The following is a 130,950-nucleotide window of genomic DNA, read 5'->3' on the forward strand; positions in this document are numbered from 1 at the left end:
GAGGGACAAGGTGGGCAAAGAAGATAGATCGTGAAGCAATAAAAAACATCCTTAGTATTCTCAACACGAACTTGAGCTAGTGACTTCCCTTCTGTGATCAGTTATCTTTCCTATGAACCAATGTCTTCTTGAGGTTATGTTGAGATGATATGTGCAAATGCAAAATTTCTCATTCATATTATCTCTCATCTGACAGTCTAGGTCAAATAGTGCTTTAATATCTTTCTTAGTAATTCCTCAATCTTAAGCTGTAGCCACAGTCACTCACGACTTTTCTTGAGACACAAGACCTATGAAAATAAATCGTATGGGTGTGGAGGGTGGAGGGTGGAGGAATGGGAATGCCAAAGATACAGATGAGAAAACTAGTGGCTTCTAGTTCTGATTTTTTATTCTGAAACTGTAAGAAGTAAAATAAATGAAAAGGACGGCCCTTATTCAATAATAAAGTCTATGTTCTTCCCACAGCATTGATTTCTAAAAGCAAACCAAACGAGTTGGCACTTCCATGAGAAACAATGGTCCTTTTCCCTACTCCCTTTAGGAGTTTGCCTAGAATTTTAAAATTTGTTCTTCCTTTGTATCCCAAAGCCTACAGACATCTAGACAGATTAAACTAGTCCTGGATTTATCTCTGCTGGGTCAGAGTCATCTTGGATTCTTGTAATGTCTTAGGCATTTCCAGAAAATCAACGCATTTGAAAGAAGATTTCTAAATCTGGATCTGGTCAATTAAACAGAACTCTGTAAGTAAAAGCTGTGATGTCACACAACTAGAAATAGCTTTGACATTTGCAATTACAAGTCTGTCTTTCTTTTTTTTTTTTTTTTTTTAAGATCCTGCCATTATTTGCAGAGCTAACAAAGACGTTGGAAATAATTTCATTGAATTTCTTCATTTTCAGATGAAGAAACCTGGGACACAATAAAAATGACAAAACAAGGACTCACCATGATCCTCAGATTCCTCAACCAGAGCCTCCTACAATAACACACAGCCAGCCTCTTCAGATGAAAGTTCTGTAACTGAGCATATTTTCTGAGATAATAAAATCCTTATAGTAGATATTCACTTAAGTGATCCCAGCAATTAACTGGTTTGCGAGAGAAAGAAGTTTAGAAGAAAACCTAGGCATGCCCCACAATACTCAACACAACATGATAAATGTCCCATAACTTCATCTAAGTGGAAGACATTCTTTCTTGTTGACAGAAAGAAATCCATTGTGGGTCTTGATTTTCTCATTTTCTTAACTCTATATAACATTTAGTCACTTTTTAAATTGCTATAATAATTCTATGGGCCTTTCTTTGTCTAAAAATAGTAGCTTTCCTTCATCTACTAATTTCAATGGCTTTTAAATACTGCTGTCTGCTCCATGATCAAGAGATGATTTCTAGCTGCATTAGGAACACAGACCCTGCCAGCACTACCCTGTTTGACTTACATACTCAGATGTCTCCAGATCTGAGCAACTGGAGAGTTGAGCATTTTCAGAATCTGCATGCACATTAACTCTGTGGTATAATGACTGATGTCAGCCCCAACTTTGCCAAACATCTCTCATCACTACTAGTTGCAGCCCATTCCAAAGTATTGGGCTTGCTTTCCCTTTCTGGAGCACGCCCCCTTCCACATATTTGCTGTATGGATTCAACAATATGACACTCATTTTCTTTCCTTTAAGTGCCACTGCCACAATGGATAAAAATAACTTGTTACTGTTGTCACAGGCTGGAGGCGAAGGGGGGGGGGGGTAGAGAAGAGTGAGAAATTGCAGTGAAATTCTGCATATGTTTAACCTTCTATCTTTATCCCAAACTATTCTATTGTCTTAGCCACAGTCTCTTATTAAACTATTGGTTTAAACAAATATCCTGTGACTAATGATTTGTTGGGAAAAAAATTGAGAAATAAATGTTGACCTTTATGGCTTTTAACTTGCTTAAAGTTTCAACTGCAATGTCTATGTCCAGCAACAGGCTTTAGTGAGCATTGTTTTCCTAATTGAAGCAACAATAGGTGTTAGGTCTAAAAATAGTAAATTTTTTAGCATGACATAGGACATGGTATGTCTATCATAACCTTTGTTAGTAGTTGAGGGAATGTAAGACTTAGCAGGCAAATTAGCACACATTTAGTAATACTGTAACCTGAAAGAGATAAAAAGTTATTCTAATGCATAGCATCAAGAAAGAAAGAATATTCTCCTCATTTATTTAATGTTTTCCTTATGTTTCCTCTGAAGAGCACTAACTCCTTGACAAGCTTTTCCTGCATACTGCAGGAAAACACTTCTTTTCTGGGATGGCTCAAGAACTGTAGCTTCTCCCTGGGTTTGTTTATTTACTTACACTGCCATTCCTGTTCTCATCCAAACTAACATATGTCTGCACAACACACAGTGAAAAGTAAGTGTCTTTCTTCATGTTTATTTCCCTTAAGTTGTTCGCCAAATTGCTTTTTTACATCCTTTTTTGCAATCTCATCCCGTCCAGCTCAAGTATTGTGGATTAGAGAGACTGTCTCTGGAGCCATTTTCAAAGGGAGCCTTCCATACCCTTTAAACCCCCCATATTTTATGGTGCAGCTATTCAGGATCTGAGCTATTAGGAAAATATAAAAGTGGGGGGAGGAATGTTGATGGGGAGGGACAACAACTGAGTGTCTTCTTTTCTCAATAATCATTATTTGAGTTGGCTGGTTGGCTGTAACTTTTTAGTCCAGAGTGATAAACTCGATCATTCACAATTAAAAATTATGCAACCAGTTGGGGTAAGGCCTGGAGAAAGAGGGGCAGAATGTTCAGAAGCTTCTACCACTGAGGGAGGAATGTGGTAAATAAAAATTCTTTTCAAAAAAAAGTCTGATAGGGTTATTGCCTTCCTTTTGTACCATGCTTAATGGAAATTATTCCTGTTTTCAGATTTCCAACACATGTATGCAGACAATAAATAGTACTGAATTAAAGAATTAACACCAAGATGCCAGCTCCAAAGATTCAAATTTTTAGCACCTTGAAAACTTGAAAAGTATAATATATATATATATATATATGGATGAGATATATATATATATGGATGATATATATATATATAGATATAGATATAGATATATATTTCCCATCCTTTTGCATCTAGGCCATTTCAACAGATCAGTTGCACTACTGGGGTGCTCCCAATAAAGGACTCCAGGGATGTGTAACTATCAGGTGCAGTGGAAGCTTGCAAAATGGGACAGATAGAGGCCATAACCTTTGTCTCGCCTCTAATTCACTGGCACATAAATTGAAGACAAATCTGCTTTCAATCCTGCAAAACTTTATAGTTTTCCAGGATGACTTGAGAGATTTTGCTAAACTTATTTGAGCGTAAGGATTAGCAAGGTGACCAGGAATCAGAGACTTCATAATGGCTCTCCAAAGTTCAGTGCTGTGACTGTGTAAATCTATCTTACTGTAACTGGGACTATATATATTCCTATAGTTGCATAGTTATAATAGATGTAGTACATATACTATATATGTGATATATATGATTGATATATGTGATACATATCACAGGTACAGGCCTTGTTCTTGGTTCTTCCTGCCAGCCCTCTTTGGTCCAGGGAACCTGTTTGTCTTCTCCTATGGTTCCCCATATGCACTTGAAACAGAAGGACGTAATGGAATTTCTCCTTCCTCAAGACTGCGAAATCTTTCTTCATATTTTTTCAACTCCCCAGCTCCAGGATCCAGCATGTACACCAAATCCTCCAAGCACATTGGGAGCCAAGAGCGAGGGGCGAGCTGACTACTGAGGGGATTGCCTGAGAGAGGAGGAATCTTCCAGAGCTGCAGCTAAGGCTGGCTTTGGAAGAAAGCCGCAGCACGAAAGCACATTTCCAAACCAGACGGTCCGGAGGGTCCCCAGCTCTGGGGCCTCCCTTTTTCAGAGCAGGTAAACCGCGGCCAAGCTGAAGGTCAGCCGCCCATGGAGCTCCGTGACCACCCATCCAGCATCCAACTGCAAGCCACTTTTCCTAAGAGGGTGGGGAGGAGCGGAGAAGAGGCTCAGGAGAGCTGGGGAAGAGTCCGGCACCAGCAGCCCTCCGGCGGCGGCGATCTGCCACAGGGGCGAGGGGCACACTGCCTTGGACCGGTCGCTGAGGGAGGTGGAGCACTGGGGCGCCCAGGGGCCAGGCCACCTAGAGCTGGGTGCGGCCAGCCCCAAGGGTCGGGGGAACTCGTGCCCGCCGCGCTGGACGGTCGGCCTGAAACCCTTCCAGTCCCATCGCGCCCACCTCACCCCGCCACAGCTACCCTTCTCGGGACGCAGCACCCCCACCCCCACCCTCACCCCGCCACCCTGCCTCGGGCTCGGGTCCCCTCTCTGGTCTTTGCCGTCGTGTCCAAAGATGCTCCGCCGCAGACCCGGGACCCCTCAGGCGCCTCTTCCCCGGCCTCTGCCAAATCGCAACGCCTGTACTTTTCCAGCTCCCTCTTTCCCTCTTGAAATTGAAAGTTATTGAGGTCGCTCAGGGTTGTTGCTCTAGCAGTTTCCTTCCCCGCCCCCTCCCTCCCCCCGCCCCCCCGCAGTCATCCCCCCCACTCCTCCCTCCCTCCTTCCCTCCCTCCCTCCCCCTCCTCCCCTATGGGGAGCTCCCGGGAGCCCTGCCCAACCAACACTGGAGCGACTCGGGCTCGACCACGCCAGAAGCAGCTCAGGGTCTCTCCGCGATCCCTTGGCCATGGCCGCGGTGCCCACGGCGCCCGCTCCCCGGCGCTCCCGGGGTCCCCGCCACTGCCGCGGCCGCCGCAGCCTCTGAGCTCGAAGTGGGGGCGGTGGGGGGTGGGGGCTCCGCTGCGGCCACCGCGGCCGCTCGCCTGGAACCTGCCGCCCAAGGATGCTACCTGCAGCCGCCGCCGCCACCGCTCTCCCCAGCTGCGTGCGCCGCGATGACAGCCACTCCCGCGGAACCGTCCAGGGTCGGCCAACTTGAAAGTTGCCATCGTCGGTTCCCCGGTCCACCCGCCCCGCTTCGCTGGCCGTCCCAGCACGCCGCGGGGCTCTGAGTGGAGAAGCCCCACGCGGCCCGCCGCCTCTCCACGCAGAGACACCGCCGGGCACCTCCGCACCCTCGACAAACATTGCAACCGCATCCACCCAGCACCCAGACAACAAGGAGAAGGAAGAAGGGAAACGTTACTGGGTTACTATGCACTTGCGACTGATTTCTTGGTTTTTTATCATCTTGAACTTTCTGGAATACATTGGCAGCCAAAACGCCCCACGAGGAAGGCGCCAGCGAAGAAGTAAGTGCTGGAGGGGAGGGTGTGGGGGGGGGACTTTGCTTGTGGGCGCCTGGTTGTTGATTGTTGGTGTGTGTGTGTGTGTGTGTGTGTGTGTGTGTGTGTGTGTGCGCGCGTGTGTCTCGGGTGCTATGGCTCTCCCCCAACGCGTTCACCTGTCGGGGCGCTTTGGTCTCCTGAATCTGCGCCCTGCTGTTCACAGTCCGCCCACCCTGCGCCCCACGCCTCCCACCGGCGAGAACACTTGGGGCGCAGTGGCCGTGGATGGCTCTCCACGCTTCTTCTCCAGCACCTCGAGGCGTGCTGGCGTCGCGGGGGCCCGGACGGCGCTGGGACGGCTCCCTGCCCCGCGGTCGTTTGCGGTTGGGTCCTCGGTGAAGCTCACTCTGCGTTCCCTCCTTCCCTGGGGGGTGGGGGTCCGATGCGGGGGTGGAGAGTGTGAGCCCCCTGCAGAGGTGCAGAAGGGTGGGTATGGCCCCCCGAGGCCTGCGCTTGGGGAGCAAACTGTCCCCCCCCCCACACACACACCCGGGGCCGTGCGGGGACACCGCGGGCGAGCGGCTGCGCGCTGCCCTCCCGCGACACGCACCGGCGGATCCGAATGGCGCAGGACGCGCGGGGGGCTTCGCGTGGCTGAGGATGGGCAGAGTGTGGCCCGACGTTTCCCACCGCGGGGAGATTCAGGGGCAGGGTTGGGGTCCGAACCCAGATAAACTCTCTGGGGACGCGGAGTCTCCGGGGCCCCTCTAGCGCTTTGTGCCTGCGGGGCCCTTTAAAGTGGCTCCCTGGGATGGTCACGCCGGGACGGTGGGGTGCCCCGTCCACACTCGGAGCTCGCCTGCTCTCGCTCGTCCTTGGGCGATGAACTCGGCACCGCTTCGTATAACGGTGTCCAGGTTGGGACTGAACAGGTACCCGCTATGGGGAGTGGGGGGGCGGGAGCTGGGAGGGGCGGGGGCAGGCTCAACCCGAGTTGGGCTGTCTCCACCACGGAGGTGACATCTTCGCCGATCGGAGGGTGGCATCGCCACTTGCTCGCGGGCAGCCCGGCGCACACGGTGCTCAGGTGTCTGTGCCCGCGTGGGGAGTCCGTCTGCCCGTCCGTGCGTCCCGTCGGCGGGCGCACTGGCCACTCGGGCTGCCTAGCTGGGGGCACTGCTGGGGAGCGGGAGGAAGTAGAGCTTAACGGGGTGGCGAGAACTAGGCAAGCTCGGACCTCCAGGGCTGATCCTCCCAAGCACTAGGGGGCCTCGCCTCGTCCCCGTCTCCCCTCCCGCTTCCAGCCCACCCCCAGCCCACCCACCCCCCGGGCGGATCCCACCCCAAGTGTCCAGCCGCAAAACCCCTCCGAGCCAGCCGTGGCTCGGGCAGCTCGGAGGACACAACACAGCTTGTGTGAGCTGGAAATCTTAGTGGTGGCTCCTCGGGCCGGCCGCTGTGGGTCTCGGCCCTGTACCCCTGGGCGCGGGGGTCCCCTCAAAGCTCCCTTTGTACCGAGAGCCTCGGCCACACAAGGTTCGATTCACCTGGAAATGCCTTGGGGGGGGGGGGCGGTGAAAGCAATCCCCCCCCCAAACAAAAACGTGGCCGAGTCGTTTCTCTATGGGCTCCGGCCGGTCTCGCCGCGTCGCGGGGTGCAGAAGGGCCGAAACCAAACATGTCAGAGCACCCGATTTATTATTCTTGGCTCTGACTGCTTTGCCTTCTTCCCAACTCCCCCACCCACTCTCTGGGCTCCGGCTGTTCAGCAGGAGCTGCCCCGGGGCTCCGTGGTGTCCTCGAGCCTGGAGATCTCCATCTCCTCTTCTGCTTAGGTCTAGGTGCCTGTGGGGAAACTGAGGCCGAAAGGAAGAAGAGTCTCTTCTTCTTGCTTGCCATGCTCCCTCGGCCAGCTCTTGTGCACAGGGTGCCCATCCCCACTCTTTCCGTTACCCCGTGGAGGAGGGGCCCCCCCACCCGAGTGTCACATTTGCCAAGGCTAAGCAGAAATAAAGTGTCAGTGGTGCTTGGTTTTGCGGTTCGGGGAATCCCTGTGTGTGAAGGGAAACGACAGGAAGAAAGCTTGCTGTCCACTTGTCCCCATCTCTCTCTCCCTCTCTGTCTGAGATGGCCACGGTGCCGCCGGACCATCACTCGACTGGCTCCCACGAAGGAGGAATTGCTTTTTGACCCGCCTTACCCATCTGAAGGCCAGGTCAAAGGCGCCCTCTGCTTGTGTTTGGACGATGAAAGTGGAAATAAACGGAATGGGGTTGGAATTCCAGTGATTGGTAGGCTGTGGGTCTGAGGGAGAGAGCTCCACCAAGCCAAGCTTGCCCCTTTGTAGTGGAGTCTGCGCTTGGGGATTGGATTACCCGTGCAACGCTGGGAGAGGGGCGACCCCTGGCGTCCTCCGAGGAGACAGAACGAGACTCTTGGCAGGTGCAGCTTCGTGTTGGAACTGGGGACAGAACAGAAGGTAGAAAGAGCCCTTGTTAAATGTCCACAAACTCCAAGTCAAACTGCGTTATTCCCAAACTCATATGGGACACTTCTTTGGCAATCTCCGAAAAAAGTGCTCACCTCTAATAAGAACTAGAAAAATGGTTAAGATGAAACAAAATATGATATTGTTTCAACATTGAATAAAGGGCCGACGTTCCTAATTATTTTTCCCCAATAGGTAACTGAAGTGAGTGTTTGAGAGCATCCTTTTTCTCACGTAGATAAATAATCCCAGTTCCTAGAGTTTAAAAAAAATCACTAAAGACTTTTTTTAAAAAAAGACGAAGATTTGGTTTCCAGAACCTTTTAAATGGTCACTTGAATATTTTATTGTCAAAGTTTGTTTTTCAAGTAAAGATATGTACCTCCAGTGTTAAATATGTTCAGATCTAAATAACCCTGGTTCCGTCTTTGATATAGCAGGGAAAGCCACATTAGTATTTTCCTGGTTCCCTAAAACGACCCTTACTCCTTTCATTTCTAATTCGCTATAATCTGGTCATCCCGATTACTGCAAAGTAGTGTTTCATAAAGGAAACATGATTTTAAAACAGAAATCTTACTTTAAAATATCTATTTAACTATGCTGATCAAACATAATAAAATTTTATCTAACTGGATTTATACACCGACCCTAGAGGTAACAACATTGAATTTATTCAGGATTAAAAATTAAATGTAGCCATATTTTTAAAAGAAAATCCTCACTGCCCATGTTTTTAGATTAGGTGTGGATACAAGATGCTAAATTTAAAAGCTGGACCTCAGTTTTTATTTCACTTCTAGCTGAACCTTTGCACCTTCGTAGGGTTAGCCTTTGAATTTCAGAATCTCAAAACTTACCAGTACACCACAATTTGTTAGAATTATTCACTTTGGCCACAGAATAACAACTGAAAGTGTAGAGGCACAGAAATGGTCCATATTTTATGGAGCAAGTGTCTGAGAAATGGGTGTAAGGAACCTGCACAAAGCCATATGGCCAGAGTATGTAGAACTAGCTTTCTGCCAGGATCTTCACTGCTATCCGTATATTTTTTATTATATGCTGGTCCATGTCACAGAAAGATATAAGACTTATTAAATAATAGATTTGATAGTCTTCAACTATTCGTTGTCCAATATATTTGAAGAATACCTGCTCTGTTTGACTGAAAATGTTTCAATTCATGCTTTTTATATGTATTATGTAATGGTGACCAATGTCAAAGAATTAAATATCAAATTAGAAATCATGAAGGTTGCTAAGTAGACATTGTAGGATGATACTGTTCTAGACAGCTATTCTTAGAAACATGAGATGTCAGTGAGTCCTTTTTATTTGCTGATATCTATTAATTGTGCTTAAACTGTTCTGATTCTAGACAGAAGCAAGGTTTTAAAAAAGTTATACACACTATGTTTATAGTGCATCCCATTACATAATTTATAAGGCCTTTAAAGATTTTTTATAAAGAAATCTGAAAAAAAGAGAAGCGTGAATGCAAAGAAAATTGGTTTAATGGTAATAAAATAAAAGCACATATACCAGAATATACTGGACCCGGCTCACAACAGTAAGACAAGTAAGAAATCAGCACTGTAGTCAATATCCAAACCAAGCTTACAGCCCAGATGAATATTTAAAACACTGGAATGATTGACGATGTTCCTATTTTTATCACTTGCATTGTTACTTTTCCAGGTTTAGTAACATAATAATCAAGAGTGTTTCAGGTGTAGAGCAATTCTTTGAGATTCTGATAAATTTGGTTTGGATATTGACTACAGTGCCAATTTCTTACTTGTCTACCTCTGTACTTGTCTACATTGGTTCTGAGGAAAAAAATATTGTTTCAGAGAGATACAATTTCTTTTGTAAAGAAGTAAATTCTGAGATGTATCATTTGATATCCACATCAATCAAAGACAGAATCAAACTCATGGTGTCATGACCACAACTAAGTACAAAGAGAAAGTGTTTACCTTTGTGATCGCTGACTTACCCATCTTATATTATCAGGGTTGTTTTTCTTTTTTTCTAAAATATCCTGTTACTGTTTTGTCGATCACTTTAGAAAAGCACGTCAAAACTTGTAACTCTGAAACACTGTCATTTTGGCCCCAAGTTACTACTCTAAGTATTCACAAATATAAAAAGGAGCATAAAATGATTAAAGTAATTATTTCAATATTCCTTTAAATGTGACATATGAGCGGTATTTCAACTTGTAAGTAGATAAGCTGTGCCAAATCATTCTCCATTAAACATTTCCTTGGCATTTAATATTTTACAAATTAAGTCCCTAGAAAGCAATAAATGAAAATTATGACATACAGTAAAATTTGATTTTCAAGTTTAATATGGGAAAACCCTCAGTCTACTACCACAAGTTTATTTGACATTTGATCATTTTAGAAGATTTGAATCTGGGCAGAGTTCTTCAGTCCGCTACTAAATGTCTAAAATATTTTCTAGTTACATGGCTAATCATTTTTAATATGCAATGGTTCTTTGCATAATACAGAGTTGTGAGAACCTCATGTAGAGTCAAAACCAAAAGATCCCTCTGCAATTATACTAATGGGCTATTAAGAATAAACTATTATCAATACAACAATTTACTAATCATCTTTCTACACACTTGAGGGAGGTTGGAAGGAAAACTGGGAGAAAATAAGGGAAGTAGTGACACTGCTCAAAAAGAAATGTACTCATTACTTGACTTACAGAACTATAACCCCTCTGGACATCACCTTTACAATAACAAAAATACTTTTAAAAAAGTTTTCAGCTAGAAACTGCCCTGATCTGTCTCCCTCTCCCTTCCCCCTCTCTTTTCCCCTCCGACTTCACAATTTATTCACATGTCCCATCCCTACCCCCACCTCTGAAAAGATCATTTTCCAAGTAATGAGTTCTTGAAATGCCACTGCAGTGAAGATTATGTTTCACGAAATGTAAGAATCAACTTCGGTTATCATTAGGAAAACATCGTTCTGTTTTTGACTTTGAGGGAGAGTGTAGGTTGCTTTATTTGAGGTCGATTTTTCTCAGTTATTAAGGTAATTGGCTTCCCTTAAAATTTACCATCTCTTGAATGACCTGGTAAATTTTAAATGCTTTATAATTAAGCATTTAAATTATGTAAGATATAAATATATAGTTGTGGCAGGTGTTTCTGGGTTTTTGTGTTTACTTAATTCATCACATCAGATCTTCAAATTCTGATGTAGAAGTAGAATTGTGATGAATATAGCCATCTAGCAATACTAAAAGTAACAAGGCTGGGTGCCAGTGGCTCATGCTCATAATCCTAGCTACTCAGGAGGCTGATATATGAGGACTGCAGTTCAAATCCAGCCTGGGCAGGAAAAACCATGAGACTCTTGGTCCTGTTAACCACCAGTAAACCAGAAGTGGAGCTGTGGCTCAAAGTGCTGTTCTTCCTTGAGCAGGAAAGTTCAGAGATAGTGCCCAAACCCTGAGTTCTAGTCCTATGACTGACCAAAAATAAAATAAAATAAAAGGGAGGGGAGGGGGAAGGGAGGATGTTCCATTTTGGAAGATTGTAGGGATGTTGGGAATACTAAATGATTAAGCATGTTTGTATGTTATGAACACCCATTTTTGGCTCTCAATATTTCAATTACATGAAATTCTTAGGAGAAAAACTTGAAATCACTTGGCCTGTGAATAATTAAAAATTCATTTAAAACTATAGTTGCAGGTAACTTTTATCTGATGAGAGCATTTATGTCTTATTTACAATCTTGGCAAGGGACCTAGTTACCATCTGTTGTCACTACAATTCTTTTCAAAATGAAAAAAAATATTCAGTAGTACTAAATCACACAATTGCCCAATTAAATAAATTTAATAGCTTGTAACTGTCTCTTTTTCAAAGCCCTACCATATTAGGGTTCCATCCAACCTTGAAGAATTTGATAAGTAACAAGTATCAGAAGTTTGTGGCAGAGACTGAGACCCGAGAAGAGAGAAACCCCAGTAAATATTGGGAATCATAGATTGAGAAACTAAAGACCTAGGTTCCAGATCCACCATGGTTGCTAGTATCTGATAACCCAGGCAACTCTTTGTACCAGACTAAGCGATAGGTCTATGCCCTCCATTTGAAAAGAAGGTTGATTTAAGAATTTAGAGCCATATCATTGCAATTGCCTCTCCAACTCTTCCGTCTTTTGTATGAGAACATAAATAATTACCAGAGAGCTAAAAAGTCCTTCTAAACTTACACTTCTTAGTCAACCAAGTAGAGTAGGTAAAGACTAAGAATGAACACAAAGAGAATTATTCACTTATTATAAATAAATGCATCCCATTTAGCATATAAAGATGAACTGGTGAGTAACTTAATCAAACTGAAAACGAGTCACTTATGTTATGACCCACCCTTGACAGTTTCTAGAATCTGAAGACCAAGGTCATAGCTTCCATAGGCATACTCTGTCTCAAGCAGATTTATCTGGCCTTGAGTGTTCAGACTAAGAGGACTGGTTTGGAACACTAAGTGAAGGAATGCTTCAGAGCATCCTCGCCATGGCAGGATTCAGATATGACCTGTTTAGAAAAGGGATTAATTCTCATGGTCCAAGTTCAATGCTGAACGTGTTATGACAGTGTATAGTTGAACAGGAGTTTTTAGCAGATGATTTATTCTGTTGAAATCAATAGTTTTTGGCAATTCTTGGGCACTGTCCCTGAGCTTCTTTGTGCTCAAGACTAGTGCTCTACCACTAGAGCCACAGTGCCATTTCCAGTGTTTTCAGAGTAGTTTATTGGAGATAAGAGTCCCACAGACTTTTCTACCCAGGCTTGTTTTAAATTACTATCCTCAGACCTCAGCCTTCTGAGTAGCTAGGTTTACAGGAGTGAGCCACCGGCACCTGGCTTGTTAACTTATTTCTGTTTTGAACTACCTTTACTTTAATGAAAAAGACATTTAGTAAGCCAGTTTCAGGAAGTATCAAGGGCTGAAGTCAAGAACATTAGAGTTGGGCTTGGGGCATGGCACAAATGGTAGAATGCATGCTTAGCAACTGTGAGGCTCTGGGTTCAGATCCCCTCGCTGCACCATAAACACACACACACACACACACACACACACACACAAAGATTTTAGAATTATTCACACAAAGGGAGCCATGAGCTCTCTTTTGATTTTTTGTTTATTATCAAAAATATTTTTATTTCTGTCACTGAGACCTACTCTTCATGGTAATATCAAATCAGATTAATAATAGTAAAGAACTTTCTTCATTTTAATTATCTTAACGTATCATTTACAATTGTGGTTTCTCATTTTCACAGTATTTTGTATATTCTATGAGTGAATTGCCTCTGGTATCAGGAGCTACAGTTCTAAGCTACCAGTTCTTACAGTTGAAAGTCATAGTTAAAGTACCTATGAAGGTACTCAGTGGTAGAGCACTTGCCTTGCATGCATGAGGTCCTGAGTTCGATTCCTCAGCACCACATAAGCAGAAAAAAAAAGCCGGAAGTGGCGCTGTGGCTCAAGTGGTAGAGTGTTAGCCTTGAGCTGAAGAGCTGAGAGACAGCATCCAGGCCCAGAGTTCAGGTGCTATGACCGGACCCCCCCAAAAATAATAATAATAAAGTACCTATGAAGTATGTTGCCACAGCTCTTAAGAAAACTTGGCAAACTTTATGTAACTAAAACAAAAATTTCTATACACTGTAAAAAATGATTATTGGACCATGACATTTAGACCTAGTATTTATTTAAACTGGAAGCCAGCAATCTACTTTTAAGAAGTTTTCTCAAAAATATATGCTCGGGACTTGAATGAATTTAGTCCATCCCATACCATACAACGTCACAGTTGGAAGCATGCCTCAAGTGTTAGAATGCTTGACTAGCTAGTACAAAGTCCTGAGTTCAGGACAATACTGACAAAACATAAAATAACAACAACAATATCCTCACTGAAGATTTTCCCAGCCTCATGTAAATCCAGGCACAAAATATCTTTCTGTTTTTTTTTTTTATTCCTTCTATTCATTTCATGTTTTCTATATCAAAAAGTAATGAATTCTAGTCTTCTGAGTATTTGGTAGAGGCATGGACTAGATTTCCATTCCTTCAAACACCTTTCTAAGTAAATGCACAAATATCACAGTCTTCTATAGTCACTTTGAAAATTGTCCCCAAAAAACTAGCTGGTAAGCACATTTATAATTATATCCCAATTCAAAGCACATTCCTGAGACAAAGTGGTACAGCAGACCCCATTTTATAACCACATAACACAAACCACCACCACAGAGTATAAAATAAGAGAATTTTGAACTGCTTATTTTAGAACACTGTTTTCTTAACATATGCTCATTTGGTTAATTAAAAAACATATAATTGGCTTTAAAAAGCATTGCTTCTCACTGTTACATTATCTACATTCTCATTGTATGTTTTGTGCAAAGAGATCTCATACAAAGCGTATGACCATGGTCATCTTGGCAAAGGCTGTAGTCCAAGTAAAGGAAGTATTTCATTCTATTTCATCAATAAAGGGTAAAATAATATGTCAAAATGTGGTAAGTGCCTCCTACCAAACTACTGCTTCATAGCTCTCAAGGCCACCATTATATTCCTTCATATTTTATTTTGCACATCATTTTGTCTTTTTAAAGGAAGTTGTAGGATAGGTGTTGCTTTAATCACTTTCATGTTTTACTCACCTGTGAGTAGAAGACTCTTGGATCCTCTGCAAAAGTGATGTCATTCATTTGTCATACCCACCCCGGAAGGAATTACCAATAGACTCACTTCAGCCAATCCATTCGGTGGATTGATGCCTTGGACTTAGTCTCCAAAGCCCCGACCTTTCCTTGTTTCCATCATTCTACCCCAAGTAATGGAATTCGAACTTGAGGCGATCCTTGGAGCATTTTCTCAAACTCCACTTTACTTTTTCCTTTCTCTTAGGTTCTCTTCTTTGTTCATTCTTTCTTGTTCTTCATCTGACAAACAACTTTTTAAAATATTTACTGTGTAGGTTGCTTCTAGTTTCAAGTATTCCACCCTACACATATCTTATTATTTCCTCTGTTATTTATCCCCTCTTTACTTGAACCTACTTAGGATGTTTTCCACATACAAAAAAGGTTGCTGACAGTCATTAGAAGCAATAGGATTGCATGGTTTATTTGAAATATTCTAAAAGTATTCATCCCAACTATGGTGTACAAATCTAAGAGAAGATTTATTTAGGCATAAGGATGTGGGGAAAGTCTATAATTTTGTAGTTAAATATCAAAACCCTTCCATGTTATTTACAACCATAATAGATATTTCACTGGCTAGTTTTTGTTATCCAAAAAGTTATCTTTATGATGCCTCATAAAAATCTGTTATTTATCTTACTTTTGCCATGAGCATTAATAGTCACCTCCCTTGTGAATTTTTGGTTTATGGACCTTAGTATGATGGTTCTCAATGCTGTGTTCATACTATAATCATCTAGAGATGTTTAGCAAAATATACAAATCCCTGGAATTCACCCTAAACCAAATGAAATGATCTCTGGGGATGAAGACTGAATATCCTCATTTTAATAGTTTAGTTCTGGTGATTGTAATATGGAGCAGAGTCTAAGAAAGACTGTTAGAACTTTAATTCAAGTGTAACCCTTGCAACTGAGGAGCTGTTGAAAACGATGCCTGTTTTATGAGGATTAGACAGAACAAAATTGTGTGAAATATGGGAATAAAAGAGATATGTATCACTTGACTAAATACTAGCTTAAAATATAAACCAATCTGATGGCCCCATACTATTTACCAATAGAGTATTGATAAACTTGAAGTTCTGATGTAGGCAGACAGAACTTCTGACCCAGTAATGTCTCAGACAAAGAGTCTATAAAAAAGGTAAAGAGCACAATGTAAGAGTTGACTGTGAATTTAGCAGATACTGCTTTCCCAATATCTCTAGGAGAGATACAAATCATGAGTGAGTATGTTTCTGTGGGAGTGAGGCAGTAAATGGCTCATTTGTGGAAGGAAGATGGAGTTCTAGCCATATGCACTATTTTTTCCAAAGCTACTTAATAATAAACAACTGTTTTTGTTTTTGTTTTTGTCTTACCAGATGATGGGTATTGCACCCTAGCATCCTCCTTGGTGTTTGGAAAATCTTAATGGTGTGGAAACTGCCCAAAAAGAAATACACATTCTTTTCTACAATTCTTAATTCTCTTTAGATTGACTACCAGGGATCAGTAAAACTTCTATAAATAGCATGGTTTTTCAACTCTATTGTAATGGGTTAAGTTTTGTGGTAGGTCATTTATTCATGGATGTTTTTACTACATTGCTAATGTGCTCTTCTTTGAGAAGTTATCTTCATTAAATCCTGTTTATTATTCTTTCCTAGTCCATGAAGAATTTTCAAACCTTGACATAAATCAGGGAAAGCTCCATGTAAAAGTGAGGTGGAAGTCTGGGCTTCCTGTCAGATTTAATTCTGCTTGTTAAGGGGGCTCTTTGGGAAAATTTGGGTTCCAATGAGTCACTAGGCCAAATCCCAATAACCACAATTGCCAAAAGTAATTAGACTGAAGAAAGCCAGGCTCCTTTGGAGGAGGGTCATCCTAGCACGCTTGAGCCATTGCTTCGTGGTCAGACCTCTTTACTTGTCTCTCGGGACTGGGAGCAATCATGAGTTACAGAGAGCAGGAAATCCACCAGAAAACAATGGTTTTCCACTAATTTTTTTTGCAATAGGTCATTCGTCCTATACATGAAGAGATGGAAACATGCCAGCAGTACATGCATAATCTACATCACTGGCCTCATAAACCACCTGTCTGCCTGCATGAATGCAAAGCCCACATAGAGAACTCCAGCTATCATCATAGAACATTCTCCTCCTTCCTGAGCAGATAAAAAGAGCCCTAGGATTTTAGTGAAAAGTCTCATAGAAGCACCATCTGACCAAGAAGGAAAATGATGGGACAGTTTCAGGTCAATGTAAATTATATGACATTATTGAATGAACATTTGGCAATGTGAAGATGTAGTAGCTAGTGGAATGAATATTAAGACAAGAGTTCTAAAATCTCCAGAGCTACAAAAAGGCAATGAGTAAACTGATGATTTCTTTTGCTTAAAATGCTTTTTGGAAATACAGTGCTAGTAAATGACTAAGTAAAAATTGTCCACAAATACGTGTGGCTAGCATTTTAAAATTTCATTGCATGAGAAGATAAAAGATTGTTGAATCTTTCTATAAAAACAGAATCAAGAAGCACAAATATTACTGTGCTTCATTATCCAGATGAAACTTTGCCTTTGAAACCATTGCGTTTGTCTGAAATATCCAGAAAACATATTCTATCACTTCACTTGATGGTCCTTTAATTGAACAAAAATTTAAAGATCCAACTGGTCACTGCCTTACAATTTTCAAATTTCCTGATGATTCAGAATACTTAAGTATTTCAGGTATATTTCAGTACTACTTGAAGCTTAGACTACCAGATTGCTGATTAAACATGTAGATGGATGACATTGCTTATATTAAAAATAAAAAGAGGAACTCACCTTCATTTTCTGACAACTGGAAATCTCTAGCACTGTGTATACCTCCTAGCTGACTTGCTTATCATTAAGGCAATACAGAACAATATATTTAGTATTTAATTTTGAATTTGACCATAAAGTTTTCTAGGAATAAAAGTATGCTCTTTCTTTTGTTCTAATTCAGCTGCAAAACTTTGAACTGTGTCTGCTGGCACCATACCCACTGATGACATATGGTTTCTGCCATAATATACAAAAGGGATACAATAAAGGAGCCTGGCTACAAAGCAATTGAGTACATGCTGAGGAGCTGTATGCTTGTTTCTTATGGAATGTAATTTCATTTCTCAAGTTCTGATGAAAGTTTTGATCCCAAGTCCAAATGCCCCTCATTACATGTTTGGAAGGAATAAATAAGGCACAAAAATGGTATCCTCAGTCTCTTAGACCTAAAATCATGTACTCATTTAATACCACTCACAAAATAATAACTGTTTACCCCTCATAGAAAGAACAAACTCTCCAAACTTTTCATGGAGATCAGGGGGATAACTTTGAGGCCAATTAAGCTTGTGGGATCACACTAATGCATAGTTCTAGTATAATCATCATGTAGTGCTCACTCACAAGGACTGAACTCTTGGTTTACTTGTGGCCCCATGTACCAATACTTCTAAGTCTAATTTCTAGTCTGGTAAGAGGGAGTTCCCATAAACGGAACTCCATACTGTTTCAAACAACTCTTAATCATCTTCAGTATCCATAGGTAATCACATTGACATTCTAGGAATTTAGTTAAAACGCTTTGCCTCTGAATTTAATATATTGCTCTTGCTTTAGAAGGCAAGTGTACGATTCAAGAGCTCTCTATGCAATGCTTTTAGACAAACTACTGAATTCATGGGCTGTTGGGCAGAAACACTGTGTAGGCTCATGAGATAAGGAGACATTTCAAATGAAAATTGCCAAGATTTTCCAGAACAGGATATTTTCTTCACCCTTCATAGCTGAGCTCACTTCCTAATTCTCTCTTCAAATGCTAAACTACCGCTGAGTTGTGTACTCGATTTTAAGAATACTCCAAAGGAAAAAATAGATGAACAAACAAATTAATTTACAAGATGCAGCTGTATTTACAGTGATGGAATTTAGTTGTCTTCCTAACATTTACCTTTTGTATAATGACTAACTCAAGAAAACAACGCCACTACTATGTGTTAAGCACTTTGAGAAGCACTACTGAGAAAACCACTAAGTTTGGAGTTCTTCACACTTCTAATACAAGTTTCTTTCCTGATAGACAATTTATTTACTCAGTCTCTGAAATCTGTCTAATGCATTTTCTTTAAACCTGAAGCAAATGGAGACTCATTTTTACAAGAGCAATAAACTAAAGTGGCTGTTCAAATGCTTTACTTGAATTGCTCTGCACTCTGAAGTCCTTTTTTTTTTGTTAATACAAACTCTTCTTATTCTAACAGGCAGCTCCCTTAAATTCTAGGGCTGCTTAAAATTATATGATCAAGAATCTCCTTTCCTCCACTCTCCACCAGCTCTCTCTTTCTGGGAGCAAGCCAGCAATTTGCGGGATTCATTGTGACAACTGTTCTAGTGTAAATATTTAGAAAAATCTTTTCCATTAGAGATTAAACAAAGTAACTACTCTTAAATGATAGATCTTATTAATGTTTGCAATAGCAAACCTAATGCTGTCTGATGCACAAATTCTGATACTTTGTACTGGAGAAAAGACTAAAAAAAAAAAAAGGAAGGGAAAGAACAAGAATAATTTGCATTCTAGTTTAAACTGAAAATATACTTTCAAGTCACTTTACAAATGATATTGTTAAATATTCACAGAATGAAGAGAAAAGGAGGCCATTTAAATTCAAATGAGTAAATGTTAGCTGCTAATGTAGATTATAAATCTTATCACCACGCCCATTCAACTATGGTTCTCAGCTCCTTCACTCTGTGTTCATGGAAGTGAAGGAACATGTCTGAGATATGACCTAACACCATCTCTGGTTTCTATATCATTATTCAGTACTGATTGAGAGAGACAATGGCTGGCCAATAATGCTTATACCAAATATCTCTTGTTAAAATAGGCTAGCTTAAGCCTCAGGGAGTGAATGCTCACCAGATCAACCTTTGCTGTGATTTTCATGGTGACAGCAACTTCAGGGGATTGTTATATACAGTTTTCATTCCTTCCATGTCCACAGGGGTTTGGCTCCAAGACCTACCTCAGATACCACAATCATTGCATATAACCTATGCACCTCCTCAGCATACTTAAATCATCACTTAATTACTTGTAATACCCCATACGGAGTAAATGCTGAGAAAGTAGTTGTTACACTGTTTTTTTAGGGAACAATGAAACCAGAAAAGATCTGTACAAGATGAGCACAGTATTCAAAAAATATTCTTGGAGGAGTGAGAGATGGGAGAGAAAAATGAAAGGGGTGACATTGGTCAATATGCAGGCTAGTCAAAATTTTACATATTAATTGAAACCTCTTTGTACAACTACTAAAGGATAAAATTAAAAAAAAGATTTTACAGCTATGGAACCCATGGATATAGAAGACAGACAAGATCAGGAATAACACAGCTAAGCAATTTAAACCATCAGACATTTCAATGACTGAACTTTACATTCACTCCACAGTATTGATGCTTCTAGGGTTAACATCCTTCAACCCATCTATTACCTCCTTCCATAGATGGTTGTAGGAAAATACAAAAATGTTGACAAGTAACCATCTGTTTTCTCATTGTCCTCTATGTGTTTCTTCTCTATGAAGTGTTCTTTAACTTTACAGTAAGACTTTTTTCATATATATAAGACAGATATTATCCAGGCTGGTGGCATGGCATGGTAGAACACTAGCTATGACAGGAAAGCTGGATAAGGGGGTAAGGTCCTGAGTTCAAGCCCCAGGGCTTGAGTGCACGTGTGTGTGCATGCACACACACACACACACACACACACACACACACACACACACACACACACACATACACACACAGAGCTATATAAATAACAGTAAAATATCTACAATGTGATTTTAATTGTTCCTCATTTGCTTCAAATATATGGTTACCACCATTCACTATGAGTTTTCAATTGGTTCCCACCCTGAATCTTGTACATATAATTTATGAAGAAAGAACAATGGTATATGTATGGAAACTTTATAAATTTCATGTTCTTTTTTTAAAACCTATACCATCTTGAGTTTAGGATACAGAAAAATCCCATACTTAGAAGGCAGGTAGATTAATTTCAAACTTGTATGTTTCAATGTAGCTAGACAAATCATTTAGTTTGTGAGTGAGCTGCATGCACTCTAATGGCACTCTGGCTCTCATTTGTCTGAGGGCAGAAACTGATCTTGAAGTCTCTCCAGCAGAAAGATCAACAAACTTGTCCTTCTTGCAGCATGTTCTAACCTTAGATACTTGTCTGTCAAAGCATCAAGAATGTGGAATTAGGGCTTGAATTCAAAAGTAAGTTTCTCTTTGTTCTTTCTTGGAATTTTTAGTCCATCTTTAGAGAGAGAACAAGAAAACAAATATTGTCAGGAGGAAAAAATGAAAAGAAATTTAACCTTAAAACATCATAAATTCATTTGTTGAACAGCTAATTGTAGAATATTTAATGTATGATGGTTATAAAAAGTAACTAAAGCACGCCTGAAATCTGCCCTTGTATCATCTCTAGGGATTAAAATATGAAACTATGAAGCCTGAATTAAAAATTAATCTTTGCCTCACAAATTGGTATCTAAGTTCAAACACGATACCATCTGAGCTATACTTTTGTCCTAGATTCTTGTAAGAAAAATTGGTAAGTGTCATAGAGTGCTTACATATAACCCAATCCACAACTGTATTTCCCTCTGGAAAACAAGAATCCTAAGCAGCATTGGGGGAGCACAAGGGGAAGGTGGAAGGAAGAGCAGCTAAAAACACTGGAATTTACTAGGCCTCCCAGTATTTTCTTGTCTCGAGATTGACGACCGATGAATAGGAGTCATCACTTAGCATGAGGTTTGTGACAATCATAGGAAGTGTACTATGCACACTATAAACGTAGTTGGCATTGTTAGGTAAAGCTTGTAATGGAGTGGCATAGTTTGGCTGGAAGAATTTCCATTTTTGGCACATTGATTGATTTCGATAGCTGAACTTTCACACTTGTTCATTAGCTGGAATTACTTTTACCAAACAAACACTAAAATATTGTATGTTTAAAAATAGTGCATTTTTGTTCATCTGTCCAAGGCATTTCTCAAACCTTTTATGGTAACCCCTTGATTACTAGATGGAACATACAATCCTATCTACTTAAAGCACCAGTTTGGCAAACACACATCACAATTTATTTGGATTTCTTCTGTCATCTTCTGTTGAAGACCTTTCCTAACATTAGTTGATCGCCCCAAAGATGTCAATTGCTGAAAATCAGTCTTTAAAATAACTTGTCTTCTGAAAAGAAAAATTTGCTATTTCCCATGTGTTCTCTGATGTAACCATCCCCATGACTGTATGATATGGAGTTGACTATTTTATAAGTGAATAAATTAAAGCTCAAAACAGAGAAAAAAGCAGATGAAACTAACCTGAAAATGGTAGATCCAAGATGCATACTTAGTTCTGCCGACTTAATGAACAGTTTCTCTATGACCCTCTGCTTTTCATCAAGCCTGTTACAGAGGAGGCCAAAGGAGGTTTACAGGAGAGACAGTTCTCTCTTTGCATGTCATAGCACCAAGTGAAACAGAAGCAGAGGCCCAGGGAGAATGAAGCAGGCTAATTGACAGATTGGGTAGTGCAATGCGCTTTCAAGCTCTTCTTCAAGTAGGAGCCCAATACGATTTCAGCTATTATTTCTGGATCTCTCCAGATGCTAAATGGTAATAGTTGAGGTAGTAGTTGAATCCATAGCAAAGAGTGACTGGAAGCCACAATGAAGAACATTCCTAAATTTCTGCTTCTAGCAACTGAATGGTGACATTTTCTAAGACAGAAAGTACGAGAGTAGAGTTACTACCACATATTTAAGATAAACTGTATGTTTCCATAGCTAGGAAGAATTTGGGAAACCATGTGTACAACATAACCCTGCATGCTCCTGAAGCAGAAAAAGAGAGTCCAGAGAAGAATTTAACTTGATTGAAGTCACATTGCAGTGACGACATTAGGAGAAATGTTTCTTGTGGCCATTCTGTGGCCCCAAGGACAGATGGTTCTAGAAACTGACATTCCAGAGAAGTACTCTGTGGATCTTGTGGCAATTGAATTCGTATTTCCTTAATTAATGGTCCCTTCAAAGAAAATTATCTGTTCAGTGGCTGAGGATTGATTTCATAATCTATTTCCTTACTGCAAGAAGAGTACAGGTCAAACCTTAAAAAGTTATAAAAGCTTTTTTCTCTAATCTAAGATGACTTGTAATAGGGCATCATTAAAAAATGAATCAGTTGCAAAAACTCTCTTCATATGATCAGTTTTCTTATTAAGTTGCCAGTTTTCTCATCAAAGACAAATCTATTCTGTTCTTGGGGATAAGGAAGCTTCAGATCTGGCCCTAAGCAAGTAAAATATCATTATACTCACAATAATTTATATCAATATACTATGGTACAATCATAATAATCTGTATTTCATAATGATGATTTCTATTAGTAATATGACTAATCATTTATATTATCAATAGTTCACATTGATATAAATTTATGCAGAATGATACTTTCTTACCATTCACTTATTTGATTTTTTTTCCTGTATACTTTTCAAGTAGATAGAACAGATTTGTCCAATTTTTGACAGATAGATATTTGGAGATGCTAATCCATTCATGCAGTATTTAAGGCTAGGAAACAGGTATAGCTCAACAGGAGTGGAAGAGAGATATTTATTTTACCTTTCTATAAAACTCCATGGCTTTTCCTTCATTTCACAATCTCCTTATATCCCATCCCCAACTGAAGTGTCCAATATTGTGTAGTTTGGAAGGACAGGTTATAAAGGCATGGAGGTTAAAGGAAATCTTTGTTATGCATAAGAATCTAACTGAATTAGCATATCATTATGGTCCTGTTCCATGTGTGAGTTCATCATTGGAAAGAAGTAGATACCAATGTTTTTTTAATTTTTGGGTGTTGTTGTTGTTGTTGTGGTTGTTGAGAAGAAGAAAATTTACTGAATATTCTGAATGGGAGCAGAATTTTCTGACAGGCAGATTGAGGCTATACATAAGAGAATATTTTAACAAGTATCACAACAAAATATGTATAAGTGTCCCCCAAACATCAGGAGATTTATTTTGACAGACATTACGAAGCACATGGTTCTAGAAGACAGTTCTCACTAGATCCCACAACAGTTCCAATGGTTTACCATTCTAGTAGTGGGGAACTAATTATGTGAGTCTCAGATTTCTCAGCTGGAAAAACATAGATGTACGAAAGTGCTTTGAGTTCCTTTCAAGTTCTACCATTATATTCACCACTCTCAACTCTTTTCTTGGTATTTTATTAAAAATTTTCCCTCTTTCCCATCTTTGTACTTGTATTCCATTAACGATTCTAATTTCTCTCTGTATTAACTCTTCCATCAGTAATTGTTCCTGTCTAAGTTTCTGTTGCATTAAGCTTCTAATCTATATATTTGCAAATTTTAGAATGTAAAAAGGTTGATTTGCTAACTCTACTGCAGGATTCTTGAGTGATGTTTCATCTCTCAGTGTGATCAGGCCCTCAAAGACTGATTCCAGCAATAGCTAAATAGATACATATTTTTGATGGTAATGATGCAATACTGAAAACACCAGCATCACCAGCATCAGATTCACCAGGAGTACTTCTTGTAAGTTCACCATCTCCAATTCCAAATGAAAATTGTTGAGAGGGGAACCTGGGCACTTGGATTTTAAACAAGTACTCTGGGTCCCCTTGGCACACAGTAGAGTGAGCTTCGGAGCCACGGAATAGACCTTTGGATCTCTGCTCCATTCTAGTACATTTTAGTCTGGTGAAATAGGTGCTTTTCTTCAGCAAGTTGCCAAAAACCTAAGGCCTTCTTGCCCATAGTATTTATGTATGAAACTCATTAAAGTCTGTTTGTGATCCTTATAACCTTGCTAACTATTGAGCTTCTGGCTCCCTAACTTGCCTAATCTCCTACATTACAAACAAGCATTAGCATCTGCTCCGTTTCTAGAGAGTTATTGTTATTGCTTAGAGGTTTTTGAAAGTTGCTATTATTGACTAAATGTGCCTCAAACACCGATGAAGATGGAACACGAACTGCTTGTGAGTAAAACCAAGTGTTGTATATATTTTGGATTTCTAATGAGTTACCTATAGGAATTCTAGGTGCTTCATGTAGCATTTTACTGCATATTCTTTGTAATATCTTCGGTAATATATCAAGCAGATGTATCTACATGACAGATAGGGAAGGCCTGGACACAAGAACATAAGCAACTTTTGTCTAAATTGATAGATTACAAATTCCTTGACATAGATCATCAGTGTTATTCATCTTTGTATGTTCACTAACTAGCAGAGTATGGGTGTTAATTTTTTCAATGAATAGCTGGATTAAGAAGTAACTGTTGGTAGTTGGCTAGTAAATTTCTAAACTTGTATTCAAAACCATGAATTTAGAAAGAGTGCTTTCCAACCTGCCCCTGTGCTCTGAGAAGTGTGCAGAGATCATTTCCGAACGAGGTGGACGTGTGTGAGCTATGTCAACACATACAAGCATACATCACACTCACAAAAGTGCACATATATTTTTCTCTTCCATCACAAGTGTTGTGACTGTAGGAGAAAAATGCGCTAATTCTCTCTGCTCAGAACTTTAGATGTGACTCATAAACTGGCTTTTTAATAGTATGCCCAGTATTTGTACATCTTTTTGTGCCTGTTAAAATACCACAAGGCTTTGCCTGCTGTTTGCTTATGCTAAGTCTTTTAGCCATCAGATATGCTACTTTCGCATGCTATGTGGCAGGAAGATACAAGTTTATTCATACTATAACAAAGTAGAGTTTGTTTTTTAGCACAAACATAAGTTTGTTTCATCCAAGAATGTGAAGTTAGTAGCTATGGACTCACACCCATGCAGATTCATGACTATTAAACTATCACATTTTCTGTTTATGTTGATTTCTAATTATTTCTCCCCTTAGAAGAAAAAAAAAGACTGGCTTTCTTAGCCAGACCAGAGCACACAATGTTTCCCACTGTTGGATGAACACTGTTGGATCTGTCTCACGAAAAACGCTGTTATTACCACCCACTAACTCATCAACAGCTCCTGGCTCCCTACAGAATCTGGGTCTCCATTCCCCCTCCCTGCCCCCTCTTGTCCTCTATTCACCTCCTCTTGGGAACGTGGCCACTTGGAGAAGAAGAAGCTTTCCTCCCTTAGCAACAGCTGGAGATGCTGATTCAGTACCTTACATTTTAACCCGTCATAGAGTGTATTAACTTTATAGATGTTTCTATTTTGGGTTAGGAAAACTACTCCTATTGTTTATCCTGCAAATGTTTTGGTACAATCTTTGCAGCTGTAGTTGACTGGCTAGACACAAAAAAAGCCACTACTTCTTAAGAATCAACATTGAAATGAGCCCATGGATTATAAATTAATAAACAGTGCTGAAATTCTTACTCAAAAATGCGTATTAGATATGAAAACCATAGTCTTGTTGTTCTAAACTCTATACTGTCTCAATACATGTTGGAAATGTCAAGATTTTGAAAATGAACGATTGGAATTTTAAAATGTTTTATTCCTTCTTCTGATGACCTCTTATAAGTTTCACAACTTTCCTATTTTTCTTCCACACCCACACACACTTCAGTAAAAGACAAATGAAATTTTAAAGTCCCAAATTAAACTAAAATTACTGCTGATGGGAAATGGGAAGAAACAGAGGAGAAAGGCAACAATCCCAAGAGTAAAAAACATGTGGATTGATGCACTGTCTCTTCAAAGGTTGGAATCTGAATATAAATTCCCAAGTTCGTTACTAGCTAGAACATTTTCCTCTAATATAAAAATTAATAAGAGAACATAGTTTGTAGAACATAACACGCTGGTTCAGTTCCCAGACCCATAAAATTAAGAGAAATTAAAGTGAATATACTGTTTCAGGCCACACGTGTTCTTTCCTTTCCTCCTGATACTGGCTCAGGTACAGCCTCCACGCGCTTAAGCTGTGCGTTTCATTCCTGAAGGGTGTGTGGGATCAGGGTCTACTTTCCTTCTCTAACCTTAGCTCGTGTCACCCACAGACCAGTAGCCTCATGGATTCCTCTTGTGTTTATCTTCATGTCAGGTTCATCCTTACAGTCAAGATCTTTCCACTTGCAGGGGCTGTACCCAGAAGACCCTTTCTCAGATATTTGTGGCGGACTCTCATGCTCTATGTCTCAATAACCTCAAAAACCCCTCTGTGACCATTGTATCTACTACAGCGTCTCAAAGTAACTCCTTTGTCTTACATGTTATTTTACTTACACCAATCATTACAATCTATAGGTGTTTGTTTACTTGCTTATCATTAATATAATATAATGATCCCAGAAACCAGATGCCTCATCCTCTTTCCCGTTTTTTCATATCATGAATGAGAGTGGGATCTCCTAACTTTTTGCTAAATAATGCAATCCTTTCTCTAGTATGTTCATATAAAAAACAACCCTCAGGGGAAACAAAGGAGGAGGCTACAATGCTTGATAAGAAATGTACTCATTATCTTGCCCATGTAATTGTAACCCCTCTGTACAGTATTTTCACAATAAAAAATAAATAAAAATAAAAAAACAACCCTCTTGGGCTGGGAAGGTGGCTCAGTGGTAGAGCGCTTGCCTTGCATGCACGAGGCCCTGGGTTTGATTCCTCAGCACCACATAAGCAAAAAGGAAGAAGCCGGAAGTGGTGCTGTGGCTCAAGTGGTAGAGCGCTAGCCTTGAGCTGAAGAGCTGAGGGACAGCGCCCAGGCCCAAAGTTCAGGCCCCACGACCAGACCCACCCCCCACAAAAAAAAAAAAAAAACCTCTTCCATCCCTTTCGTTTCTAGTCCTGGTCTTGTAACATGTGGTTAGGTAAAATATAGTCTTGCAACGAAGTTCACTTCTAGTAACAAAGTATTCACCATATTTTAGATTTCAGGAATTTTACAGCTACTATCATTTGCTAGTCATGTTCTTAATATTTCCAGCTGACTTGATTTTAGTGGTAAGAATAACTAATTGCTATTTAATGTTAGGTTTGGCTTATAGCTGTGGTTTTGTTTTGAAGTATTTATAGAATATAAATATTAGACTCCCTTCAGGAAAGTATTATTTGGTAACAGAAAAAAATAGGTTTACCAAGTTCTCAAAGAAAGCACTTCCATGAAAAACAGTATATTTCCCCATATTATAATAATTGTGGGTCACCAGTTGGGCTATGTTCAGCAGCCAGTGATGATGTTCTTCACTGAGCATTAAGAAGACTGTGAGCACATTCATGGCAGCACAAACTTTCACATAGATTGATTCAGTGGCACAAAAAAATGTAACAGAGTATGCAGTCCTAAAAGTTATAAGTGAATTGATGTCTGTGTTATTGCTTTGGAGAAAATATATAAAATATGTAGTGTGTGTGTGCATGAGGGTGCATGCAAATATATATTATGTAGATGCATATATGTATATACAAATGAACACATGTAAAATTACATTTGTATATTTAAATAATAGGTGAGCTTTAACTTACTTAATGTTATTAGCTAGTGTATTAAAACTATCAAATAATAAAGAAAGTGTCAAAAATAACAAATCTATGTGCTAAGATCTATTTAAGCATGTGGTCTTCTCAACAAATCATTAGCAATAGCAATAGAAGACTATGAATAAATTTCTGTTCATCCAGATGTCATAGTTTTGGAATGTAAAAGAATGTCGTATCCCAATATGTAATCATATTTATTCAAGAAACCTTTTGTATATATTTTAATCATTCTACCTAACTTCCTGAATTGCTTAAATGCTGTGGAGACCTTGTCAGTTCTAACTTGGAAGCTTTAAGCTATGAATAAACAAAAAGCATGATTCTCAACATTTTCTTGACTCAACCAAATTTGAAAGAGAAGTGCCAAGTAATTCGAATTTTTAGTGTTAGTTTCCTTAAAGTGAACATTTTCAAGCATTCCAGAGGAACCATGAAATATCCTTTAATTTTCAGTGAGTGTAACATTACTCTGAACTCAAATATGGCTCTGTAACAATCCAACCCCAAGTTATAGTAGAAATGTGTCTTCTAACTTAGTCTAGAAAAAAATCCCACATTTTCTCTAGTTAAATGGATTACATCTAGCAAATCTTTTATTGCTTAATTTTGAATGATTTGTTTCATAATTAAACATCTTCACCATGTGATTTTGTGCCTGATTGTTTAATAGGATATTCATACATACAACCCACTGAAAATCAAAGATTGTAGGTAATTTATCTTAAATATTTACTTTCCTAACATTTTATTATGTTAAAAGCACAAATATTGGATGTTACTTAAAAATCCATTCAATAATCAAAGTCTCCATTGAGAATCTGTGCAATAAATGGTTATTGTCTGTTAATTCTGGGATTTATCAAGAAAGTTACCAAGAAATTGTCCAACTAACTAGACCCCCTGTCCTCAAGAAACTTAGATTTAATGTGAAGATCCTTCTAAAAGGAGAGGACTGGAAGAAAAATAAAAAGAAATGAAAGTTTGATGATGGAATTCTACACATTTCTTTTCCTTTCTGCAAAGACCTTGGCATAGAGAAGAGTGTCCAGTAAATGTTGTAAAGAATCCTTTAGGGAGATTTGACATAGGTTTTTGTTGGTTGGCTGGCTGGTTCTTTGGTTGGCTTAAAATGACTTTTATCAAATGTATATATATATATATATATATGTATATATATATATAATTTCTAATTACTAATTTAATTTCTAATTAAATCATGACATCAAGAATTTATTTTCATGTACTAAGCATCTTCTTTACATCCCATCAGGCCTGATTTATTAGCCTAAAGTCTCTAATATTTTGTATTTCTAGAAGTTCTCTAACTGCAAATATATGACTACCAGAGGTGATGGACCATATTTAATAATGAATTTCTTTTGACCATATTTAATAATGAATTTCTTTCACATAGCAATGTAATCGATGGCAGCAGAATTACAGTTGAGCCTTAGAAGGGAACTAAGTAAGGCAAATCCCTGAAGCTTTAACTTCAATTGTTACAGAAATAGAATTTAGTACTCACACTGTAATTGATTCGGTACATCATAAACATTGAAAACAAGAAGTTAAAGACTGTGTATGGTACCAGTGCTCTGATACTGTTAATATTAATAAAATATCTCTGGATATTTTATTAATGTTAACTCATAACAGCAGCAAGTTTCTAGGCACTGTTGCATCAGTAGTATATCACCACCACAGCCACCAACAGAGCATCCCATATACATCCCCAATAGCCAATCCAAGATAAGTTCTGTCCTTGAAAACTAGTGATTCTGTGTTCCATACACCTTGTCCTAAACTTTTACCTGTGGACTTCTCTCCCCAGTAGACCTCTCTCCATTTTACTGGCCAGAAAAAATAACATACCTTCTCAAATCCCCTATCTTAATCATTCTCCATTCACTTGGTCTATAGATTTGGTGGATTTCACCTTGTGACTATCCTTAGAATGTGCATCCCTTGCTCTTCACAATGCAATGCTTCATATGCAATACCTCTATTATATGTTATATTGCAATCAGCCAAGTACCAAGTCTACCTTGCTGCAAGGAAGGCCCTTTTGTAACAGAAATCTCATCCTATCACTTGTTAGACTGAAAGACTCAATATCTATAGAATAGCATCCTTGGCATGTCTCACAAAGTATTCCATAATCCAGATCTAGTCTTTGTTTCCTAGCTAGATCTTCTCTCACTACTTAGCACCAGTTGTGTCAAACTCATTCCCTTCTCTTCAGTTTGTGAAGTTGTGGTGTTCCTCCTCTGGCCCTACACGGCTATGTATGTGCCAAGAAAAGGCCAACTTATTTTCTAAGATTAAGTTGAAATCTTAGATATAGGAAACATCCCTTACCTTTCTGATTTCCACTAATATACAATATATTATAGTTTTATTAAATAATAGAAAATGTTATTTGAAAAAGAAGTTCAGAATATAAAATAAAGTTATTTTATTAGAATGTTTCCTTTTTTGAAAATAAAAGAGAAGGAAGAAGCATAATAAAAGTAAAATTCTATTTTCTGTTTTAGAATCAAGAGTTTATGACTGAAAGAGTTATTACGGTCAATCCAGACCAAAGTTTTCTGTGGTTTCCATATAAAAAGTAAAAGCTCTTGCCTTAAGATGATGTTTGGGAAATTTGTATCTAGTTGTGTAATACTGACTATAATTTGAGTGATCCTTATACAGAGCACAACAAAGCAGTTGTTAATTCTCAACCATGAGAATATAAAATCATAGACACTGAACTTGATTATCTCAATTACCACTCACCTTTTTTTTTTTTTTTTGAGGAGCTAGTTTGCCATCATTTGCATTAAAAATTCATTACCTGATTTTTTTAAATTAACTGACTAACACAGATATTCACTGGGAAGCTGGACAACCAGATCTTCTTCGACTTTTCGAAAATTCATGTTTTTAAAACCTTTTCCTATGAAGATGAACTATGCAAAAGGCAAACAGAGTTGTTTTATCCCAGCATTGACTTTCTTTGTTTCACCAGTACAAGTTTTAGAGAAAATTGAGCATGGCATTCCAGCACGTGTTATAATTTCAGAGAAAAATGCTGTCAATCATGACTGCTCCAAAAGAGACATCTCTTTTGGAGAAGTTTGAAAACTTCCAAAAAAAGTGATTTTTTTCAATGGCTTTCAATTCCTTACCTTAAGGAATGTCAGTATTTGAAGCTGTAAGTACATGTCGTGTTTTTATTAACAACTGATAATTAACAAAGGTTTCAGGGTAATAAAATTTCCAATTATGTATTTTCTACTACTGCCTATATTTCAGTGTCAAAGGCACCTCTACATGAGCAAATCCCACCCATTTTCATGGAACTCTAAGTCACATAGTGCCTTGAACTTAGAAGCAATTTTATTTCAAATGAAGCGCATATTTCCATTTAAAAAATTCTCATGGATAAGTGCTACTGGTTTTTACCTACATATCTAACTTCTTCAAATGGATACTGATTGATTCTCAGTCTATAAATTTCTATTGCCTTTGCCTTTTGGAGGGTGTTACCCTGCTTAAAATATGCACACATTTTCTGTAAGTCTCCAATGTGGAGTTCCTGGCATGAAAAATGACCCTGTTACTTGGAAGGCCGTTTTCACTTACAAGTCTCCCAGGTCCCATAATGTCTAAACCTCCTGTGCCACTTTATAGGACGGGCCGTCCCACAAAAGAGCATGTACAGGAAAAGCAGACTTCCCTTCCCCCACGCGCTTCCTCAGTTTATTTACAAAATGTCTTGGAATGAGAATGAGCTGCTTGTGGTTCCTGTGGTTGACTCAGAGATGGTCTCCTCCAGGCAGAGGATGATGGTCAACTGAGTGACCTCTCTGCAGCTAAACCATGCAACCCTCTAGTAAAGCTCTATAGTGTTTGGGGTACTTTCCAACAGAGATGGGAGGGGGAAGATTTTGTGTTTTTCAAAGAACTTAATAACCCAACATACCCATAGAGATAATGGCAGCACACAGATAATGGAAGGTGTATGAGAGATTTCACCTTTCACCACCTAAAAGACAGCAATTACATTTTGGGATGCTTTCAGATTCCTGTGCATCAACCTCTGGTCCTCAAAGGAGCATTATTGTTCTTTATATGCCTCCTGAAAGGTTGGCATTATGTGTCACTAGAGAACACGTTTAGGAGTGGAAATCATCCCCAACACCAGCTACAGGACAGATGCCTCTTCATTAGCAGATTCTGTGCAATCATCCATAGTTAATGGTCCTAGAAGGTTAAGTGGGGGGAAAACCTCAATCTCAAAATACACAAGTCTCTCAAATGTTTGGTTACATTGTCCACACTTACTAGTGAACACATACCTCATGCATTGCTGACCCTTGTAAAGCTAAGAACATATGTAGCAAAGATCCTCAGGTAAGACAAGTACATACTCACCAAATGTGCTTTTCACTTGACTATGTGGGAAATGAGAGCAGAGAAATGATGATATTTATTTCCAAAAAGATAGAATACTGAACATAAACAACCACACACTCACATCTGATTCATTATTGGTCAGATCTATATATCACATTTTCACCTTTATATCAAATTGAATGGATTATTATTAAACGCACATGAGAAGAAATATTTCTAGGATGTATTGAAGTGTAGTAAATAGCTAGTACAGTTTCACAGTCAATAGAATCAAAGAGCAAAATCGTCTTTTTAGTAGGCTAGAGTGGAAAATACATATTCTGGATCTTAGTGGCCTTGCTCAGGTTAAGCCCTAGTTTGTACTTAAGTCCTAGTTTGCTGAATAAACTAGAGGCATCCTTTTTATCTGTTACATGAATGGAAAACCTACTACACATAAGTGAAATGTATCTATTTCAATGTACAAATGAGCACAAACGGCCAACCCTTTATTTCCCAGGGTGCTGGGTTAATAAGAATAATTTACATATATTTTCTATAAATGATTTGAGCCAAACATGTTCTCAGTTTTTAAATACACACATTTTATTAATTTTGAGAGTACAGGCACTATATGTGTAAGAGACAGCCAAGCTCACAAAAAAGGAAGAAAAACAAAGTCACACCTTATCCACTTAGAACCCCAAATTCATAAGTTAATGAAAGAAGTGTATGCATTGTCCTCAAATGCTATTTAACATCTGTCTGCCTGTATGTACATACGGTTAACCTTTGTGCTTTGTGTTTCTGCATTTGTTCTTCAGTGCATCCTAGCGTCAGCCAGGGCTGCCAAGGAGGCTGTGCAACCTGTTCAGATTACAATGGATGTTTGTCATGTAAGCCCAGACTATTTTTTGTTCTGGAAAGAATTGGCATGAAGCAGATAGGAGTGTGTCTCTCTTCATGTCCAAGTGGATATTATGGAACTCGATATCCAGATATAAATAAGTGTACAAGTAAGTGCCTACACAACATTATATTTTTATCTCATCCTTGGGGACTTTACCAGATTGAAATGGCCTCTGATATCTGGGATATTGAATGTTAACTAAATAAAAGTGCTTACTTCATATTTAGGTGAACCTCTGTGTATACATACATAGACTCAACCTTCAGGATAGGAAAAAAATCACCACGAACTTTCAAAACATACTCATGTTTTCTTCGACTTTTATTTTAAGATGTAAAAGCTAAGGCTGGGAAGATGATTATTACTCATTGAGCCTATAGAAAAACACTACATGTATCTATACTATCAGAATTTTAAATACCATCATAAAATCCAAGTATTTAACTTGGAACATCAACGTAGCTAATTTGGGCTCCGAAAGATTCCAGTATAGCTAAAGACGTTTCTTTTATCATTTGAAGACAAATTCTGGCAGCACCTCGATGGAATTCAAAAGGTCTGCTCTCCACACGGAAGACCACCTGACTTTTCAAAATGTAAATTAACAAGTATTACTATATCCAAACATGACATGTATCTCTATCTCTCATAGCCTAAAACTATCTAACCTTGAACTGTATACAACTCTGGCTCCCCCATGTTGCACCAGCCTTACTGCCCTTCTTAGATCTGCCCACATCAAACCCTTCAATAATTGTTCTACCCTGGCCCTCCCGGCATTGCTGAAGTTGTTTGCGCACACCTTTACCCGGCTAGCTCTCTTATTTCATTCTTTTATATTACCTTCTCAAAGATGGCACTCTGACAATCTTACACAAATAACCATTACCTATCCCCTTTATCAGTCAATTTCCCCATTTCTTTTCCTGCCTTTTTCTTTTATTATTAGTGTTGCTGTTGTTGTTTTCCAGAGCACCTATCACTAGAACCAAACTGCCTTATTTAAAACAAACAAACAAACAAACAAAACAATCTTCTCTATGGTTCTTGGCTAGTTACGTAAACTTTTGGAAATCCATGTACCTTATGTGTAAAATGGAAATTGTAACAGAGACCATGTCATTGCATTATGATAAAGTTTAAATGACTCAATATTGTAAAACCCTTGTAATTATTTTTAGTTTACAGTAATCACCTGGTAAGAGTCAACTATTGTTTTCATGTACTACTTATTTTCCTACAATGCAACTTCTGTGGAAGGCAGTTCCTTCTTTGCTTGTATACTCCTTTCCATCAGTGTCTAGAATAATGCTCCACCTAGAGTGGATAATGAAATATGTTTTGAATTTGAAAAGAGTCCTCAAGAATAATGCAAAAGCAATGTCTAAAGTTATATAGAAACATGTTCATTCTCACTTTATACCAATCAATACTTCATTTTATAGTCATTGTCTTTGTATATAAAATGTACACTACACATACACACAAATTATATATATATATATATATATATATAATGTATTATGCAGGTTGACTATTCCTTATCTAAAATGCCAGAGCCTAGAAACATTGCAATATTGACATACAGTTTCCTGGTAGCATCTCCATCCGTAAGCTGAAGATTCAAAATGTGAACCTTCTTGAGCACAATTGCGTGCTCTGAATGTTTCAGATTCTATACCCAAACAGCAAAATTGACTCAGCAACCGGTATAAAGATTTTGAAATCAACAACTGATATAAATCCACTTCGTGGCCGAGAAACCCTTAATGTAGTTTAGCAAAATAACTTTTAGTCTCAAGTGTTTGTTTTATATGGTCAACCATAATTTAGAGAGGATCATGAAAACATGTTTCACTTATATTTTTCAGAATGCAAAGCTGACTGTGATACCTGTTTCAACAAAAATTTCTGCACAAAGTGTAAAAGTGGATTTTACTTACATCTTGGAAAGTGCCTTGACAATTGCCCCGAAGGGTTGGAAGCTAACAACCACACCATGGAGTGCGTCAGTATTGGTGAGCAAGAACTCTTAGATTTAGAATAGATGAGAAACAACTCAGAGGATTTTGTCAGTCTCCACGAAGGTGCTTCTCAAAGTCTAACTTACAAGGATCTGAGAAACCTGCTGTAAGAGGCTCTCTCATCTTCTATAAACATACAACCATAAAAGCATCCCTAGAGCCTTAGCACGAGTCAGAGTGTAACTTACCAATATTTCTTAGTGACAGATGACAATTTTTCAAACTATTCTGATCATTATAGAAATTTATTTTGTATCAACAATAGGAAGCAGCCTTAGGACAAAAACACCTAGGCTTCATCTCAGCCAATAACCAAAGTTATTTTCCAAGGAGGAGACATTTTCTCTTGATATGCTCTGTACTGGTTCTCTTTGCATAGATACTTGGAAACAAGAAAGAGAGGATTTGGGGCTCACTCAAACTGACAGAAGACACAGTGCTAGGGTTTGATTAATTGCAGGCTGGGTTTCCTGGAGGGGAGGTCTCTCAGACAAGTTGTTTGTCTAAATAACAGATCACTGTCAGGCTATGTTTTCCCTCTTTTAAAGGTTGTACAGCTACTAGAGCTATGAGTTTGATGAACACTTGGGGAGCAGATGCTAAACCAAATGGGAAAACAGCATAGGAAAGCTCAAAATCCCTTGGGCAATAACTGCAGGAGCCTTTGAAGCTGTCCTGATGTCGGCATGTGTGCACAAAAACCCTCCTGATTCAGTACAGGATAGTCTCCGGGACCGCCCCAGGGTTCCCTCAGTACAGCTCCACCAGGACCTAAAGAGCTGGTGTAATGACTATGAGGTGGTGGCTTGACTATTTCAAACCTACCTCAACCTTTTATTTCTGAACAATGGTTTTGATAGACAGAAAAAAATTTAGCTGATATTTCAAGGCTAATCTCAGAAGCATTGGGGAAAAAATACTGAATCAGTTCATGGCTCTCTTTGGAAAAAGTCTTTTATCTAGTCAATAAAAACAGAAAAACAACTTGAGAAAGGGTAAAAGGTACATGAGAAAGCACTTCAGGTTCATCGCTTTTATACGTCCTAAGGGCTGATGATCAGCCATAATAAGTTCCAAATAGTGGAAAAAGAGGAAACACTTTGTTAAATATTCCAGGACAGAAATTCAGTTTTTATTACCAAAGGATTATGGCGTTTCTTAATTCAAGAAAAAGTATTTAAACTTTGTTAGTTGTTGCAGGTATAGTACTCACTCTTAAGAGGCTATTTATGTGAAACTTATTAGTGTTCTTTTGGAAGAGAGACCATCATACAGTTGCCATTTTTGGATTAGCCTTTAAAACCATTTATCAGTAAAACTACACAAATTTAATCAGTTTCAATATTTTAAAGTAGACACTAGCTGTGCAAAGGTTATTGGATATCTTTGGTTCATTTTGCAGGTACAAACTAGATGGACACAGTAGTAGTGTAAATCAGAATCTTTCTTTAGGACTGGCTCTTGCTGCTTACTCCAAAATGCTATCTCCCACAAGATGGTATCTATCCTAAAAGCATAACACATATAGGTTTGGCCCAAATTTTCAGGGAAAATTACACAAAGACTTTCAGCTTGTTCCTTTAAGAAGTGGGGAAACTAGCTGGGCGCTGGTGGCTCACGCCTATAATCCTAGCTATTCAGGAGGCTGAGATCTGAGGATCATGGTTCAAAGCCAGCTCGGGCAGAAAAGTCCGTGAGACTCTGCTCTCCAATAAATCATTAGAAAACCGGAAGTGGTGCTGTGGCGCTCACCTCAAGCTGAAGAGCGCAGGGACAGCACCCAGGCCGAGTTCAAGCTCCACGACCGACAAAAAAAAAAAAAAGAAAGAAAGAAAAGAAAAAAGAAGTAGGAAAACTAAGACCTGCAAAAGTAAAATGTTGACTGTTGACCCCACAGATATACTGTACCTTTGTGCTATGATTAGCTCCTGTGCTTGGCTCTTCATTGGTCACCCAACACAATGTGTTGCTATGATCTACACCATTGTATCATTTTAACTTGAATGTACTGATCACTAGCAAGGAAGATATTCTCTGATATAGAGCTGGCATGAAAGATGTATATCACAAACTATCTCTCCATGCTTTTCAGGTCAAATTGAATGTAAGCATCCTCTTGGACCCAACTGGATTCAATGTTTCCATTGTGTGCTTTAGATATTTGCTTCCTCTTGCATGAGGAGGTATCCCAATGCCAATACCCAATAGCAGCTAATACATTCTTGCAGTCTTATCTATGGATCCATGCAGTTAGTAAAAAAGAATTAGAACAAAAGAATAAAGGCATGGGTAGGCCATTATTGGTAGGATTTCCAGTTCAATTTTCGTCCAAATCCACTTTACTCTGTCTCAGACTGATGATCAAATCCAGCATAGCCATCTCTAGGGTCTGGGAGCTCATGCTTACTTCACTGGAGAGTACTTAAAGATTGCCAGTGTGAAAATTGTTCTTCATAAATGAGAGAGGAGAAATCCAGAGAAAACAATTCTGCTTTTTCTTACTTATCTCTTAACTAATTAGTACTCTAGTTACATTGCTCATATAGTGACCTAAGTTTAATTTAAATCACTCCATACTCACCTTTAACATTTTTCAGTCTTCTATTTTCCGGTAACATTATTTGGATACTAATATGGTAAGTTTATTCTACAGTATTTCTGTAGAACTATTTTGTCCTCATGGCTATGAACTATCTACCTGGTACTAACAAAACATTTTGGCATTGGATTAATACCTGGCAAAAGAGAAGTTCATGATTTTTAAGGCTTTCTTTTCCATTTGCTTTCTTGGAGACTTTTTATTTCTATATGTTAAAGATTCCTTAGTATCAATCATTAATTTTGAGATGAGGTGGACATAACCTGGAAATGACTGTATCATCAAGTCACATGGTTGTCATACTCTTTAATCAAAATTGCAATGGCAGAGCTAAGCACAAGACTATTTTGTAAGTGGTTGACTAAATCTCAATTAAGTCATAGAAACAAATTGACTTATCTAATCGGTTTTATCAAACTTTGAGTTTAATCAAGGGTACCTTAAAGAAACTAGGAAAGCCTGTGGAAAATATATCATGAAAGGCCTTAAATTTCTAAAACATTTAGGTTATTTTTCTCAAGTTTATTATCAGACATACTGCTCTAACATAATGATTCATCAAATCAGAAGACAGTAGGAGATGGTATGAGGACTGAGGGTCTTGTGTCATTCTGAAGAGTTTTTGTTGGAAGCTGTTTCCATTGTTGTAAGGAAGCAACTTTTGTGGTCATAAATCAAAGAACAGCACTTTTCATCTGGATGGGGGAGTTAAGCCTCTCCTCACAGCACTGGGAAGCTAGGCAGGAGGATTAAGTGAGAACACACTGGGCTATATAGTAGTAGACAACTTCAAAATCAGAAAGAATAGACTTTATTATATTTCTTCTAATCAGAAGTACAGAACTCTGCTATAAAACTTAAGCTATTGGGCTGGGAAGGTGGCTCAGTGATAGAGCGCTTGCCTTGCATGCATGAGGCCCTGGGTTCAATTCCTCAGCGCCACATAAGGAAAAAGAAAAAAAAAAAGCTGGAAGTGGCACTGTGGCTTAAGTGGTAGAGTGCTAGCCTTGACTGAAGAGCTGAGGGCAGCGCCCAAGCCCAGAGTTCAGGCTCCACGACCGGACCCCTACCCCCCCCCCAAAAAAAAAACTTAAGCTATTATTGAAGGGATGACTGTATACCAAAAAAGCGAAACAACAAACCTGCAAAAACAAATCTTCAAAAAGGTCCTATCAGTTCCCTTTAGGGATCATTCAAGTTAATTCTAGAAACAGCTTCTTATCTGAAATTGACCTGAAATTTACCTTAATTAGTTGGTCCTGTGTAAGTATCAAGTAGAACAAGAAATAGGAAATCGGAAACAATAGCAAGTGTGGGCCAGAAAACCTGCGTTTGCTTTCCACTCAACCATCTTCTAACACAGAGGTTCTCAAAAGATGTTCCCAGTATCTACAAATCACCATTATCTGCATTATTAGGACGGCAAATTGACAGGTACACCACAGACGACTAGATCAGAAACTCTAGGGATATGATTCAATGTTTCACCTAAAAAATATTTTTAGCCCTTTTGATGCATGCTCAAGTTTGAGAAAACCTTTTCTAGGTGACGTTTGAGAAACCATTTTCTAACAAACTATCACAATATTTCTCAAGCTCTAGTAAGGATCACTCAATAATTATAACAGTGCTCTAGAAATTGTAAAGCACTGGTCAATTGTGAGTAACTATATAATATAGTATCTTGGTTAATGAAACCTAGAACAAAAAGTACAGGAAATAGCAAACTCAATGTAAGAATGAAGTTGCCTGATATGAGCACCAAAAAAGCCTGAAATATTTCATCTCTGCCTCTTGCATTCTCTTTGTTTTTCACTTAAGACATCTTCTACAACTTTGATCTACAGGATTTTAACCTCAGGATTTGGGCAAGTGTTGCTGAAAGCTAACCTTTCCTGATTTAGCAATCTGGTAGTGATTGCAAATCAACTAAGGCTGTTTCTGTTCTCCTGTTTTAGTGCACTGTGAGGCCGGTGAATGGAGTCCTTGGAGTCAATGCACAAAAAAAGGAAAAACGTGTGGCTTCAAAAGAGGGACTGAAACACGGGTTCGAGAAATAATCCAGCATCCTTCAGCAAAGGGTAACCTGTGTCCTCCTACAAGTGAGACAAGAAAGTGTACAGTGCAAAGAAAGAAGTGTCAGAAGGGAGAACGAGGTATGATCGGTTAACAAGATGTGCTTGCTGGGCTTCTCATAATTAGATGTCTATTTCACCTTATGGCAATATCACTCATGTCTAAAACCCTAAAACATGTAGCAAAGAGTATATTGTCCCTGAATTACAGTTTTATAGATGTGATAACTTTTTGAAATGGTATTTCCTATCGGTACTAGATGCCGTGATAAGAGTATGGCAATTGAATGATAATGAACAAAGCTGGGCTACAAGCCTTGGGCTGTTATCTGTACTATGATCCATCACCTTTCTAGTGCCAAGGAAACTTTTGGGAGGTCTCATAAACATACGGTCTAATATTGTCTGGTATAAAACCATGACAACAAAACATCACCATCAACTTAGTCCTTCTACGATGCCTATGATTCAACATAGTACAATTAGGTTAAAAGCTTTTGTAGCTAAACATTTACTTTACTATTGGCTTCATATTTGAACTGATTACTAAGGCCTTATTTTATGAATATGACACAATAAATAATGACGCTCTCTTCCCAGGTTTTATTTTAAATTATACTAACTCTTTATACTATATTATTAAACCTATTCGATCTTAACTGTATCAAGACTTATTCTGAAATCCTATGAGAACCAAGAGTAAATATACCATTTAATGTGATGCTTGAGGGATCATATACTTTCATTTAGAAGAACTACAGTTGGTGACCTCTAAAACATCATTTCCTGTCTTTCTCATTTATTGTTTTCAGCACTACTGCCCACGAGTATGTTTGGTAGCTTTAAATCACTTTTGATAGTTATCTGGTAAGCCTCTAAATGATGCTCTCAACTAATTAATTACCTTTTTAAATGAGTCATCTATCAATGGAGTTGAAGTTTAGTTATTTAATTCTCACACTTTATTTTTTTTTATGGTGAGAATACCATACAGAAGAGTTACAATTACATGGGCAAGATAACGAGTACATTTCTTATCAAGCATTGTTGCCTCCTCTTTGCTTCCCCTTCCCATCCCTTCCTATCCTCCCCCCACCTCCCCTCACCCGATCCTCACCCCCACCACCAAAGTTGTAAAGTTCGTTTTTCAACATAATGACTTATACATCTCATTGTTGCAGTGGTCCACCTGTATCCCTAGTTAAACGATTTGTTTTTGTCCTTCCCCTCCACAAATTATACCGACATCAAACACAGTGAAAGCAGGGGTTATACCGAGAGGGAGGGACATACAAAGCAACAAAGAAATCATCTTATAAATATGTTAGAAACAATCGCAAGAAAGAAAAACATTTGAATACTTATCATGGGGTTCATTTCATCGAACTTCAACTTATCTGACCTTTTCTGCTTGTCTCAGACATATACTAGTTATTGCAAATAAGGGAAACCACGGGACCTATGTTTCTTTGGGCCTGGCTTACTTCACTTAATATAATTTTTTCCAAGTCTTTCCATTTCCTAACTAAGGAGCCAGTGTCATTCTTTCTGATGGAGGCATAGAATTCCATTGTGTATATATACTATATTTTCTTGATCCATTCATCTACTGAGGGGCATCTGGGTTGGTTCCATATCTTACCTATGATAAATAATGCTGCAAGAAACATAGTTGTGCTGGTAGCTTTAGTATGGTCTTGTTTGTATTTTGTTTGTTAAATAAAAATTTTAAATTCTTTATGATGCTAGTCTGAATCCATATGAATTCATAACTGAGTAGGATAGTCAGAATATTGGGAAGGTACAATCAAGAGTCCTGCAGAAGCTGGATATTAGTTACTCATGTCTATAATCTTAGCTCCTTGGGAGGCTGAGAATCAGAGCACCGGAGTTCAAGACCCTAAGTAGAAAATCCCATAATTTTACATAGTCCAGAAAGAAACTAGACATAGTTGCATGGACATGTCATCCATGCTATGACCAATACCTAAAATATATGTAGATGATAGTCCAGACTCATATCTGAAAATAACACAATACCTTATCTCAAGAGTAAGTGAAAAAAGGGACTGTAATATAGTGACTGCCTATCAAGTGTAAACTTCAGTACCATCAAAACCAAACAAAACCAAGAACAATCCAGTAGAAGACTAGATGTTTAAACAGATAACCTAGTATCATTTATCATATATGATAGAGGGTTTATAGGCATAGGAACTAAGTTTAATGAGAACACGGAGGAGTATATTTTGAAAACATGAATGTTATTCTAGGGATACGGGTGGACCCATTGCAACAATGAGATGTACAAGATGCTATGTCGAAAACGAACTTTACAGCTTTGGGGGGGGCGGGGGTAGTGTAGTCCTGGAGATGGGAGGGCAGGGATGGTGGGAGGAAAAACAAAGGAGGAGGCAACAATGCTTCATAAGAAATGTACTCATTACCTTGCTCATGTTATTGTAACCCCTCTGTACGGTATTTTCACAATAAAAAAACTTATTAAAAAAAGATAAGAAGAAATTAAGCCGGGTGCCAGTGGCTCATGCCTGTAATTTTAGCTATTCAGGAGGCTGAGATCTGAGGATCGCGGTTTAAAGCCTGCATGAGCAGGAAAGTCCATGAGACTCTTTTCTCCAATAAACCACTCAGAAAACTCGAAGTGGTGCTGTGGCTCAAATGGTAGAGTGCTGGCCTTGAACTGAAGAGCTGAGGGACAGCACACAGGCCCAGAGTTCAAGCTCCACAACCCCAAAAAAAGAAAAAAAAAGAGAGAAAGAAAGCAGGAAGAAATTGGGGTCACCTGTGTTTTGCAAAGGACTTTTCCTTACACCAAATTGGCCATCATCAGATACATAAGCCTTTTGTTACCATTATAATCAAGTAGTTAATGTAAAATTCTTGCGGATATGGGTTATTTTAAAGAGAACTTCAAACTTTTATAAATTTCTAAGTGGTTTTGATTATAATTTAGTTTCAGGAATGGAAGTTGGCTAGTTAAAAAAGGTCTTTTTGGCATTTGTTACCAATTAATATAAAACATGTTACATTTTAAAAGTTGGGCTTGGCAGTCAAATATTTCATCATTCCACTTGTTGGTACACTCCCGCAGCCATACATTCACTCATGTTTACTAAATTTTCTTGAAATGTAACGAGTCACAGGTGATCTCTGTTCATATTCAGTACACAGAGAATCTACAGAATGAATTAGTATTTAGTACAATGTGCTTTTAGGTTTAACTGAAGATACACTTACGCAGTAGCAAAATTAGATTATGCTACTAATTACATTCTAGGTTTTTATTTGAGAATGTATCTTTGTTTTTATTTAAGAATGTATCTTGCTAGTACTGGGCTTACACATTAACATTGAAAATACCATTTTTTAAAAGTAGCAACTAGAAGATAAACAATGGTCTAAGACATTTCAAAGAGGAACCTGTGATACAAGACATGCCTTAAAAGTGGTGCTTACTGAAATTTTCTCCTCTGAAAACACAATAGTTTACACTTGTGAAGAGAGTTTTGTACAGTTACAAAAATATAGGTGTCTTATTAGTCTTAAACTTTTATTAAATAATGCATACACTAACAATATGGATGGCCTGTAATTAAATTCCAGGTCTAGTTTTAATTTAGTCTTTATTTATGTTTCAATGTATGTGATGTGTGTGCTTAAAAGCTTTTCAAGTAGCTTAGAAATTTAGGAGGAAAAATTTTAATCTCATTATTCCTTACTTCTCTAACCCAATAGTTTTCTAAATTTTTAAAATATTTACTAATATTCCATGCAAACAAAGAAACATAATTATCTCCTGTGTCCCTCCCTATCTATGTATTATGTCAACTATTACATCGACACATTATCCAAGTCGTGCTGCAGGTTCTGATCCATATTTATATCTATATACATAGACATAAGTTCTTAAAATTTAATAATGTTCTGAATTTATAATGTAAATACTAGGAATCACAAAGTAGCTAAGATTAGAGGTGTGAGCTACAGCACCAGATTTTTATATAAGTGATATTTCTTATTTGAAAAGAGTAAACATTTGAAAATTTTAGGCAATTTAAAAAATAAGTACAATGAAAATGACAAAGGTATAATTTCTCCTACCACTAACTAGTGGAAATACAAGTTCTCGTACAACTATTAATTTAGATTGCTCCTAAAACATGTAGAATTCATGAAATAGGGAGTTTCACGCCCTGATCCTGTAAAGGCAAATAAACTAAAGGGGTAAAGTTCGGACTATAAAATTTAACCCAAAAATCTTGAATTTAAAATTTTATCAATGATCCCTGACCAAAGAGATTAATGATAGAGATAGATAACTCTTTTGGAACAGGTATGGAGCATGTGTTTGGGATTTTTCTGCTGTATTCTAATTACCAAAAGCAAAGTGTCCAGGGAAGATAGATGAGATACAGAGAAGAATGGAATAGAAGGAAATAGTTCCTGGGAGCAGAATGGATTTTTCCAGTTGTGCGATGTATGTTTAGTATGTGTATTGTAAAGGTTTGTTGCAAAATCTTGTATGCACTCTTTTAAACTATCACTTTTTCTGATGCTTAAAATAGCAATAGAAAATTAATTTGAGGATGTGAATGTAATTTTTGTATTCCCAAATCCAAAATTTTCTCTATTATACTATTCATTTGCACCAGTTGGGGTTATCTTTCTTTATCAGACATGGGGATTTTTAATCTACCTTGACTTATTCATCAATTACTAGCTCTAAAGAGAAGTTACTTCCATCACAGTTTTTCCAGCAAGAATATGTACCAGTTGAATTCTGTATTTGTGACATCAAAATCATACAAAATATTCTGGAAGAGATTATACAGGTCACTTGTAGATTATTACCAATTACCATACATTAAAATAACATATTGAACTAGAAGTAACGAAAGAGAAAGCACATTTCCAATAGTTGTTACTTTATAATTAATGACTCTTTTGATATGCTATGTATAACTATCTCAGGTTAGGAGAAGTAAAACAGGACAGGAACATGTGCGTGCCTGTGTGATGGAAGGCTATGTTTCCCAATCATTTGCACATTACCCTAATTTTTTTTTTTAATAGGCGTGAGCCACCAGCACCCAGCCTTTGACTCCTTTTCTTTATTTTTATTATTATTTTTTTGGGGGGGTCCAGTAGTGGGGCCTGAACTCTGGGCCTGGGCACTGTTCCTCAGCTCTTCAGCTCAAGGCTAGTGCTCTACCACTTGAGCCACAGCGCCACTTCCGGCTTTTTTCTTTTTGCTTATGGGATGCTGAGGAATCGAACCCAGGGCCTCAGGCATGCAAGGCAAGCCACTCTACCACTGAGCCACCTTCCCAGCCCCATATTACCCTAATTTAATGCACAGATTTTTTCAGGGAAATTCACAAAGACAGAGAGAAATATCAATTTTTTGTTAATTCATGAGTACGAGTTTCACTAATAATAAGTAATGGATAATCTAAGAATAGAAGAGAAGAGTCAGAAAAACAAGAGTGAGGTCTACTGTCTTGGTATAAAGATGATCTAGTGTCCATTATATGTGTTCTTTAGTTTACTTCTTAAATCATTTTAACTACTTCAATGTCTTCAAGCTCTCCTACAGGAATGATTTTTATTAAATACTAATTTAGTTTGAACAAAATGATCAGTCAAGTTTTTTAAATTCATCAAAAGCCAATGGATGGGCTGGGAAGGTGGCTCAGTGGTAGAGTGCTTGCCTAGCATGCATGAAGCCCTGGGTTTGATTCCTCAGTACAGAAAAAGCCAGAAAAAGCCAGAAGTAGAGCTGTGGCTCAAGTGGTAGAGTGCTAGCCTTGAGCTGAAGAGTTGAGGGACAGTGCCCAGGCCCTGAGTTCAAGCCCCAGGAATGGCAAAAAAAAAAAAAAAAAAGGCCAATGGATGGATTTATTTGCTTAAAAGAGTTGAGGATGCATGACTTTGAGTATTGATTGTGTTCTGTACCTATTTTCATTTCATGGAAGGCCAACTGGTCTACGAATGTTAATCCTGTTCAAGCAGTAAAGGATCAGAGCTTTTACACTTTACCTATACCTATAAGTAGACTAAATACTTAAGGGAAAAGACAATATAGAGATGAAATAATAATACTACAAAACTGTGAGTCTCATCTGGGACTTTTTTTTACCCCAGAGAATATTATTTTTTACTAATAGTGCAAGGATAAGAAACTCTGGTTTAACTCAACAGTCTCTTTGATGTCTTTCTTGGGTTTAGTCATTCCTACCCAAATGGGAAACTAATTCAGAATCTGAAGAGGTCAATTTGCCACCAAGAAAATGTGAACATATGAGAAAACATTATTAGTAAGGTCAAGTAAGCTGGAGTGGGTGATAATATTGTACAATGTATTTTAATATTTTCTATTCAAGTAATTATCAAATTTAATGAAATTTGTACTATTATAATTAAAAAATTCTAGTGCCAACCCAAAGTATTTAACCATGTTTAAACTCACAAGAAAGACAGACCACTGCAATAAATAACAACTTTTACTTCCCAAGAAATATTCTTGATGAAAATTTACATATCTCCTCTTACAAACTAACTCCATGATGCAAATGCAGTATCTCCTTTTATGGACTCCTCTTATGAAATGTGTTAGAGTCAAGAAGTCTAGTGAACTGTTTCATATTTTCTACATCTCCCCAGCTTCTGGCTTCTTTCTTCTGCCTCATTATGACATGGGGAAGTCAATTGTACTTAGGATCTTAGTTGGCTCTCCAATCACCAAACTTGGGGAGCAGAGAATCCTTAGGAAGGAATCAGGAGAGGTTAGGATATGTCACTGATACCATAAAATACTTTCTTTAGTCTATATGGTTATTACCTGTTATCCTTTGATGCATGTCACAGAACACACACGTCTGGCTATTGAAAATAGCCTACTATCCAAACCATTCTTCAGCTCCTAATCAAACAATGATATTGAGATTGTTTTGACCCCATGCATGAGGGCTATTTCAATATACAGAGGCTTAAAGTAGCAACTATATAGTTGACAATCTGTGGCTGAGCAATGTAAGCTGAGATCCACTGGACAATATTGATCTTAGCTGAGTTTCTTCACATATTTTGATGGCCAAAGCCTGAAAAAATGGCTGTGTGGCTATCATCATCAAGATAGTAAAGGGGTCCATAAGATTCTAAACAGAAGAAAAATGGTTCTTTTAGAACCAGCATGCTTCTGCTTCTACAACCTCAGTTCACTTCTGCTAGTCACAATCTTTATTCAAGAGGTAATGAAATAGGTTGCACCTACAGAAAGAGAAGCTGCAATGTTACATTACAAAATGTTATGCGTGTACCAGGAGCAATAGAAAATGGTAACCATAAAGATCTCTCTTGCCTGCAGTTATATGAATATGGTTACTTTATAGTTCAACATCTTTCTTCATAAAAACACAATAAATATTTGATAAAGGAGATGTGTAGGACTTTGTTTCTATTGCTCTTTCCCATTTGCAAAAAGCAAAATAAGGTAGTGGAAGATCTGCCTAGCAAGGCCTTGAGTAGAAACTCCAGTATACACCAAAAAGGAAGAGCAAGTCCAAAATAGGAAGAAAAAAATAATAAAGGCCAGGCCAAAATACACTCATCCACTGGACAAATATTTATTAAAGCACCAGATGTGTGCTAGGCACTGAAAGGAGCCGAAATGTAGCAGTGAACAAAGACAAAAGTCCCTTTTATTGTGGGTTTCATCTTCTAGATGCTAGTATCTCACTATAGCTCCACCAGATCGATCATCATCAGCCCACTTGTAGCAAATGCACCTGTGTTGAAAATTTCAGTTTCCTGGTTACTACCACCAATAGCTGCAGCTTTCATTGCTGTTTATGCTGGCAAAAGTGAAATATATCTGACGATATGAATTCAGGGCAAATAGATGTATTTTTTTAGGACTATCATGTGGCTGTGTTTCTAAAATGGCTAACTAGGGTTAAAGCTACAAGTTGTAGCTGTGGAACAGATCTGAATTAAAGGGCCTTTGGAAAAATGACCCCAAGACCTTGGCTTTATACAAAACCTCTTCTGGCCAACTGAGAACCCTGCCAATTAAGGAACGTTCCCTAGAGAGAGACTCCAGAGAGCATCAGCATAAATTTAAATTCTGGACCCCCAAGATAGTTTCCAAAAGGGCCTTCTTGTCCTTTGCTAATTACAAAATAAACATTTCTCAGCAAAAGGACACTTCCCCCTTTCATGCTGCAGTCCACCTTCCCATGTCACCAGCACAGTTGCCGCTTCAAACTGCTGGTGTTGCTAAAACCTCTTTGGCACCAGAGACACCTCACATTCAAAGGCACAAAAGAAATATTCTTTCTGTAGGTCATTATGTTTTCACTTTTATCTACTCCAGTAATGTTGCAGGCTTCCTTCGTGGATGCCATAGTCTGGTAGAAAGTCCAGCTACCTTTATCTTAGGCCTCCCAAGGAGTGGGAAGGCTAAGCAAAAGCAGCAAGTCACAATTGAGTCCTGTGCCATCAGTGAAACAGAAAGACTCTCAGATTTGTTCACAAGAAAATCCTATGTCTGGGGTCCTTGGAAATGAGAATGAACCATTCAAATGGTTTACTCTTAGGTTGCTATCAAACCAGACTCCATATAGAGCAAGGTATATTTTTTACTGATGGGCATATCCACATGTGAACTTTCTAGAACAGAATCCTCCACTGGTAGGCTACTATTATTAGTGTGACAAAAAATAAACATAGGCGGATAATTCTTCAAAACCTCTTTTTAAAAGCATGTACTCATTACCTTACCTATGTAATTGTAACTCCTCTGTGCAGCACCTTTACAATAAAATAAAAATAAGCATCTCAGTATATATTATTTGTGCAAGAGGGTTCATTGTAATACTTCCATACAGCCATACATTGTATTCTGCTCAAATTCACCCACCTCAACTTGTTCCCTCATCTCCTTGATCCCATTTCCTATCATTCTATTTTCACACAAGCATGTAAAGAACTTGAACCGAATTCATCCTCGAGGCCTCTCTCTCTTCATTCACTGTCCCATCTACCACTGATATCCTTCCTGAACAGAATGTTTTACATCTCTGCCATTCTTTTCTTTTATTTTATTTTGGTCATGGGGCCTGAACTCTGGGCCTGGGTGCTGTCCCTCAGCTCTTCAGCTCAAGGCTAGCACTCTAGCACTTGAGCCACAAAGCCACTTCCAGGTTTTTCTGCTTTTGTAGTGCTGAGGAATTGAACCCAGGGCCACATGCATGCAAGGCAATCATTCTACCACCTTCCCAGGCCCATGTCACTCATTTATTTAGTGTAGTTAATTGTACAAATGGTTGGCTGGTGATTTTTTACACATGCATATATTTTAGTCAGACTAGTGCCCTCTATTGATCTTTCTTACCCATCCTGCCTACTGCCTTAATTCAATAGCTTTGTTAGTATCCACACTTCATCATTCAGTGTTTCTTACTCCTCCTCATCCTTTCAGTTTCACATTTCCAATCATGTTCTCTCTAAACAGCTATATGCACACACATATACACATATATATGTATTTTCATGTATGCATCCATAATAGAGAGACATAAAATATTAATAAATGAACAAATAAAAGACACATATATATGACTTTCTTTCCATATATATAGATAGATAGATAATTTTAGTCTAGATCCCACATGTGACCTTTGACCTTGCTCTTCTGAACCTGACTTACTTCACTTACAATCTACAGTTGCAGCCATTTATCTACAAATAACATAATTTCATTCCTGTTTATGGCTGAGAAATATTCCACTATGTATATTTAACAGATTTTCATTATCCAGCAATTATAGGGCATCTGGCTGTTTCCAAAGCTAGGTATTCTGAACACTACTTTAGTAAATATGGATATATGGATGTGCAGGTGTCTATTTTGTGTACTGACTTACCCAACAGAGTGGTCTTACTAAACCACATGTACTTCTAGTTTCAGTTTTGGGTGGAACATACATACTGTGTTCCATAGTGGTTGCACTATTTTGTATTTCCATCAATGGTCTACGTGCATCCTATTTTTCTGAATCTTTATCAGCATTTTCTATTAGCGGTGCCCTTAATGACAACCATTATGACTACCCTAAGATGTCATCTTAATATCACTTTGATTTGCACTTCCCTTTTGGCCATCAATACTGAACATTCTTTATTTGTTTATTGGCTGTATATACTTATTTCAAGAAATAAGTTTATTTACCCATAATTGGTTTGCTGGGTTTTGTGGAGTTGGCTTTGTTGGTTTTAGTCTGTTTAGATCTCTGTTTATTGTCATTCCCTTATCAAATATACAGTTAGCAAATATTTTCTCCCATTCTGTGAGCTCCCTTCATTCTAGTGACTTTCTTTCACAGTGCAGAAGTTTTTAAGTTTAATAGAATCTTGCTTGTCAGTCTTTGCTCTTATTTGCTGAGCTACTTGAGTGGGTGCCTATGCATGTATCTTCCATTGTTTTCTCTATTCTTTTTTGTAATAATCTCCAAGTTTAAGGTCCTTGCATTAAAGTCTGATTCATTTTAAGTTAATATTGATGTCAACGTAAAAGACAAAAGCTGAGAATCCACTATGTTCTGTTCCAAAAGTGCTTTTTAATTTTTCAATTCAATGCCCTATATCTTTTGTCTGAAATACCCCATTTCTTTTGTCTTAAATCAAACATTACTTCTCGATAATTTTTTATCTTTGAATTTTTGTGTTTCTAAAAATTATTTACATGATAAATATAATAATTGCCACAATCAAAACAATTACGTATCAGTATTTATCCTTGTAGTCTTTTTCACTATGATAGTTGGAAAAGACTTTAAGTAAAACATTAAACAGTTAGCTTAGGTACAGATTGCTGTAAGTGCCTAATGTCATTGGATTCATCTCCTTTCCCTCTTTCTCATCATTTCATCTTGCCTCCATTTCATTCTTATTTACTGGATTTTTCTCACCTATTTCAGTCTTTCTCCAATTAGGAAAAAACAATCTAGCTCTAAGCATCCCAGAGTCTTTATCCATATTATTCTCAACTTAAAGGACAGTTGTTTTCCTCTATCTGTTTCTTTTAGGGCCCATTCATCATCCTTATGAATTTAATCCATTCATCATCCTTGTAAAATGGTTCTAATTGACCCCACTTGGCTCACATGTTCACTCCTTGAATCAATCACTGCATCAGGCAATTAGAATACTATGATTAGTCTGCGTAAATCACATGTCTAAAATTGAAGCCAAGGACAACTGAACCTGTCTCAAGAGCCCTAGCCACTGCAAGCTGTGATACTTAGAAATAGGGGTAAATAACCCTTTTGCACAGGAAAAAGAAGTTCAAAATTTATCCAATGTAGTATGGCTTTCTAAAGGATACTCTCTGTCCAAACTAATTTAAGTGAGAAAGAGTATCCAAAGATTTTTCAGTCAAGTCTAGACTAGACATGCAAGCTCAACATGGGTAATAATATTTTCTTTTAGCCAATTTCTCCAATTTCTTTGAACTTACTAGAAGCATTTTTATGGAGTAATCTGGCTTTAACCACATATAAAAATAATCTACTACTGGGCTGGAAGGTAGCTCAGTGGTAGAGTGCTTGCCTTGCATGCCTGAGGCCCTGGGTTCGATTCCTCAGCACCACATAAGCAAAAAGAAAAAATCTGGAAGTGGCGCTGTGGCTCAAGTGGTAGAGTGCTAGCCTTGAGCTGAAGAGCTGAGGGACAGCACCCAGGCCCAGAGTTCAGGCCCCACAACCGGACCCAAAAACAAATTAAAAAAAAAAATAATCTACTACTGCTATGAATGGCTTCTGGGACTGATTTATGCAGGCTTGAGTACAGACATGTCCATTGCCATTTCTAGCTGCTCAATGTTCAGTGTGAAATATACCAGTATGGGTAATGACCTTTTGCCTGATTGTGCACTAGGCCACTGGAAATTTAAGATTAACTCAAACCTAATTATCAAACTCTTGTGTTTATGTTTTGCATACACCAGTGGGTCATAACTCTAGCCTCTGTTAGACAAGTTTTCCATAATTAGAAATTGTGCCTTGTAAAGAATAGCTTTGTTTATTTGTTGCTTCTGCTAGAGAGCCTGTTTCTTGTATCTTTGCAGAGACACAGATCTGGGGAACTTTCTCAATGAAGTCCAATTAGGTTTGATATGAAAAAATATATTAAACCATACCTGTGAAGCATGAATAATTTATAATTGTAAAATAAAGCAGTATTTAAAATGTCCATACTCTGGGTTAGCAGTTGTTGTCTAATTATAACTCATAAACAAAAAGTATTGTCCTAATCAACATATATAACTTATTTTTTATAATATATTAGTAGAATTCTTACTAAATAACTACTTTGTGGAATATTCATTTACAATAGTGAAACATACCCAAAAGTAATAAATACACATAGCAGATATCTGATATGATTATCTATATGCAGGAGAAACTGAAAACTGCTTTCGATCTTGTACAAAAAAATTGATTCACCTTAATGTAAGACACAAAACTTTGGTATAGTAGATTATAACAGAACTATCTGCACAGTTATGTTTACAGAAGCATTATGCATTATAGCCATATTGTGAGATCAAACTAGGTGTCCATCAACTGATGACTGAGTCAAGAGAAGGTGGCATGTGCATGCAAATGAGTAGTATGCAGCCAAATGAAAAATAAAATTATGTTATTAGCAGAAAAAAATGGATAAAACTGGAGATTATCCTGTTAAGGGGAACTAGCCAGACTGGGAAAGACAAGATTCTATTGGATGTTTTCTCTCACAGAATGTAAATATAAATAAAGAAAGAATAGCATAAGTGTAAAATGGGGGTGGGAAGACTTTCCATGGGTGAGAACCAGAAGAAGCGGGGAAGAGGGAGGGAAAGGTGAAAAGGGGGAACTATCATTGCAGGACTTCATATGTAGATATGCAAATAGAATTTGAAATCCACTAAAACTGTTAAAAGGGAGGATCAAGATATGAAACACATAATAGACATGAAATTGGCCACTGTACATTATATATGTATAGAAATATTTCTAAAGTGTTTTGTACAATTAACACATAGTAGTACAAAAGAGGGCCCTCCCTGGAAATTTCTGTTTCTAAGGAACTCACCATTCAAAGGACTGAATATGACCAGTCCTTTAAATTCTTGCCATTCTGATGGCTTAACAAATATTACCTTATTATATAGGCATTTTCCAGAATATCGGTAATGCTAATTACATATTTATCAGCAAGTTGGAATTCCATAGATGCTCATTTGTTTTCTCATTTTTCTAACTTTTAATATCAAGTAAAGCAAAGCAGTTGTAGCAATTCTTCGTAGAATAATACTCAATACCAAACTGTCTTTTTAATCAATTATTTATTTAGCTAGGTTTAGAGTCAGGCTATTTTAAATAATCACCTTTCCTCTACACTGCTGATTTTTTTTACCTGTCAAGATACTGGGCATTTTTATCTGTGGGTACGTACACAACAGAAACTAAGTGAGGCACAGTTGTGTGCTAGAGTAGACATAATTGTAAGCATGCTAATGTAAATGTGTTTGTGTGTACATGGGACTATTTGTCAATCTGTAAGGAATATGTCTTGCCTAGTATCTCTCAAAAACCATTTTGCCTCTGCTATTGTAGTTAAGAAGTAATGTTAGAACTGCTCTCATTCCAGTTTTCCTTCTCTTGTATTATAATGGCAACATATGAAAAATCAGAATTAAAATGAAAAGGTACTTTAGAGATTCAGTGATGATCAACTTTAAAAATAATTAAGTAACACAAAAGAGTTTATGTGACTTTTCCCAAATGACCTTCTTACAAGCCTAGCAATGGCAGAAGATGAATCAGAATACTAATGCAGAACAGTTTCCTCTCAACCATACTGATTTCTGGATGCAGTATTTTGTGTTATTTCATTTTTTCTGTGAGCCACATTGATGTTAGTAATATATCATTATATATATCAATTTTACATGCTTTCTCCTTTCCTGGGTCACTTTTCATCAATCCCATTTTGTAAAATTTATTTTGTAAAATTTAGATATACTAATTATCCTGGGTGTGGTATGTATTTCTTGGTTTTCTCCACAAATTCTTTTTCACTTACATTCACTTATAGAAATGGTCCTTCACTATTTACCATCTAATGCAGTAAAACTAGGAAAGAGAGGTAAAACTGGTAACTACACATATTTACAGAGTATGATGGATAATTTGATACAGTTATCATTCACTTTGTTTATTTAAAAAAACTTTTTTAAATTTTAGTGCCAGTCCTGGGGTTTGAACTCAGGGTCTGAGTGCTATCCATGAGCTTTTTTGTCCAAACCTAGCATACTATACCAGTGGAACCACTTCTGTTCTTCTTAGTGGTTAATTGAAGATAAAAATCTCATGGACCTCTTGCCTGGGCTGGTTTGAACTGTGATCCCCAGATCTTAGTCTCCTGAGTATGAAAGATTACAAGCATGAACCACCAGAGCCCAGCACCATCCACCTTGTACTTGCACTACTTTTAGTGATATAGATAGATAGATCTTCTAGAGTTTATTTTCATTGATGGCAATGGTTTAGAGACATATTTTAGAAAAAATATATTTGAGCATTAAATTAACAGAATGGTCTTTTGAAAGGCATTCTGGGAAGGGTGACCAAAATGCAAGGGCAAAAGAGTGAGTAGTTATCTTATAGGAGCAAAAGGAGCCTTTTAATGGTGATTTTACTTGGTGTTACTGTGTGTCTGTTGATAGAGTCTTGGCTATATGCTGATGCTAATGAGATGAGAGAATTGCATTAGAAAAGTAGTTTTTAGAAATGAATTTTAATGACTGAGTTTTAATGAGCTTTTCTATCCTGTAAGGAACTCAATGTATGCAATATATGAATATATAAAAATAAATTTATATAACCAATAAAATATAAAGTAGGATAAAGTACGATATAAAATGTAATATATAAATATATATACAATGTGGATAAAATAGGTAAGAAAATGTAAGGGTGTTGTTACTAGCAATAGTAGAGAGAAAATGGAGTTCTAATACACTTCTAGTGGGAATGCAAGATGGTATAGCTGCAATGGAAAACTACTTAATTCTACAAAACTTTAAAAACCATAGAATCTTGCAATTTCATTTCTGTAAATGTACCAAAGAATTAAAACTATGGCCTCAGGAGATGGCTATATATCCATATTAGTATTATTCACAATAGCCAAAAGTTCAAAGTAACCACTGACAGATGAATCAGTAAAGAAAATGTAACATATACACACAATGGAATATCATCGTCTTAAAAAGAAAGGAAATTCTGACACATAGTAACATAGATAACACCTGAAGATGTTACATTAAGTGAAGTAAGCCACTCAGAAGACAAATATTATATCACTCCAATTACATAAGATACCAAGAGTAACAAAACAGCAACATAAAGTGGACTGCGGAAAGAAATTGAACTTCTTTAATGGGGACATCATTTCTGCAAGATTAATAGTTTCTGAATTAGCTGTTGTGATAATCAATACAACAATATGAATGTCACTAATGCCATTAAACTTAGAAATGTTTAAGATGATAGTGTATATTTTATCCCATAAAAAAAAGAAAAACAAAAGATAACCTGGGCACTTATGTTCATGCCTATAATCTAGCTACCCATGAGGCTGAGATCTCAGGATTGTAGTTCAAAGCCATCCCAGGCAGAAAAGCCAAATTAACCAGAAGTTGGAACTGCCCTCTTGAAATTGTAGCCTTAAGTAGAAAAGCTAAGGGACAGCATGGAGGCTGTGAGTTCAAGCCCCATAACTGGCCAAAATAAATAAAGAGAGAGAATGTAAGTGCTTATATAGAAATGAATTCTAACCAGCCAATAGTCTTGTGCTATGGTACTCTATTTGAAAACTGTTAAACAGTTCTTTACAGTTTTCAGTTATTTCATGGTAAAATCTGAACTTGATGTTATTTTGGACTATTGCTGTAGAAAAACACAATTTTTCCCTTAGGAACATTTCTTGAATTTGAGAAATGAAAACTACTTCAGTATGCTTCCGGTGATGCTCTGCAGAGGTTATTTCATGTATCTTAGCATCATTAGGGTGCAGCTGTGGTGTGTTGTAGGGTGGCAAAAAAAAATCAGGAAATGGTGACAAGATATGCTAATTATCCTAGGCTTGGTATGTATTTCTTGGTGTCCTCCATAAATTCATTTTCACTAATGCTTACTTCACTATTTACTATCTAATGCAATAAAACTAGAAATGAGAGAGGTGAAATTGGTAATAGTTTTAACACACATATTGAACATATGGCCTTATCTTGAAGTGTGTTTAACATATAGCATATTTCTAAAAACATTTCTTCTTATTTAGCTGATGTAATCTTCTGGCATACGCTTTCAGAGTTTCTTTCATTTGTCCCTCATTCTTTGATCATTAAATATGAATTTAAAAAACACTAAGGCAGGGCTCTGGTGCCTCATGCTTGTAATCCTAGCTACTCAGGAGATATGACCATTGAGGTTGAAGCCAGCAGGAAAGTCTGTGAGGCACTTATCTCCAATAAACTACTCAAAATGTCAAAGTGGAGCTGTGGCTCAAGTAATAGAGTGCTAGTCTTGAGCAAAAAAGCTCAGGGACCATGCTCAGGCCCTGAGTTAAAGCCTCAGGACTGGCACCAAAAGAACAAACAACAACAACAAAAAACCACTAAGTAGTAAACTGGCTTTACATTTTATAAGACATTAGGGGAACTGAATATTTTTAATATAAACTCTAAAGATGTTCAAATTTAGAAACATCTCAGTGGTTGAACTTAGATTTAATAAGCCAGTGACAATTTATAATTAATATTAAGTAGCAGGTAGCAGATGTTTATTGCTTACATAAAACTGTGTGTACAATACTAAATCTTTTTAAAACTTAGCTTGGAATTTCAAAAAAATAATAAAACTACCAACATGTGATCCAAAATTCTCTAACTTCAAGCACCTAAAGTTCTGTAGAAAACATGGAACCATTTTTATATCATCATATTAACCAGTGGATTGCCATGAAACTCTAGTCCCATTAGCTAAAAATCCTGCTTCAAAACCTACACTTCTCTGGGAAGTGTAGACACACGGGTACACAGGCACACATGCATACATATGTATACATAGGCAAGTATTGATCTCAAAGTCTGAAACCAAATTGTTTAACATACATAGTTTTAGCAAACAGAAATTTAAAAAATAATACTATTTTAAAGCTGAATTGGTTTAAATTTTAATGTCCCTGAGAGTACCACTAAATAGTGTAACAACTGGCAGATATTTCTTCTCTGAACATTAAAGAGAGTGGAGCAGTTACTGCAAGAGATATAAAATGTATCTTCAGGGGAATTGCATATGGGCTAAAAATTAAATTCTCTCACTCTCACATACATACCCACACATAAACACACACACTCACGTACAGGAAAATAATTTACTTGGATTTTATATTCTTATTCAATCTTATCCATTAACTATAATCAAGACAAAGAATCCCCTAACATATATTCTTTCTCGTTGGGCTATTATTCACCAATGTTACCTATTTAATTGTTGATAGTTTTTTTTTGTTTAAAAAGTGTACATTATAAAAGAAATCGCTTTAGCCACACTTTTATAAAGTGCCATACTATTTAAAACAGACAGTCATGTACCTTAATATTCTATAATAACCATGAAAACAAACTTCCAGGAAAGAGCAGAGCAAAAATGAAAACCACAGTTTTGATAGTTTTGTGTAATTATATAGCATAGCCTTTAAAGTTTTCTAGGTACATATACATTATTATCAACTCTACTATGAGGAAATGTAAGACTTTGTTTTCACTATGTTTTTACTAGCATATATTAATTTCACAAAAGGCCTTCACTGTGGTCTTCTATACATGTTTATAATGAACCTTGGTTCTATATGACCACTTTATCATTATATATATATATATATATATATATGTATATATAGTGTTTTATATATATATATGTATATATATATATATGAAAAAGTATGAAATAAATGACAGATACAGAACTAATAACCAGAACTTATTCCAATCTCAGTAAGATTTCTAGTAACCAGGACTGGAATATACAAGTACCTTGAGTATCATTCCTGTGTGCAGGTGGTTCACACCTAGCTAGAATTCCTAGATACTCATAGAACAGGGTGCAAGAGATGAGAGGGTCACTGTATGAGGTCAGCCCAGGCAAAAATATAAGACCTCCATCTCAATCAATAGCTGGGAATAGCAAAGTGCCCATCATCTTAGATATGTGCAAAGTGTAAACAGGCAGAACTTGATCCAGACCAACCCGAGCATACACCTAAGACACAATTAGAAAAGTAACAAAGACAAAAAAAGGCTGGGATATGGTTCAGCCTACCAGTGCAAACTCCTGAGTTCAACTCCTAATAGAAACTCCCCCCAAAAAGAAAGTATCTTCTAGGCCAATCAAGGTGACTTTCACCAGTAATTTCTGGTATATAGGAAGCAGAGATAACAGAATTACCATCTGAGGCTGGCTATAGTTAAGAGATGACTAGAACATGAATCTTTTGATAAACTTCTTGTCATTTTGCCTTGGTCACCACTATTTGCCACATGTTCAAGGTGATCATTTGCTTTTGTCTGCCCTTTGAAAATTACATCCATCACACATGATTGTCAACATTAACCATTATTTCTTATTGTTACCATTGTTGACATTGCTGATAAAATGGAAAATTCTCTTTCTACTTCCAAAGGTTTTTTTTCTGTTTTATAATTATTCTGTTCAGAGAACAATCTTGAACTTAGTAAACAAATCAGCCAATGATTTCCATTTTGTTTAAGATCATAACTGATGCTTAAAAGCCAAATAGTTTTCATAAATTGCCAACCTCACAGTCAAGCCCAGCAAATGGTTATGTTAGCAGTATCATGTTATCTAAACAAAGCCACTGTCAATCAACAGAGTCAGTGACCTTCAAACTCTAAGTACTTTCTGCAGTTTTCAAAGGCTATGTTTAAATGTGAATCCTAGTAAAGATTATCATTGCCTTTTTAAAAGGTTATGCAAGTTAATACCACAGCCTAAACTACTATAAAATAGCACTGCAAACAAAGAAAAATTTACTTCATGTCAAAAGTTCAGATTTTCTGTTCAATTTATGAAGCACATAAGCATTCCTGTACATTCTGTGAATTGGAGGACATGCCAGACATGGAGCTCAATTCCCACCCCAAGAGGCTTCTCAGCACGAAGCAAGCTGTTAGTAGGGAGGGCTCCAGGGAAGAACACAATGTGCATGTGTGAATAAAGCAGATGCAGCCTGACTTCTGGTTCTTTCTTTGGGGATGCACAACTGTATGGAAAAATCACATGCTGCTCTCAATGGTGGTAGACATCTGCAAAAGGCACATGAGATTAAAGGTTGGAGAAATGGTGCACAATGTCTCTTAAAATATCATAACCTAACAATGGACACAGGGGAATCTGGCAAACATAAATCTGAGTTCATAAAGCAGATTTAATGGCAAATTGGTCAGAAACTCCTGGATTAGTTTCCTTTAAATTGTATGCAGATTTTCAGAATTACAATGTGGTTCCAAAAAACAAAAAACAAAAAAGCCCTGCTTTGTGATCTACTAAGCCATCTAAAACTACTTGAAACATAATCAGAGATTTACAAATTTGAAATTGGACTAATGGAATTTTGTGGCTGCCCTTTGGGTATTGCCTATGTGTTTTTGTAAACACTTCCTTTAGTACAGCTTTGAAATGGCAGCTATGCTTCCATTGGAAAGCTGGGAGCTGTGACAAGAGCAAGAGAATCATGGGATGTTAAGAAATTAGGGTAACTGACACATGTAGAAACTACTTCCTTAGATGGCATTTCATTGTCAATGTCCTACCGGAAGACAGAGATTAGAGCTTTCCAAATTGAATTTGGCCACCATATTCTCCAGAGCCTTAGAATGGAATTATTCTTACTCCATTTCCTTACTCCATTATTCTTACTCCATTAAGTATGTATGTTTTAAACATACACTTAAGTAGTAAGATGATTTAAAGTAATAGGCACAGAATCTTAGCTTACCAAATCACTAGTGCTCACATCATTTTCTTATACTCAGTATTCTTGGGCTCCCTAACATATTCATTTTCCCAAAGTATCGATTTCTGCTTCTCCTTCTGTTTGCCCTGTAGTCGATCTTCCCTGGGTTTGTACTTTATTGTTGTGTTTATTTGTTTAAGTTAACAAAAAGACCTCCCTTATGGAAGATGAAGTTCCAAAGTATATTACTGTGTTTTTGTATGTTTGAAGAAAATAGGCATGCTTCTCAATATCAAAAGCCAAGAAAGAATTTTGAGATTTGCTAGTCTGAGGTATAGAACATTTGAGATATAGAACAGTTTTGCTACTGTCTTCAGTTGCTTTCAGTTGCTTGTGGCCTGTCATTAGCAAGTGGAACTTGGAGAGATATTAGCTTCAGATATAAGATATAAGACTATCAGCAGATACTGATTTTATTTATTAATGAGTACAAAGTGCTAGAAAACTGTATACTTTGTGATCACTTAAGTGTCTTTTAAAACAACTATTTGTTGCAGCATTAATTCATTTAATATATCACTTTTCTCCTTGGCTGTAAGGTATATTAAGTAGGTAGGTTTCAGTAGGTAGCCAATGAAGAGAACACCACATGGTATTCAGGCAAGAAAAGAAGTTTATTTACCGAACGATTGCCCCTGCTGTGCATGGTGGAGAGGCATGGCCGAAAAGGGGAGACCTCCCCACTCCTAGGCCAAGACTTATCTAGGCCAGGGACAGGAAGAGGTGTGGCCAGGTGGGGTAAAGGTGTGGCCACATTGGATCTGGATGTGATCTCAGGACCTGGGACCCTCCTATGGTCAGATGGGAGGTGTGACCAGAGGTGGCCCAGGATGTAATCTAGTTGGAGAGGGAGGTGACTGCTTCCAGGTGTGCCAGTTACCTATGTAACACAGATACTGGGCAGCAACTTAGCCAAGAGGTAAGGGAGGTGTCTGCCCAGGGCCATGTAGGCCCTGACAATATTGCAAAAGTCAACTTCAACCCAACTGTCACAGCATCTTCTAAATCATAAAGTTGGAATGCTGAACTTCAGCTGATGTTGTTACTTCCCAGCCTAATATCTAGATTTACAGACTGATCTCAGTTTGAAAACTATTAAGAATATATCCAATATCAAACCTGGATATTCTTAGACTATGTTCTTTCAGACTACTTCACCAAATTTCTGTTATTTGTATGTGAGGACATATTATATTGAGTAAGACCATCGTTAAATCTCTGCTAAGATTCATTTTATGTTGCTTTTCTATAAACATGGTACATTTATCACCAAAACTCATCACTATTATATGAAAACATTTACAAAGTGCCCATCTGAAAATGATATGCTATTTTGATGCTCTGTAATGTTAAACAGATCCCAGACATAAAGACCGAAGGAAATTCCAGAATAATTTTGCAGCCATGAAACCACTATACAAAGAGGTTGGTGACCCCAATTTTACCTTAACATCATCTTCCACATTTCATATTTAATTACAGTAGGCCACTCACCAATATAATAAATATAGATTTATGAGATGCTTTAATGTTCTGAAATGAACAAAACCACCCAAGAGGACCTCACCAAACCTGAGGTTGTCCAGACTGCACGGGGTAAAATTAAGTGGAAGATCATTCATTTCCAGGGCTGATGAAGTCAGCCTGAGAGTGGGGGAGGAAGCAATGACTCCGTAGAAAAGGAAGTGAGAACAAGCCTCTAACAAAGGGGTGTTGGGAGGGGGCAGGTTAGCAGTGGGTTAGAATGCTAACATCAAGGAACCTATGATTTCCTAGTCTATGAAGAGACCTAAAATACTCCTTGATATTGACTTGTTTGGGTCATAAAAACCCAATTGTGTGTCAGGTATTTTTCATGGCTATTTTTGATACATTCAAACCCATGTAAAAAATAAACTCAGTAGGTTTTAATGTCTAGGAATTTCTCTTTTTTAAATTTATTTTTATTGTAAAGGTGATAGATAGAGGGCTTTCAGTTACATAAGATAGGTAATGAATGCCATTTCTTTTTTAACAGTGTCACCCCTTCCCTCATTTTCTCCCAGTTTTGACCCTCCCGACCCTCCACCACCACAAGTTCTATACCATTTTCAGCATAGCGTTTAGTATCACTGCTGCATTTGTTCATCCATGGTCCAACCATTGCTGTCCTCTCTCTTCCCCTCCTCAAATCAGATAAACTTATATACAAGATAAAATTTACAGAAATGAAAAACAGTGACAAAAGGGGGAAACAAACTCCAAAAAACACAAAAAGTAAAATTAAAAAAAAAAACCCTCTTGTTTCAATTTCTTGGACTTCATTTCGATTAACATCATTAAAAAAAGAAAAAAGACCATTTCTTCTTAGGTAGTAACCAAAGATAACTTAGGAGAAACGAACAGAATTCAGACATGCACATAATGAAAAAGCTCAAGGTACAGTTTATAGAACAAATATTCAACTCTAGGATTTGTATATTCAAAGTTCTGTTTCATTCAGCTCAGGTGAAATCTGTAGCACAATACTGAAGATTGTTTGGACATCATTCCTTGTGATTATTTTCTTTTCAAGATACACTACCTGTTTCTCCCCATGCCTCACTAAGATAGCCAAACCTTACACTCTAAGCCAAAAATTTTCTTAAACTTGACCCAGAATACTGACCCAGTGATGGCTTGCCTTCTGCGTTCTTCACTGATGAAAGCAATGGCTGAGTCTATTGCTCATATCAGTCTCCCCATTGGGTATTTTGCTCATTCCCTGGGAATTTAAAAGAATAACAAATGTTCAACAGATCATCAAAACTATAAAATGTTGCCCAATTCATGGGAACAAGCCAATGAGACAAAAAACAAACAAAAAAAAAAACCTTAGATAATACAAATAAGATTTCCCAGCCTCTTGAGCTGACAAATAATACCAAAAGCTCACTAGGAGCCGTGCTGTATCTCAGCTGTACAGAAGCGGCAGGTTCATCTGGGAACTGTCAGCTGTGTAGTTTTTCCTCTGCTTTGAACCCAGTTGGTGATAAAACTGGGCAGGAGCTGTGGATTTGACCCTGACACAGCAGAGGCTAGGGCCCTGTCAGAAAGATAACATGGATGTAATTATAATATAGAATAAATATTCATGCAAGTAATAAATACTGTTCACAAGAAGTTAACTCTATTAAAATTTGTGATAAAGTATATAGTAATTCATAAAATAAATGCAGGCATGACTAGCAGAAGCATAAGAAAAACTAAAATGATGAAACAAGAATTGAAGTATTTAAAAAGCCAATAGAAAAGATTTGTGTCTACTTGCTCTTTTTTTTTATAGCTTAAATAAAATAATTAAAAGACAAGGAAGGAAAGTACTTGCAAGAAGCCAAACTTTTTTTTTTACACATGTGTTTGCTTTTCCTCAAAAGTCAACTATAAATGCTATCCAGAGAAGGGAATCAGACAGAGCCAAAGCGTGGGCTTAAAGTTTGTTTTTGTTATTGGAGTTTTGTTGAGGGTTTTTTTTTTTTTTTGAGACAAGAATAGTGAAACATTTTTTATCACATTAGTATTAGTTTTCTTGTTTTTGTTTTGTTTCTGTTTTTTGGGTCCAGTCGTGAGGTCTGAACTCTGGGCCTGGGCTCTGTCCCTCAGCTCTTCCTCTCAAGGCTAGCGCTCTACCACCTGAGTCACAGCGCCACTTCCGGCTTTTTTTCTTTTTGCTTATGTGGTGCTGAGGAATCGAACCCAGGGCCTCATGCATGCAAGGCAAGCACTCTACCACTGAGCCACCTTCCCAGCCCATATTAGTATTAGTTTCTTAATCTATGAAACACACAATTTTGCTTTTATTTAATTTTTATTTCAGAAATTAGTATGAAGTAAGTACTCGCTAGCATTTATAGTTACACATGGCTATAAGTCTTGGGCTGTGCATCCTAGGAGTAGAAGACTAATTGTCAGGAATTAAAATATTAAAATATTAACTATATTTCATTATGTGGATTTTAAAATAGAAGATCATATATTCCAGTTGACATGGAACATTTTATTTTATTTGAGCTGGACAACAACTAATAATATCACAGATAATTCCTTGAGATCATCTAAGTACCATGCACAAGCTTTTGAATTGCTAAATTAGTAGAACATATATCTTAAAGCAGCCCCAATAAGAGTGCTATTTTTCATAATCACAAAAATAGAAGTACAAAGATTAAATTTCAAACAGAACAGTTTTAAATACTTCCTCAAAGAAATTTCTCAAATAATTGGGAATTTAACAAATGAAAGGTTTCTCCATGCTCTAAGCATGGAGAATTAAATTGAATTAAATTAAGTGAGAATTGAATTGAATGTCAGTTTTCAAGCTAAGCGTTGACATAATACAAATTTATAACCTTAGAATGTACTTTTTATAAGTGAAATCAAAATACATGGATATTTGAAATACACATATGCCTTTATATCCTAACTACATTTTCCTATATCATACTCCAAAAGTATGAAAATGTTGCTGAAAAAGGAGCATGTGTCTTTTCAATGTAACTCTTCTTGATTCTTTCTAGGAAGGCAGACTAAGCATGCAGGTCTGATCTAATGCAGCATCCCATGTTGACTTTTGATTAGCTCAAAAGCCTTCATCAGCTTTAAATGAATAAATAAATAAATAAATGTATGTATGTTCTGGAAAAGCCAAAACTAACTCAGGAGGTTCTGATAGGAAGAACTGGGATAGACACTGAGAGTGGTAAAAACATGGAAATAGTTTCCAAGTTCCATTACCGTGTTGCGATGGGTGACAGAGGAAGGCATCGTGTAATTCTTAGCAATCTCTGTTTTCACATTCCTTCATTTTCACCCATCTACCATACAGGTCCCTTCTCTTGCTTGACATCAATTTGTGATATATGCTTTGGATTCTTGCTGCATTCCCCACTTCTCCTCTTTATTCTTCTCCATCTTCTCCTTTGACCCCCCCCCCCATCCCTTTCAAGGATATGCTTCCTGGTGTTTTATTTTGCTGAACTCGGTTTTGGCGTTCTAGGGAATTACAATATTTGAGATTACACATGTACTTTTTTCCTGACACTCAGCTGCCTTTTATTTATCATTTTGCCACCAGCCATCAGTAAATTCATTTTTTTTCTCCAAATTTGCTGAGACAGAGTTTGAAGAAAGAACCAAAAAAACTAAAGCTCTTCTGTTTTTGTAGTCTATGTAGAAAACAACATTATTTCATTCGGTTTTCTCTTGAACATTGGAATAGTGGATCCGTGGTCATAAGAACTCCTTTGCATAGGGAAACCGACGTATTAATATTCTGTTGCAGTCATAAATTACCAAAACTTTAGTGCCTTAACACAAGTTTATTATCTTATAGTTCAAAAGGCTAAAATTACGATGTCAGCAAGGCCATACTCCTTCAGGAACCTCTGAGGGAGAACCTATTTTCTTGCCTTTTCCATTCAGAAACTGCTTCCAATCCTGGGCTACTTCCTTCATCTTCAAAGCTAAAAATGGCAGGTTGAATCCTTTTCATTTGGCATCTCACTGGACTACCTCTTCCTTCCACTTTAAAGACTCATGCAATTAAAGAACCAACCTGGGTAGTTCTAGATGGTCTCCCCATTCCAAGGTCAGCCATTAGCAACTTTAATTCCTTTTGTCACATGAAGTAACATATGCAAGGGTTTCAGAAAATAGAACATAAGATTGGCGCAGGGGATGGCTATTATCCTGCCTACTATAAAAACATTTCAGAAAAAGAGTTCATGCATCTTAGAAATTTGAGTTTACAGACGCTGGGGTAAATGTTCACTAAGCCCAGGAAAATCATCAAGTGGCATTGCTCATTTTTGTGAAATGGACTTTCACTGTAGTAACTTCCTCCATGACAACTGTTGATGGATTCAGCTAAGATTTATTTCCGAGCTTTTTTGTGACTCTGTGTTTCCTCATTATCTTTTATAACTTCAAAAGGAAAGTCAATCCTTTTCATAAACATAGCGTAGGAAAAAAATGTGACTAAGTCTTCCATCCCTAACTCATGCATGATTGTGCTCCGCATACTAAATAGAAGTCAAACTGAAGTCTAAAAATTGGAAGCTAAATCTGATGGCAACTGAGAGAAGTCTTGGATCCCCTTTGCTCCCAGCTAGTGTCATGGATACAACGACACCTTGAGTCACATAGAATAGTTTTATTTACTGCATGATATAATTACCAAAATCACAGATTACTTTAATCATGGAGACACTAACAAAGATCAATCTAAATAACAGCAACAACAACAAAGTGAATCCCATAAAATGACTTGTACCATCAGAAAATTTGGTTTTGTGAGTGGAATTGTTATTGGAGTCTTTTTCTATTCATTTTTTCTTTTGATTTGTATGTATTATAGGTAGCTTCTACATACTAGGCCTAGTGCAGCTACTATATTCCAGGAACTGTGCTGAAGACTAGAAGTGGAAATAAAAATAAATCTATGCAAATATGTACGAGACTCATTTGGAAGTTTAAAGTAATTTCATGGGAGAGTTGGCTGTGAGCAAGTAAAATCAGACTATGTGAACATTTCCTTTTCAGACAAAGGAGGGAAAGTGGTCAAGTAGAATTTTGCCAGCTATGGAAAGGGAAAAGAACTTTCCAGGATCTACTAAGGCAAAAGAGAAAAAAAGAACATTTGGGATCAAATAATATTGATATAGAGGGTGACTAAAGCAAAAGCAAGACAGAGTACAAGGTGATGCTCCGCAAAATAGACCTCAGGCAGGGCGCTGGTGGCTCACACCACCAGCTACTCAGGAAGCTGAGATCTGAGGTTTGACATTCAAACTACCCAGGGCAGGAACGTCCATGAGACTCTTATTTCCAATTAAACACCGGAAGCCAGAAGTGGTGCTGTGGCTCAAGTGGTAGAGTGCTCCCCCTCAGCTGAAGAGCTAAGGGACAGTGCCTAGGCGCAGAGTTTAAGCCCTACCACTGACCAAATTAAAAAAAAAAAAAGACCTCAGGTAGACTCTTAAAAGCCCTCTATTTCTGGCTGAGAACTTTGGGAGTAGAACAGCAGGGAGATTTAAAAACTAGAGACAAACAGGGGCTAGATTCCAGCCTTGTGTCCTATCATATTGCAACCTAACAGCAAGGTGGGAGAAAGCTGGAGGCACACAGGGACCCACAAAAACATCACCTAAGTGTGGTTCATCTAGAGATGCCTGAACTAAATGAGGATGAGGAACGATGACATACTTAATAAAGAGGCAAAAAGAAAAATGTTCATAATTGTACTGAGGTATGTGGACCTGAGCAGGTTGATAACTTTCACCAAAAGTCTTAAAGAATTTAGATGCACATGAGATTTAATAAGTCTTCAATTAAGATTGATGTATATTCCAAGGTGATGATTCACGAAGCTTTGTTTCTGTTGTTCCACAGAGACCATTATTATTAAGTACTAATCTAGATAATTTAGTTTTATAATTTAGATCCATTTGCTAGTACTTATGTATGATTTGTTCCCCACACCTAACTCAAATAGTGAGCATGTCAGGGATAAACCACATTAACCAGCTGTACTTTAAAAATCAGGTGACCATTTATAAAGTACTGAAAGTGCTTTATTCAAGGTCACATTGCTGATTAATAATAGCTAAGTTTAAAATGCACATCTCCTGGTACCTAATTTAGATTTTGAAAGCTTAATGTCTCTGGTTTTTTTTCAAGTACATACTTTAAGGAATAAAGGCTGGAGTTAAAGCAATATCCCCCAAGGTTAGACAATGATTGAATGGTTTGGAAAAAAATTCAGACTAAGATCTTTCTGACTCCAAAGTCCAAGATAAAATTTAGCTCTACTTTATCTACTTTATCAGCAAAGGCTTCATGCATAATCAACCTCTGAAATGTACCTTGAAGGATGTATGTAGGGGGTGATTTTCAATACCTAATGAATATGGATAGTAAAATATATAAACATAGCAATAAATAAAATGCCAGATAGTTTAACAGACATAAAGATTGTAAGTACTTAACAATTATAGCAATCAGTTGTGCATATGCTACATGAGATCATTTGGTGATGTCTGAAATACCTGCTGATATTTAGAGTTCAGTTGATATTGTTGTTAGTTTGTTAAAAAACAGATTCACATACCCACAGCCCAGACCTGTTCATGCTCAGCAAAATCTGCTTAGGAAACATATGGTGCTTATGTCCTCACAACCGTGGTAGCTTCTAAAAACTGTGTTGATGAAGGGTGACCAAGGTGTATGGGGAAGAAAAGAGTCTTCCTGCTTTCTTCTAACCCAGCACAGCAAAAGAATAAGCCAGCGAGTCTGACTTCTTGCTTTTCTTCAACGTTTTTACTTCATAATATTTTAATATCCTCTTGAACACCACATTTTACTTCTCTAGCAAAAAAAAGAAGGGTTTAGACATAGCCACTGATTAAGATTCCCTTTTCTACCTTACAAAAATCTTAAAACCCACAGGGAGGCTGTTCACACAACAACAATGATTATTTTTTTTAAAAAAAAAAACCTTTATTGATTTTTCTATTTCTTCTGTCTTTCTCATTTTCAGCATTATTATTTGATCTCAAATATTTCTGTGAAACAATGAATATTCATTTTGGGAAAATGAGTAAAAAGATTTAATCCCTTCAGGAATTGTCATGTTTTTCCTTCATTGTGGGCTCACATACTTAATTCTTTCCCAGGATTTTCTCTCCTTATTAGCTGTGCCATTACACATGCCATCCACTGCCCTTGTTACACCCTTTTAAGAGGAAGTTTCATCATATTACCAATGAATATTGGTGGCATTCCACTAAAAGCAAAATTCAATGGATTACAACAAAAGCCACAGTCATTCAAAACTCAAGGGAGAGTGAGACTTCTGAAACAATGTCAGGCCACTTCAAAAGAGCATACAAAAGCCCCAAGATTGGGCAAGATGAGCAGGATATGTCATGTGTTTAAAAGAAGACTGCATTCCCAACCCCACCAGATAAAGTATCATTTATGCCTGTTATGGAAGACAGTTTAAGAAAGGGAAAGTTCTTTCTGAATCTTTCAACTATTCGCAGTCATCTAAAATTACTTCCTTTCCTCCTGCATTTTGCTGTTTTTCTTCCTGACCAACTTTTTCTCTAAGGCCAAAAACATTTTATTAGACCACTGTTTCCCAGCTTTGGGCTGGGATGTGTGGAGTAGGACCTACACTCCCAGACTCAAGCAATCTTCAGAGCCTTCAAATCCTTAAAAATTCTCTCACATTTAATTTTCTTGTCAGAATATGAAACAATAGAATCCCCTGTCACCTCTGTTGTAATATGGCTGATATAAGTCTTCGTTTTTAAAAAAAATAATAATAATAGTCTTTATTGTAAAGGTGATATACAGACAGGTTTGAGTTTTGTAAGTCAGGTAATGAGTACATTTCTTTTTGAACCGTGTTACTGCTTTCCTCATTTTCCCCGTGTTGTTTTTTCCTCTCCTGACCCCCCTCTTCCTCTTCCCCAAGATGTATAGTTCATTTTCAACATAGTGTCTAGTTTTTTGTAGCTTTTTTCTTCCTTTTCTAGAAATGGTTTTTGTATAGTTGTTATACAGAGGGGTTACAGTTACAGGAATCAGGTGATGAGTAGTGAATTCAATTCTTTTTGAACCATGTCTCTCCTTCCACAGTCTTTCCCTCCCATCCCACCCATAAGACAGTTCAATTTCCACATAGTGTCTAGTGAGGAACACCATTGTTTACCTGTGTTCCACCTTACCTTCCCAAATACATACAAACTAACAAACAAGACAAAAGGAAAACAAAAGTAGCAATGATGGCAACTAAAAATGTCTCTTGTTTCCTCTGCTTGTAGTTCATGTCATAGAAGAGTATTTTAGATGATCATGTGACCATAGATGATCATGTGTCCACCATTTCTATGAATAGCTTCCTTTGGTCTCTGTGTGTTAATGACTAGGGTCTCAATTAGTTCTCCCTTTGTCCTATATCTAGGTGTTTTTTATGACCTTTTCTTAGAGCTACTCTCCGTCATCATTGTTGTTCAGCATTGATTTGTTCTTAAAAATAAGTTATGAGAGCTTGACAGGTCAAAATGATTTCCATTGGAACTATGATGTCAGGGGCAGGGAGCAGGGAAGGAGGAAGCTACTGGAAGCCAGTAAACGAACTGTAATGCTGAGTACTCCATAGCAAAATGAGGCTTATTAAAACGAACTGTGGGTAAGCATAACAGGCTTGCCTATAGGAAGACTAATTCCACAAGCATCTATCTTTGTACCTGCTCTTCCATAGCTCTCTCTCAAACAGAGTTATGGCTGTGAAATCAAGGAATATTATTTATCTTTTTCCTCTAACACAGTCAATAAGTTACCTATTGAGTAGCTATTATGTGAAGGCTCATGACAAAACAAAACAACAAAAAAAGTGAAATTGCCCCATTTCTTTCTTGGAGCAGTATTTACCAAGGAACTAGGAATATGTACTTCATCTGCTTCACTTTGTGCACAAAACTATGTGAATGGATCACAAAGTTCCCAGTACTACCTATTGCACCCTAGTCCCAAATATCTTGACCTGTGAATCATGTTTACCTTTGCAGCATTTGAACAAGTGAATCAAAATTAATGTTATCATGTTTACAGTTGTTACAACACTGATTAATCCTAATATTATAAAAAATAAAAACAAAACAGTATCACCTTAGCCCACCACAAAGCAAAAGAATACATCAAAATCCAGTAGCTATGTTTTATGATACAAGGAGAACACAAATCAAAGCAACAGGAGAAAACATACCAGTCTAACAAAGAAAGGGTAGGATACTGAGTTACTAATGATAATACTGCCCTTGGGAGATAGAGACCACAGATAAAAGGCTGAGGATCTCTGGGCATTGGTGGCTCTTGTCTGTCATCCTAACTACTTAAGGAGCTGAGATCTGAGGATAGTAGTTCAAAGTTAATATGGGAAAGGAAAAATCTGTGAGACTGTAATCTGCAATTAACAATCAAAAATAAAAAACCAGAAGTGGAGGTATGAGTCAAGTGGTAAACTGCTGGCTTTGAGCAAGAAAAGCATAGGGACAGTGCCCAGGCCCTGAGTTCAAGTTCAGGACTGGCATAAACAAAGAAATAAATAAATATAAAAGACTGAGTGTCTGAAGCATGGAAGTGATTCTTGATTTTGTTACATTAGCTAGATGTTTATTTATCCTTGGCAAATACTGCTCAATTTTCACCATATATTGACAGTTTGTTTAGAAAGTGGTAGGGAAAGTACATTCTAATTAAATAAATTGAAAATGTACTTACTAGAAAAAGTTAAAAGAGTCATAAAACCTAGACATATCTCTTAATTTAAAGCTTCAAGGGCTTGAAAAAAATCTTAAAGAGTATATCTCCTTTAAGAATTATTAAAATTTAAATAGAAAAACCAGCTGTCTTGGAATTCTTATTTTAAAATCCACCCAAAAAATTACAACTTCCCCCATCTGTGGTGGAAAGGACCTATAAATAAAAATGTACATAGATATATATTCTAATATGCATGCATATGTACATATGTTTATATATTTCTTGTACGTGTATCCAATCTTCCAATCCTTCCCTACCCTAACACACCTACTACAGTAACAGACAAGCGACAGTGGAAAGCTGTAAATTAGATACAGTAAAATCTAATCTAGCTTAATTATAGGGAATATATGTCTAAGTCAGCAAATGCTCAAATGCTGAAATATTGTCAAGACATTGAATCACTTGTGTTCTACTCAAATAAATACAACTACTCTTGATTACAAGGAGCTTCTTGCTTGTTGTGAAAATGCATATGGAAAGTGCTTCCAATTAAAAACACATGCTTGCCCTAGATCATAAAATAGGAAAAAACTGATAGACACAACCTTCTACCTGTAGTAGGAAAAATATGCTCCTTATTATCTCATTTCCATTAGGGATAAAATTAATTTATCACAACTTCAACACAGTAAAGTCAGAATGAAGTTTTTTTTATGTCTTGGCTTTTGTAATGCTTGAGATTAAACCCAGGGTCTTAAACATGTGCTGTCCCACTGAACTATAAACCCAGTTCATTTGTGTTTTTCTAACTAGTTATATCAACAATTTGAAATGGTATACAGTAATGAGAAAGGAACAAAATGGATGAAATAAAATCACTTAAGAATGTATTTGAAAGTACAATTTAAAAATTAGCTTTATGGAGTCAATAAATAGCTGAAAACATTACAAGTGACAACTATAAAAGTATATAATATCTAGCTGAAATATCACGGAATGGTATATTTGAAAAGAGAATGTATAGCTTCTTTTTCTTCTGTGATACAACTCTGGGTTACAGTAATATATTTTTTTATAGGACAGTAAAACATTTCAATGAGAGACAGGCTGTGATAGAATGAGAAATAGAAGAGTCTACTAGTCCAAAAACTGGTGAAACAGTAGAATAGTATGAAGATTTCTAGTACAATCAATCTGCAAACATGTCAGCAAGTATAAGGCCATCCCCTCCTGTCAATCCAACAGAGCAGAGGAAGCAATTTGGGTAAAGAAGTACAGCAGAGTCAAACATGGCTATCAACACTTTTTGGTTTTGTCTCAGAAGAACAAAACTCTAAGACAAATTCTTGGAGCTAGTGGAAATTTATCCAAATGAAAATCAAGTAATAAATGCCCAGTGAATATTCTTTCATTGGAATTCTTTCAATTCTTCAATTTACCCAGCTGGGATGAATTTTCTAGTAGCATTCTGTTCAGCCTTTTGAAATGAAGACCTTTCCTGCTAATTGGAAAGCTATATTTCATCAAAGATGAGGACAATGGTCTTGGCTTAGTGATTCTCTTCCAAAAAAAAACAACCAAAAAAAAAAAAAGGAAGAAAGAAAGAAAAGAAAAAAGCTTTTGGTGGCTATTTATCACAAAGCCATTCTAGAACATCTATTTCAAGCATGAAAGTATGAACCATGAGACTACATACCTAAGGGAAAGTTGGAAAAATCAAGTGCCATTTTTTGTTCTAAACATGAAAACTCTCAGTATGTTCCTTTATGATAGGAATATGTAAAGACAGGAAACCTCAATACATATTAGGAAGCTTCAAAATCAAATATACATGTAACTGTTGTTTCTGAATTTCTGAGCTAAATGAATTAGAGAAACCAATCAATTTAAACTTTAAAAGTTGTGTTACTTTAATAAGTGTTTCTGGAGCATAACAGTCAACTGAAAGATTTAGAGCAAGAAGATATAACTCCCAAAGAAAAATTCTTTTGAAAATTTTATCTTCAAAGTAATCTTTATTATAGGCATGACTTTCAACTTAACTGTTGACTAGCAACATTCATTTTAGATTGGCACAAAACAGTACATTATTAGGTTGAATGAAACATTTTGAAAAGGAATTGGTAGAGCCAACCACTGGATATGTGCTCTGAAAGATGTGTGTTCTGGCTGTAAATGATTTTGTAGGAGAATACATAAGTGAAGCTATGTGTGGGGTAGTAATCTCCAAAGAGGTTGCTTCACTGTTTTTTCATTAAATTTAAATTTCTGAATTTTCTAAAATGAAAAATATGTTGTCATCTGTCTGATCCATGGTTCTATAACCAGGAATTCAGCTAATGTCAGATTGAAAATATTTGGGGGAAAAATTAAGTCTTCATTGAACATGTACTAATTTTCTTGTCATTATTGCTTAAACAACAGTGGAAAACAACTATATATGTGACATATACTTAAAGAAATATCAGTTATTCTGAAATGATTAAAAGTATAGGGGAGACTGTGCATAGGTTATACAGAAATTCTACATCATTTTATATTAAGGACTGAAACAGTCACAGATTTGGTTCCTATGTCCAATCCCTCCCAAATACTGAGGGCCAACTGTATTTGGCACAGAGATATAAGGAATAAGCAGCAGGGGGCACCAGTAGGTGGGAAGTAAGACGGGAAACTTTGTAGAGTACCTGTTAGAAGAGATGAACAAACTAGGCACCAGTGGCTCATGTCTATGATCCTAGCTAATTCAGGAGGCTGAGATCTGAGGATTGCAGTTTAAAGCCAGCTGAGAGAGGAAAGTCTCTGAGATTCTTGTCTCCAACAAACAAAAAAAGCTGTAAGTGGTGCTGTAGCTCAAGTGGTAGAGTGCCAGCCTTGAGCAAAAGAAGGGATAACACCTAGGCCTGAGTTCAACCCCTAGGAATGGCACACACACACACACACACACACACACACACACACGCACACGCACGCACACACACACACACACACACACACACACACACACACACAAAGAATAAACACATCAATTCATTTTGGAGACAGTTATTAATGTTTTGTGAAGGTCAGATCCAAACTGAAATGTGGATAGAAATGTGACAATGTTACCAAGCATGGTTTTCATGATCTTTGAAATGTTAGAGCTGAGCTACTCCATCTAAACTTCCAAAGATAATTAAAAAAACAAACAAAAAATGTTCTTGTAATAGTTTACAAATAGTATATGAAATGAACAACATGTTCTCTGAAAGATCATCTTTAGGGAATGATAAAATTCATTTCATGAATTAATCATGAATTTCATGGCACACAGAATGAGTAAAATCTGACTAGATTCAAATACTCTTTGACATCAAGTGAAAATCAGAATAAATTTAGATAATTATCCAATATATACAATTGCCTAAGACCCATGGTCTAGTTCAAAATGCGTCATGTAAACATGCTTAGATCAAGAAATTTTCAACATGCAATGTGTTTGAGTCCGTGTCCAAGAATTTTGTGATCTACCCTAATGTAGTGGATAAGATTTCAAAGTTAAGAGCTTTTACATTAAAAAAAAAAGAAATACTGAAATTACTTATTTCAATTGAATCTCTAACCAAAAGAAATAAGCCCTTATAAAGAAGAATACTAACTTTTAAATATTATTTTTCATGGATTTGTCATATCCTATGTTATTCAAAATCCTATACAGCAAAATACATTTCACTTTTACATGCATGTATTGTAAATATTGCTGCTAGTTAAAAATATCTTTGGATATCTTTCCCAGTCTGTACTTAATTGTTCTTTTGATACTGATGATTTGCAACAGGAAGACATCCTACTATGCAAGATCCAATATCTTTAAAAAGCTCCTTTTGAACTCTAGCTAATGTCTCTCTTATGTGCTGGCAAGAATTCCAGGCTTCAATTCTGTACAGAAGCAATGAGCGTGATGGAGTTATCTTAGTACAAAAGTCACAGGAACTTTTTCAGGACACAGAACCAAAATTCAAAATTTCAGATTTTGAATCCTGAATAGCTAACAAAATTAATTATACAAAAGGAGAAATCTGTTTAAATAAAAGCATTGCACATAGAAAAAGACTATGAAAACACAGGTTTTAAAAAATGAAATTATTGCTATTTATGGTATTTGCTAGAAGATGAAATTATTTACCCTGAGATAGTACTCAAAACTCAGTAGGAATTTTAAAAATAAAAATCCAAGTGATTTTCTCTGTTTTAAAATTACTTATAACAAAATATAAACCTATCTGGTACTTTTTATATTGATAATTATATACTAACACAGACATATACATGTGCCTACTGGATATGAATCCATATATAGTACAGTACCACCTATATTCTCATGTTTCCACTGAGAGTCTTAGAAAACCAGTAAGTAATTACCAATAATTAATTACCAGTAATAATTACCAGTAAGTAATTATACTTACTTTATGCCTCTCTATGTTGAAGGAGCAGAAATACCAAAACTGAGCCTTATAGACATATGGTAGGTAACAGTGATGATGCTAACAGGAAAAAAAATCTATTCCAAAATTCTGTTGGAATCATTAGAAAATTGCTGCCCAGGAATTTCAAATCTCAAGAGGTTGAATAAATGTTATTTTTATAACATGTTTAATTTTTATAAAATTCCTCTGTTTAAAAAAATAAATAAATAAGAGATCCTACCTGAACAATGTCCTTGCTCACTTTCTCTACTCTGTAACTTCGAGTGGGAACTAAAACAAGCCTCCCAGCTCCCATGGTGGCCTGTTTGCATTCACAGACCATGAGGGCAGGAAGGGGGCCATGATTCAGAGCATTGATTTTCCTTAACTGCAAAATAGATGTTCGGAATAAGCTTCACAGAAGTATTCCTGGCATACAGAAGTCTATGTTGCATTTCAGTGATCATTGATTTAAAAAAAAAAAAGACAGACTACCAGGGTCATCTTCATCTTGAGTATTAAAATAAGAAGCTGAGGACACAAAGAGGAGAAACATTGATAACTTAGACTAGGAAGAGGTTAGAAGATTGAGATTTCCTTGAAAGGAGGATACAGACAGAGAAATAAGCACTAAGTCTTAGAATGGGCAAAAGGATCCTAGAAACTGCACCCTAGAGAAATGCATCCGATATGTGGGATCAGCTGACATTATGGTAGGGAAATTCAGGGTTGACCAGGAAAAGATGAGAAAGGCCAACAAAGAAGGCAAGGAAGCAAGGGTCACAGAGGAAAGAAAGAACACTTAGTGCCAAGTAAAGAAGCTTGGGTTGGGACCAACTGTGATGGTACATGCCTATGATTCCAGGATTCATGGAGGTTTGTGTAGGAGGCTCACAGGCCAGACCCAGCCTCGCAAAATTACAACACTTTATCTGAAAAAGAACTAAAGCAATAAAAGGCTGGAAGTGTTGCTCAAGTGGTAGAGACCCTGCCTGGAAAACATAACAAAGCAGCTTTGGCTTTATCTGATTTCACATCATTGAGTTGACATGCATCTTGCAATCAGTATCTTCCTGTTTCTGAATTCCCAAATCAACATGGTACCAACAGATGGCCCGTCTTAAATTGGCTTTTCTTTTCAATTGGTGACAAAAATGCTATTTTAATCTTAATATATATTGATGATCAAACCTTCCTTTGGAAAAAAAAATGGTCGGGGGTGAGGGGGAAGGCACTCAATGCAATATCCCAAACTAACAGTATGTCATAGAATATGTCAATAGGCGGAATGATTAGTCTTTGAATAATTTATTTTTGACTAATTTTGAGAGGCATCTTGGGAATTAAGTACAAAAGCAACAATATATTCACGTAAAAACTGGCCGAATAATTCAGGTCAGTCAGATAACCTTAAATTTTAGTTTCGAAAAATGTGTCTTCTTATCAAAAAGAACACATCTGTGATTTGACTGTATTCATTTAAATTATAGCAAATGAAATAAGTGCATCTACTCTATTCAAACAAACAAACAAAAGGGCAAGAGGTTTGAAACCATGTCTCAAGTCAATTCTACTTGGTAATAATATAGTAGAAGGAAACTTGGCCTTGATGACTTTCAGCTGTGTTGTTCCCCACTGGGTCAGGCTGTCCTGTGTTTATACAGCTCACAGTTCAAAGGCCTTTAAATATGTATCTACACAACAGATCATAATTGCTATATATATAAAAAAATGTTGTACTGTAGCAATTCCCCTCCTTTACAACTTTTCTCCAATGACCCATTAATTGAAGAGAACAAACGTTGGAATTCTTATCCTCTATACATAAAAACCAAATCCAACTCTAGAATTTAAAATCACTAGATTAACCCCTTTTTTTACACCATGTTCAGGTTTTTTAGAACATATAAATCCATGGGTTTCCAATTAAAAGCCTTTTTACAACAGAGAAAAGACTTGATACTGAACTTTACATCTTAACTGCATGATTTATTTAATTGATTATAGCCATGAGTTAATGCCATACTGTTTTCAATGTGCAATATGATACATTTTAGCTCTGGGAGAAAAATTACAACCTAGTTCGTCATGGGAAATGGAACCACTGAAAGCTCAATGGCTCCCCTTAGTGGCAATTATATAAACTACACAAAGAAGCTCTTTTAAAGACAGGAATAAACTATTTCTAAGTTTCAGTACAATTACTGATACCTGTATTAATGTTTAAGTGATTCTCAATGAGTAAGTTCTAGAGAAATAATTAATTCAACATGATTCTAAAGAAATCGTAAAGCATGCCCAAATTCCATTGTAACCTTTTAACAAAATGGATATCAAGAAACTGAAACATGTCCTGTCTAAGGTGGGTGGGGACTAAGGGAAGTGGTTGGTAAATTGAGAGAGGAGTAGAGAGCGAATACTGTTGTGATATTCAATGTATATACATTAAAATGAAACTAAATGGTTTGAAGATGGTTAAGGATCATCTGGAGGGGGGAGAATGAAGAACAGGGTGACACGGATCAAGATGCCTTGTACATATTAATAGGTATGTTCCACTGAATCCCCTTTGTACAACTATTTGGAGAGAGTTAATTAGTAATTAATTTATCAATCCCCCATAAAAATGCAAACCTATTCTAAGGCTTGTATTTTCTCTTGGAAATTAAATATATAATATATAACACAAAAAGATATTTCAGGACCATTTTCTTCTGTTATTTTTAAGTTTAGGCTTTTCCATAGTTGTATTTCAACTGGTTTTCAAAAGACAATCTGCAACTAATTTTAGTTTCATATCTGTGTGCCTATTCTAAATTTATCTAATGAGAAAACTTTCCTTAAAAATTAGTAGGAATAGTAAATTAGAAACATATTTGATAACCATTAGGAAAAATAAATCAAATGAATGTCCACAAAACAGGGTACTCTACTGCTCTACAGATGTAGTTCTTGAATGTGGCTACACATCAAAACACACTGGGTGAACTGATTAACTACAGCTCCCTGGGATCCTCATCAAAACTAATGAATCATTGTCTCCAGAAGAAAGACCTCAGAATCTGCATTTTAAAAAGTCATTCATGCTTGGAACCTTGTTCATAGAAGTTTATGTTTGCATTCATAGAAAATAATCTTGCAGTTCCAAAAATGTCAGTTATCCATTTAGTTAGGTGATACTAGCTTTCAGCCAAGCCTTAAATCATATGTAGGTTTGTGTATACAGAATTTTAGTTGTTCTTCCCAAAACTAAGGATTAATATAAATGCCATCCATAATTGTATTTTCTTTATAAGTTCTTTGTTAGGTGTTTTCTTTTTAATTAGTGTATATTAATTGTAAAAAGGAAAGGGGCTTTATTGTGACTTCCCCCAAGGAATATAATATGCTTTACTCATATTCACCCTTTCCGTTACTTTTTTCTTTTCTTCTGGTTTTATCCTTCTTCTTCCAAAACCTTTGTAGTCCTTCTTTAAATATCCTGTTCTCTTTCCCGCTCTAAACTTCTGCATAGATTCTTGTTCCAGCAATTTCTTAAAATAAAAAAAAGCAGAAATGAAGTCATAGCTGAGAATGTCCATCTAGACTTGTCCACCAAAACATCCAAACTCTACCCTGATCTCAGGTTCTGATACTTGCCCTTCGCCAACCACATTCAGTATCACTGGTCCTCAGGCCAAATACCCAACATGGTAATGGAGTCCCCTGTATCTTTCCAGCCTCTCTTAGTAATGTCCTATTTATAGACTCTGATTATACTGAGGAAGTCTACTTTCATTGCCCCAAGTGACCATGTCCTTGCATGCCTTCATGCCATTTACATACCAATTCCCTCAGTAGCAAACTTTTAGTCTTCTGGCTCACCTCAAATACCATCTCACCTGGAGTGTTCAAAGCCTCCCTACCCACCACCACCCATGCTCCCAAAAGGATCTTGTGCATGTCATTAGTTTCGCAAGAATATGTGGCAATAATTACTGTCTTGATCTCCATGTCTTGCTCATAACGATAGGTTTTAGCATATTTTTAGCGTAGAGAAGGAGCTTAATTTATGATCATGTAATGACTAAATATTTGTTTCCATTCGTCTTCTGTTTGACATAAGTCAGTGGTAAAATAATACTGTACTCATGTTCTTCAAGTATCTTCTTCAAATAGCAAATAGTAATGATCTTTCTTTCCTTTCCTTTATTTCCTTTTCTTTCTTTCTCTTTCCTTTTTTCTCCCTTTTTCTTTCTCTTTCTCTCTCTCCCTTTCCTTCCTTCTTCTTCTTTTTCTTTCTTTCCTTTCTTTCCTTTTTCTTTCTTTCTCTCTTTTATTTTCTTTCTTTCCTTCCTTTCTTCCTTTCTTTCCGTCTTACCTTTCTTTCCTTTCTTTTCTTTCCTTCTTTTTTTCTTTACTTCTTTTTTCTTTCCTTCCTTCTTTCTTTCCTTTCCTTCTTTCTTTCCTTTCCTCCTTTCTTTCTTTTCTTCCTTTCTTTTTCTCTTTCTTCCTTTCTTTTCATCTCTTTCCTTTCTTTCCTTCCTTCCTTCCTTCCTTCCTTCTTTCCTTTCTTCCTTCCTTCCTTCTTTCTTTTTCTTTCCTTCCTTTCTTTCCTTCCTTCCTTCTTTTCTTTCTTTCCTTCCTTCTTTCTTCCCTTCCTTCCTTCCTTCCTTCCTTTCTTCCTTCCTTCCCTCCCTCCCTCCCTCCCTCCCTCCCTTCTTTCTTCCTTCCTTCCTTTCTTTCTTTCTTTCTTTCTTTCTTTCTTTCTTTCTTTCTTTCTTTCTCTCTCTCTCTCTCTCTCTCTCTCTCTCTCTCTCTCTCTCTCTCTCTCTTTCTTTCTGTGCTGATGGTCCTGAGGCTTGAAATCAGGGATTGGGCACTATCCATAAGCTTCTTTCATTCACAGCTAGTGCTCTAACATTTGAGCCACAGCTACATCCAGCTTTTTGTGTGATTAATTGGAGATGGGAGACCCACAGACTTCTCTGTCCCATCTGGCTTTGAACTGTGATCCTCAGATCCCAGCTGGGATTACAGGGATGAGCCACTGGTACCCGGCTTGTAATGAGCTTTCTTACTGGAAATATCATATAATTAATATTGAGAAATAACAACTACTCCCCAAAGGTCAAAGTATTTGACCACAGGTTTATCATTGAAACACAGTCATTTTCTGGCCCAAAAGAGGCTGTTCTTCCATTTTACATCATAGGGCAGCTCTGCAAAGACTGCTTTATTCCATTTACTATCGCTATAAACCAAATACCAGACTGAACATATTTAAAACAATAGGAGTTCATTTTGCTCATTGTTCCGGAAGCCTGAACCAAGCTATGGCACATTTGTGCATGTGCACACATAAGCGCATGCACATTCAGTGAGTGGCAAAACACACACACACACACACACACACACACACACACACACACACATCAGTTTATCATAACTGAAATGCTTAGATTGCAGAATTGTAAGGGAAATACAGAAATAAATGTCACAGAATAACAATTAATCACATCAGTGAAAAGTCACCACACCACAAGAATAGAAAAAGAAGTCTGCTGTAATTTTTTAAAAAAATACAAAAGTATCCCAAACTGCACATGATTTTTAATGGACCGCAGCCACTCTTCTGTGCTTCTATTTTATTTCTTGGATAAGAGGAAAATACATTATTTATACAGAAGGGTAGTTAGCCTTTCCAACCACTAACACATGGCCTGTAAAAAAATAATAATCCCACTTTTCTATTGTGCAATAGCCCTGGGTTGGGCAGCAACAATGTACAATGTGCTAGTTTCCTGTTACTTTACCAAAGCCTCCCTTTCCACTCACCGCCCAGACTAGATATTCCTTGGTAATAAAGCTTTAATACTGAGTTTCACTATACTTCCAAAAATTCTCTGCCTGTCTTTAAAAAATAATTGTATCAGTTTTTTCTAGTAAACAGAAATGCTATGCAAGTTGAGTAGGTTGTCACAAGTGGCTAACAAACATATAAATCAATCTGTGACCATGGAAGAGACAATGTATTTCATATGCTTCTGAGACATTATGTTTGAATCACAGCTGTAGGATGTTGGACAGTCATCAAGAGAACAATGTCAAACACTGAACTTCTGGAGGATTTCCATAAAAATAACATTTTCCTTGGGGTCAGTAAGTTTTATGGAACTTTGGAAGGATTTTCATTGACAATTTTTTTTAGACTTGAACACCTCCAAAATGCTCCTCCAAATGGAACTATTATATAACCCAGTCTTTGCAGCCATCTTCCTTGGTAACACAAACACGTTCTATGAAAATCTGAATTTTTTTATATAACCCAGTCTGTGCAGCACTAACAGTTTAAACTTATATAGTCAGGATGGCAAGTCTGTTCCTCAGTTTTTTTAGTTACTACATTCAAATCTGCTCTTCAAATCACTAAACCCAGCATGATTCTGTCGATAGGAATGTTATCAAGAGAAAAATACTTTTGTTGTTGTTGTTGTTGTTGTTGTTGTTGTTGTTGTTGTTGGTTGTGGGGCTTGAACTCTGGGCCTGGGCGCTGTCCCTCAGCTCTTCAGCTCAAGGCTAACGCTCTACCACTTGAGCTACAGCGCCACTTCCAGTTTTCTGGTGGTTTATTGGAGATAAAGAGTTTCACGGACTTTCCTGCCTGGGCTGCTTTGAACCACGATCCCCAGATATCAGCCTCCTGAGTAGCTAGGATTACAGGCGTGAGACACGGGTGCCCGGCTGAGAAAAATACTCTTTAAAATGTAAAGAATCATGGAACTGACAAGTCAATAGATGAACAGTTCAGTAGAAAAAAAAAATATTTAATGCTAATATTTTTATTCATGGCTACATAGCTCAAATAATTTCATATTTGCCCACCCTGGTCTTAATTCTTATTTTTGGTTAACTGTTCTTTGAGGGTTCTGATATTGGAGATGTGTTTTGAGCCCAACAAGGCAAGTTTTCATAAAGTAATTGGAAGGTTTCGTAAACATAGTTTCATGACAAAGTTAGTTGTGGCATGAAATTATTAATCCAAGGAGAGTATATTGGCCTAGGATATGTATACAATATTAATAATTCAACTCCCTAGGATTCTGTAACCAGAGATCAAGGAAAGAAGAGCCAAACCACTAAATTCAATATTTGCAGCCTGTTTCAGGATATGAAAATATTTTGGTTCCCTCATGAAAATAATTTTTCCAAAATGTTTTGTCCAAAGTGACTTATTGTAGACAGTGACTACTTTTAATTTTTTTCATGGTTCAGAGCATAGGGTCTATGTTCAGATCTGGTCCCTAGTTGGTTCTTATATTCCATTTACTATGATACTGATTTGAATATAAGTAATTTCTCTTTGGAAGCTATATGTGAATGAACGTTATTGAAATAGTGCCCTCAGAAAGTATCGACTATATAGGTAATTAGTTTATATAACAAAATATTTAATTAATTCAATATTTAGAAAGAAAAACAATATATCCAATTTGGTATTCAACTCATGTATCTTAATCAAATTCCCTCTTTCTTTCAAATTCTGTAACAGAATTTCAACAGAATAAAATTTAGATCTTCTTCCTGACTCCATGTTGCCTACTATTTGTTTTCCATATCAAAACATCAAAACCATCATAATTAATTGATTTTAACTGTAAAATTACCTTACAGTATGAAATCTGAACTAAGCCTATATCACAAAACCAGTGTAAGGTGAAGAGCCTGTATGAAATCTAATACACATTCATGAAATGGTTATTTCACTGATTTAAAACAGCTGTATTTAGTGGGGCATACCTGAAATACCACCAACTTAAAGGGTAGAGATTAGGAGGGCTGCAGGTAAAATACCATCCAGGTAAAATACCGTCTCAATAAGCTGGGTGTAGTAGCCCATACCTGTGATGAGAGCTACTCAGGTATTACAGGTAGAATTGAAGTGCAACAGCAAGAATACAAGATCCCTATCTGAAATAATTACTAAAAAAAAAAAGACAAAAAGGCCACAGGTATTGCTCAAGTAGTAAATTACTTGCCCAGTAAGTGCAAAGCCCTGAGTTCAAGCCCCAGTACCACCACCACCATCACCATCAATCTGCCGCCACCAACAAAACCCTTACCTTTGTAGTTTATACCAAAGGGATATAATAAATTATACTGAACTATGCTACATATAGAGAAACTGCAATGAAAATTATTTTCAGCAAGCAAATATTTGTGCTAAAATAGAATTCAGTTTTCAGGAGCTGGTAATTCACACCTATAATCCTAGCTACTCAGGAAGCTGAGGTCTGAGGTTGTCGGTTTGAAGCCAGCCTAGGCAGGAAGGTCGTGAGACTTTTACTTCCTATTAACCACCAAAAAAGTCACAAGTGGAAATGGAGTAGAGCCTTGAGAATAGAAAAACTCGGGGATAAAGCCTAGGCCCTGAATTCATGCCCCAGGAGCAGCACAAAATATAAAATAAAATAAAAAAATAAAGTTCAATTATCCTGCTATCCATCATGAAATATGATTTCCATATTTGTATGCAAACCAGTTCTTTTCTATTTGATAACCTGTACACATCTTAATGGATTGCACATAGGTAAACACTATGTGGGAAAAATTTGAATCCAAAATTATGACTTAAATATGAGCCAGATAAAATTTCATTAGTATTTTAAGTCATAAGTAAACATTGAATTTTGCATTTAAAATGCATAAATTACTAGCAGATTAAATATTTATAGAAATAGAACTCACTAGGAAAGTTTATCATATATTAGTTTCTTCATACATTACAAACACACATCAGACTTAGATTCCTGAGAATATCACATGGACTTCACACAAAGTGGTTGAATGAGTAATGTAAGGAGTGGATACCTGGAATCTATGGGTGCCAAATGCACCCTAGGAGAAAGTTGTATAATTTTAAAAGATATGCAGACAACCAAGTAAAGCATCACTGAATGTGATTTTTCAAAGAGTTGTTCTTTCATTTCAGGGAAGAAAGGAAGAGAGAGAAAAAGAAAAAAATTGAATAAAGAAGATAGTAAGGAAGCAATCCCTGACAACAAAGGCCTGGAATCTAGCAGAGAAACCCCAGAGCAACAAGAAAACAAAGACAAACAGCAGCAGAAGAAACGAAAAGTCCAAGACAAACAACAGAAATCGGTATCCGTCAGCACTGTGCACTAGAGGGTCCCATCAGATTATTGTAGACTCATAATGCTGCTATTCATCCAGATACCCAGGACAGGTGTTCTAGCCATTAGCACCACAAATGGACAAAACATATCAGTTACTGCTCTGTCTAAACAACTTTCCAAATAGTTGCTATATTCTTCATACAAGCATAGTAACAACAAAGAGTCAAAAGTTCAAAAGAAAGGATACTTTCAAATGGCTTTCATATGTGCTTCTAGACATTCTTTAAAGACAAGAAATTCTGTACATAATTATCAATAAGCTATAAGTGATCACCCACATAATGATGACATCTAGAGAAGAAAACATCTCTTCCCTATAAAAAATATTTTTCCAAGCTATCATTTTTAAGAAGCAAAAGCTAAAATTTTGCGAATTCAAAGCTGCAGTATCCCTTCAAAACAAGTAAGAGATCAGGAGAGAGAAACATTGTTCCAAGGACAGTGTGGCATTGTCCGGATCTGGAGATAGCTCAGAAATAGGGCCTGGCATTTGGAATCCAAAGAGTTATCATCACAGAAGCAACTATTTTAAGGTTACTTTTTTTTTTTTGGTCCTCATCCAGTATTTTTCTGCAAGGAACCCAAATGTGTGTACAAGAATTCAATATACTGTATGGGATTGGTGGAAGACAAATTGTGGAAGAAATGACAGAGATAGAGTTGACTGTAGTGCTTTCCAAACTGGTGAAAGGTTGTGATCACCTGGAACGGGTCTCCTCCAATCTATGGCAGCACTATGTGGCTCAGCCTGTACTACCATCGGAATCTCTAAGTCTGTTAAAACACATGCCTGTAACTTTCTTCCAAAAACAAAATTGTACTTCCTACAGGAAACTCTGATTTTAATAAACAAAACAAAACAAAAGGATAGAATGAGGAGAATATACCATGTTTGCAAAGTCATGTGTTTCCTTTCTCTCTGAATGAGAGGACAAAACTCCTATTACCTGCTTAATGGTCCACCCAGAACTAAAAGGGACACTATTTTCTAGCAAGGCCTATCTAGTAGGGGAGAAAGCCACCACAATAAATATATTTGTTAATAGTTTTTAAAGTTTGGTTCACTTTGTTTTATTTATTGTTTTAGTGGAAATCGGTATGCTTTGAGACACATGAATTGAGAAAATGAATTCTGCTAAGTTATAGAACTTGTATACAATATCATTCATAGTATAACATTGCTCAGTATTTGCGCTTTGAATCCACCTTGAGCTGAACCAATGAAGACAACCTTATGGGTAATCCTGGGATACTCATTCAGTTTAGTTTCTTATTTTCATCAACAAAATTCTCCTTATGATTGTATGGGCCTACCTGAATGATCTTACTACTTCCCATCCATTGCTTAAAATGAGCATCTTTTCTTGTATGTCTGTTCCTCCTGTGTCTTCAACATTTAGCCTTTTCTTCTCCATGTTTTCTCAGTCTGTGGATCTCTTTTGGGAACTGGAGTCACCCTAGATGAAAACCTCACCAGGGTCTCACAGAGGACCCAGCCTGCCCAGCACAGGAACAAGCATCTTTGAGTGTACAGCACAGATTCTCATGGCCTAACTTAGCCTTCCTGCTGTAACAGGAGGATACACAGCTGCTCGGTCCACCATGTGCTCTCCAGCCCTGTCAAGATCACTGCTTTCTGAAGATTTGCAATGAGTCTGCCTTCTGCTCACCTATTTTGGGACACCCTTTCTCTACTAACTCTATTTCTCATGTGGACTGCTTGGCTTAAGGAGTTAACAAACCTTTCTTCTTCTAAGATATAAAATTTTTAAATGATGTGCTCGTTTCTTATTCTAGTGGTTCTTTTCTCATCCACACAACATAAGTATGTCAACTACTGGATTTATTCATGATGAATAAATTCTATCTCCAACTAAATCTTAGGTGCCAAAGAGAAACAAATTTTAACAAACAAATTTATGTCAGGCTCCATGTTTTAGAACATTTACATAGTATCCAATACCACCTTTGTCTTAGTGTCATCTAGTTTAGTAGATTAACCTAGTTAATTTTGCATATATTTCTACGTTTATCATTGTTGTTGTTCTTTCAACAAACACTTATTGGAAAGGTCTATACCTGCAAATGCAATGCTGAAAAAAATGTTCCAGACACCAGGATCATAACAATGGTGGCACAATATTATTATGTGACCTGGAAGGCTTATGGTAAATCTAAATCTTTGATACAGAGGAAAAAGAAATTATGACTTAAGCCTTATAGGTTAGATATATAATGACAGCTATAATATTAGCTTTTACTCCAATTCTCATGTCATGTTAATAGACCCCTAAGTAAATGGAATCACTTAATATTCAAATTAGGAGCCTTCCTAACTTGGAGAAAAATTTCCTTCACCAACTTCTGGTAAAGCTCCTGTACTCATCACAGAAGGCATTGTTGATGGCAACAGATGGCCAGAAAATTCTTGATACAAAGACAGAATTGAGGGAGCAAAACAACATTAAACTGTCAGTGCTTTGTCTATGTTCTTGCCGCGGTCTCCAAATTCTACTTTCCACTGGGAAGCCTCCATTCTATCATCAGAGGACGTAGACTGTTGTTCTGGGTACATGACCATTGGATGCCACTTAACTTTTTGGTGTCTCATTCTTTTATTTCAAATAGAAAAATGAAGAGAATGGGGCAGACTCACTGTAGGTCAGGCCAGGAAAGACGTGACACTTCTCTGACTTCAGGCACCTCAACAATGATAGTGTCCATTAGAAGTTATCCTAACTCTGCTTACTTCAAAGTGGAAATCAGAGGAAACAGATTAATTCCACTGCTCAAATGTCTTTAAATTCTAAGTGCTTCATATTAACAATATAGGGAAGGGATACACACACAAACACACACACACACACACACACATCCAGCTTGTGTCAAGAATAGAGATGAATCCTCACAAAGGAAGATGGGAAGGAAGTGTAGAGTGGTTTGCATCTACTTAGACAGACCTTATGTTAAAGCATGGATTCTACTACTACCTGATTGTAGCTACTATAACCTTGGGCAAGTTGTAGGGTTTCTCAAAATCTCAAATGCAAAATGCAAACCAGAACATTTCCCTTTTTCTAAAGGTTATAATGAAAATTAAGAAGTTCATCACTCAACACAATAAAAACTATTCTGTAGATAATAAAATTAATAAAAAGAACAAATTCCACAACTCATACATACAAATGAAGTGTGTTTCTTGGTTGATGTTATGTGATGGTATCTATCTATGCCAGTATACTATATAATAATTTCAAGAGACAAATATATATATATATAGAGAGAGAGAGAGATATGTAAGAATGGTGAAAATGAAATAAGTAATCATAACTAAAAGGTAAATACCAGTTTATACTTTGCCTTGGGTCTTCTCAAAATTAGATTAGTTAAGGATATGTACAAATGGTTTTATAAGTGACTATAAAGAGACTATCTTTCCCATGGGATGGATAGATGTAAACTGAGGGATATAGATCATATACATAGATTATATACATACATTATATATAATATACATACATAGATTATATATGTACACATGCATAAATATTGGAGATAGAGACTAGCTATATTCAAGGCTAGTCTTGATCCTGTTGCCACAACACCCTGACAGTAGAGATTACAAGTATGTTCCAACATGCCTTACTCTTAAGAGATATATTTTAAGAACAATGGCATTGACTAGTTCATTTCTCAATATGATCGATTATTTCCGGTGAAATTAAAGAAGAAACACATTTTTCTGAGGCTGAATTGCTACAGGGTATAAATTCATCTAACATGACAGGATTTATGAAGAATCAATTTGCCACTAAAAGAACCTAATTTTAAAGGGCTGGTAGTCAGATAAAAAAATGAGAGATTTTTCCTATTTTAAGCATTCCACTCATATCATTTAAGTGGGTAGATTATTATATTATTCCAAGGCTTTTTAGAAAGTGAGTAAACTAAACAAACACCTAACCTTTAGGCTAGCCAATTACTCCCTGAGTAAGTTATTCTACATACTTATGTTCTTTATTGACATCCTAGTTTCACAAGTGAAGAAATTGAGGCACAGCAAAGCTCCAAATATTACATGCAGGGGCTGGGAAGGTGGCTCAGTGGTAGAGTGCTTGCCTTGCATGATTGAGGCCCTGGGTTCGATTCCTCAGCACCACATAAGCAAAAATAAAAAAAGCCGGAAGTGGTGCTGTGGCTAAAGTGGTAGAGTGCTAGCCTTGAGCTGAAGAGCTAAGGGACAGCGCCCAGGCCCAGAATTCAGGCCCCATGACTAGACCCAAAAAAACAAAAAAACAAAAATATTACATGCAACACAAGCATCCATTTAGACTGGAGGTTACATCAGCTCTGGGCCAACTTCAAAGTCTATGTTTCTTCCTCTTCATTATATCCCTTTTCACTTCCAAGATCACCGATCAATTATACAAAATATCAAAGTGTTTCCTCACATTCTGAAACAAATAGTATTTCATGAAGAAACCTTAGAAATTAAATTTTAGAGACCTCAATCCAGGAGAAATGAAAAATTTGTACCAGCAGAAACAACAACAACAACAATATTCACACCAAAGAAAGAACAGCAGGTCTGATTAAGACTTCGGTGATCTCTTACAGCTGGAGGAGTATTCAATTCCAGTGTGTGGAGGGGTGGGGTAGGGGGATACCAGCATGATCATCTTTCCCTGAGTCCTTATTCAGATTGCAATGATGCAGAAAGAAACATCAAGCAATCACTGTTGGAACTGCCAAGGCAACTTCCTCCAAATGATGCCTCTCTGTCTTTCACATGGAAAGTTCAGAAAACAAAATGACATGACTAAAATAATCTGACATTCAATTTTCAAGATGTCTTACACTTCTATATTCTGGTTAGATAAAATGAAAATTATCCAAAATGATATGCAGACGATTCAAGAAATGAAATCAATTTTGAAAGATCAATTTTCATTTCAAAATAAAGCAAACTAATACAGACTAGAAAATAGTTTAAACTAAATTGGATGCTAAGTTTACCTAATTATCTGGTTAATTGGAGTTTAACTGATGGATTAGGGTTTTTTGTTTTTCTTTTTTACTATTAGTATCAGCTATTGTTTCAGTTATTCCTAACTTCTACCACAAATATATTTTGAGCAAGCACTAGATTTCTTAAAACCAATTAAACAAAATTCTTGAATTTTTAAATTAAATTTTTAACTAAAGGTGTATAATAAAATAGAAGGTGAATGGCCAGGAGCCAGTGGCTCATGCCGGTAATCCTAGCTACTCAGGAGGCTGAGATCTGAGGATTGAGGTTCAAAGCCAGCCCAGACAGGAAACTCTGTGAGACTCATCTCCAATAAACTACCAGAAAACCAGAAGTGGTGCTATGGCTCAAGTGGTAGAGCACTAGCCTTGAGCTGAAGAGCTGAGGGACAGCTCCCAGGCCCAAAGTTCAAGCCCCATAACTGAAAATATATATATATATATGTGTGTATATGTATATATGTATTTATATACATATATACATATATATATATATATATCTCCAATGCATAGTAAATGCTTTGAAATTGTAGAGCAAAATAAATATGTAGCTATCATTGTCACTAACTTTAACTAGATACTGCAACAGATTGCTTCTCCTTTTCCAGTCCTCACACTGTGGCCTGGTTGGGAGATTTTAGTCTCAGAGGAAATTCTCTACAACTTCCCAAAATGGCAGTACTAGTACCTGAAGAAAACACTGACTTGAAAATACAGCAATGTAGATTTTCCTTCTGCTTTTTTTTTTCTTTACTAGCATTGAGTCTACATCAAAGATGCTGCTAGAAGTACATTTTCACCTTGTAAATATTGTGGATATACAAATAGAATGAAATAAGCTCTACTAAATCTTGAATCTTAAACTGGAGTCATTACAGAGTATATTAACACTAACAAATATGGTTGCCACAGGTAACACATGACTCCTCATTGATCCCAAGATCCAAGGAAGAAATTCTGTAACAACTCCATGAACCAAGATGATCTCAAAGTTTGTCTTTAAAAAAATATTTAAAAAGAATGTGACCCTCACTTTCATTGTTAGAGCTACTCAAAGACAACATGTGTTACCTGCTCGCAGCACAGCACACCATGCAGTACTGAGATATCCATGGCAGCAGAAGATTCACGCTGGCCTTTAACTTTTAACCTAGCTTGATTCTATCCATTTGCTGGCATATGGTGTTGGGCTAGGTAGTTGGGAAAAACAACAACAATAAATCTATTTTGTTATTTAAAAATCATAGGACTAAATTGGGAATGAATAATTTAGTAAATTCCTTTACTCTGAATATATAACCAAGCAAAGAATAGTATTAATAGTTCTTAAAGCAATATTCCATAAAACTTTAAAAAACCTGGAAAAACAAAAGTATTTTGCTTTTAACATCCAATGGGTTGTTCCCATGCAGTTACTATATATAAGGTCCCACTTATCACTAGGTTTTTTCCTTTGGATCCTTTGCCCATTGGAGGGGAAAAATGTTGTGACTCACTTTAGAAACATACCAGATATGCCAGCAAAAATATATTTTAGTTTTATTCAAACCAGCAGTGAGAATAAGTTATGATTCCAAAAACAGGACACAGATTTTGACAGTAGAGTTACTTTAGGCGAGTGAATCTGATTCATGCAAATAAGTTTTAAGGTTCTTGTGTCAGTTTCATTTTAAATGTTGGAGTTTTAAAGAACGAAGAGCAAGGAAGTAATTACAAACATTCATAAAGTAGTAAAGCAACAATTCCACTTCTTCACAATGGATGTTGAGAACATTGAAATGTACCTGTGAAAGAGGTAAAAGAATAGACCTTACTTTGAGTGTACAAATAGTCCAATCAAATCCAAAACAGTATTATTAAAAGAAAGTGATCTTTAGAACACACTGCTCCAAGACCTCTAGATTATACAATTTTTAATGAAAATTATCATTTCCCTCATCACATAAAAAGATATTTATACAAGCCTAGGAACTTGAAATTTAGGATCTTCATTAGTTTCTCTGCTTCCACCATTTCCATGGGTTGTCCCCCAAAATATCAGTCAATTTCATAAGAGATAAATGGAAACTAAATTGACAAAGCACTATCTAAAACCAATACATCATGAATGAAGTGTGAAAATGTACATGACTACTTAAGTATAAATTCATCTGAAGCCAGAGGAGTTTATCGATTTGAAAGACAACTTCTCTGTCACAATAATCAGGACTTAATTACTGGACTGACCAACAAAATCAAGCTCATGGTCTGCCAGTACAACAATATTTCAAATAATGGAAAAATAAAATAAGCTATACCTCAAGAACTATTTCAACAGACAGACAGAAGGGCAAACCACAGGCCAAGGGTTAACCAAAAGTGTAAAGAAAAAGCAGCGCATAGCTCTGTTTTTCCTAAGCATATCACATAAATGACATGAAACATAAATATTAAGTTAAAATTAATTAAGAACAGTTTAGAAAACAAATTCCTCCCCAAATTACTTTTCTTCAGACAGAGTCTCCCTACGTAATCCAGGCTAGATTCAAATTCATGCTCCTTTGACCTCAGATTTCCAAGTGCTGGGATTATAGACTTGAGCCATCACCTCAAATCACTTTCTTTTCCTATTCTTTTTTTTTTTAATTGTGAAAATACTGTACAGAGGAGTTACAATTACATGAGAAAGATAATGAGTACATTTCTTATCAAGCATTGTAGCCTCCTCCTTTGTTTCCCCTTCCCATCCCTTCCCATCCTCGCCCTGCCCCCCCCTTCCTATTCTTTGTGTGTGTGTGTGTGTGTGTGTGTGTGTGTGTGTGTGAAGGTGATGTACAGAAGGTTTAGAGTTACGTAAGTAAGGAAATGAGTACAATTCATGTCAGACATTGTTACCCTCTCCCTCATGTTCTCTCGCTCCAAATCACTTTTGAAAAATGAGAAGAACAATCATGCTTAAAAATGACTAAAATAATTAAAAGTATAGCAGGGTGCTGGTGGTTCATTGAGGATCTGAATTCAAAGCCAACCCTGGAAGACAGATGTCACAACAGTATCATATGCTTACAATCCTAGGAAAACTGAGATCTAAAGATAGCAGTTTGAAACCAGACAGGAAAGTCCATGAAACTCCTATATCCAATTAACCACCAAAAAGCTGGAAATAGAGGTGTGGCTCAAATGGTACAGCACTAGCCTTGAACAAAAAGGCTGTGGGACAGCATCGGAGCACCATGTGAGTTCAAGCCCTCGGATGGGCTTTAAAAAAAAAAAAACAGTAAAAGTAATTGTAATTATTATTCTCTACAGGTTCCAATTTGCAAAGCTCAGCTTTATTCTCACTATAAAGTGCTATATTGTGGTTCTGATGTCACTCAAGTTGGGAGGGAAAATCGTCCTTTGTACTTTTAACGGCCTCCTCCTGTAGCCAGCATCTATTTTGCGATGCCCCGGGCCTGTCTGCCCATGAACTGTGCCTCCTAAGTGAAAACCTAAGTACACTCAAGAACTCAGCAAAGCAGAGGTAAGGAAAAATAACTTTTTGAAAAAAGCCTGCTGGGTTTTTTTTTCATTACAAAATAATCATTGAAAAGAATGCTACCCAGTATTTCCAAAATGCCCATGAAGGAGTCAAGAAGTAGGGGAAAGTGAAAATTTGGTTGAACTTTCTTCTGGTTTTACAGCTTAAAGTTGTCTCTGTCACCATGCATAAAAGGTTCACACAATCTTTCAGCACATGAGGCCTCCTCCAACAAAATTTCTACATCAGTGCAATCATGCGTGCTGCCCGTGTGGCCTTCAACAGGCCACTGCTAAGGCTCCTTGGAGAAGTACCGGTGCTTCTGTCAACATACAACGAACTGCTCTCTCTAACCTGGTGCTTGAGGAAAGCTCCAGCAACTCTTAGCTCACCTTTGACAGCAGCCAGACTTGGAAGCAAATGTGTTAAGGTCTATCAGCCACCCTGACTTCAGCTTCTTTCATTTCCTGTGCAGGATATAACAGCTTCAGGAACTCAACTATTTCTCACAGGGGGAGCTGTATAAAAGCTTCCTGTATTAAAAAAGAAAAGAACAGAATAAAACCAAGTTCTCATAATGAAAGGAAACGAAGAATAATAGGAAACACACAGAAGGAAACCAGACACACCCATTCTTTCTACTGCTGGGTAGCTTCACCCACACCCAAAGTAAACTGTTTCTTCACTTCAAGGAGCTGTCTCTCTATAAATAAACTGGCCAATGTATCGCTAAGACATAAATGTTTTGGACTGTCATAATAAACATTGCAAAGTAAGTAGGAACTAACATCTGGAGACAGCTTTGCAGAGTAGGGTGAGAGGGACTGCTAACTTTTCTTAGGACTGCTAATAAAGTAGGTTTTTAATCTGGGGGAATGATTTCCACTGTTAACCAAACATGAACCGAAGTCATATGTAATGTACTTTAAAGCTCCAAAGGATGTAATACTGCTCTGCCCATAATGTCTTTTCTCGAATGGGCCTCATCTTTAGTAGGTATTTTAATGCTCTCATTTACTAATATTTAAAGTGCTATAAACATGCCTGTTAATATATGGAAATGTTTGTGTTTAGATCTAATTATTATTTCACTAATTAAAAAAGAAAACTATCTCTTCTTTTGGACTAAAGAAATGAAGACTTCAAAGATAGTATCCTAGGAAAACATAACTCTTTCATTGTAAAAAGAACACTTTTGTAGGTGATTTTCACCATTATTTCTCATCACAACAAGCAAAATCATAGATATTATTTGCATCCTGTACTTATCCATCTTGTATGCACTTATTTCACCCAATCAACAGAAAAGTTATATGGAATGATTAAGCCACTTCTAGTAAATGTAAGAAATATGGGCATCATTACCTGAGAAATCACTTCATTTTTTTTTTTTTAAACCAGGGCTGAGAACCGAACCCACGGCCTTGGGCGCACCAGGCGGGCGCCCTTCCGCTGGGCTAAACCCCCAGCCTCACTTCATTTTTTTTATATAATGCTCCCCACAATTTTTGAAGGTGATATAGTAAGCATTGTATAAACCATTATAAATTGATGCAACACTGGAGTACATTTTGATACCTCCTAAAAAGAATTCCACTTTCCTTATAACAATAAAGAATAGGGTCAATTATAAATTTCTATATCCTCATTCCTTGTTCTCAGTTCATAAATCATAATTTTATTAAGTTGAACAAATTTGTTAACTACCAGTGGGATAGTGGATGTTTCTCATTCATCAAAGAAATATTTAGAGATATTCCATTTCATATAAGTATTTTTAAGTGTATGTGTCTTTTTCCACAAAAGGTAGCATTCAAAGGGGGAAGAATTGTTGTATTGTCTGAGATAGAGTTTTATCTGCTCCTAGCCATCTCCTGATGACATATATTTATGGTAGTTCTCACATGCCCTAGATTATAACAGCAAAATCAATTTTACTCGTTTTAAAGTTGAGATTTATCAACCCTCTTTTTCCTTTCTCTTTTTTTCAAATGCTACTGGTAGGCAGGTTCTATAAAGTATATCTAAAATTCCAAATATGCTTTCAATAGATATTCCAAAGGTTGGAGGTAATGATCAAATTTACCTAGGCCGTGCGCTGTTCTAAATTTAAAAGAATCATCCTCAATTTCCATGACTAGTCATTTTTTCTCATTCAATCTAATCAATGTATATTTATGATTTGTCAACTATGCACCAAGCAAACATGCTTGATATTGCTTACCTTTGAGTCTTCTTAGTTGAAGAAACATGCCCAGGTATGATAAATGTGTTTGTACAGAAATATATGGATGAGTGTTCATAGACTGAACTAAGTCCTCAAGAATGAGTATTTTCTTGCCACTGAAACAAGTTAAAAAAACGTAGAACTGGGTCTCACATACCATGAGAAAAGTATGGCATAAAAAAGCCAGTGTATTTTGGAGCATTTTGAGTTTTTTAGCAAAAAAGTTTTGGAGTTGTGTGAGCAGGAAATCAATGGCAAATGGCTTAATATCTGATGGAAAAATTCAGAGAGAAGTCTGTGAAGGATTTATAAAGAGCAATAAAACTACCTAGTTTGCCTTACAAAGTTGCTTCTTGTGGTAATGGGAGGATAGATTGAAGAAAAACATACTGACAATCAAGTTTTAAGTATAGGAAAATAAAACTGTATTGGTCAACTCTAAAATAAATGTAATTCTAGATCAATATTACAAACAAGCATTTGAATCATGAGTTCAAAGCACTAATAAGAAAAACAGTTTAACTTTTTAACTGTTTAAGGTAGCATCAACCTATCAAAAATTTTACTAAAACTTCAACACATTATCTTTTTCTCTCTTTAATTTTTTTTTTGTTTTTTGTTTTTTTGTCAGTCATGGGAACCCAGGGCCTGGGCACTGTCCCTGAGTTCATTTGCTCAAGACTAGCATTCTACCACTTTGAGTAACAACCCCACTTCCAGTTTTTGAATGGTTTATTGGAGATAAGTGTCTCATGGGGACTTTTCTGCCCTGGCTGGCTTTGAGCCTCGATTCTCAGATCTCAGCCTCCCCAGTATCTAGGTTTACAGGCATGAGTCACCAGCACCCAGCTTAATATATCTTTGGTTTCATATATTTGCTTTTCTGTTTGCAAATCCATGACCCAGCAGTCCACTATATGTAATCTTATTTATTACAACCTGCTATATTTTGTAACAGTTTATAACTTTGTCTTTCACATATTGGCCTGGGTTCAGCTATTCAATTAAAATGAGATGTTTTATTAATGTACCCAGTTGTTGAAATAAAGCATCTTGTACTTAGTATACTCAGCAAAATGTGGCTAAGTTGTATCCATTAACTTGTTATTTAATATCTAAAAATAGAAGCCTAATGTAATACTCATAGTATGGATCCAATGATAAATATAGAATTCTAGTTCTCTACCCAGTGGAAACTCAGAGAGAAAAATAAACAAGAAAAAATGTACATCTTCAAACTCCATTACAAGTTAATAAAAGAGAAATACTTGCAAGTTAGATTCTAAATCATTTCAGATATAAAACCAAAACAATAAACAATGTTCTTATATCTGTTGTGTATCCTTTTTTTTTTTTTTTTGGGTTGGTCGTGGGGCTTGAACTCTGGGCTTGGGCGCTGTCCTTGTGCTCTTCAGCTACCACTTGAGCCACAGCATCACTTCCGGTTTTCTAGCAGTTTATTGGAGATAAGAGTCTCACGAACTTTCCTGCCCGGGCTGGCTTTGAACCCCAATCCTCAGATCTCAGCCTCCTGAGTAGCTAGGATTACAGGCGTGAGCCACAGGCAGCCGGCTTGTTGTGTATCCTTTTGAACAAAAAATGTCAATGAGGATTCAATGTACTTCCAAAAGAACTTCAAATAACTTTCTTTTCAACATGTATTTTCTTTTGACTAAATAATAGAGCTGTCCCATGTGACTGATGTTTATTCTGGAGACTGCACTAAAGTTGTATGCTGATACCTTAAAAATAACATAAAACTATTTCGATAGAAGCTGGAAGATGAGAGCACTCCCTTGCTGTGTTCTGTTATTGTTGTTGTTTAGATACACCTTTATAGAATGACAGGTGTAACAAACTATTCACATATGATGGTATATGCCTGCAATCTCAGCCTTGGGGAGACTGAGGCAAGAGTTGAAGGAACTCTGAGCTAGAAAGCAAGACTTTTTCTCAAAAACCCTAAATAAATGGATAGGTACATAGGTAGGTAGGTAGATAGATAGATAGATAGGCAGACAGGATTTAACAGAGTTTCTCTGAATATATTTATAAATAAAATTTACAGAAGCAGATGGCACCATACCTTACTGAACAATAAATAAGGAGTATGTATTAGATTATCAGTGTCAACCTGCAAGTTCAATAAATACATCAGAATCTATGTCCTTCACCCTAAACTATGAGTGTTATTACAATAACACGTGAAGCTAAAGAAAGCGCGTTTCCCAGGAGTGAGCACAATGATTCATACCTCTACATCCCAGCTACTTAAGATGATAGAGCTTTAAGGATAGCCCAGACAAATTTAACTAGACTCCATTTCAACAACTAAGTGATTGTCTATTACTACCATCCCAGCTATGGGGAGCCTAAATTGTAGGGTCATAGTAGGAGGTTATCACTGAACAACAAAGAAGTAGACCCTATTTTAAAATAGCTAAAGGAAAAAGCAACTGGAGCCAAGTGGTAGATCACATGTCTAACAAGCATGAAGCCCTGAGTTCAAATCCCTGTACTGTCACACAATATAAAAATTAAAAAGATAGTATATTTCCTTAAAATTTGAAAAAGATAAGGTGTTACTTACTACAAGTAAGTCAATATTAGTACTTTGAATGAGAAAATCAAGACTACAGTGCCTAGATAAGCAGGCTGGAATGCTAGATGTGGACCCACATAGCAAAATCAAAAGGAAAATAATAGGCCTGTATTAAAATATAGCGAGCTGTATTAGGAACAAGTAATAAGGGAATAAATAGTAATTGATATGGGAAAAAAATCAAGCCATAGCGGTTTCAGTTGACTAGAAGCTTAAAGACAGAAGGAACTGACAGGGTAGCTGACCGTGATTTAGTAAAAGCCTGGCATCTCTGGGGGCTATTGCTATTTCTACTGATGTCAGGTCCTGGAAATGGATGAATCTAAATGTCTGCAATCCTGGTCTAGAATTTTTTTCAGTAGCACTATAGCATTTTTTTCCCCCCGTTAGCATGGAACCCTGAAAAGTCTGCTCAAATTTGATGCAAAACTCTATCAGGAAATAAGGGGCTACTGAATCCCAACATTTTGAACTGGATTGTCACAGGCCACCTCTGTGATTGAGAGACTTACTAAAGTTTCAGCTAAATCAAGGAAATGGACAGCTCAATTCTGAAGCAATTCTAGGTGTGATATTAGGAGAGAGAGAGAAGTAAGGAACAGATACAACACAGAGTAAATAGAAAAAGGTTAGAATGAGGGGCAGGGGTGACCAGGATGAATGGAACATGCAGAAAGGAAGAAAAACTAGAATTAAGTTTCATATTCCTTTATAAAACCCCAATTTCTTCTTGAAGCTTGGAACATCTAGCAAAAATCATGCTGTAGTCTCCCGTGCCATTGTTATTTCCCCCTTTCTGGCTCCCCAATCACTTATAAAAGATTTGAGCACTGAGCACCAGTGGCTCACGCCTGTAATCCTAGCTACTCAGGAGGCTGAGATCTGAGGCTCACGGTTCAAAGCCAGCTGGGGCAGGAACGTCTGTGAGACTCTCATCTCCAATAAACCATTAGAAAACCAGAGGTGGCGCTGTGGCTCAAGCGGTAGAGTGCTTCCCTTGAGCTGAAGAGTTCAGGGACAGTGCCCAAGCTTAGAGTTCAAGCTCCACGACTGACAAAAACAAAAGATTTAAGCTCAGTGAAAGTCAACTTCACACATCTTTTTCTGTCCATCCTGGTAACTGCTCCTTCTAAATGGACAATGTATCCAACATTCTAACTTTATCATGTGTGTGCGTACATGTGTGTGTGTATGTGTGTGTACAATAATATTCATAGTGCTCTTCACTTATACATTCTGGATTACCACACTTGGTCCATAATCTACTAAATGTCCTGCTGTCTCAACACATTGGTCTACTAATACTAGTCTTCAATCTCATGAAGGACTTAGTCCTGGGTCCTTCAATTTAGGTTAATCTCTCTTGCTCCTGGTGGTTTCATTATTCCAATGAGTTACATTATCCTCATTTGTAAAGAAATCATGGAAAGCACAACATTGCTCCCTGCTAAAGTAGATATTGAATGACCTTTGTAAACCTTAGTTTTGTAAATCTCATAATATATTACTTTTAAAATGTTCTTGCCGATATAATAAATTGTCTTGTCATTTGTCCTTCTTCTGCAAACTCTAATCTTGGATCAATTAACTTAATCATTCCCTTTTCAGTCATCTCTGACTGCCAAGCACCACTGAAAATGAAGGACACAGCGGCATGGATTGAGGCCATTACAAATTGCACCAAATCCCACATCAGTTAAGCTATTAGCTCTATACACTGAAACCTCTAACTAGCCCATAGTCCACTTTCTCTTTTGTTTCCTACAATAATATTTTCAAACCTACATTACTCTGATTCTTTACACCACTCTTAGCCATTGAACTCTTGAAAATACCAACAATTTTGTAAAAATGTTTTCTACTTCTGGTCTCTCCTACAACACCGACAAATGTAAACTTCTGTATTTTAACTAAATGGTTTTTTTTTTTTTTTGCATTTTAGATGTCAGTCATTCTAACTGTTCTTTAAAATCACATCTTCCTAATTTTTGGGGGGTAAGGGGTGGGGAATGAACCTTAGTTAAATTGGGTATATCTCCTTTGTTCCTCTAATTCAACACATTTCTTTTGCTGTCTCCTATCTTTTCCTTATGTCCCCTTTTAGTGACCACCTTACTTTTCCTTTCCACATTGAAAGGACAAAAAGTCATGTTTCTCCAAAGAAAAACATGTATCTACTCTCGCCAACTCAGTTTGTGTTTGTGTTGCAGTGATAGGGATTGAACCCAATCCTCGGACATGCTAAACAAACACTACACCACTACTGAGTTCTCACCCCAGCCCACATTATTTCTCTGTTTTGGAAAATGACTCTCTCAATCACTGAGTTTATGATTCTCCATTTCTCTCATAGTAAATCTAGTCTATCCAATGTCTATCTAGTTGCTAAAAACAACAGACATGTTTCAGTTACAAGGACCTCTGTTTACACATGCTTTTCATACTGCTCTTCGAAATTTTTTTCTCCATGTGCTTTTTTTATTATTCATTTACTCTATTTTCCTCTTGTATCCGCCACAATAATCACATTTACATGTAGAATATTAGCTATACTTGATATTGATGGTCTAACAACTAATTTTCTAACCAGAGACTTCTTCATATTCTTACAGCTAATAAACAAGACAAAATAAAACAATAAAACCAAACTTCTTGAATGTCCTGAAATATTTCAACAGTGTGCTGCCCAAAATTGAACTCTTAAATTTGTTTAACTCATTAAATTTATTTATCTCTTTTTTTTTCACCCATAGTAAATAATATACATCCCACCAATCCTCTCAAGACAGGATTTGTATTTAATCCTTTGATTGAGTCTTCCTCAATTTTTCTAAAATATTGAGTCCATTTTTGTTGCTATTATTCCAATATCATGTGCTTGGCTTTCCTTTTAGTTTTTGAAAGAGATTCTTCACTTTTATTTTTACCAATACTGTCAATTATTTCCAACTTAATAAACTAACAACTACTTTTTTTTTACTTATTATATAACAGTAACTTTTTCTATTATACTTAAAATTCATCTAAAAAATAATCACTAAAATAAATAATAATAAGACAAAATTAGGATACCTAGGACTAAACAATAGATAAATGAGTCCAAGATCACCTCATTGTCATAGTTTCTAGTTCACTTATTCCTTTACTATTGGCTTAAACTAGTTAGCTCAAAAACACTAAGCTGAAATGTTTGTTCATTCCATTGTTTAAAAGTAGTCCAAACAGGAGCTAGGAAGTTGACTCAGTGGTAGAGTGCTTGCCTTGCATGCATGAGGCCCTGGGTTCCGTTCTTCAGCACCACATAAGCAAAAAAAAAAAAGCCAGAAGTGGCACTGTAGCTCAAGTGGTAGAGCACTAGCCTTGAGCAGAAGAGCTGAGGGACAGAAACCAGACCCATGGTTCAGCCCCTATGACCGGAAAAAAGAAAGTAGTCAAAACAAGTAGCTTTTAGCTATTTAAATCCTGTCTTCTTTTTATGCCTTTTTATAGGTAAGTGAAATTTCACCCCACATCTGCTAACCATAAAGCCTTGTGGTTAATAAGACCCAGAAATACGATGACTTTTTTTTCTTTTCAAGAAAGTGGAGGACCTCAGAAATGTGTTACAAGTGACCCTGGGCTTTTACTATGGGACACATGTGAGCCACTTGAGAATCTAAGCAGAGGTGTTCCACAATATGTCTAGCAATTCCACCATGTCACTCCATGTTGAAAATAAATTTAGAGAACAAATCTTTTATTTATAAGCCAGAGAAGGTTAATATCTTAGAATGTGGCAGCAGCAGTAGATCCAGTGATTTTTAAAAAAAACATTCTGGATTAATTTTGGAAATTGAGCCACAACAATTGCTCATAGGTTATAAGCAGGATGTGGAAGAAAAGGAGGAGGTTTGGATGACTAATGTTTTCTGATCTGAACAACTTGATGAGAAGAACAGTCTTTAAATGTGATTAGGATTATGGCTTTGGCTTTCAATGAGGTCTTAAAATATATTCTTTTTCTTTGAGTTTAACCTTTCTCCTCAATGAATAGAACCTGTTATTGTAGATAAAAAGCTTTTTAAAATACATTGATCTCTAAAGGAAATAAAAAATCATGTAAACCAAGCAATCATAGTTCAAGTTGCACAATGAAATAATGACAAGCCAAAAAAAAAAAAAAAGAATGACAAGCCAGATGGATCAGTGTGTTCTAGAGACTCAGATTCCATATGGTTCAAAGAATTGTACAATCTCTACTGCATCCATAATATGTGAGTCATAGCAATCTATTTAAGACTTTCAAAATTCAATACAAAGGCCAGAGTGATTTTTATTTTTGGAACACTTATTTTTGAAAAGTATATTTTCTTATTTTTCTTTTTTTTTTAACCAGTCCTGGGCCTTGAACTCAGGGCCTGAGTGCTGTCCCTGAGCCTCTTTTTACTCAAAGTGACTATTCTATCATTCAAGTCACAACACCACTTCCAGCTTTTTCTGAGTAGTTTACTGGAGATAAGAATCTCATGGACTTTCTTGCCCAGGCTGGCTTCAGACCATGATCCTCAGATCTCAGCCTCTTGAGTAGCTAGCATTACAGGCGTGAGCCAGCACCTGGCTTACAACCCTCTTTTTAACCATCTTTTTTTTCTTCTGTCTTCTCTTTTTCTGCTATTACTGCTTTGTATTTTTTCTTTTCTTTCATAATATTAGAATATTTCTTGGTTGCTCTGTGGTCTATTAAATGTTCAAGGCATTTTTTTCTATCCTCATTTAAAGTGTGAAAGAGGTGTTTATTAAAGCACCTCCAAATCTATCAAGCTTTATTTCAGTTGACATCTTTCTATTAGCATTGCAAAAGTTTCCAAACCTATTATAAAGCTTTTTGGTAAGTTTATGAAAGGATAGACTACATACTTGTATCATTAATTGCCTGAAACTATAGGCTCTCATGTTAAAATAGAAAGACCAAACCCTAGGATGAGAAGAATCAAGTACTTCTGTCAATCTGAAAAATGTGCAGAAGACATAGGAACTCACTAGATGATTTCTAAACTCAGTGAATTTAGGGAGTGACTTATAATATCTCAATCAGAGCATCCTCGCTTGTGAGGTGTCATTGGGTAGATATTGCCATTCTTTTCCTTCCTTTCATTTTTACTTTCTTTTATTCCCTCTTGTCCTACTTCTTTCTCCTTTCCTTCTTTCTTTTCTCTCTCTCCCTTTGTTTCTTCCTTCCTCTGCTCCTTTGTTTCTTTCCTTCTTCCTTCCTTTCTTTTGTCCCTGCATGCTGCATTACCTTTGAAAGAGATTTCAGGAAGAACATATTCAATAAGACAACAGAAAATTGTAAAAAAAAAAAAATAGGTGAGGAAAGCCAGGAGTATAAATACACAGCACACAAAGCACTCAGAAAAATTGCTAAACAATCTCAAGAAGGAATATGGGCAAAGGAGAAAAAGAGCACTTGCAGTTGAGCACTAAGGATTTTGAAAGATGGTAAAGAAAAAAAAGTGTCCTTACACTTATTGACCAGAACCTAATCACTAAGCCATCTCTCCTGTAGAGTAAAAAAGTCAAGAGACAAATTTGGATGGAAAAGACAAAGTCCACAACTTCTGGTGAATTTTGTTCTAGGATATTTAGTTTAACCCAATCTCAACAAAAAGGTACTTGGATAGACCAACTTCATCAACTAGAGTTCCTAATATGGAATTTGAAGCTGAAACCCCAACTAAAACTGGTATATGAATTATTGAATAAGTGAATATTTGAAAGTCTTGGTATATTGTTTATATCACATATATGTGACAACAACCCATGTTACATGAATGAAAGCAATAAATGATGGGATGCTTATGTCAAGTTCAGAACCTAAAAAATTCCTAAGCAACCTAGACTTCAGGAGCTGTACTGAATGAGCCTTAGAGATAAACCAGATATGGAGGGATGAGTGATATTGAATATGAGTGATATTCTCAGAACATTCTCCATTCTTATCACCTTGGAAGGTAACTTGGTTCCAACTCTTGTTTTCTGGATTTTCAGTAGGGTGACCACATGACATGCTTTCTGATGAAATAATTATAAGTGACATTGCATGGTATCAGAGATTCAATTCATAGAAAGGAACTCTGGTTTGCTCAGCTTGGAAAGTATTTATAGCTACCGACAATCCATTGTAAGCCTCCAACTGAACCAGGTAGATCAAAATATGAATAGGTGGAACCTATACATGAAGAAGAAGAGAATCACTGTGAAAATAACAGAGTTTTGTTAAAGCTAGAGGTGACATGTAAATGCTTTGAAAATCATAAATGCCAATTCCAACAAAAGAGAAGCAACAAGAAAATAAATGTTCTTGTGCTATTTTAGAAGTTTAGAATTTCTTCAGGAATAATTTGAGGGTAAGATCAATTTAAGAGACTTTTCATTTCTCTTTTGGAACAAAGGCTGTTTTGATTCAGAGAAAGAGTTCATTTCCTTTAGTTTTATAGAAAGACAACAATTTTCAGGCACTTTGTATTTCTGGCCTCATATGGCTGAGCTCAGCTTTTATCTGGTATATGTTGCATAATCCTGGCTATTCCTTCCACCCAGCTGTACTAGGAGAGCCAAGGGAGCTCCCTTGAGTTCCTTTCCCAGCCAACCCAAAACACACACAGAATGGGAATTCAACCAGATCTGCCCCATGCCTTGGGTCAAATAGTATCATGATTTTCTGTGCTTTCTTCCAATGCATGTTAGATAGTGTACTTTCCTTGACTCAAGAAGTGTTGACATTCAATTTTTATATTGGACTAGAAGCAAAGAAAGCAAGTAGGCCTTCTATCTGACCTTGGTTCTAGGCTTCTAAGGCTGAAGGTCTCAGTGAACAGTCAAGGAGAGCCCAGCCCACTGGAGCTCTCCGTGGAAATCTGGAGCCAGCCTCAGACAGTAATAAAACATTTCTTTGTTTGGACTTAATTTGTGTGCATACAGTTCCCTTAGTGAGTATGACACTTATTAAAAATCAAATTATGATGCTTAGATTGCTCTGTCCTAGCTAGCTATAATTTTTTCCATAACAAGCCCCTTGCACTTATCATATATGAACCCATATGCATTGTATCCTAACCGAACATATGTCACTATTTGGGGTTTTGACATACCAACATGCAGTAACTTTCAGAGTTGTTTTTTTTTAGTAAGTGAGTTTGTGACGTTCCCTCAGCTAGCTTCAGTGAAGCTAATACTACAATCTAGGATCTTTTCATATCTTTTATATTGCCCTGATAGTTTTTATCAGGCCACCTTCACTGGGATTTGCATCTCTCTTAATTGCCTTCATTACTATTTTCAGAGTAGTCTTCTTTTTTTTTTTTTTGTATCTTTAAATACTCCCTTCCTGGTTCATGTCTGTAGAGAGTTGATTCTTCTAATTTGTTCTACAAAATATGCTTCTAGCCTGCTTTCTTAACCTTGAATCTCTCTCTCTCTCTCTCTCTCTCTCTCTCTCTCTCTCTGTCTCTCTGTCACACACACACACACACACACACACACACACACACCTCTTCTTTTTCAGATAGATGGATAGATGGATGAGAAAGTGGGGAATGAGACAGGAAGGAGATAGGAATAACATTGGTATTATGTCCCATAGATTTGTCAAAAGGAATAATGTTCAGATAGGATACTTTTACAATAATTAAAATGTTATTAGCAGATATGATCCATCCCGTGTCAATACTGACTACAGAGTTTGAGGATGTACCTATTTATCAGCTTCACACACTGCACCACAGAGGTAATATTCTATACAGCTAAAACTTAGTTCCCCTCTCTTTTGGTAAAGGAGAACTGAAGAGGAAATAGAACCAAAGAAATGCAGATGGGCCTAAGGGATGGAGAAGAGACAGCATAGCTGCGCATCCAAACTCCACGACCTTACTGATTCTCCCTTTTTCCATTGTTAGCCTCTTGTGCTTTGAGAACCAGCCAGAGAAAGGTTTAGAGGCAAATGCCAAGGTCCTTTTAGACTCTCTGAAATCACAGAATCAAGCTATTCAGCTTGATTTTCTTTTTTTTTTTTTTATTGTGGATTGTGTCACCTCAAATAGCCTGAAAGGATCAGAAGGTTAGCTATGGCCAACTCATTTAGAAATCTTGTTGACCAGAAAAAAAATAAAAAACCTTGAGGGAGCCTTGGAACAACTTCTTTTCTCTTTCGTATATCATTATTACTTTCAAACTTATTTCTATAATATGATTTTTCTCCTTCCTTGCATTCTGGTGTTTATAGAGCCAGGGCACTAAGTATTCTGCCTAGATCTCTTCAGATTTCCTTTATCCTTTCTAAGCAGATCTGTGGCTCTTTCAAGCCAGTACCTAAGACACATGAAAAATGCCTGAAGCTGTTTTGTCTGAGGTCTTTAGAAAAAAGGAGCTAAAAGTTCCAGGGAGCTTATGTACCATCTCTGCCTTGGCCCTTGTGCGATTAGTTACCACTGCAAAAGTATGAAAGACTAGCTCTTTCCCCTCCTAGTTAGGACAAATGCTGAGGTAAATTTTTTTTTTATTTCAGAGAATTTGACATTCTTGAAAATCAGACTGATGTTTTACTTGGCTCCCTTTGTGTTCCTGTCCTCCTAAACCTATTCTCTTCCAGCAAATATTTCCTTTATTATTATGCAGATACTTCAGTGGCACATAAATCCTTGTCTCAGAGTTAATAGACTTTGGAGAAACCATACCTAAGAAAACAGTCCGTCTTGAATAGAAAAGAATAGACTTGGAAATGTTGTGTCAGATGTTGTGCAAACCTCAGAGTCCCCTAGAACTTTCCATCCTAGAAATCTAGGAATGTCATAGCTTACATCTGTCCCAAAAACAAATGGAAATCCCTCCCTTAACAAAACCTGAATGAGGTGTCTGTTTATATATTGTACCTTAGAGGAAAGAAAAGAAAAGAATTAAAGCCAAATGTTTATACAAGTTTGAGGATTCTTACATTGGTTTTGGTCAGACTAAGGGTTGACCCCCGGGCCCTTTTATTATTTTAGGTTGTTTCTCTGGTAGGTTCTCACATTTTTATCCTGCAACCAGCCTTGGACTGTGATCCTCTCAATCTCCACTTCCAAAGCAGCTGGAATTATAGGAATGAACCATGGCTTCCAGCCCTCACAAACTTTGGGGAGTTGTGTGTGTGTGTGTGTGTGTGTGTGTGTGTGTTTTGGGGTTTTTGGTTTTTTGGTTTTGGGGTTTTTTTGTTGTTGTGTTTTAGTTGGTTTTGTTTTGTTTTGACAAGTCCTGGGGCTTGAAATTGGGGCCTGGGAATTGTCCCTGAGTATTTGTACTTAAGGCTAGAGCTCTACTACTTGAACCACAGCTCCACTTCCAGCCTTTTGTGGTTAACTTAGACGTCTAATGCATATTCCTGCCCAGGCTGGCTTTGGACCGTGATCCTCAAATCTTAGCCTCCTGAGTAGCTAGGATTGCAGGTGTCCATTGCATCCATTGTGGGGCCTGAACTCGGGCCTGGGCTGTCTCTGAGCGCTTTTGCTCAAGGCTAGTGCTCTACCATTTTTGACTCACATCTCTACTTCTGCTTTTTTGAGGGGCTGATTGAAGATAAGAGTCTCATGAGACTTTTCTGTCTGGGCCGGCTTCTGAAATTCTCAGACCTCAGCCTCTTGAGTAACTAGGATTACAGGTGTGAGCTACTGGCACCTGGCTCTCTTTTAAATTTTTAAGAGAGTTAACTGGGTCAAAATCTAAGTGTCTTGAAAAATAATAATTGTAATAAATGAACCTATTGGTTTATTCAAAAAATTCCACAATAGTTACTTCCCAGGGAAATGTGAGAAATGAAAGGAGAACAGAGTATTAACATAAAGACAAGGCAACACTGTGAGAATCAGAACTTGTAGGTAGATCTGATGCTTACAGAGTTTTTCACACGGACCACTTTTATTCTAATACAGAGGCATACCTATGCACACATGTAAATATAGCTACACATATGTATTCATTACTTATGCATTCACAGATTTACCCACACAGAACTCAATGGACTAAGCATTACAATGGTTCCCATTATCTACAGAGAATATGTTCCAAGACGCCGCAGTGGAAGGTGAAAACTCTCAATAGTATAGAATCCTATATTAAAATGTTTTTAGATATACATAGATAACTATGGTAAAACTTAATTTATAAATTAGGCACAGTAAAGGATTAAAGCCTCTGATAATAAAACAGGACAATTATAACAATGTATTGTAATAAAAGTTACGGAAATGTTCTCTCTCCATTTATATATATATGTATATATATATATATATGCATATATATAAACCAAGTATGTGTATATATATGTGTGAGTATATGTATTTATTTCTTTCTTTAAATGTAAACACAAAAGTATAATATACATGGTATATATATGTATATATTTCTTCCTTTAACTGGAAATATTAAAGTACTATATACATAGTATAGATATACATATGACATTTAATACTACATGTACATAAATACATAGGACTATATGTAGTATCCATAGTGTGTACATATTATACTTTCATATTTCCACTCAAGGGAAAAACTTTTTTCTATTCTTTGGCGTCTCCAAATTGTCAGCACTACTACTTTTAAACTTTGAAGTCATTATAAAGTAGAATGAACGTGACTTGAGCATTGCCTGCCATTGTTCATACGACAAGTAGGCAGGTAGCACATACTGCGAGGACACTGGGCACAGGGACTGCGCACATCTCAGGCAGGACCGATCGGGAAAGCAGGAGAATCCATCATCTGACTCATGCTAGCATGAAATTTTAAACTGATGAATTACTTATTTTTGGAATTTTTCATTTGATATTTGAAAACCACAGTCGACTGTGGGTAACTAAAACTTCAGGAACGGAAATCCTGGATAAGGGTGGGTTAATGCATTCCTGTCTTCCTATTCCATGTGTAAAAACTGCAATGGCACTGAGATGTTAGGAAATCTGGCCGAGGTTGACACATAATAAAGGGCAAAACTGAAATCTGTTTCTGGCAGCCGGGATTCTATGTCTGGGCTCTAATCCACTGTCCTGTACTACTTGTCCTGGGAAAGAATGAGAGAGGACTGTAGGAAAAGGTAGAGAAAGAAAATGGAAAAGAGGAACGTATTTAAACACTGAAACACTAACACAGGTAAGAATATAGCATCAGGCGAAAGATACCAACAGACAGCCTGGTGCTGGTGGCTCACTCCTGTAATCCTAGCTGCTCAGGTGGCTGAGATGAGATTGGAGGATTGTTGTTCAAAGCTAGCCTAGGCAAGAACTTCTGTGAAATTCTTAAGTCCAATTAACTACCAAAAAAGCTGGAAGTAGAGCTGTAGCTCTAGTGATAGAGTGCTGGCCTTGAGCAATTGAGTTCAAGCCCCAGAACTGACATGTGCATGTGAGAGTGTGTGTGCACACATGTGTGTGTGCGCACGCACATGTATACATTATATATGTGTATATATATATATATATCATTATAAATAAGAGATGTACACAAAAATAGAAGTGGATTCATGCCTAGAACAATAGAATGACTATTAAGTAATTAAAAATCTAGTAATTCCCCATCTTAGGTCAAAACAGAATAGTTAAAAGCAAAATATGTAGGGTGGGCAAAATAGGAGACTGCAGAGTTAGTATAAATCCACCATTCCATTTGTAGAGTTCATGAAGTATTTAAGCAATAATTAATAACTTCCATTTTTGTTTGGGTTGTTTAAGAAAATAAATATCATGTACATAGTACCTAAGGCATTCAATAAATCTTAGTTGTGAATGTCATGCAACTACAATATTACTATACAGACAGAATACAAAAATGAAATAATAAAACCCATGGATGCATACAATAAATCTTAATATGTCTCTGAGCCATATGAAGTTCAAATTCTAAAACAAATAATGACTGCATGTAAGGAATATGATTAGGTATTTTGCCATTAACTCTAAAAAAATTATACAGCAATATAGTTTTTAACAAATTTATTTTTGGAAATATTTATTCTGTATTATTTCAGTCCATTTTGCAACAACGTGTTAGAGGCTGGGTAACATAAAGAAACAAAGGTTGAAAGTTCATGTAACACAGTTCTGGCTTCTGTAAAGGCTTCATGGCCAATGGAATCACAAGAGGGTGCAATCACATGGTAAGCAAGGCTTGATAGAGCAAGAAGGGGTATACTTTCTTTTATTAACAAACTTCTAGTTACGAGCTAACCGAAGCCCAAAATAAATATGTGAATTTCCTTAGAGACCAGCTTCTCCATTAACCTAATAAAATTCCAATTCTTACAGGTCCATGCTGAGAGCCAATCTTCCCACAGAGGACATGCTTAACACAAATCCAAATCTTAGTAACTATGGATCTGATGACCAGTGTATGATCAGAATTGTTTCCTTGGGTATAGTTTTTACATAGAAATTTAGAATGCATTCTTGTTCCTAAAAATAGATGTAACTGTGCCTAGAGCTTCAAAGTTAACAGAATACATTTAAAATTGAAATTTAATGGATATGATTGCCTTTCTGATGAACATATTCTTTAACAATTATTTATTAACTATGTTTTGTTTGTTTGTTTGTTTGTTTTTTGCTGGTCCTGGGGCTTGAACTCAGGGCCTGGGTGCTGTCCTTGAGCTTCTTAATGCTCAAGGCTAGTACTCCACCACTTGAGCACAGTGCTACTTCTGACTTTTTTTGAGTAGTTTATTGGAGATAAGAGTCTCATGGGGGCCTTTCTGCCTTGACTGGCTTTGAACATGGATCCTCAGATCTTAGCCTCCTGAGTAGCTAGGATTACAGGTGTGAGCCATCAGCACCTGGCATTTTTCAATGTTCTTAAAGGTAATATACCTAAACATTCTTATACTATCTCAAAAGAAAGTTCTCAATAGGTTGGTATTCTTCTGAAATTACATATACACACACACACACACACACACACACACACACACACACACACACACACACATATAAAACTTAGATTTTCTGCCGGACCCTGGGTGGCTCATGACTGCAATCCTAGCTACTCAGGAGGCTGAGATCTTAGGATCATGGTTTAAAGCCAGTCCAGGCAGGAAAGTCCATGAAACTTTGATCTCCAATTATCCACCAGAAAACCAGAAGTGGCTCTGTGGCTCAAATGATAGAGCGCTCACATTGAGCTGAAGAGCTAAGGGACAGTGCCCAGGCCCAGGCCCACGACCAAAAAAACAAAAACAAATAAAATTAGACTTTCCATTGGACTCTGTGGTATTCACAGGGAGTATGTGATGTGATGTTCATGTACAAGTTTTGTGCTTTTAAGCTTGTCTCTTTCACTTGATGTTAGCTCTGAAAGGTTAAAAAAAATAGGCTGAGCCTATCATCCCAAAATATCCCAAAATACAAGCCATAGGCTTTATATTTTAAGGATTAAGTTTATTAATTTGCACTACTAATCACACAATGCTTCCATAGCAAAGAAAACACAGTGGATAATACAAAGTAATACACTAGTTTTTCTGTGAAAATATTTCCACACACATTTTTATGTTAGACTATTTAAAACATTTAGGATTACTAAAGTATTCCTGTCCAGTTTTCATCCCCAAATACATCATGTAGTGTCTTAAAACAGAACTGCAACTAGAAAATCACTAGATTTTAAAACAGATGGGTTTTAAGTGTAGTCTAAGGACAGCCACCCAAAGCAAGACATAGTAACTTGCTAGGAATGTGAACTATCTGGCTCCACATCAGGATGCACTAAATGAGAATCTCTAAGAGGTGGCAATCAAGAGTCTGTTTCACAGATGTTGGCAAGGATATGGCCAGAAGGGAACCCTGAAACACTGCTGATAAGAAAGTAAACTTGTTCAACCATACTGGAAAGCAGTACGGAGTTTCCTCAAAAACCTAAACACATAACCATCCTGTGATCCAGCAATCCCACTCCTGGGCATTCATCCAAAAGATTACGAAGAAGGTTACAGTAAAGCCACCAGCACAACAATGCTCATTGCCAGCCAAGCTATGGAATCAGCTCAGATGTCCGATGGAGCAACAGATCAAGAAAATGTGGCATATGTACACAATGGAATTTTACTCATTCATTAGAAAGAACAACATTGTACCATTTGTAAAGAAATAGGAAAACCTGGAAAAATATTTAAAGTGAAATACGTCAGGCCCAGGGAGACACTAGCTTACAAACTAATAAGTAAATGCATTAGGTGGTATACACGTGTATGCAAATGTGCTAGCTGAAATATGGTAGATTCAAGGGAGATGTCAGTGTAATTGCTTAGAAAGGCAAAATCAAAGTTCAACAAAATAAACACTAGGAAGTGGGTCTTTGAAAGGGATGGGATTGGTTCAAGGGGGAAAGGGGAAGATGAACAAAGAGGAGACAAGGGGAAGAATGCAGTCAAGAATCCAATATATCTCCTCCAAAATTAAGAACAAGGAAGGAAGGGATGGATTAGAAGGAATGACTGAGAAAGTTGAAAGGGGTGACATTGATCAAGACCATTTGTATTCATAAACTGCTTTGTTAAATGGCCACTCCTTTGTACAACTGCTTAAAGATAAAATATTTTTAAAGACTGTTTAAATTTAAAAAAGACTCTGTTTTAACAAATTCTTCAGGTAATTCTGATCCAAGGTTTGAGATCAGTCGTGGTGTTTAGAAAGTCTCCAAATGAGAAGGGAATATGTGGCTCATTGAATCTAGTCTTTTGGTCACTGAATGAGAAAGCAAGGCTATAAGAAAGAAAGGGCAGGTTTGATTACAGAAACTAATAAAGTATTCTCTAAATAAACAAAAAGAAAGGGCATGTGTACAAAATACCTAGAGAACCAAGATTACAACAAGAACTTTTGTATCCAGTATTGTTAGTAGTCCTAACGAGAATGTCTTCTTAAACTAAAAATGGTTTTGAATAAATTCCAGGTGAAATTTGGAATCCAAAAGGGATCACTCTTTGCACCCTGTTCAGTTAATTAAAAGGCATAGATCATGAAAGGAAGCATGGGAAGGTTGCATCATTTGCTGTTGAGACAGAACGTTGTGCTGTGTGACTTCTTATTGATCCCACCACTCAGCTGCATGCATGTAAGTGTTCCAAGTATATACATCCTATATACAGGGGAAATTTAACTGCAGACATTCAACTCGTGTGATAAATAATAGGAAATAGGATAACAATAGGAAATGTACTTTTACCTTTCTCATGTAACTGTAACCCCTCTGTACAGCATTTTTACAATAAAAAAGTACCAAAAAAAAAAAACTTGTATGCCAATTGAGAACACATATCTATGCCTTGTTCCTGACCTTAGACAGAAGGGCTAGAGGCACAGCTCATGTTCATTTCAGCATCACTAAGAGCATTAAAATATGTCATCACTTTTAAAAGGAACTATATTTAGCCATAGACTTTTACAGAGACTTTGTATCAAGTTAAGAGTTATTATTCTTGTATTCTTTCTTTGCCAAAATTGTTTTTATCAGGCTGGATATAGATTGTGCCTTTTCCGTGCTTATTGAGATAAATTTGACGATGGTTTTTCTTTTTTCTACCTGCTATCTACACTTGTTTTCTGCTGAGTCCAAATCTGTATTTCTGGGATAAAATCCACTTGGTTATAATACATTTCTTTTTTTATTTATATGGGTTCAGTTTGCTAAAATGTATTTAGAATTTTTACAGATATTTATGAGGCTAATAATGAGTAGTTTTACTTGTTTGAATTAGTTTTTATTCTTGTTATAACTTTGCTTTATTTGGGTAGCTGCTTAACAATGGTCTCATACATCAAGTTCAGAAGTATTTCTTAGTCATTAACTTTTGAAATAATTTATAAGAAATGGTTATTTTCTCTTAAATATTTGTTAGCATTTAATAGGTAAGTACTATGAACCTAGAATTAACTTTGTGGCAAATATTATGACTAATTGAAATTTCTTTGAGAGCAGGATGCTCAGTTATCTATTCTTGAGTGAAGTTTGACAATTCATTCCTTTCAAGAAACCTCAGTTCTGTACTTTTGAGGAGTTTTGTGGGGCACATTTCTATATCTTCTTCTTTTTCTCATCATCATCATCATCCTTTTGTACTACCTTCTTGAACATGTGGGTCTTATTTGTAACAGCTCTGCTTATATTAGTGATAGATGCATCATTACTCTGTCTGGATAAGTGACTATTAATATATTTTCTCCCAATTATGAGTCATATTCTTCTATACTTTCACAGACATTTTTTCAGTTTTAATTAGTAATGAGCTTTATGGGTTTTTATATTACCAGTTGCTCAGTTCTTTTATATTTTACAATGGTGTTGAATTTTGTTCTGGAATATAACATAATATGCAAGTTATAAAATGGGTACATTATTATTTTATCAACTGGATAATTTTGTGTTTCTTTGTAATCTTCACTACAATGTATCTCTTATACAAAAACTAAAATTTTAAGTTCTGACTTATCTTTGAAACACACAACTCCAAGCACCTAGCAGTGTGTTCCAATCTTCTTTCCTCCCACTGGTAATGGCTTATCACTTTCTCTTTCAGCTGGACCAGCTTTACCACCTGGTCCTCAATGTAATGTGTATTTCATAACAGCCCATTACAATTATTCAAATAAGCCTATGACAACTACGATGGAAACTAATTCGTCAACATCTTATTATTGCAAAGCCTGTCTCACACTATCTGCTTGCATTCATGTATTCAAATTGCAAACTTTATAGTTCTAGGTGGCCACTTCTGAGCTATGCATACATGTAACCAGTACCTACCACCAGTGTCCAATAGCAAGCATTCTGTGTCCTATTCAGGATGAAGGATTCCTTCCTCACCAACATAGTGACTAGAAGGCCAGCAAAATAGTGTTCAAAGCAACCTTCAGTGTGAGTTCAGTGGGCCCCTATAGGACTTTTATTGTAGGATCTTTAAACATTTGTGTCTAGGAATGTAAGTAACTCCCAATCCTGTATAATTTGTGGAAGTGGTTGTGCCAATTCTTTTGTGGTGGTTCTTCCTGTGATCCTTGGGTAGTGTCCCTGTCACTCAAAATGTAGATTGATTTCTCAGCTAATGGCTCATCAAGAGATGAGCCTTCTAAAAATCTCCACAACTCATTGTTTATGAAGTTCTTTCTTCTCAGTAATCTCATTATAAAATTCTTAGTCTCACTAAACTCTAATTGTTTCTGCTTTAAACACAACAAAACATGGGGCTCCTTTTGCATTACCTGTACTCAGAAAAAAATTGACTCCAAGCAGTAAATGATAAAGCATAAGGCTCTACTCTAGTATTTCCCTTCTCTGCAGGATGAAAGACCTCTTGCCCTTCAATGCCAAATACATTGTTCTTTTCCATCAACCCCACCATAATATTATCCTGATTAAAACTAAAACATATGTTTCTAATGCTTACTACATAATTAAATCAAATATTTTGGACTATCTAATAATCTACATGTTATTGATTAATAGCATTTTACTTTGCCTACATTTCAAAAACCTACAGAGTTTGCTTCTAACTTATTTTCCAGTAATAGCATAAGCCACAGATTCAATGTTATCAAACTATGTTTAGCTTATTCCTTTCTGCTTTAAAGGATAATTCTCTAACTTTTTTAATCTGTCATTCAATTATTGACAACTATTATTTTACAAAATCTATATAAACATGTTACAAATGGTTAATGAGATTAAAATTTTCAAATATCTAACTGATAATCTAATTAGAGAAAATACTTAATGCTATGTATTGGCCAAATTTTACAGCAATGATATTGATTTGCAATTTTTTTAAATTCTTGTAACATGAAAGTTCAGGCCCATGACCAATCAAAAAGAAAGAAAGAAAAAAAGTTTTGAATGAATGGGTTTATGTAAAGCCAAATCTCAACAGATTTTTTTTAAAGCGGATAAAGAACAAAATGCCAGATGGAATCTAAAAATATCATATTCAAAGTATAAAGTCCTCCTAAAAGATTCTTCATAAGAAAATCAAAGTTTTAAGTGCTTTTATAAAATTAAGTAAAAAAATAACAAGAAAATAAGTTTTCCAACATACTAAGTTAGAAAAAAAGAATAGCAAATAAAAATCAGAAAGACACAGATAAAAGGAGTTAGCATTGTTAAAAGGTAGAATTTACATATTAGTGAAAAGACGTTAATGTTGGAACTGGAAATTTAAGAGGAGCATGAGCATGAAGCGTGGAAGCTGAGCTGGCTTCTTTCACTCTCAATGTATAGAAGACTCTAGATGAAATACTTCTAAAACAAGTAATACAATTCTTCGCTTGAAAATAAAAAAGAAAACTCCAGGATCTTTAAGCAAAGAAGGCAGTAATAAAGAAAGAAGGTAAAGCTGAAGTAATCAATTAATTACAGTCAGAGGGTTTTTTTTGTTTGTTTTTTGTTTTTTGTTATTTTTTTGTCAGTTGTAGGGCTGTTGTAGTTCCTGTGTTTATCAGCTCAAGGCAAGTGCTCTATGGCTTGAGCCACAACGCCACTCCCGGTTTTCTAGTCGTTTATTGAAGATAAGATTCTCACGGCCTTTCCTGCCCGTGATCCTCAGATCTCAGCCTCCTGAGTAGCTAGGATTACAGGCGTGAGCATCCTGTGCCCGGCAGGGTTGGATTTAATAGCAAATGAGAGGACCGAAGAATGACAAAGTATTTAAATAATACATTTTTAACACAGTTCTCTAGGAAAGAGTTAAAGCAAGAAATTTTTCAAGCAGGCAAATTTTGAGTAAAATATTAATAATTTACAGAAAACAATTACAGAAGGCATATTATTTTCAAGTTCATACAAGACATCTTTGAAAGTTGGTACATTTCTGGACCATAAATAGTTTCCACAAATGCTGAAATAGACCGCATATACACACTGCTAGAAGAAAATTAACAATGAAGAGTTAACCTAATATTAAGTAAATCAATATATTAAGAATATCTAGATATTAAAATGGTAAACCAAATCATACAGAGAGTGTTTATTGTTGTGTATCAAGTCACAAATTACAACTAAATTATAATGAATCTTTTGAAATAAAATTAAGGCAGATTTGAGTGGATGTATATTGCAAAAATGAAAGCAAGTAAGAATTAATGAAGTAAAAAAAACAGGGTAAGTCTAAGAAAGAGAGTAAATAAAATAATAAAATTAAGACCAAATATAAATACAAAAGGCAAAAACACAACAAAATAGACCAAAATATTTTTAAATAATAAGACAGAAAATATACAACAAATCTGATGGAGAGAAAGATAAAAGAAAAAGAAGGAGGGGGGAGGAGGGAAAGAGTAGGAGAGATACATACAAAGAAAAAAAAGGAAGTCGTATCATACAGGTAAGCTGTCTGGGGGCACAGATAGGCCCCTAATTTGTAGAGGATGCTAATTAATACTTTGTAGTTATTCCTTCCAATGCTAACTCTAATCTATCAAAGGGTGATAGCACTGACTGCAAGTTGAGAAAAGTATAGCCACTTGGCTCTGGGCAGCTGTAGAAGACAGCTCCAGAATTACTACTGAAGAAGTAAGAAAATGAATATTAAAACTGAAAAATGTCACATGATGTGTTAAAATTTTTAAATAAGAACACATTCTGAATAACTGTAAGTTTAAATGAAAAGTTAGACAAAAACCTAAGTCACTTATAAAATCAGATAGGCCTGTGAGGAATTTTTAAGGAATTTAACTTACCCAAATAGACTATGATCATTAAAAGAGTGAATGGTTAAAAATCTACCCATTATTTAACAAAACATAGCACATGGGCCTACCTGATTATAAATAAACTTCACCAAATTTTAAGGTGGGTCTTGAAGACTAGTAATCAGAGCAAAGCATCAGAATCACCTTGAAACTTGTTAAAAATGCAAATTCTCAAGTTTCATTTCATACCTCCCAAATTAGAAACCCTGAGCTTGAGGCTTATGAATATTTATAAGGATTCATGCAGAAGTTTAAGAATTACTATTTCAAGGAAAGGATCAACCCAAAAGTATAGAAACTATTTTCAAAGATATAAAAGGAAGAAAATCCCATTTAGTAATGTCTTTTTGTGAGGCCAATATACTTAGCCATCACTCCAAAACCTCATATAAATACTATAAAGAAAACAGAAGCTGATATCACCTAGGATATAAAATGCTAGCAAGCGGAACCCACTAAACCTGTGTGAGGTGGTGGGACGTGGAGGGGTGGTTTTGTGTCTGCATAAGTGTACCATAGCTAAATTGGGTATACAGTATACCATGGTTCATATAACATCATTAAATTAGGAACATCTACACCAAAAGACATTTTCTGTCAGGAAATCTGTTACTGCAATTTTCCACATTAACAAAAGATAAAACAAAAACTACAAGAAAAAGTCTATGAATGTATAAAGTATTTTTGTTATCTTAATGGTCATTCATATCTTAGGAAAGAAGATCAAAGCCATCTACTAAAACCAGGCACCGATGGCTCATGCCTGTCATCCTAGCTACTCAAAAGGCTGAGATCTAAGGGTCACAGTTTGAAGCCACCCTAGGCAAGAAAATCTGTGGGACTCTAATCTCCAATAAACTCAGAAAATGCTGGAAGTGACATTGTGGCTCAAGCTGGTAGAGAGCTAGTCTTGATCACAAAACGGCTCAGGGAAGGCACCCAGGCCCTGAGTTCAAGCCCCAGGACAGGCAAAAAAAAAAAAATCTATTTATAAAACTCCAATAAATACAATATTTTAAACTAAAATTATAGATATATTCCTTTTAAGTTAGAGACAAGAATATCTGCCATTAATACTTCTATTTAACAAACTGTAGAGGTCCTAGCATGTGCAGCAAAGTGATATTTGTAAACAAAATGACTATGGATTAGAGAAGAAGAAAACCAAGCTTGTTGTTATTATCTGATAAAACCAAGAATACAAAAATCTATTATTATGCACCAATTAATAAAGTTTAATATGGTTAACTTGCTATAAAATCATTACATAAAAACAATAGCATTTAACAGCTCTCATTCAGAATAAATTTTTAAGTCACTTGGGAATAAGCCTAACAAGTTAAATATTATTTACCTCTCCAATTATTTAGTGATATAAATCCTAAAAGTTTATGATCCTACCACATTTGTGAAAATAATAGCTAATATTTCAAAGTTGTCATTTATACTAAATTATAGTTGTTAATGTAGTAAATAAAAAACAGAATACCTAAATTTGAATTTCAAGTAAATAAAGAATAGCTTTTTGGAATACATGTGACCCAATTATTATATGAGACATACTTATCCTAAAAAATGCTTTACACATGGTTATTGCTATTGAGCTGCCTATCCATCAAAATATGTCTTATAGATTTCAGATATAGATAGATGTGTGTTTATTTAAATTTAAAGGGGTCTGCTTAAAATAAGTTGTTCCATAGAATATAAATTTATATATCTACATCGAGATCTGTATATAATTAGCTACCTTCTATAGATAAAGGTGTCAGTCCTCCATATCCCCTGCTGCTGTATACACAGATTCAACCACCAGGAAGTCAAAACTGTTATCAGCTTCATGTTTCCATCTCAACTGAACATGTCAGACTTTTTGTCTTGCTGTTATTTCCTACACAAAACAGTACAGCAACTATTTACATACCATTTTTCATTGTAATAGGTAATATAGGTACTCTACAGATGATGTAAAGTACATAGGAAATGGGCACCAATCAGATGTAAATGCTATGCCAGTTTATGGGATTTGAAAGTTCACAGAATTTGGGTCCATAAGAAGGTTGCTGTCTAAGATTCAATCTGTAACAGATACCAAGGGATAATTTTTCACCTTGAACTTCTTATTTACTGAGAAACTCTATACAAGTTATTCTTTGGATCTAACATAATCTAATAACATTCTTACAGAATTTCAAGGAAATTTTTTTTAAAAACTAAGAGTAAAACGTGTCATTGTTGACCCTAAAATAGCTTTTTGAAAAATAATGAATATGCTTTTGCCTTAGATAAGTATGATTCAAGAGATATGTCTAAGAAAGCTAACTTAAAACAAAAGAGTGCCATCCCAAATATAAATTCACTTTGTCATTCCCGAACACAAAACCTCATCCCTGATTAGGTTGGTTTGCTGATCATTTTTTACATAGGGCCCCATAACTGTATCTTACATTTATGCACATTCCTTTCCATTTCTATTAGAAGTCAGGTGCTTTGAGATAGGTCCAGTATCTCATGAGAAAAGTAGACCAAATAGTGTTCATATGATTGCAGAGCCAAGTTCTATCCTGGCAGGCATGTGAAATCTAGTAACCGGAAGTTTGGTTGAAAAATAAAGTTATGCAAAAACTCAATCATGCACAGAAATTGCATTGGTCAAAATTCCTTAGCTATTAACGTCTAGCAAGCACAAGAAAATGCATAGGAGGTCTGAGTTGTACAATCATAGAGTTAGTCTTGGAAGTAAGGAGCCAAAGTAATTCAGGAAAGAATAGAAGTGAATATAGCCAGATGGGATTAATCAGCAGCAATTGTTTTTAATACCCTTTTCTGCATTTTACATGAGCTCCAAAATTCCAAGAAGAAAGAATCTTATGAGTAGAACTTGGGTCACATGTCCATTCCTTGGCTAGAGAAAATGAGGACATCTTGATTATCAATTTCATGGCTGTATACCATAGTAAAGGAGTCACTTTCCCAATGTAAGTTCAGGGCACCATTTCAAAAGAAAGGAAAATGGAATTTTGGCAGATAGAAACAACAGATGTCCACTGTGTGACTGAATAACACAGATTTTGGGAAATGGGCCAATGTAGAAATGTACAGCAAAATTGTGATTGCAAATTTAACCTTGGTACAAGACCTTTCTTCTTAAATGTAAGAATTTTCTCAAGATGAACCATTCTGGAAATGGTGAGTTGATCTCGATCTTAGCGAGATAGAGGAAAGCCATGTCCTACTAGAGCTGCCTTTGTCTGTGGTAGCTGCTGAGAACCAGTGTTTACTGTGCATATGCAGCAGCATCTCCCATGAAGAAATCCAAATTATGTTCTGAAGCTTACAGCATTTATGGCATAGAGGTTGTAGACTGCTCCCAACTCAGGAAAGTACTTTTGAGTTTGTTGTAGGTAGTGGGTATATGCCTAATCAACCCCTAACAAGGAAGGGTCGCCTCCATATCATGAAAGGAAAAATGAAAAGAAACCAGTAAAACATGATTTAGACTGTAGGTGAAAGAGTTTCTTTGCCCCAGATAAAGACAGGGTTTCACTAGCAATCATCAGAAAGGCCAACCAAGTAACTCTCAAAACAATTAACAGCAATGACGGCATAGCATATAAATAAGATGAGAATGTTGAGCACTCATTTCAGAACAATGTGTGTATCCTAAACATTCAGAGAAAACAAAATTTATTCACTTTTGTTTATGGTACTAAGGTTTTCAATTCGGGGCTTCATGTTTGCTAGGAAGGCTCCCACTTGAGCCATACCTCTTCCTCTTTTTGCCTGGTTATTTTTGAGATGCATTCTCGTTTTTGTCTGGGCCATTCTAAATCATGATCCTCTTATTTTAGGTATTGCATAGCTGAGGTGGCAGACTTATGCGACTATATCCAGATCTTCTGAGCTGATTTGGAACTATCATCCTCTCATCTTTGACTCTGAAGTAGCTTGGATTACAGATAACATTGCCATTCTTGAGCAATATGTTAACATATTAAAAATAGCAGATGCTGGGTGCTAGTGGTTCATGCCTTTATTCCCAGCTACTCAGGAGGCTGATATCTGAGGATCTTGGTTCAAAGGAAGCCTAGACACAAAGTTCATTACATGCTTATTTAACATTAACCAGCAAAAAGAAATATAAGTGGCTCAAATGGCAGCCTGAGTCTGAGACTTTTTTTAAAAAATACATTTATTTTATTTTTTTATTGTTATCTTTAAGTAGTTGCACAAAGCAATTTAATAAAGAAGTTTATAAATACAATGTATCTCCAACAATGTATCTTTCAACATTCTGACTCATCCCTCCTCTACTACCCCTTTCTTCACTATTCTTAATATAAGATATACAGTTTTTGTTTTTTACTGTATTCTCCACCTGTTCTCTTCATGCCTCTACCCTTTTCCCTTAACCCCACCACCCTTTTAAGTACCCACTCTCTGGTGTTTATTTTGTTGAACTTTGGTTTTGACTTTCTAAGGAATTACACTATTTGAGTTCCCTCTTGAATCTACCGTATTTTAGTTAAAACATTTGTATACACAAATACCACCCAATATATTTACTAATACGTTTGAATGCTAATTCTAGCTTCCGCTTATGAGGGAAAACCTGAAACTTCTGTCTCTCTGGAACTGACTTGCTTCACTTAACATAGTTTTTTTCCAGGTCTTTCCATTTCTTTATAAATGGTATAATATCATTCATTAAATGGATGAAAAAAATTCCATTGTGTGTGTGTGTATATATATATCTATATAGATATATATCTATATATCTATATAGATATATATAGATATCACATTTTCTTGATCCATTCATCCATGGAGGGGTATTTGGGCTAACTTCATACATTGGCTATGGTGAATAGTGCTGCAATAGACATGGATGTTCTGGTGGCTTTCCTGTATTCTTGTCTGTGTGACTCTTAGCTCCAATTAAGCACCAAAAAACTGGAAGCAGAGCTGTGGCTCAAATGGTAGAGTCTTAACCTTGAGCACACCAATTCAGGAGCAGTGCTCAAGCCCTGAGTTCAAGTCACACAACTGACATACACATGCAAAAAAGTAACAGGCAATAGAAAAATATATTATTATTTCCATTGTGTGTATATAGTGTATACACTATACTGTATATTATATAGTATATGCATGTATATATAATATATATGGCACAATGTACCTTTTACTCTGAAATATTTCCTACTAATATTCCCAAGTTTTCCATATCCGGTTTGTTTGTGTAATTTTGCTACCAATTATCTGCAATCTTTTTGCTCAAATTGGAAATTCTCATATAAAGGGTAATCAGTTAGCCTTTAGCCAGATACCATATTCCATAGACTTTAAGTACTGTAGCTAATCTATCTTTGATCAACACTAGAAAATAGAAAGAGTTTTGGTGGATCAAATGGATTTTTATTGGTGAACTTGAAAAATATTTACATTGACATAAAACATTAGATAAAAAGATACTTCTATGTTTGAATGAATAATATTCAAGGATTAAAAACTGTATATCTTACTCACTTGTGGATGGCACCAAGACTTGATCTTAATGAAATTTCTAATATGTGTGTGACTAGTAAAGAGATTGTGCAAAGTAGTCTTCACTCATCTCTAAACTTTAGAGATGTTACTATAAATTAATTAATATAAATACACTAAGCTGTAGAAAATCAAATCACCTTTAGCTGGTTCACAAGAATCAGTTCTATATCCACTTGTATATTCTTCTACTTTATTCATGGTTTTGTTTTCTAACTCTTGACCTGCCTGCAATTTTTAATTTCAAATGGCAACTGAGATTCAGACACTTATATAAATTCATGAGGCAGATTGGCATATAACAGGAGGTGGGGAGAATTGTGCCAAATTGCCAAGTACCAGGGGTGCTGTCACTCCTGTGTTTGTGCCAAATACTGCCATCTGGGAATGTGGGTCTGGAATTGCTATATCTTCTCATTTACTTGTTCTTTCGAGATATTTTTTAAACATTGGTATTTTGTGTAAAATGTTCTGATTTTTCAAATACAAAGCAACCAAGAATATACATTTGTAATCCAGTATACTAGAACACTAACCAGTTTGTAACCTTTGGTTTATAATTCAAGTAGTGAGTGTAATATATATTTTTCTCCTAGGTAGGAAAAGTGCTCCCTAAAATGCTGAAAACCAGTCTTTCCTGCTAAAGCCTTATTCCTGCCTTCATCAAACACTATACATGTATATACTAGCGGGTATCTCATTGATTAAAATGTTCTATCTCTATCATTTTCATAATAAATTTCATAGAACAGTATATCTATTACTTTGATTGTAGTTTAATAAGACAAAATATTCTCATAACAATTTCATAATTTTGAAACCAGAAACCTACATTGATTTTTTTTTGAAATATTGTCTTGCTTATTATTGTAGACTGCAGAATATTGAGACTTCTACGGGAAAGAGACAAACACAAGGAAACAGACTTGATAGAGAATATATAATTAATTCAAGTATGTACAAATAAGATTGGCATCTACCAAGTTACTCATGGGACTGAGATTTTCAAATATATTTGGGTAGTATTTTCTTGTAATGTTAGCTTACTCCAGAGCTGTGGTTGTTTTTCTTCACATTCCTAACACATTTTACATCACTTTCTTAAACAATTTTGCACCAATTTCTTAAATTTTTATTTCTTATTTTTGTCTTTTATTTTTAAATCAAAATTAGATGGTTAGAATATCAATTTATATTTTATTGGGTGTTATCTTTCCTTATTGATGATTTTATTATGTTGGGCAAGATGAAAATCTACCTGTTATTTTAAGAAAATGCACAGTATTAAGTCTGCTGTAATTTGAAATAAAGCTTGGCCCACCCAAGTGTCTTAACACTTTAAAAGGTAATGTAAGACACTGAAGCTTCACAGTAGCCCTGTTAGTATTTAACTACAAACCATTCTTTCCCCTTCAATATATGGGAAGTTTGTCCTTTAGTTGCAACCAGGTTCTATTTTTGGAGTCACTCATTTCAAAACTAACGTAATTTCCCAGAGTTGGGAGTAGGAAAAGATTCCAGAATTGCTATAGTACAAATTCAACCTGAAAATCTTTAAAGAGAGTCAATATATTAAAGACAATTATTTTAATTCTGTCACAATAGTTAATATTGTCTAAAGAATAATGATGCCCAAGTTTAAGGGTGCATATCCATGATAATTTATGAACACTCCATTTTATGCTATATTAAGTTCACTTTTAGTATTGGTTATTGGCTTTGGTGTTTTGTTTTGTTTACTGTAGAGAACATTTAACTGCTCCACAAAAAAATCTTTCCAAGCCCATTTATTAACTGGGTTATTGTTTCTTTGAGGAATTCTTTGGGGGAGAGGTTAATTTTTTTTTAACTCTAAGTGTATTTTAGATGTAAGTCCCTTGTCTGATGCATAGCTGGTAAGAACAAAAAAAAAAATATCTTTCATTCTGTGGGCTTTCTATTTATCTTATTAGCTATTCCCTTTGCTATATAGAAAATCCCCAGTGGGATGCAGTCCCATTTATCCAGACTTTCTTTGATTTGCTGTGATTATGGATCTTTCTTAGGAAGTTTCAACCCATACCTAGGAGCCCTAGTGTCTCCCCTTATCCTTCCTGTAATATATTCATGGTATCTGGTCTTACATTGAGGTCTTTGACCCATTTTGAATTGGTTCTGTGCAGGATGATATATTGGTTCTAGCTTCAGTTTTCTGAATGCAAGTAGACAATTTTGCAAGCACCATTTGTTGAAGAAGTTCTTTCTTCTAACCTGTGTTTTCGGCTCCTTTATCAAATATTAGGTGTCTATAGGTCTGTGGGTTCATTTCTGGTATGAATACCCAATAGATACAAGAGTAAATGTTCAACATCTCTGTCCATGAAAATGTAAATCAAACCCCAAATGGCCAAAATCAAGAAAACTAACAATAACAAATGCTGGTGGGGATGTGGTCAAAAAGAAACTCTATTATACTGTTGTTAGGAATGTAAACTTCAACTACTCTGGAAAGCAGTATGGAGGTTCTTCAAAAGAATAAACATAGGGCTGGAAAGGTGGCTCAGTGGTAGAGTGCTTGCCTTGCATGCCTGAGGCCCTGGGTTTGATTCCTCAGCACCACATAAGCAAAAAGAAAAAAGCCGGAAGTGGTGCTGTGCCTCAAGTGGTAGAGCACTAGCCTTGAGCTGAAGAGCTGAGGGACAGCGCCCAGGCCCAGAGTTCAGGCCCCACGACTAGACCCAAAAAAAAAAAAAAAAAGAATAATCATAGTGCTTCCCTGTGATGCATCAGTTTCACTCCTGGGCATTTATCCAACTGACCACAAACAAGGCCTATAGCTACCAGCACAACCATGTTCACTGAAGCATTGTTTACCACAGTCAAGATATGGAATCAACCCAGATGACACTCAAGTGGACAAATGGATCTAGAAAATGTGGTATATATACACAATGGGATTCTACTCATTCATCAGAAATAATTTCCTTCCATTCATAAAGAAATGAAAATACTTGGAAAAAATTATATTAAGCGAAGAAAGCCAGACCCAAAGAAACACTTACATGGTAACTAGAATGTGCCTATACATCTACAAATATATACACTGGACAGCAAAAAAAATATACCTTGCCATATTATACAGGTCTCTAGGCATTCACACAGAGTGAGATCAAAAGATGATATTCTTAGGAGAGGAATACAAAGGCATAATAGGTAAGTGCATCTGATCATATAAAATAATATTTATTGAAATGAACTCCCACTGAAAAGAAGAGGATATTTTTGTTGTTGCTGTTTTAGTTTTCTTTTCCTTTTGTCTTTTCTGTTCATCTATCTGTTTGGGGGAGGGTAAGGCATGGAGACCCAGAAAAGGGGGACAAAAGGTGAACAAATACAGCAATGGTATTCACTGGACATTATTTTAAAAATCAACTATACAACTTGGTGGGAACAGGAAGGACAAACAGGGGGAGACGAAGGGGAAGGGATAGCATTGTTTAAGAAATGTTCTCTTTATGTGACTGTAATTGTAATCCCTCTGTACATCACCTTTACAATAATAATACTTTTAAAATCTTTTCTAAAGTAGAATTAACAAAAAAAAAACAAGTTTCATATTAACTCTGAATCATAAGCAATGCTACATATTAATTAGTGTTACATATTAATTCTTATGAATAAATGCTGTACACCTACAACTAGTAATCAATATTAATGTCAAAAATCATATTTTGATTTTGTATTTGCATTCTTTGGGAAATTATTGCAGTTTAGAAGGTAATGCACTGACTTTTTTCTGAAGGCAGCAGAATCAAAAACATTACAAATTACAGGTACTTATTCGTATACCTTTCTAGCAAACTAAATGAGAGGCTCTAGTAAAACATATGGAATTTCTGGTGGGTCAAATAATATAATTGTCACAGGTAAAAATTTTCAACCCTGGATCAGTACTTTATCTGGAACATCATCTCAAGTATGTATAGGGACCACAGCTTACCTCGGTTTCATGGCTACATGTTAGAACACTAGTTTGGAAGTCATTATAGAGCATTGCTGTATTGCTTCACTGATGTTCTGATTGGAGGACTCATCATTACTGTCTTTTTACTAATTCATGTCCATACTGCCCCTCAGCCAGACTCTCTGTTCAGTTCTACATTGAGATATCTGCAAACAGTGACAACCATTATGAGTTTCAGTTGCTTTGTAGAAAAGTTATTCCCACAGGTCAGCTGTAACTTCTGGGACTGGAGTGAGAAATAAAGAACTAGTCAGAGAAGGAAGGGATAATCACATTTTGTAAAAGAAAAACACAAACCCATTGGATAATATACTATTACTTATTGAAGACTTCTACTTCATGAAACATATATTATTTGGTTACTGTGAGACAAATAACACCCAATGCTAGGTCACTGATCAAGGTTGTGGGAACAAATTTTTCAATTGAAGTGGAAAAGTTTTGGTTTCCAAAATTGCTTCTTGGTCTTATTTCCATTCATCTGCTAGCTATAATGACTAGTTCATTCTTAAATCTAGTTTGTTCCATTTCCAGACATAAGAAAGTATGTACACAGATACCAGCTTAGAGTAAGTTGGCACTGGAAAAAGCACAGATCAATGTTTTCAGTTTTTTTTTTTTTTGGTCTGAAGAACCCTTTAAACACCTAAAAATTTATACATCCCAAGGATCTTTGATTTATGTATCAATCAGTATATACCAAACTCAATCTTAAAATGAGAATTGTATAACACATTTATTAATTAATTTTAAAATAGACTAATTTCTAACAAATATATATATATAACATTATATATATAACATTTAACTATCTTTTCTAAAATAAAGACAATTGAAAAAATGGTACTATTTTACATTTTGCAAATCTCTTGAATACCTGGCTTAATAAATAGTCAAATTCTCAGATCTACTATTTTCAATCTTTTGCTATAAGGCACATCATGTAGCATCTGGAAAATGCCACTATATATTTGAAAGGGTACAATTTTGCACAGCCAACAGAGCCTTAATATTATTATGAAATTAATTTTCCCTTTGCAAACCCTCTTGAAACTTCAGATGTGACTCCTCAGGATTCTTTAGGCAATGATTCAAAAGATGATGCACTTTGGCTAGCTGAATGCATGCCTTCCAAAATATATCCTACTGCAACATACATGATTTTCGCATGAACATTTTCTTGGATCTCTTCCAGCAACAAAAATGAATGCTTTGATCCTTAAGTAAAACAAATAAGATTAGACAATTCTGGGGGTTTTCTGGAGAGGAGAGAATGTGAAAGAGTGTGTGCCTGAAGGAAATAAGTGATAATCACAAAAGTATTTCATGAGTTAGTGGGAAATAATAAATTATAAATAACGGGTGATTCTCAGCAGTTTGCTTCAACTCCTTTGTCTTTAATTTGGTAAAGCACAGTAGAATACCAATGACAGGAATATCAGAGCCTCATGTACACTGGAGAATAATTACTTGTAAAATAGTGTGTGTGGAGGGGGGAAGATGGGAAGGGATGGGAAGGGGAAACAAAGGAGGAGGCAACAATGCTTGATAAGAAATGTACTCATTATCTTGCCCATGTAATTGTAACCCCTCTGTACTGTATTTTCACAATAAAAAAAATAGTTCTGACAATGGCAACAAATGTTGTCTTCTATTAATCACCCAAAGATAAAAACTTAGCACTATCTTTTTTAAGGGTGTGCGGTCAGTAAAATATATATACTGGAATGTATGTATGTATATATATGTATATATATATATATATATATATGGTATACACAGAAAGAAATATATAAGTGGAATATATAAATGAATACTATGAATAGTATGCCTTACATTTAATTATTCTCTATATACTATCGCTAACAAATAAGAAGTCCATTTTTTATTCATTTTTATCTTATTTGGTATATAAATGTATACTAAATTTCATTGTATTCAGTATAAAGATATGTAAGTATGCATACATACATGCATTCTTGTGTGTGTGTGAATATCTACATCCATTAACTCAACACTTTTACTGAGAATTATGATATATGGTAGGTACTCTTCCTGGCAATTAGAATATGAATAGAAGACAAGTCTAAAATATAAAATTGAAGACAATTCTAAATCTTACTTCTAGCAAGAAGTTTTAGGAAAGGGCAACTTACTGGTTTAGAATAGGGTATCAGGTAAAGATGGGACTAAGTCCCTCTCTAGAGGAATGTGAAGAGTAGAGAAAGCATCCATCAAAAATGAGGCTGGAACTTGTATAGTCTTGCAAGAGCAAAGCTGAGTGAGCAGTCTGTGAGGGCAGAGAGGTAATAAGGAAAGGATGTAAATGCTATTGTAAGAATTATTGTTTTTTACTTTGTGTAGGGAAACCATGAGAAACCCTGAACAAAAGAATGGTATGATCTCATTTCCGCTTTAGTAGACTTTTGCTTCTTAAGAATAGACCAGTTCTCGGCTGCTCTAATAATAATCCCAATGAGAGATGATTGCAGTAAGTAGTTGGTTCTTGGATATGTTTTGGAAAAAATGAGGCAAGAGATTATATTTGCAAAATGAATACAAGCCTAAACAGAAACAGCCAAGAAAGGTAGGCTTAGACAGAGAACGATGGAACCACTTATGAAACTAACAATAATTAAGAGTTTAAAGCCTGGAAGGGTATTTTAGTGGGCTCTCGGTTAATTCATTCTTGTCTAATGGCTTTCAGTGCATAATTATAGAATATAATTCACCATATTAATTTCAAAAACTTGGGATAAATACACACTCAGAGCAACAGAATACCTCCACAATAAAATAAAACAAGTAACTAAAGAAAACTTAACTGTTTAAATTATGCACCAGAAAACATAGCTCTGTTTTGATCACAGCTCTATCTGAAACAAAATCTTTAAGTTATTTATTCTCATTGTATGTATTTCCTCATTGATAAAATGGTGAGGTATATTTCCTAATGAATTGATAAAATGGTGGGGTGAATTAGATAAACTTCTATAGTCTGTCTGGATCCCAAATCTCAGCACTCTGCCTGTTTCTATAAAATGGTCACAGCAATAGGAGCCACTTCATAGGTTTTGTGAGAATTAAATAAGTTCATGTGTGTAAAGCAC

At 36.5% G+C, this 130,950-nt stretch overlaps 1 protein-coding gene across 1 annotated transcript; it reads left to right on the plus strand.

The window, feature by feature from the left end:
* The first annotated feature begins 5,200 nt into the window (after positions 1–5,200).
* Rspo3 (R-spondin 3) lies at positions 5,201–86,212 on the plus strand. Its single transcript, XM_042693397.1, has 5 exons — positions 5,201–5,297; positions 33,333–33,524; positions 35,290–35,436; positions 40,000–40,197; positions 84,994–86,212. The coding sequence occupies exons 1-5, from the start codon at positions 5,201–5,203 to the stop codon at positions 85,185–85,187; spliced, it is 828 nt and encodes a 275-aa protein (XP_042549331.1). The 3' UTR covers positions 85,188–86,212.
* The last annotated feature ends 44,738 nt before the right edge of the window (positions 86,213–130,950 follow it).

Source organism: Dipodomys spectabilis, unplaced genomic scaffold, assembly GCF_019054845.1.
Source record: "Dipodomys spectabilis isolate Male_0828 unplaced genomic scaffold, ASM1905484v1 ptg000001l, whole genome shotgun sequence".
Classification (NCBI taxonomy): Eukaryota; Metazoa; Chordata; class Mammalia; order Rodentia; family Heteromyidae; genus Dipodomys; species Dipodomys spectabilis.

Excerpts from the sequence above, each read along its gene's own strand:
- Rspo3 (XM_042693397.1), top strand. The coding sequence starts at position 5,201 with ATGCACTTGCGACTGATTTCTTGGTTTTTTATCATCTTGAACTTTCTG. Across the intron at positions 33,525-35,289 it reads AGATATAAATAAGTGTACAA|AATGCAAAGCTGACTGTGAT; the intron begins GTAAGTGCCTAC and ends TATATTTTTCAG. Across the intron at positions 40,198-84,993 it reads GTGTCAGAAGGGAGAACGAG|GGAAGAAAGGAAGAGAGAGA; the intron begins GTATGATCGGTT and ends CTTTCATTTCAG.